The sequence below is a fragment of the Nannobrachium achirus genome, assembly GCF_963921795.1.
Source record: "Nannobrachium achirus genome assembly, chromosome: 19".
Classification (NCBI taxonomy): Eukaryota; Metazoa; Chordata; class Actinopteri; order Myctophiformes; family Myctophidae; genus Nannobrachium; species Nannobrachium achirus.
In genome coordinates, this window is record NC_137826.1 from 14,857,071 (window position 1) to 15,001,249 (window position 144,179).

Genomic DNA, 144,179 nt, shown 5'->3' on the forward strand with positions numbered 1-144,179 from the left:
GGCCGATTTGTGGTTTTACCTATAACTCTACCGATCAGTTTCAAACTTTGTAAGCGCACTCCCTAGAGGCCAAGGAAAAACCCTTTCCCTGCATTTTTCACATCAGCCTTTTATAGCACCACCAGGAGGCCGACTTATGTAAAACACATTTTTTCCTATTATTCCTTGAGATTTTATCCAAAAATCATGCAAATTGGTACACTGTATCTCTATAGTCATGTGATCAAGTCCGATCCGTCTGATATTTCATATTCCATCCTAATTGGCTAATATTGGCTTCCAAAGTTTGTCACTGAGCGCGCTATTGCTTGTTTCACCTGTGTGTTGAATGACCTATATGTGATGGACCTGTTGTAAATGCTTGATGTGAAGCTTAATCTGTTGAAACGTTGGTGATTCATATTAAAATGTTAGATATCAGAGCGTGACTCCTTTAAGTTTTGTAATGGTATTACACATTTGCATAGAAGAAGACTATTACACAGTGGACAAAGTGGCAGACAGCAGCGCTGCAGTCAGGTTTTACCATTCAGTAAATTATAAAACTGGGAAAACTGAAACTTACCACTTGACACTGGATAGACTAGAGCAGGGGGTTCCTAAACTTTTGGGGCTCAAGGCACCCCTAGAAATGTATCTTTCATCCGAAGCGCCCCTAAATTATATTCCTAATTTTCACTCCCGGCACCTTATATTATGTTGCAAGGAAAACGTTGACATAATAGACAGTTTGGTTAGAACTGACTGAAAATAATGTTGTATTTCAAGTTTAAAATGATACTAAATATATATTTTCAAGTGTCCAAATAAATTCTGACTATTATCAAATGATCTCGCGGCACCCCTGGACTGGTGTCGCGGCACCCCAGGGTGCCCCGTCACCCACTTTGAAAACCCCTGGACTAGAGAGGCTGGAGTGTCAAAACAACATATTTTGATGATTACACTGCAGATTCCACTCAAATCACTCAGATTCAATAGTTTGCACATACCTTCGATCCAGGTTGGAGGCTTTAACGGCTGCAAACACCCTGGTCTTCAGTGTGAGGCCTGCCATGGGTATGGACAGCTGCTGCACGTACGACGAGTCCTACAGCACGCAACCAGTGGTGGAAAAAAGTACTCACATGTTTAGGGCTGTCACAATTATTACATAATCGTCTAATCGCAATTATTTTACATAATCGCAATTATTTTTCATAATCTTCATAATCGTGAATGTTGAAAGTGTTTCATATATAAGTAAAAATCACACCCGTGTGAACTGAGCGGTGGTTTATCTCCCCCCGCCCCCCCCCCCTGTGTGTGTGTGTGTGTGTGTGTGTGTGTGCGTGTGTGCCTGGCCTGGCCTGGCCTGAAAACAGCGCCCCTCCCTTAACATATGTGGTCATAAAAGGTACTACACCACTTGAGGCTACATACAGACCCACCCACATACATACATACATACATACATACAAACAAACAAACAAACATACATACCTACACACACGGCCACGCTATGGAGACGGTGTGACCACCGCTCAAAAATAGTGGAAATAGCAGATCTACAAGCTCACAACGCGTCGCATCGCGACGCGTTGTGAGCTTGTAGATCGGCTATTTCCACTATCAATGTTATTTTTTAAGTAGAAAGTTGTCAAATATGTCCATTATTTCTTTGTATATTTAGGTCATGTGTCTTATCTGCCACGTGCAACTTCAAAGCCTAAAAGCCAAACAGAAATGTAATTATCAACGACAAAAACACAATTAAATCGTTAATCGCAATTATTTGAGTGACAATTAATCGTCATGTAAAATGTCATATCGTGACAGCCCTACACATGTTTTACTTAAGTAAAAGTATCAATACTGCAATGTAGAAATACTCTCTTACAAGTCCGGAATTCAAAATGTACTTGAGTAAAAGTACAAAAGTATTGGCATCAAAATGTATTAAATTACCAAAAGTAATGTTCATTATGCAGAATGTCCCATTTCAAGTTTTCAAATATATACAATATTTGCCTCTGAGATCAGTGAGATGTAGTGGAGTAGAAGTAAACGTATTGAAATTTGGAAATAATCCAGTAAAGTAAAAGTACCTCAAAATTAAGTACAGTAATTGAGTAAATGTACTTAGTTACTTTACACCACTGTATGCTATGCAACCACATACTAAATGTCACAGCATGATGATTTGTTCATTATCACTGCAAATAGTGCATTGCAGCACATTGATTAATTTCTGAATAAGCCCATTTAGAGTATTTAATCAAAAAGTGTCAGTTAATTTTCTGTGGAGCTTGAAATGAATAATGGTTGTGAGCTATTAACCATTATTCTGAATATTCGCCAAAAATAGCCAATCTGCAAACTCACATTGGATCATCTGTTTTTGGCAATGTGTAGATGGGGGGAAAAAAAGAGAGGACTTCTACTTGTAATGTAAATTCCACTACAAGACTGTACATTCCAATGATTTCCATTAATGTTACAATTGTAGATGCAGAACATACTACTTCTCCTACAATGTATATATTATTTGTAGTTTTGTATGCAGTTTCGGAGTTTCAAATCATTGTAGCCAGTAAATAATAAATATATGAGAGTGATTACAACCCTCCTAATATGAATATAGATTGAACTTTCAATGCAGTAGTAATATATGTATAGGTAATATGAACTTACATTGTAAAGCAGTAGATTCAGTGTGCTGATGAAAGTACCATTGCTGTCCTTCACTGAGATTGCAGCAGCCGACCTTTAATACAAAATCAAAAAGTCAGACTTCCTTTATTCCCTGCATGGGCCGATTCCACAAAATGTCTTCTAAACAGTTCTCTGTGTCTTATATTTGACAATTTGGCCAATGTTTAATTTGTCATTTCAGAGGTATTAACAAAATCAATAACCAAAGACAATGCATAGCTATTTTTTCCAGGACCTTCCAGGACCCTTGATCAATTCCAAAACTTTTCCAGTACTGGAAAAATATTTTTCTAATTTCAAAATATTTCCAGGAATTTCATGACCGTGGGAACAGTGTTGATTTTGTCGACTAAAACTATGACGAAAAATAATTGTCGACTGTGTTTTTTTCACTGACGAAAACAAAATGAAAACTAAATAAAAACTAATCTGTGATGCCTAAAACTAAGACTAAATATATTGACAATTTCGTCAACAAAATAAAAACTAGACTAAAACGTTAGGGAGGGACAGTCATTTTATGTTTGGTTGCTCTCAGGTGTTGCATGCTGAAAATAGCCTATCTACAAGCTCACAGATCAGCTATTTTCATCACGCAACCAAGTGTAAAATCAGCCATTACCATGTCATCAAGGCCTGCCAAAATACATTTTAGTTGACTAATTACTGTAGATTTAGTCGCCTAAAATCTTATGATATTTAGTCGACTAAAATTAGACTAAAACTAAAACTTTTCAGGTGACTAAATTATGACTAAAACTAAAAGACATTTTATTCAAAAGACTATGACTAAAACTAAATCAAAATTTGCTGTCAAAAACAACACTGCGTGGGAACCCTGTATAAATGACTTACGAGGCAAGCTGTGTATTGTTGACCAGGTACTCCAGAGGGTAGCTACAGCTGAACTTGTAAAGCAGACCGGGCAGGTAGCTGATAATGGTGGGAGGATCTGGCGTATCGATGTACCCCGACACGTTCCCTATCTGCACCAGTGACAGGTTCCCATAGGCGTTGGGTCCATGACCGGAGGAGACCTGCAACAAACCACAGCACTGTGAGCAATACCCATCCCATCCCAGCCAATCCCCGCTATTATTTTATCCTTATCAGACAGAATGACGGTCGATAACATCACTCAAACTATTCAGTATACTAATGCGCCTTCCTAATCCTCTTATCTGAGCATCCAACTTCCACACAAACCATCCTGCTCAGTCCAACTCGTCGCTCATCACACAATGGGGGGGAAGAAAAACTAAACATTTGCTAAAGGTGCTCTTTAAAGTAAACGCTCCCTTTTCTTAAGAAAGAAAAAAGAAAAGAAAATACATTTTCCAAGAGCAGACAATCACCATGATTGTTTCCCACATCCACTTGTCACCATCAAAGTATGAAGTGAAGTAGCCAGTACAAATTACAGTTACAGTTTAGGCATTAAGCAGACGCTCTTATCCAGAGTGGCTTACAAAGTGCAAGTTTAGAGTAAGAGCCAGGAAAATGTGTCAAGTGTCAGATCTTATCTTTGTTGTTGAAAGAGTTATCTTTGTTGTTTTAAAAGCTTTTGGTCTCAGTCATTTTCTGTGCTTCCTATGTAAAATGTATTACTTTTATCCACAAGTTTCCGCGGGAGTTTACTGGAGACTATCGGGACCAAACTTCCGGGTTTAACAGCAGACATACAAGCTCACGTCGCGTCGCAGATGCAACCCGTTGTGAGCTTGTAAATCGGCGCCGGAAGCTCGGTACAGACGTCTGCGCAATGCACTATGGGGCGTTGGAAACTCGTGGATAGACAGTTATCTAATAATCCATGACACTTGAATAATTGAAGCGTGCCAATGTCACTAAAACTCTACTCAATTTTGGTGTGCAACACACAATACATTTTGGTCAAGACGAGTAAGTAGTGAGTGCTCGCGTGGCGCAGTGGTAAAGTGCCTGCCCAGTGCCCACCACTGCAGAGGTCCTGGGTTAGAATCCACTGTGGTGGCTTTGTCGAACGTCTACGAACAAAATTGGCCTGTGTTCGGGGGAAGGGAAGCCGGGTGGGGAAGGTGATAATTGTTCACTGCACGTATTCCTACAGGCTGTGGCAGAACCTGTCAGCAGGGAGTGTTGGGCGGGAGGAATAGGACGAAGGCTCCACGTCCTCCCAGTCAGTAGGGTACAACACAAATGTGTGGAGAGGAATCAGTTGTCATAACGACTGATGGAATCAATATTCATGCTTGGCCCTTTTGCAAGTGAGTGAATTCACTGTCAATTGACTTTTGTAGGCAATGGGAATCGTTAACTAAGTAGACTACGTTTTCTAATTTGTAAGATTAATATACAAGGTTAACACACGAAAAAGAAAATGAAAAAATAACATTACTATATTATTAAATTGCATTTACTCCCTTCTTCGTACCACTAGGGCATTGCCGCAGGTCTCCAGTGATGCCAGGCTGATGCTGAAGAGCACAACCGTGGGGAAAGTGTTGTTGTTGATGAATCCACGGCAGTGGGCATCACCATGGCGACCATTGAGGGCCAGGTCGGTGTCAGTGTAGCCGGAGAAGAGCACCGGGCAGAAGTTGATCTTGAGCGTGATTGTCTGCACACCGCAGTACACGCTGATGTCCCGCTCCGCTACCACAGACAACACAAACATAATGCACAGGCCATGGGTATCACTGCACGCTGTCACATCACTAAATAAAATATGATACAGATACGAGTACCTCAGTCTCTTAATTGCATGAGAGACTGAGGTACTCTGCCTTATTATTATAAAACAATTTGTTTAGTATGACAAAAGTTCAATTCAAACTTCCACAGATGTGCTTAACAGCAATTTAACAAATACCTGAGGCGGATTCTAAAAACTCCTTCTAAATCCTAACAGTTCTCTGAAAAAAAACATATGTTGCTACTGTATACAGTACATATTCACCTAGCTAAAAACTAAAATAGCACAAATGCTTTCCCATATTGAATGGGTTAACCCACACATTCCTCTTTTGGGCAAATTATTATGGATTTAATTAAGAAATAGTAGAAAAAAATGGAAAATAGACCATTTACAAGCTCACAGTGCGTGATAAGTTGTGAGCTGGTAGATAAAAAATATGAAAAATTAGCCAATTGGACTTTACCCTTTTAAAGATTATGAAACTTTTTTCATGAATAAATCCCCGGCGTTGATTATAAAAAGTATATATATATATATATATATATATATATATATATATATAATCCATAGTTCCTCACCAGGGAAGCGACTGTGGAAGTTGGCATCACAGTTGTATCCATTGAACTGAGCTCCAACTGATAGGGCCTTAAAAAACAGCAAAAGAATCAAAAATATATGTTCCATTTCAGCACCTGAAAGAGAATAAAGAATTATATCAGTTATGCATTTAATATTTCATATTCAAGTTCATGTAGTTCACCCTAAGATATAATCTGACTGCCAGCATATGGAAATAAAACAAGACAACATCATCATTTGGTATTGTTGTAATAATGTTTTGCATATTTTTGCATATTATTCCTCAGAAGAACTGAGCAAATCTCATGCTAGTTTCCCAAAGAAATGTTTTAAAGCCTCTCCCACAGCACCAAAACTGTAAAATGTCCAAATGAATGACATTTGAAAATACCAGCAATCACGGCATCAAAGTAACAATACTTAACAGACAACTACTGTCATTACTAAAATATAAAGGCTTATCTCCTTGTGTGCATCTCTTTGTTTTGTGAAAGAGCATAATCAGATAATTGTCAATCACAGATAAGCATTGCCGTTGCGAGGAAACAGTTAAATTAAACGAGTCAATTTGCACTAGAATGATTCGTGGCTACCATGCTACTCACCCTGGATCCTGAATGCCGGCGAGTCAGCGGTTCTCCATATGCTTGGGACTGCCGCAGGTGATGGAATGGTCCGGACAGCATCCCTACCCGGCAACTAGAAACAGGGACCTGGGAGCCGGGGGAAAAAGGGGTTCCTACGTATAAGAGGTTCATTATTTGAACATGCCAACAAAAAGGGCTGTCCAGAGAGGAACATGGGAAAGTCCATCAAATCTGAATGTGTTATACAAATCCTTTCACGTCCGCAGAAACATGAGCAGGTTTTGAAGTTTCCCACTCATATCCTTTCGGCCCAATCTGGCTCTGTCACTGCTCACAAATGGCTTGACGCCGCATGAGGTCCGTGGCGGTGGGGGGGGGAGAATTATCTTTTCATCGCTCCAGTGGCCCAGGCCTGCTGACTGAGCCATTCCTTTCTCCCCGGCACCGGGGAGTGCAGAGCTCATCATGCGGCCCTTTTGGCCCAAAGGATCCACACTTTTCAAGCTTTGTGTGAAACACACCTCAGTCAGCACAGCAGCAGGCGATCAGCTCGGCCGGGACTCCGAGCCGCGGCCTGCCGACTCCGCTTTGATTTTTACCCACACTGAACAGGGAGAGTAAAGGCAGAAGAAAGTCAAGTTCATCGACTTTCAGGGGATTAGCTGACCTGTGGTGGAACCATCTTCCATATGGATATTACTGTATGGGACAAGACACAATGACAACGAGTCAGGGAACACACAGGATTTTGTCTTTGAATAATGGAACATGAGATAGTGATGGTCTTGCAATGAGAGGTCAAATCAAACTCTGAATTTAGGTCAAATGGCTAACAAAAGGACCACTTGTTCTCTCCTCTCAATTAAAAAAAAAAAAGAAAAAATCATCCAATTTATTAGATTTAACTCCAGTAGACACATTAGGCAACTTTTGACCCTCAGATCTATACATTTTAAACCACAAACATTAAACACAATTAAAAACATTAACATTCAACCACCTAGTCTTCAATCTGTCCTGCAAAAGCAATGTTAACTCTCATACAAGCTCATGACTTCTTGAAAAAAAAGTTAAAGGTCTATACAGTGGTCTTATGCGAGCAAAGGGAAACTGTAGCCTGAAAGAGGAATCATTTGTCATCTGTCCTTACCTTGCATACATTTCGCTTTATAAATGTTCTTTGTTTGTGGCCTTAATAGGACATTCATCAAGTCTTCAGAAGGTTGTTGGAATTTTCATCTCAAGCAGGTTACAAATGATGTTTGCCCATTTAATCCATCAGCGCATTCCTATTTATAAAATCTTACCGAAGTTGCGGAGAGGTAGTCTACTAGAAAGCAATGACACTGAGAGCCCCAAGGCACTTTAATTTATTCCTTCTCGGCTCTGATTTTTAACTTAACTTGGGAGAGCTGGTTGAGGGTATAGAGTCCAGAGAATGCAGGGAATCAGGCTCTTATTTTTAAGGATTAAGCTAATCAGGGATGATTTGTAATAATAAGACTGTACAGACTGTAGATCAATCCCTTAATATCTCACATAGTGTCTCATTTCAGCACAGACCGATACCCATCTAGAGTGCTCCATTCATTCTTTTTTCACAATTCCATCTCCCTATATATGCCTAAACCTAAGGATTAGATTATGGGGTTTCAACTTCCATATGTAACCACAGAGGTCAAAGCCACCATTTTGTAGGTTTTCATCACCTTACAAACCCAGAAAGATTGACAATGTCAATCTTTCCCCTGTCCCATTCTGGCCAAACACTGAGTGCTGTGTATGATACGTACATAACATGCACTTGCTATTTGTGGTGTGTACACTACATTGTGGGTTATGTTATGTTATGTTATAAGAGAACCATGGAGCTATCGCAATCACTGCAAATGCATGCCATGAAAAGATAAGTGAAAGAGGGCATGGGATCAAATTACCATTTGACAAAAACAAGCTTCTGCTGACAACTTCCTAACAGACAACTTCAGTAGTTTATTCACCGGTCTTATAGTTTAGAACATACTTAAGCTGTCAGTTGCCATTGTGTTCATTTCCATTACAACAACAGATACCCAGTCTTTAAGCTTCCAAACCACTTTATATTGTTGAAGTAGTCGTTGGGCATCTTATTTTGGTTTAGTGTTTTGCATCCTGCCTGACAGACGAGTTTGTTTTGTACAACTGCACTGAATAGGGGTCAAAGGTTTGTAAAATTCCAAGGGCCCTTGGTCGAAAGGAACCCATGGTGGCCCATATATATTGTCCCCAGGGCCCAGAAATACAAACCCATCCTCTGATTCTGAGAAAGGAAATCAGTGGCTCTTCTCAAGGTTCAACTATATCAAATCCATTTACTTTTTTACATTTAATCCATACTTATCTGTACATTTATGTTGAATATATGGTGTTTATCAACTTTTTCTTTCTTTGGGTTGTAGGTCTTATGAACCAAATCACACAGTGACCCCAACTAACTGAGGTGATGCTCGCTTCCCAACTTGTCAAATGTGTCACGTTCCCTGGAGTCACTATTTAATTGCCAGCGGTGCCCCAAACCACTTCTATAGAAATCCCATGGCATCATAATTTTTACATCCACGTTAGAACAGTACAACAAATAATTTCACCCACTTTTTTACACCTCTGAACCAGTTACTTTATAGCATCTAATAAATTTAAAACGACACCATTAAATTTACAATTTAGGCATTTAGCAGACAATTACAATAAGCAAGGTAAATCAAATGCAGAAAGTGTAGTTTCTCAGTAATCTACCAAGAACCAACTAAACAATATAAAATAAAGAATCTATAATCTGTACATAGGAACTATAGGATGCCAGGTAAACAAATGAACCTTGCATTTGTCTAAATAACATGCTATCTAAATGACATTTTAACCTTTGCATAAGACTGTATGGTCGTCAAGGCATTATAGGTCAGAGTATTTCTATTTATTTGACAATTTGTATTTACCCTGTCGTAGACTATGATTCTTGCCGCTTGTCTGGATAAGAGCGTCTGCTAAATGCTTAAATAGTAGTTGTTCCCTTCAGACATAGGTCTCAACACACTAAAACAGCCTTCATGTAAATTAGTTTTACTCCCACAGCACTGGTTAATTGTTGTCATGTATTTATGTCGGTACATAATCAATTTTTGTTTTTTATCTTAGTCTACAACAATTATGTATCTTGTGTATGACATGTAATTCTGCATGACAACTATTCAAGTCACTCTTACTTGCCAAATAACATTTTAGTAGGAAAGCTTGTATAATTTTTTTTTTTTTTTTTTGTAGGTCAAGTGTGTCAACGGGATTTGGCTGAACTGATTTCATTGATGAGAAGACAAAGGGTCACTCACGTTTTTTCTTTTTCTTTTTTGAACCTGATATTGGCTCAAGCTATGATAAAACCCACGATCATATCCCTCAGCAGAATAAGATCTGAGCGCCCATTATCTACAGTGAAATCAATCTTGACTGGGTGGCTGGTGAATGACCCCTCTATAGTATTTTGAATGGCACACAAATAATTTCACGTCTTTGAGTAAATGAAAAGGCATGTCTCTGGGCTTTTGTTAGATAAAATGTCATCAACCTGGCATGCTTACAAGTCCTGAGTCTGTGCATCACTCCCTGTGTCCCTCAGAGAGTATCCCCGTATAAGCTTTTCCTCTCTGTCGACATAGTCATTATATACATGACAAACGCATTCTTCAGAGCAGGATGTTTTCTCCACCAATAGCATAGCACCGCAGGAATATTATTGTTGCAGTAAAGAGAAACGGGTGCTGTTGTTTCTAACCTAGCCACAGACCTGCTTGTTTCTATATCGCCTGGCAGAAACTTTGTACTCTATCTCTATGTTTACTCTTTTTGTGTTTCTTTTTCATAAATTAATGTATTAATGATTAATGTAAACTAGCCAATATACAAGCTCAAAAATATTTTGCCTATGATGACATGCCCAACACTGTGGGTTTTATAAACACTTAACCAACAAAAAGTATTAGCAAAACTTGAGTAAAAATAACAACAAATAAATAGAAAGATGCAATTGGAAATGTGTTCTCCTGACGCAAATGTCAGCAATCTCCATATTTGGGAAAAGTTTATTTTTTAATTAAAGTCAATGGAGAAAAATACCAGGGACCACGTGTGACACAGGGGGCCCTGCCCTGGCTGGGTGTCACACATGGATCATTCTAGAACGGCTCGTTCCATTGACTGGTTTCCCTTTAATTGGGAACTGCTTTCTTGTAGCTAGGGGAACTACTTTCTTGCAGACCTTGTAGTGAATTATTAGTGAAATAGAACATTTTTATTTGGTACATTGCCACATTATTTTTCAACAACGTCCAGCACACTGTCAATTATCCCTTGCTGAACACTTCAAATAGCCATACTTCGGTGACCATTGCTCTTATCAGCGCAACATAGGACAAGGTTTGCAGGTTTGAAAATCTAGTTGTTTATAAAGTGCAGAATACCAGCTACTGTAGGGGTTCTGGTTTCATCTAATCGATTTTTCAACACATCACCTCCAAGATTTTCTATAAGTTGTACTTATAGTTCATACAGAAAGTTAAACTCTTCTAAGGAAAAAGGGAAAAAAACAAGATATGGATTTAAAATGCTTGAGAGAAAGATTATTGGAGTTGGAATGCTGTCTTCTTCCATCAGAAAGTTGTTCCCCATATCCTCCCTTCATATTATTCCATGTTTTACCTCCTCAAAGTTACTCCATGGTGTCTCCAACGAGGTCCTGCACCGGCTGCAATATGTTCATAAACAGGGGCGTCACAAGGGGTAGGAAAGTGGGACTGAGTTACTAGGGCCCAAGGTGGTGGAGGGGCCTTAATTATTTTATACTGTAGCTATTGAAAAATAGCAGATATACAAGCTCACAGCGCGGCACGAGTGCCGCGCTGCAAGCTTGTAGATCTGCTATTTTTGAAAAGTCTTGAAAATGTGTGCAAATCTTTGAATATATGTATTTTTTAAGCGAACATTTGTAACTCAAATTTTGCTTCTGGGGGGGGGTCCCTGGAACTAAATATTTTGAGATGGGGGTCCGTGGCCAAATACATATCATTTTGGGGGTCCTTCACATGAAAAGGTTTGAGCTCCACTGACATCGAAACATAGATTTTTCAAAAAACCTTAGAAGGATTTGAAATATTCAAAGATTTTCACGATTTTTCAAAAATAGCAAATCTACAAGCTCGCAGCGCGGCACTCGGTGCCGCGCTGTGAGCTTGTATATTATCTGCTATTTTTCAATAGTTAAAGCACAGGGGCCCCACAGTGAATCCTTGTACCCGGGGCCCAGAAGTTGGTGCGACACCCCTGTTCACAACTCCACTGCCAGGATCTTTAAACCCTGCAGGCACATCACTCCCAGTCTGCAGCAACATCAATGACTACCTGGAGAGAATAGAATCATGTTCAACATCCACCCCTGCACCTATAAATCACTACATGGCTTAGCTCTATTACAGGGATGTGCAGAGAATGTTAGAGATGCAGGGGCTGACATTTCTAAAAGGGCCTTTTGGTGAAAATATAGAAAATAGCAGACCTCCAAGCTCACAACGCGTCGCAGCTTGGAGGTCGGCTATTTTCAGTGCTTGATAGCCTGCCACACTGAACTAAGCATATTCTATTCAGGAGAGTTTGGACAAGGCAATTCTCTTGAATGCTGCCTTTAGGTATGGCATGGAAAGGGTATTTTCATTTCTTTACTTTTTTACTTCTTTAGTAAAAACGGCATTCATGGTCTGGAGAGGGCACTTTTTCCAGACAGATAAAAGGGCAGGGGCTCAATCTGCTCCACGATTACACCCCTGCATGTTGTTCGCTCAGTTGTCCCTGTTATTATAGTTTTATATAATTAATTATAGTTTTTTAGTACAGTATTTTAAAGAGTACATGAATCTTACGGTTATATATTTTCTAATGATTGGATATAATGAATCTTTAAAAAAAAAGGTGACTGATATGTTTTGTCTGTCATATGCTGTACAACCAAAATAATTTAGAGAGAGAGAGAGAGAGAGAGAGAGAGAGAGAGAGAGAGAGAGAGAAAACATCTGTTTACATCAGCAATCCTTACAACGCCTGAAGCGTAATGATTTATTCACACATGAATGGAATGTGCAAATCCACACACAAATCCTCACTAATAACACAGCATTCTGCAGGCGAGGTGTGAAGCAGAACAAGCAGGTGAGGCATCCAAACGCAGCCAGGTGTATTTATGCGGTGGTGCTTGCCAGTCTGGTTCGCCAAGGACTCCCAAATTGATATCATTTATATGTTTGCCGCCGACCCCCATCTGAACAGATTTTGTTGTAAAGTTATTTCAGGGAACCCCAGAAGAGAAGATTCGTGCTACAGTTTTTCTACTTTCTTTAAATTGGTTAATCTGATGTGATGAGATTAACTAATTTTACTGAGGAGCCCCTTCCAGGACCCCTGGGGGTCCGCAGACCCCACTTTTAGAGCCACTGGTCTTTGCAAACAGGGAGGGTCGGTACACAGAGGACGGTCTTTAAGCCTACTCCAGAACTTTAGATTTAGATTTACAATCCTTACAGTTGTCATAAAATGTAAAAGGTGCATTAAAATATAATGTTTTTACAATCTTATAAATTAATATATTTAATAATATATACATTCATATAAATTATGATATATGGTATGTAATGTATATTTACCAGAGGATATTAACACAATATAATTATTAACTGTTGGTAGACTACATAATAAGGTGGGACGGAGGCGGGCAATGTTTCGGAGCAGGGACGTCAATTGGGTATGGCAGGGGTATGCAGCTGCCATACCCTGGGTCCAGGGGGGGGGGAAATAAAAGTTACTTTTAAATATAAATCCATGAATGTCTCTTTGTCTATCTGTGCTGGTTATTATGTTGTTAAATTAAAATAACTACAAATGTAAAATTATCCCCAACTTGACAAAATGGTATATTCCCAGGTTCCGCAGGTCAGCCGCACAGGTGGAATTCACCCAGGTTCCGCAGGTCAGCTGCACAGGTGCAATTCATTATTGTTAATTGTGGCACGTTTACTAAACATGCCAAGTTTAGCTGCACTCGAACAACCATTCCCAGCCCGAGAAACCGTAGAAACGGAGAGAAAAATAGAATGTACTTCTTAAAATAAATGTAGCATGCCTGTTGCTAAGGTATGGCAACATGACTGGTGTCTCATACACCAGTCATGTTGCCATACCTTAGCTTTTTCTGAACTGACGCCACTGTTTCTGAGGTGGAAAAAGGCTGTTTTGGTAATATTGTTGACATTGTGATGGATGAATCGCACCTGTGCGTCTAAGTGCACTGGGTGCAACTAAGATTACCGTCTGGCACAATAGGGCAGGTTGATGCCAATGAGGGCACATATCCGATTCAGCCAAACATTTCCGTATAGATTGGTGGGGATTTTAAGAAACCTTATTGTTCTAACTAAGGACAATAGGATCACCTCCTCGTATGGTGGAGATGATCTTTACCTCCAACTTATTATACATAAACCCAATATTAACGCTCCCAGGCTCGGAAAGGAATCCCAGGCCGGGTCCTGAACAACTGCGCCCAGGAACTACTGTAACACCCATCCTCCACTCTCTCTTCCTCAGATCTTTTTGCACCAATCCCAGTTATGGAAGACATATAGTACCTGAGACGAATAACAGTATCCAGTCCATATTTTTTTTTTTTATATATATTTTTGGATTTACCAGACTGTAAACCACAAACTAGTCATTTTTAATCTGTTAAAGTGTTAATGCAATCCCCCCTCATTTTGTTTATTTGTCGGTTTTAATGTTATCGGCTCCCTTTGTCTGCTGAATATTGCTTGTACGAACTTATACTGTTGTTCCACAAAATAGTCCAAAATAGTCACTGTCAGTATTGATAATGATAATTTTCTGAAAATATATTTTGTAGAAAGTTGACAGGATGATTTTCAAGTTGCAAATTTGCACTCGCAAGGGACAAGAAAGAGTGACAGTAACTTGTCCTGTTTTTGAGTTCATATTTTCTTTTACAGAACAGCAGTCCTTCACATCATGCAGTGAAACACATTAAACAAATGAGAGCTGCCCTGTGCAACTTCAGTCCTCAGTTGTCAGCAAATAAGCTGCTCTACTCAAACATTAGAGTGGATAGAGGTTCTCACTCAAAGCAATCTCACAAGCCAACTGATATCCTTATGCTGCTGTCCATGGCTATATATCCAAGATACAATCATTTATGTAAATGATGTAAATATCCTGCACAATATACAACCCCAAACAGCCAGAAATTATTTTGGTGTGTACTACTTCTTAAAGGGATATTACACTTTCAAAATAACTTTTTGTCATTTTATCGTCTAATCAGGCTTTTGGGAACACCCAGGACAGTTTTTGAATTTCTTCATTCAGTATTTAGATATTTTATATTCATTTCCCCCCATTTCCCCCCTTCCAGGACCTTCCTATACAAACCCATTATAACTTCAAACTCCATTTTAACCATGATAGATTAAATTACAACTCCTGTCCTTTTTTCTGGTGACTCCTAACACCCTCCGAATACGTGAGCAGGCCGTGTTTTTTCGATAACATTTTTCATTGATTTTTTGGGGAAAAGAAAATTATTAAATACAATAAAAGATTATAAAAAATAAATGAAAAAAGTTATCGAAAACACACGGCCTGCTCACGTATTCGGAGGGTGTCAGGAGTCACCAGAAAAAAGGACAGGTGTTTTAATTGAATCTATCATGGTTAAAATGGAGTTTGAAGTTATAATGGGTATGTATAGGAAGGTCCTGGAAGGGTGCAAAATGGGGGAAATGAATATCAAATATCTAAATAGTGAATGAAGAAATTCAAAAACTGTTCTGGGTGTTCCCAAAAGCCTGATTAGACGATAAAATGACAAAAAGTTTTTTTGAAAGTGTAATATCCCTTTAATCTGTAATCATCACTGTAAATAATACTTTTAGAAAGTGAGTCTCATATATAGTTAATGACACATTATCTGCTTAGGTCTCCGTTTGCAAAATAGTATAATACCAACCACGAGCTTATAAGACCACAACAATAACATGTTGAGTAATCACAAAAAAAAAAGAAAAAAAAAATTGGGAGTGAACTATCCCTTTAACTGTGCTGGTGCAGTAATTATAAATGCTGACCACTAGATGTCATCAGAGTCAAACTAATATTGTGGCGACATTAAATCATGTATTACTGAGCTTAAAACGTAAGAGCTCATTGTGATACTAAATATAATTCTTAAGGAGAACTCCTAAGCTATGTCTTATGGTCTTTGTGCTGTACCAAATAAATACCTGCACACAATGTTTTGGTTGTTGTTGTTGCACATTATGTGTTTTTCTTTTAAATGACAACTCTATCATAATGCTACTATAGGAATGTTTATTATTTATGAGCATCCTTAGACTAGTGTTAGTGTTTGGCTGTACTCGTGCCGTTTGCATTTCTGTCTTATAAAGTATTAAATCAATCAATCAAACCCTCGGTTTTCCCTGCAGTTCAGGCTTATTTCCCCATGCCAGGCAGGCAGGCACAGCCTGCAATAACTATATATCCATCCAGACTTTGATTGATTGAATACTTTATTAGAGGATAAGGAAAGGGTAGCCCTAAAGGAAAGTAGCTCACTGGTAGGCCTACAAGGTCAACTGTCTAAATTATACACTCGTTTAAAGGGGTATTTCGGTCAAAAACGACTTTCCTACCTTTCAAATGATGATTCGGGAAGCTTCTGGGTTGATCCAGGTGTTGTTTGACCCATAGCAGCATTTTGTTCCACATTAAATGACACACAAATAGAACACTGTAGCCATGCAGAAAATATCACCATAAGACAGTCAGAATTGGTATTAGAAAGGTCAGGGACTCATGGGTAGGTAAAGATAGGCTTTGTCTTTTTATTTCTTTTTCAATACCAGTTGCTGCCAGTGCCACCTGTAAGTGACTCTAATCTCTTGCATCACCTCCATCTGCACTGGTTGTGGAAATAAATGTCCTGGCATGGCCGTGTAGAGTAAAAGTTACAAACTACAATACAATACACATCTGATCTGTTCTATTCCATTCTATTCATTTGTGTTCTAGTGCTTCTAGTAGGCCTACTACTGTCTATATGCATAATTCAAGTGGGGTAGTCTGTCTGCAATGCGGTGTAGTAAGATAATGTGTCCACTAGAGGCCAGTTTATGTCGGAAATTCGAGAGTGGGAAATTCGGAAAGTGCAGGTGTCAAATCAATACTAGGCCTGCTCAAGAGAGTAAAAATAAAAGCCGATAAGCCGTTGTTCTGGTACTGGTAGACTATATAATATAAGGCAAGGCTATACTTACAGCAAACACTCCGCTCCTCTTGTTCAGAAAATGCCATGTATGATCTGTATCCCTGAAACAGGCTAAATCTGACTGTCTGTGACTGTGTGCTGCCTAATGCATCCACAAGCGTTAGCCCTGAATACAGGACTCTCATATACATGAGAGTCCTGGTGCCGCCTCAACATGAGGAGTAGTGGGCAATCGAGCCCTTAACGGTTTGAGCTAGGAACGTCAGATTTCAAAAATAAAGTGCTTACCTAAGCCAACTTTGATAACAATTTGACGCCGCACAACGTTCATTACACGCCGCTACCGGATTGTTGAATAAAAAGCATTTTTGTCCGAAATTATTTTGCTTAACATAGGACGTCCGCCTCTAGTGGACAGTCACGTCATCTCCGGTTGATCATTGTAGTGAACGGAGATGATGCGATGACGCGACTGTCCACTAGAGGCGGACGTCCTATGTTAAGCAAAATAATTTCGGACAAAAATGCGTTTTATTCAACAACCGGGGAGCGGCGTGTAATGAACGTTGTGCGGCGTCAAATCGTTAGCAAAGTTGGCTTGGGTAAGCAGTTTATTTTTGAAATCTGACGTTCCTAGCTCAAACCGTTAAGGGCTCGATTGCCCACTACTCCTCATGTTGAGGCGGCACCAGGACTCTCATGTATATGAGAGTCCTGTATTCAGGGCTACCACAAGCGTGCAAACGCCAAACTATGATGCCACCATTATTTATGATATATCATCATTCATCAGACATGGTCCATTTGTGAATGTGTGTGTCTGACTGTGCAAAGTTGGGACGCTGAGTTGGGCAGCAACAAGCAGCAGCAGCAAACGAGGCCCGCCATTTTCCTGCGAGCGAACCTCAGGTCCTTGTGCAGCCAGCAGGGGGAAGCGGCGTGGAGCTCGGAGCCAGAGTTCTTCTGTGGCTGCGTGGGAACCAGCGAAGAACAGCGAGTAGAGATGGGATTTATGGCTCTTTGAAGTGAGCCTGATCTCTGGGACCCGTTCTTTTCAAAGAGCCGTTCAAAAGACTGGCTCATTTTAGTTACTTTGGTTATTTAGTTACTTTAGTTATTTAGTTACTTTGTAGATTTTGATTATAATTACAAAATAAATCACTTCAACCCTATATACATTTTGGCCATATACATATTTTCTGCGCATTTGAAAATAGCCGATCTACAACGTTGCAACGCATTGTGAGCTTGTAGATCTGCTATTTTCAAAAGTTTTTCTACATCTAACATATAATTTTCCGAATGTCTGTCTGTCTGTCTGTCTGTCTGTCTGTCTGTCTGAGTGTCTGTCTGTCTGAAACCGCGTTTCTCCTCAGTGGCTGGAGCAATTGATCTGAAATCGCATCACCATCAGCATATGAACACACCTGACATAACTGTGAAGCCCGTTTGTCACTTTCACAAATCGTATGCTGTATAATTGCATTTTTATGGTGTATCTATATCTATTTAGCCTACAGTACCTTTTGTGACCACACATGTTAAGGGAGGGGCGCTGTTGTTCAGGCCATGCACAATCACACACAAACCCACACACACACACACACACACACACACACACACACACACACACACACACACGGGGGGGGGGGGGGGGGGGGGGTTGTGTGCAGGCGGGCGGGCGGGGGGGGGGTTCTGGCCCTGTTACAGATGTTGTCCAAAATCATGCAGATCGGTACACAGTATCTCTGTAGCCGTTAAATGGAACGGGTATTTCTTACATTGATGCTCCTACATATTAGCATGCAAGCACCAGTTAAAGTTACTTTCCATCCCTCATATACTGTGCACAGTGCACATCCCATAATCCACACACTGCACATCATTTCGGAGCTCATATCTTTGAACGGGTAAGGGCTAGTTTTATTAATTGGAAAACTTGTGAAATGGAACATTTTGCATAATGAGTAGTATGCAAGTATTAAGTAGTCTACATTTTGATGCCAAAACCTTTGTACTTACTCAAGTACATTTTAATTCAGAACTTCTACTTGTGGCAGGCAGAGTATTTCTACATTGCAGTACTTACTTAGTAGTACTAAGTAAAGAATTGTTGTACTTTTCCCACCACTGTTCTGTTCATTAGAAAGGAACGGCCCCCCCCATCGTTCATTCCAAAGAACCGTTCAAAAGACTCGAGTCGTTCGCGAACGTCCCACCTCTAACAGTGAGAAAGAAGGAGCCAGCAGTGAGTGAGTGAGGAGGGGAGACTAGAGGAAGAGGCTCTGCTCTGGTCTGGTACGGTGGGGAGCGGAGAGAGAGAGATAGAGGGAGAGAGACACAGGGGAACGCTTTGGAACCGATCGCAGACTGCTGGTTCGTATCTCTATAATGAAAATATCATCGGTCCACACCGCAATGTCCGTGGACTTGGATCTTTAATGTGTTTCCAGTGTGGATTGGTTACAAGTGTTAAAAACAGAAGGAACCGTTAACTGCAAAAGCCTGAGCTATAATACGTCGGTCGCCGCGACGAAAAAACAGCCGATCTTTGCTGTGAGCTTGTAGATCGGCTGTTTTTTGGTCGCGCGACACCGGCGTGCGGCCCAGCATAAACCACCCCTGTAAAACGCCTGTCTGTCTGTCTTGTCTTGTCGCTCGTTCTCATGGTTTCTCTCTGTCTCTCTTGTCTCTCGTGTCAGGTGGCCGCCGGGCGAACAACCGTGGGAAGCGACAACGACACGGATAAGAACGCTAGCATTTCGGTTCGTTGAAACACTGACCCCGATCTCTCGTCTTTGTTGTTTGAAGTCTAATACATACGAGGGGAGTAAAGATGTCTGGACAGAGCATAACAGACAGGATAACGGCCGCTCAACACAGTGTCACCGGCTCGGCGATCACCAAGACCGTGTGCAAGGCGACCACGCACGAGATCATGGGGCCGAAAAAGAAACATTTGGATTGTGAGTATTCCCCCAAAAACGGGGGGGCTTTTGGTTGCATTGTTGCTGCATTCCATTGATTCGCTTGTAAATACTTTCTCCTCTCATAGCCTCATATGCGAGGGGCTGTGGTTGTGTGAGGCCTATGTGTGTGTATGTAGCTTTGGTAGCATGATCTGCCTATCACAGTGGTTCTCAAATTGGGGTCCGGCGACCCCCAGGGGTCCTTGGTGCAGTTCCAGGAGGTCCCCAGCTAAATGATAGTTAGGAACTCAGAGTGTACATATGGAACCAAATGGACCGTTATGGGTCTGTAACTCAGAGAGTGTACAAATGGGTCAATTTGGTTCCATTTGTACACTCTCAGAGTTACAGATCTATAAGGGTCCATTTGGTTCCAGTTGTACACTTTCAGAGTTAAATTAATGTTGATTTTACAATATAGATCGGTGTTCCAGAGATGGAAATGCCATTAAGTGGGGGATTGTAGCCTAATGGATGTCAGACTTGGGGAACTTGAAATTAAAATGGTTGAGAATCACATCTAGTCTTTATGGGGGTCCTTGTCAGGAAAAAGTTTGAGAACCACCGGCCTATCAAATCAAAATATACCGCTTTCTTTCTTAACACTTGTTGAAACAGTCCCCGTTTTGTTCTAGTTTTCCATGCTGACTGACAACAGAAGCCCAGCAGTATGGCTGCCATGGGTTTCATTGTAGAGCTATCTCACTGTGAACCTTTAACTTTTGATCAAATCATTAACCACATTCTCCTCCAGACGCCCACTGTACTTAGATGTTGCACATATGACTTTCATCTGGTGTCTGGGACTGTGTGAAGTGTGTTGTGTATTAGACTGTGTGTAATGGGCCTCTGCTTTTTGGAGCTCAATATAAGTACTCCCTGTAGGACAATAATTATTCTTTCTGTAGAGCCCATTCTTTGTTTATGTCAATATTAAGTGGTGGTTTACTTGTGTGCTCTCTTAGATAGACACCCGTGTCAGGGTCGGGGAGCACGCAAAGAAGTTACTTGTTCAAGAGTGGCACTGTTATCTCGTGTTTCAGAATGAATTAATTCGGCAATCTTCTGGGATTTTTGTGAAGGAATGTGTTAAGTTGAAAGGAAGTTGCGTGTACTTCTCTCCTAGTGTAAGCAGAGAAGGTTGGCTACCGCAAAGTTAACATAGCCTTTGCTCTTACTGACATTTGGCCACATTTGAGTCACTGTCTGTTCGTAGATATCTACGTGTGCTATTTGGGGATTGACCTGCTTCCAAGACAAACAGATTGCATTGGGATCTCTCTATGAGAGAGGATTTACCATGAATCCCACTATCATTTTGAAGAAACGTTCTCAATCCTGACCGCAGAAACCAGTTGATGCCTGTATGGTCGGTCTGCTGAAGAGGATATGACTACATTTGTCTAAGGAATTCACTATTTGTTTTGCCTTTTGATCTCCGCCTGCATTTGAGTTCAAACCCACTCAACAATTTCCCTTCCCCTGAAATAGTCTTTGAGTCACACTCACAGAATGGTACCCGTTGATCGTGCCTCTGCTTAATATTAAGACACCCTCCGTTTTTTGACAGCAGGATGTGAGGGGTTATTTGATTGTAGTTTAGCCCAAAGTCTTTTAGTGGTCCTAACCCCTGAGGGTGTGTGCGCGCGTGCAATGTTTAGACCAGAGCATCTACCCCATAGAGCAGGGGTTTTCAAAGTGGGTGACGGGGCACCCTGGGGTGCCGCGACAGCAGTCCAGGGGTGCCGCGACATGATTTGATAATATTTGGAATTTATTTGAACACTTTGAAAAAATATTTAGTATCATTTTAAACTTGAAGTACAATGTTATTTTCAGTCAGTTCTAACCAAAATGGCTATTATCTCAACGCTTTCCTCGCAACATAATCACTAAAATATCGTCACTGTCGGGCAGAAACCTCGCATTTCCAAGTTTCAAATGTGTACGTCTTTTGGTAAAGCAAAGCCCTGCTTCATCATACAAGACTGTCGCACAAAACTAGTGAAAACAGCCGATCTACAAGCACACAGTGTGCTTGTAGATCTGCTGTTTTCACTAGTTTAGTACATTTTATAGATCATAAATACAAAACGACGATATGTTATAAGGTGCTGGGAGTGAAAATTATAATGTAGGGGTGCCTCGGATTAAAAAAATGTATTATGGGGTGCCCTGAGACAAAAAAGTTTGGGAACCCCTGCCATAGAGGCTGGATGTGAACTATTGGCTTGCAAAGTAGGCCTGTAAACATTTGTTTCTCTGTTGGTTTATTTTATTTCCTGTGCTCTAAAAGGCTTACGGCTCACAGTGTGGGGTCCATAGTCTCCATGTTTTGCCCACACATGTAGCTTTGTAGTCTTTACAATACGCAGCTATCATGAGTGTTAATTTAACTCAAAAGATGTATTTCTTTTGGTGTGACAGTTTGCCTCAATCAAAATATTGCGATTTCCGTCTCCCGCTGGTATTTGCCCTTTATGATGTTGATCTACTCCTGTGTTTATTTTATTTTAGTTTTGGGTCGTTCACTGCATACAGACACACTTACCCACTTTAACCTTTTCGGTAAAGTTCTTATGGAATGTGTAACAGTACTGTGGTTAGATGTTGGCTGGTATTTGTTACCTGTATGCTACAGTACATAAATAATATACCTTATTCATCAAGTGTAGCCGTTTGTCTTTGTTTCAGAAGAGTGGCAATTAGGTCAATATGGTTTGTTCTGACACCAAATCTTGCAGATTTAATCAGGTCTTGTCAACCCTTTATAAATTCACGTTTATTCTTTTTTTTATTTTTTTATTTATTACATTTTGTACTTCTAATGAAACATGACCCAGAAAAAAAATCTAGAACTGGCCCACAATTTGCTCCAGAAACTACAAAGATATGATGCATCTCTGATAGCTAGCATACAAAACATGCCAGCATAATTAGCCTGTTTAAAAACTCACAGGAAGTTTGCCTATTTTGTTGAAACACACTCGGGTGCTCTTGAGAAAATAGTTGTTACATCAGAGATCCTAGTTGTAATGTTTTGATTTATAAAGTGTCTCATTTAAGTGTCCATATTTGAATATAGCATGGCTTTAATGATAACTTGCCAAATGAGTCTAGTAAGGGGCCTTAACCCATTCAGGCCGGGAGGCGGGAACACATTTTGCTGTTTGGGAGGGGCTTACAGTACATGTACAGTATGTAGCAACATATTTGTTTTGTAGGCTAATTTCTGATTTAGCCCTATTCTATAGGTTAGGCCTAAATTAACAATGAAGGCCAATAAAGAATTGTATTATTCTGTCCTGCCCTGAACGACCACAAACATATCACTTAGCAGCCCTGTGGTTCCTTCTATAGAATCATTTCCCGTTAGCCACTATTTTTAGTCTTGGCATTAATTCCACGGATTACATTTTGTATGTGAGGGTTTTGGAAATGCATGATGATGACTAAAGCACCCAGCTGCTGCAGTATGCAGACGAGGGACCCTGTACCCATGTTCCTGCACAGACAGGTGTTTGGTGACTTCCTTGATGGCACTGCTGGAATCGGGCCTCTCCTGGCTCCTTGAGCTATTCCAGAGTGCTGGCAGAAGCGGTGTCTAGCAGGAATCACACTTTGGTTTGAGATAGTTGAGGGTTGGAGTTTCCTCTCCAGCCAGAAATAAACCATTGAGGTCGCATGCTCTCCTGTCTGGCTCTGATTTGCAGGTAGGAGATAAGAGATATGGTTCCCCCAGCTTGAGCTCCCCTCTGATTTGGGGCTGGTTTGTATGCACATTCTTTAACACAGCCGTGCTAGATAAACTCATTCAAACAACTTGAGAGTTACCGGTGAGGGAAAAGCTCGTAAATATCAGACTAAAATCCTCTTGCTGTCAGCTTCAACGTATGTTTACTTGTTTGAAGCAAGTGTGAAATAACTCATAGGGAAATGGCACAAGAGTACAGTATTAAACCATTTGAACCAAACTACAGGCCAGGCCACATTACTTTTATTTTATTTTATCCATCGTTGTTATTATGTAATGTATTCGTTCCGCTTAACATTTGCTGTTGTCATGAAAAGAAAGTGAGTAACTCGGGTACATATTGGTGACTTTTTATGGTCTAAGACTAGGTTAATTGCTGTTATGTAAAATGTGTTGTCACTACTGTTAAAGAATAGCTCGAAGTTCTCTCATGAGGTCATGATGAATATGTGAACGTAACTCTGCTGCACCTTCTCCCTCTGATAGAAATGTCGAGGAACAACCAAGATGAAATTTCAGGAGGGCATTTATTTATACCCGGCGTATCGGCACGGTGTGTGATGTGTTCTTTTGCCTGTAGTTAGTATATAATCTTCAAAGAGTAATCTGTGTATTATATAATTTGGTTATTTTAGTTTAATTCCTATTTTAAACACATGGAGAACATGTAACACAGCTGATGAAACTTAAAGCTACCTGAATAACATGGTTTTGGTTCTACATATTTTCTTTGCCATTTGCTATACAAGGGTTTTAATGTATTGTCAATCATTAGTCGGCTGATACTTTGAGCTGGGTCCAAATATGCACCGAACAGCTGTTTACATGTGCACTTAAGTAATTAATTGTACTCGTGTTTCTGGTATTTTGATGGTAGATGTGAAATTCCAAATGAGCATATCACATCTTTAATTTTGGATGTCTTGTCTTGAGTGTTGAAGTGTGGATGTGCTAATGTGTTTGTGCTTGAGTTAATATTGAGATCACTTTGTTCACACGCATGTTAATTATTGCTGAACAATTTCCAAATTACAGAAATTTAGAATACTTCTAAAAATAAAAGTGTTCTTGTTATAGGATTTGGTCCTTGAATCAAGGACCATAATGTTTTTGTATGTTTATTTTGACCGTCAGGTCGCAAGTTACTATGCAAAGCTCCACCAGCTGTCCCTCCGTCAGTCTGTCCGTCACATCACACTTTTGCTCTACTCTTATCTCTGGAACCGTTGCCCCTATCCATGCCAAACTTTGCACACACACTCCTTTGGATGGCAACTCATTTCTCACATGGCCCTCTTCTAGCACCACCATGAGGTAGAGTATTGCAAAACACAGTTTTGGACACTGCTCCTACAGATTTTGGCCTAAATTCACACAAAGCGGTATACGGTATCTCTAAAGTCATGTCATCAACATGGATCTGTCCCATTTCCCATATTCCCTCCTGATTGGCTACGATTGCCTTCTAAAGGTTGTGTATGCTCAGGTCACTTATCTTCCGATTAGTTACACTATATACTCTTTTTTTTTTTTTTTTTTTTTTTTTATCTTCCAAAAAATCCATTGGTCCATTATAGAATGGAATGTAAATCAACTTGGACTTGAAACTTGCTTGAGTTAGGTATTCCAACACAGTGACTTTAATGTTGCCTTTAACAGTACAACATTTTATGCAGGATGTAGGATTAATTGATTTGAAAGTTCTTGCCAAAAATAGTCCCTGAAGAAAAGCTTGTTTTTAAGAATTACATTCTCAGACCCACACCAGTAGCCACATGTGGCCCGTGGCCCTCAAATGGGACCCAAGGCACACTGATGCTCCAATCTGCACCAAAGTTGTCTCTGACGCTATTCGGAAGAGTGGCATGAGAATTGTCGCACCCCAAAAAAAAGATAAATTGCCCATGGGCCACTACAGCAGTCTTTAACACTTGAACTGACCATATGGTTGGTAAGTCTGACCATTGCTCTGATCAGTGCAATAAAGTACTATATTTGAAGGCTGCACACAGTTTATGAAAATGTAGTGCTTTAAAGAATGCTTGAACACTTGAGTGTGACATCTACCACTCACCATGTTGACATTAGTTAACACACAAGCAAGTTGCCACTGCATCTGGTTGAACTTCCTTTGTGGCCTCTTTGACATAAAGCACGCTGTTACAAACCTAACTGCCGTCCGACTTTGTTGTCCTACTATGGCTGGCAGTAACAGGTAACTCATGATACAATATCCTGATACATGAGGAGTCACAATGCGATACATATCCCAATGCCAATAACCTTCGTTCCTCTGACATTCATCATGTCCTCTCCAGTCTTTACTAGCATGTAGGTCTCAGCGCTGTACAAATACATTTTATGAAAATTATAAAATAAATATTGTGATATTGGATTATCAATAGTAATACGATACAATATGGTCATTCCAATATAACTTTTGAACACAGCTCTTAATGTGACTACGCTTTGAAGTTGAAGAGAAATAAGAGCACATTGAGTTATGCCTAACCTAATTATTATGACCGTACTCTGTTTTAAAGTAATAAAAGTGGGGACAGAAGTAAAAGCAGAAGTGTGAGCAGATTTCATGTTTCATTTTCACGTTGGTGTTTATATTTTCATTTTGCATGACTTTAAAACTCTTCCTTCCTTGAGCTCTCCTTGAATTGGAAGATTTCCTTCTTCCCATTTAAGTAGTGTGCACTTGTGCAGCTGTGTCAAGGTGATTCACAGCAGCCACCGAGGTGGATTAAAGAGTCACACTGGTACTCTGCACACACTTTTCTAGCCCTCCAAAGTCACCGCCTGGAGGTTAGGTCCACCCCACCCCAGCCCACCCCATGTCCCATGGAATGCACTGGCCCACTAGGAGCATGTGACTGCAGTGGCATCGTATGGCAGCCCTTAAAAAGAGTGCTGACACACTGTCAGCCGGCTCATCTGAATGGAGCATACTGTAACCCTCAAAGGCCTGCGTGATTCAATGGCGCAAGTCTGTAGTGTCCGGGCCAGAACCAAATAATAAGCAGTGTTGGCACAGAGGCCAGCATCGTGCCTGTGTGTGTGCGTGACACACAGTGGTGGAAAAAGTATTCACATGTTTTACTTTAGTAAAAGTGTCGATACCGCAATAAAGACATGCTCTGTTACAAGTGAACGTCCGGAATTGAAAATGTACTTGAGTAAAAGTACAAAAGTTTTGGCATCAAAATGTACTTAAACTAAAGCACCAAAAGTAAAAGTACAAAATGTTTGAAAATAGCAGATCTACAAGCTCCCACCGCGTCACATCGTGACACGTTGTGAGCTTGTAGATCAGCTGTTTTCAAATATATAGCCACGGTATAAAATAGGGCTAAAGTGGTATGTTTTTAAATATTATAATTTATATCTGCAAAGTAAGTAACTAGTAACTGAAGTTTTTAAAATAAATGTGGTGGAGTAAAAAGTACAATATTTGGATCCGAGATGTACTGTCTGGAGTAGAAGTAAAAGTATAGGAAATTGGAAATGCTCAAGTAAAGTACAAAATACCTCAATTGTACTTATAAGTACAGTACTTAAGTAAATGTACTTGGTTACGCTACACCACTGGTGACACACATATTGCTGTGTTCTGTGTTGCCTGTGTTTGTGATGAAGCAATTTCCCTGCTGGGATTAATAAAGTGCTACTACTACTACTACTACACAGAGACGTTACCTCACTGTGAGAGGATAGTAACCTGAACCCTATGGCTGGAAGCCACGTCTTGTTTTCTGGGTTATTATTTCTGCCTGCCTTCTTATCTAACGGCTCAGTTATGTCATGCAACTTCAGATTTCCATTCATACCGGCGTAGGGTTTCAACTTGGGTGTCTATGAACCTGTCGCCGAAACAAACATGTCCAGGGCAACGGGACTGCGAAGGGGAAAGACATTTCCTGGAGCAGGAAGTGTTCATGTATTTCCTGAAGGCATGCCTTTTAGATTGCCAAGCATAAATGCTAACAGGAAGTCATTATACAATGCCCCCTCCCCAGAATGCTTAGGGAGCCAAACTGATCAAATGTCGAGATTGGCTGGTGCACTTTTGATCCACTTCCTCTTCAATTATGCCACTGATTACGAAAGCATGCAGGAATTCCACCCGCCAGGTTTGGGAATCGTAATGACTGCGCGTATAGTATATTCCGTAATCCAGGGGTCTTCAACGTTTTCCGGCCAAGGACCCCTTAGTCGAGAGAGAGATGAATCGTTTAACAGCACAATCATCAGTGTATTTTGGATTCATGTCAGTTTGTGTTTTCAGATATTTAACCACTTGAGCCGTCATTACCTAATAAACTTGACCTTTCACTCTGTACTTAGTCTGCTCTTTTTCCCCTCTACACCAAACCTCTTAGCCAAAAATAGCCGATCTACAAGTTCACAATGCCTCGCAGTGCGAGGCGTTGTGAGCTTGTAGATCTGCTATTTTTGGCTACAGTTCTCAGAATATGGACACTAGGGTTCAAGTTGTTAATATAGAAATAATTGGAAGAATTGGATGACCCCCTGCAGTAACTCTGAGGACCCCCTAGGGGTCCCGGACCGGTCCCCCTGTTGAAGACCCCTGCCATAATCCAAAACCTTGTGGACATTTGCTTATTTTTCTATTTTTTTTATTTGACAATTTGCTTAGCGTAATGCAGACAACATGTGCCTGACAAAGTTTGTATATAAAAGCCAAAATTAAAGGACTTGACGGCTATTTTATAAAGCAACAATTTGCACCACAAATCACTAATTAAATGCCATTGAACCCATGTGTATAGTCTCTACGCTGGTGGTCTACTTCTCATCTCATAACTTAAGCATGAAAAAGTTGGAAAAAGTGTTAACTACTGAACTAATTTTAACTGTAGCCGCTGTTTCATGGAGTTTGTAGTAGAGCAGATGTGCATTAAATAAACATTTGAAATGGTATGTGTTGCTGTTTGAAGTTACTCCTAACAACAGTTATGTCTTCGTTTGAATTTTGTGTCTCAATGCTATAAAAGGATTAATGAAGTCTTAAATGACGACTTCACCACTTTTCAATCTATCTTCATGTAATTGGTCCTCACTAACATTCAAGATAAAATAGCACAATTTCTTTTCCACTTGGTCTGTGTCTCATATAGGAGGACTGTGGGCAGTTCAGAAACCCGCCTACCAGTGACATCTTCGATGGGCAATCCAAGCTAATAGAAACTGCAAAAAGTTACCATGCTATAATGGAAGCCATTGTTCTCACGATAATACAAATCTAAATATTTTAAAAAAAATTGTGTTAAAAATGAATCTGCCTAACGATGATGTCACTGGCAGGCGGGTTTCTGAACTGCCCACAGCCCTCCTAAGACACAGACCGAGTAGAAAAAAAAATGGTGCTATTTTATGGTGGTGAAGTTGTCCTTTAAGACTGTAGGGCTGTACATCATTGGCATTCTGTAGTGGCCATACTTTACAAAAAATAATGGACACTTAAGTTTGTCTTGCATCTCATTTCTCATACTATGTCTATGATGTCGGAGGACATTTTGTTGTTATCGCCTGACATAGTAGGATGATATAACTTATTTTTTATAGCTACAAACTGTAGCTTCTTTAGTTTTTTCTTCAGACAAGTTCAGACAACCCATCTCGGTATGGGTGCCGTGCCTGCTTGCATGCTCTGCTCTGGATGTGTGTTGTGATTGTGAATGCATGTTCTTTATGTAAATCAAATAACGATGATGATCTTTCTACAGCATGTCACTTCGCGTTCAGACAATTTAGCACAAACCCACCTGTTCTGCTCAGAATAGGGGCGCTAGGGTTAATGCAATCTGGCTGACCATCGTCAAATAAAAGGGAACGCCCTCTCTGTTTTGTTCCTTTTTCGTAGTGTCTGTTCTCGAGAGATTAGGGTTCATGTGGTAAATGGGTGCACTATTTCTCACAGATGAGGGGAAGGAAAAGGAAACGCATCTGACACTGGGTTCTGATGGTGGTTAGAGGTTGTCTGGTCTTTTATCACCCTATTTACATCAGGATGTTGATAACATGTCATGTGGCCCTTAGGTAGAATAGTGGGTCTCAAACTCACGTCAAGGAACCCATAACTTAGTTACAGACCTGTTAGAGTCCAGATGGAAACCCCTCAAGGAACCCTGAGGGACCCTGGACCTCACTTTGAGAACCCCCAATGCAGTGTTTCTCAACCTTTTTTCTGCATGGGCACACTTTTCATGTCCCAAGAATCCATGGGCACGCCAACATAATACGGGGGTGTAAATATCGTCACTGTCGGGAAGAAACCTCGTATCTCCAAGTTTCAAATTTGTACGTTTCTTCGCAAAGTAAAGCCCTGCTTCATCATACAAGTCTGTCGCACAACAGTAGTGAAAACAGCAGATCTACAAGCACACAACGCCTCGCGGTGCGAGGCGTTGTGTGCTTGTAGATCGGCTGTTTTCACTAAATCATTTTTAAAATGATAAATACAATACTGGCTTTCAAGCAGTTTCAAGGGGCACACTTGACCCTTCTCAGGGGCACACCAAAGGTCCCCAGGCACAGTGGTTGAGAAACACTGCCCTAATGTAGAAGATGGAATAATACAACCATGAAGGTATCACAGGAAGCTTTTGGTATGTTTGAGAGAAAGTATATTCACTTTCTGATGTAAAAACGTGGTTGTCAAAATGTTTTATCGTTTTTTGTATAGTCATGTTTGTCTTGTCTGTTGTTAGTTTATATGTTACTAGCCCTTACCCGTTCAAAGATATGAGCTCCGAAATGATGTGCAGTGTGTGGATTATGGGATGTGCACTGTGCACACAGTATATGAGGGATGGAAAGTAACTTTAACTGGTGCTTGCATGCTAATATGTAGGAGCATCAATGTAAGAAATACCCGTTCCATTTAACGGCTACAGAGATACTGTGTACCGATCTGCATGATTTTGGATCCGTGTGTGTGTGTGTGGGTTTGTGTGTGATTGTGCATGGCCTGAACAACAGCGCCCCTCCCTTAACATGTGTGGTCACAAAAGGTACTGTAGGCTAAATAGATATAGATACACCATAAAAATGCTATTATACAGCATACGATTTGTGAAAGTGACAAACGGGCTTCACAGTTATGTCAGGTGTGTTCATATGCTGATGGTGATGCGATTTCAGATCAATAGACCGTTTGTCAGCCTTCTGATTGGTCCCTGAGACTCCCTGACTGGCCAACCAGAAAAAAACATTCACTTTTTGCTATCGGGGGTGGAGTTTGTGCAGTGGAGAATGTTGAATGTGTCTTTCAAGAACTGTCCGCACTGCGCGACACGGAGATCGGCCGGTACGGTGATAGCGACGGCAAGCGTCAAGCGATCTCGCTCATCATAACGAATAAGCTTCAACAAACTAGTTCACATGTACCTTATCAATGGTCTAAGAGTCACGATTGGGTACATATAATTTAAATGGGCAGAATTACGAAAAGCCAGCCTATTATGTGAGGAGAAACATTCTCTCTGTCCTCTTCCTAGTACCCAAGATGCAATGCGCTTCTCTTTCTATCTCTGATCCAGAGGATTAAACTAATTAAAACATTTATTTTTCGGGGGAAAACTACTGTTTTGCTATGTAATTACTGTACCTTTTTCTTCCCTTTTTATTAATATCACGTAGATGTGTTTTTTGTGGTACTTTATATAGCTGTAATGAGGCTATGAAGGGAAAAAAAATCGCATCCACTACCACTATAAAAGAATCTGCAAAGAGGATTCTGTCCCACTGGGATTAAACAAATTAAAACATATATTTTCGGGTAAATCCCCTGTTTTGCAATGTAACTACTGTACCTTTGTCTTCCCTTTTTATTAATATCACCTAGGTGTTTTTCCTTTGGTACTTTATATAGCTGTAATGAGGCTATGAAGGGGAACAAAAATCCCATCCACTTCCACTATAAAAACAATCTGCCCAGGGTTAATGTCCCATCATAGTAACAGGGCAGAATGGGGCGGGATTTGCAAAAGGGTTTATTGCTCCAGCCACTGAGGAGAAACGCTCAGACAGACAGACAGACAGAAACTCACTCACTCAGACATTCGCAAAATTATAGTATAGATGTGTGGATCCACCCCAGGAAGATTCGCTGATATTATGGCAAGCATCAGCTAATGGGGATCCTGCTAAACTTGATAAACAATCAGGCTTGCATACAGGAGGAGGGCTTGGTAGGCATATCAGATCTAATCTTTTTTCTTTAAAGGTCAAGGCACATTTACTGTTCTAGGCGTTGGTGTTGTACTAAATGCAAATATGACATAGTCTTACTCTTAGTAGTGCTTGCTTCCCTTTTTGGTAGAAAGGCTTGACTCATCACTCACTTCCTTTCTCACGGTGTAATGTATGTGCATAGGCCACTAGTCAGATCTAATGGGCAGTGTAGCCCCCTCTCCTTTGAGTGTCTTGAATCCTCCACCCTGGCATGCTTCTCCTTTTGGAACTTGGACACCAACCTCCCCAGCCAGAACCAAGCGATATCACAACTGAGCTCTTGTCTGATTCCCACCAGCTGTCTCGTTGTTTCACTTTTACTTCCTGTGGCTTGCCACGTATTCTCAATCTTGTGCAAACCTTTCTGACATTGCTGCCCAAATCAGCTCAGCCCATCTTTTCACAGCAAAACCTTGAGCGATATCCTAACACTCATGGACCTGTTGTGGTCTCTGTCAAGTCCACCCTGCAGGTCTATTTTTGCACTCCAGTTAAATTATTATTATTGTTGAGTCATTGGGAGAGTTCAGTTTGTACTTGAAGATTTGGCATTTTTATTTTACATTTGGGCGCTAATTTGTGACAGACCATTTTTTAATGGAACAAGAACACATGATGAATGCATGATCTCTCTCGCTCTCTCTGCCTCTGTCCCTCCCTACCTCAGTTAATCTCAGAATTAAACCTGTAATGGTATTGACCATAAAAGAGTTTATGGTAGCCTAGATCAGTGGTGACCTTTTCAGGCCTCTACCAACCCCAAAATGATCATATTGAACAGGGAACCCTACCCTGACAAGCATGCGTTGAGGCATTACATTTGGTTTGACTTGGCTCCACAGATAAATGTGAAAAAAGTAGATCAGCTATTTTCAAAATGATTGCTTTTGCGTATTATCTAGCTAATGTTTGACCAGTTTGTATGTTGTGGATGGATGGATGGATGGATGGATGGTGGGGACTTGAATTCTGATGGATGTTTTGTGTTTGTGTGTAACTGCTAGAATTCAAAATTCAAATAAGTCTTCAGGCCTGCTTTTATTTTTGCATTTAGTGGTGCATCCATATTGGGATACGTTACCACAGTGAAGTGTACTTCAGTTCAGAGACCTTCTAAAGGCTGAAATCCCTTGTATTTCATGGTACTAAGCTGCTGTAATCTAAGAATGTCCCAGACAAAAAGATTCCCAATGTGTGATTATGTCAACCCTATGATTTCAACACAGGGCTTAAAGGAATAAAAGATCACTTGAGGCCACTGGAATGAGACTTGTCCATGTCAGCTCTTCTCCTGTCAATCATTCCTTGTTCAGCTACCAGAATATATCAGTTATTTTTAATGTTGTAAAGAAAGGGGAAACGTGTGTGTGTGCACGCAGTGGGGGTGGATCGGTTGGGGCTGGAAGGGGGACCTTCTTTTTGCTGACATTTTTCCTGCTTTCGATTTTATTTTTATGAGTGTCCAGCAGGTCAAATTCAGATGAAATTTTCAATTGCTGTTGGTTGTACTTATTTTATTCCACTTGATTGGAAGTGATCGCGATAACGTTTATCAATCAGTGCCCCGCCTATGCTAATCTATTGCTCTGTTCATAATCACATGAGGACAATGTGATTTGATTCTGTTCCTGTAGTACTACTCACAGGAGAAAAGCTGAACACACTGATTTCAAAGTATTTAGAAGAACTTATTGTTTATAAAGATCAACTGTGAATTGCTCACTACCTAATGTATACAGTACACCATTGAGACCTCTCAAATCATCAGGCACTGGTCTCTTAACTACCTAGAATAATGTGTGTGTGTGTGTGTGTGTGTGTGTGTGTGTGTGTGTGTGTGTGTGTGTGTGTGTGTGTGTGTGTGTGTGTGTGTGTGTGTGTGTGTGTGTGTGTGTGTGTGTGTGTGTGTGTGTGTGTGTGTGTGTGTGTGTGTGTGTGTGTGTGTGTGTTTGTGTTTGAGCATTTTGTTACAGTATCTCTGAGCACACAGAAACAAATTCCTAATCGACTGTTAATTTCAGTGGGTTTGGCAATAAATATTGAATATCATGTGAATATTAAAATGAAGTCTATGGGCATTGGGTCATAGGCCAAGTCTCTCAATAGCTCTGGATCTGTATTTGCAGAACGGCATATCACTTCATTATTCACTGACTTCTGATTTTGACTTTTTTCGTTCACGCATAAAATAAATAACTAACTACCGAACTTCATCCCACGAAACACTGTAATTATGTTCAGTGTTGCTGCGGTATATTTGGTGAGTGTGTCGCTAACTTTCCGCACAGACGGGGCTCGAACGAAGATCATATCCTCCTGATTTGACTGTCCAAGAAAACCAAATGAACAATCAACATTTTTTTTTAGCAACCGTTCGGTCATAGACCTCCTTCAGGCAGTGTCAGAATGTTCTAATAATATTTGGCTTGTGAAGAATGGATCCAATATTTACCTTAGTGACTGTGGGGCAATACAATAGGTCATGATTTTTGCTTACGTTCACTTCTCCAGTGGAAGAGACTGCCTGCTTCTGGTCAAGGAAGATGGAACGGAAGCGTTCAATGCCGGGCATGTGCAGTTGATGCACTTACAGTAGGAGGCAACCTGGAGCCGGAAGTTTGATGGAATGCATTGAAGTCAATGAGAGCCAGCTGCACAGCATATGAGCAAATATTTTGATCAGATTGGTTCAGGAAAGAAGACCTGAACCAATCTCATGTGTTCTGATTACTTGTGTATTGATGTGCACACTATAATTGTATTTATCCATCTAAACAGTCAGTGTGAGCTATCATTTCTGGTTCGGCAGTATTTATCACTAGTATTAGTTCACACACAGGCTAGTCAATGATTGACAAGTCTGGTGCTGCCAGAAACATACTGTGTCTTTTAGATACTTCAATAAAAGTATATATCCACCGTGGTGCATCCAGCTTTGTTGAGTGTCTACACGAATACAATTGGCCTGTATTCAGGGGAGGGAGCCCGAGCGGGTGATAATATATCTAACAGGACTTAATATGGGAATGCCCATATACTGTAGTGACCGACCGATATACTTTTTTGTGATCCGATACCGATTCTAGAGAGGGGAGCCATCACCGATACTGATACGATACCGATAAATACATATATATATAAAACAGGCCTTTTAGTCTTTAAAGAGCCACAGACCTCCAATCTGCTGTGCTCTAACTGGACTGGAATCTCATTTCTCGCCTAAAGCCCTTGAATATGATGGAATATGATTAAGGATTACTGTAATTATCACATTTCACATCGCACAAACCATACTTGTAACTTTCATTAGCCCCTAAAAAAAAGTTATATCGGTTATATCGGTCGCATATCGGTTATATCGGTCGCATATCGGTGCATATTGTCTCATATCGGTGCATACCGATATGGCCAAAAAGCTCATATTGGTGGCTGATATATCGGTTACCGATATATCGGTCGGTCACTAATATACTGTATGGACTGGAGGAAGACTGCCCATATCTGTGCGGCTGGTTCAGACAGGGATCTCCATGTATGGGCATAAAAGGGATGTAATATATACAGTACATGGATCTCCATATATGGGTAACTGGTCCGATATACCATACATCACTGGCCAGATGGCCAAGAACGCCCTGAGGCGTCTTCCTAGTTGATTTGTCTTGATTAATCTCAACTTTCCCAAAATGTAAGCTGTTTATTAGCCTTTTTGTGTAATCACTGGAGATTGGGGCGGCAGTGGCTCAGGGGTAGAGTGGCTGGTAGAGCGGCCGGATGGGAACCGCAAGGTTCCCATCCTGGGACCTCGATCCTGGGCTCCTCCAGAGTTAGTGCCTTGCTCAAGTGTCCTTGAGCAAGACTCTGAACGCCTAATTACTCCCGATGGGCAGGTTGGTGCCTTGCATGGTTTCCTCCGCCATCGGTGTATGAATTATGAATGTGCGTGTGAATGGGTGAATGTGATGCACAATCATTGTAAAGTGCTTTGGAATAAACGTGCTATTTACCATTTATTTAATAAATGTACCATTTATTTGGCAGTTCAGCCTATTAGCTATGACTGCCGTTGATACACACTGCCAGTCTGCCACACAGAGAACGCTGGAACACACACGCTGCTCACTTATAAAGGACTTTCATTTGGGGCCTGTGTCCACACACAGCGTTTTATGAGTGGAAGGGCGCTTTAGATTTCATCATCATCAGAGCACTAGCACACAGATTGACATGTGCAGTGTTTTAATCCAGGTTGTGTTATGACTGTTGTCACACACACACCGGTCACACCTGGGGTCTGCTCACCCCAAGGGGTCCGAAACATTCGTTGGGGGTCTGCGACGACCTGCCTCACGGCTGCAAGGAAAACGTGTGTGTGTGTGTGTGTGTGTGTGTGTGTGTGTGTGTGTGTGTGTGTGTGTGTGTGTGTGTGTGTGTGTGTGTGTGTGTGTGTGTGTGTGTGTGTGTGTGTGTGTGTGTGTGTGTGTGTGTGTGTGTGTGTGTGTGTGTGTGTGTGTGTGTGTGTGTTGTAACTGTCGGAGCTAGGCAGAGATCGAGTCATAGGAACACACGCCTTGCCCATACATAACTCAAAGTCTGCAAATACTTTGAGCGTGCACATCCCTGGGTATGGAGTCTGGAATAGTATAATTCTGTTTTTGTAATATGTAGTGGGTTCAAGCTGTAAGGTAAAGGGTCAGAAAATTGTATACCGTACTTTACTTACAAATGCTTCTACTAAAATCTCTGAATTTTAAAGTATTTATAGACTGCTGGTCTGGAGAAGGTCTTTTATCGTCTCTCCTTCAGGAGTGTATGTTTTATGCTTTGATGTCTGACTTTTGGGCAAGGTTTCAGCTCAATCAGAGCCTCATTGTCTTAACTTCCATTATAAAATGTCGATATTTCTAATCATGAATGAATTAACGAATGACACAATATCACAGATGATAAACTCAATAAAGCCCAAAGGCGTATTTCCATTGTGGTCATCTATGACATACTGTAGAATGTGATTAATATTTCAAAGATACTGATGTCATATAGAGATGGACCGATTGCAAAATTCTTGGCCGATTCCGATTTCCGGTTTTATTAAATTCTGATCTGCCGATACCGATTTTTCCGATACCGATTTTCTATCTAAGAAAGAACAATAATTATACAATACACCATATATTTTTTGGCTTGAGTACCCTTTCCATGATTTTTTTATCCAAGTACTCCCTTTCCCAGACAACATTTTGCTTATATAACTGCAATTAAAACCACAACTATGGTAGGCTATATGCATAACACCCCTGTTCAACAATATAACATCACAAATAAGAAATGGAGTGAGTTTCAAACAGTGCATCCTGAGCAGATTTATTTTCAACACTGACAATAAGATTCAGTCAGTTTTCATGTCAATAACTAGTAATCAACAACCAATCATCAACTGATCAACAAAATTCAAAAACACATCTCAGTTGGCTGGTATTCTACCATGTAATTTCTTCAGTATCCCATGCAGTACCTCTGGGTATCACCAGGGGTACTCGTAGTACCCCAGTTAAACACTGGAATAGTTGACTTTCAATGTCACAATCAACAATTTTTTAAGCAGCACTGAGTTAACTTAAGAAAATAAAACTTGAACTCAATCTAGTGCAATGTTTGTACTTGAAAAATTAAAGCTGGTGCTATTTAACTATTATTATTATCATTGTTATTAATATGCTGGTGAAATTGGCTTGGCAATCCTTTCTGTTTTTATACTGTCATTAGTATCAACAAGCAACCCCCCTGGTTGCTTGTTTCTCTCTCAAAAACAAAACCTGGCAACATTGGGTGATCAGACACAGAGAAGTGTTTATCTTAGCACAGGACGCTAAACAAGCAGGCTACAGTGGACACTCATGCTGCTCATGATTACATGCATTTATGTAGCGCAATATTTGGGATATGTGTGGCTGGCTACCAACAGGGAGGAAACATCGGAAAATCACTGTTGATAGCACGTAAAATAGACGATTCGCACGGAAAATAAAATAGACGCTTCACGGACATTTTTAGCGCTTCTTCGGCAGCCTTTGCTATAGATTTCAGCACTTTTGCAGGAATAGCATGGTGCCCTGTGCTTCAGCACAAGCGTGTGCATTAATCTGGCCATTCTTTAGCATGATGTGAGTTTGTATGCCTTGTAGATCAGCTGTTTTTGACTAAACTCACGCAGCCAGCCACCACTAGCTGCTGTTCGTTGTGGGTGTGAGAGTCAGAGTGTGTGTGGAGGGAGGGAGGGACGGGGAGAGAGAGCGAGAGAGATAGACGGAACACTATAGCCCCGTTCAGCTCGCATCGTTGCTTTTGTTCAGATGTACTGTAATGAGATGGAGTTATTTATTTGAGCGAACGGGTAATATCAATGCAAAGAGCGAGTTTTGGATCATCCTGGCACACAGTGAAATAAGTCCAAATCTGCGACATGTTTTCTTCATGAGTCTGTTAGCGTTAGCTTCGCTGCTGCTTTGTTTTGGTCAGCGCGCGTTGAGCCACATGTTTCGTACTGCGAATGCGTGTCATTTTTGATCGGCGGAAAACCGGAAATTACGTTAGGACCGGCCGGTCACCGATTGAGGCCGATTTTATATAATACCGGCCGATTTTCGATACCGGCCGATACCGATGTCCATCTCTAAGTCATAGGCTGGCCACATGAAATATGATATCCACTTTGGACTTTTCTTTTTTTTTTTTTTTTTTTTCCCAAGTTGGTTGCTGCTTATTCTGGTTAAACATCCCTGGGGGAAAAAAGAGAGAAAAAAGAACCCGGTATTTTATAACATTTCTTCTTGTAATTCGCCTTCACACAGCAAATCTGTGCACCATAGCTTTTACAAAAAGTGTTTGGACAAGGTACCGTGTTTAATCAAATGTACCCGTTCTGAACATTGTTTGGTTTGATGGGAGAATGTTGTTGGGAGGATTGTACTGCCCACAGCCATTTCAGTTGGGCCTGAAAAGGCCTTTGTTATCACATGGGTGGGCTATTGTATATGTAACAAGCTAAAAAGCCTATTGTGTGTCTTTCAACAAACACTGAGGAGGTTTCATAGACCACCCATGTAAACAGGTTGCAACAAGTTGTTCTAGTGCAAGTGCAAAAACGGCTGAACCGACATAAGGGTTATTATAAGTATGTACTGAAACTGTTTCGAATACTGGGGCCAAACTTGAGTGTCTTGGTCAATAATCATCATCATGTTTGTTTCGATTATATTTCATTGTGTAAGATGGAAACTATTCATGCAAAACGTCTTAGAGATTTGAATTGGTTCATATTCTAATCATCATTGGAATTGGTTTTCCTTTAATTGGTTCATATTCTAATCATCGTTGGAATTGGTTTTCCTTTAATTGGTTCATATTCTAATCATTGAAATTAGTTTTCCTTTAAATGGTTCATATTCTAATCATCATTGGAATTCGTTTGCCTTTAAATGTTTTCTAGATGGAAGCTTGGTGTTCTAGAGGTTAACAGCTAGCGTTGCGGCCGTCACACTGCAGATCTGTGTCTTTCAGTCCTTATCCCCTTTAAGCCCATATGAAGATCCTTGCCAGTGTGTTAATAATATAGGATGTCAGTTGTCTACTTCTGTAAACTATTTGTACAGGACTTTTCTCATGTTCCAGCAGGTCCAGCAACATTAGTTAATTCAGAATCACAATCGTTTTAACCACTTTATCCATATTTTAAACATTGGCTATTCAAAAATAGCAGTGCTTTTCTCTAAAAGTCACTCTTTTGGAAATTTTGACTGATTTGTGTGACTAAAAAAAAAATATATATACACAAATCTTCTCTCAAGGGGGGTACCTGGCACAAAACATTTTCAGATGGGAGTCCGTAGCCTAATGAATATCAATTTGGGGGTCCTCGACATGAAAACGTTTCAGAATCAACAGATCTAATAAAGTGTAAACAATGGGCCGTTGAACAGCAAATGAGGCAAAGAAGGACGATGAAGCAGTTTCACCTGCTGAGTGTCATTCATCTCCCTCAACCATCTAAAATTCACTTAAATATTGATGGCTGTTGTCCGCCAAGCTTCTTTTGGCATCTGACTGCAATGAAAATTGAATAACTGGGATCAGCCTCAAGAGTTGGCCTGTCACATGATGATTGCATGGAAGAGGGCAGAAGACGTATTTGGCTCCAAATCTGAATAGTTGAGTACTGAGTACTTAAACATAAAGTAATCTGGTGATTTTGGGGTTTTTTCAATACTGTTTGCTCCGTCTGAGATGATCCCCCTAGTTTTCCCTTCTGAAAATATCACAAACTGTTCGATTAATTGATCACTTTCAAACCGTTGTGTCCCTATTTTGGGCATGTCCTTAAAGTTTTTAGCTATTTGTTATGCAACAAACAGAATATATACCCTGTAGCGTTTAAGATTTGTAACAGTGTGCTGCTCAGAAAGGGCACATGCACAGTCAAATCCTGTGTAGTTTAACCCATTTAGGCCTAGGATTATTGAATGCTTTAACCAGTGACAAATAGCAGATATACAAGCTCACAGCGCGGCACAGAGTGCCGCGCTGCGAGCTTGTAGATCTGCTATTTTTGAAAAAGTCGTGAAAATGTGTGCAAATCTTTGAATATATGTATTTTCAAAGCGAACGTTTGTAACTCAAATTTTGCTTCTGGGGGGTCCTTGGAACTAGATATTTTGAGATGGGGGTCCGTGGCCAAATACATGTCATTTTGGGGGTCCTTGACATGAAAAAGGTTTGAGAACCACTGACATAGTAGTCTCTCAAGAACAGACTAACTGAGCTCCAGTTAAGTGAAAAGGACCTTTTCTTTGACGATGGCTGGCCAGATTGCTGACATAGAAACATAAGGTTTTTCAACAAACCTTAGAAGGATTCAAAAGACACTTATAGAATCGGGTCAAAATTCTAATTTTCACCATTTTTCAAAAAATAGCAGATCTACAAGCTCGCAGCGCGGCACTCGGTGCCGCGCTGTGAGCTTGTATATCTGCTATTTTTCAATAGTTAAAGCATAAAATAATGATACTCAAAATGTGTACCCGTTCTGAATGGGTTGAATAAAACGGTCCATGACTCCACGGTCCATTTTTCCACTTTTGACAGATAAATGAACAGGATTTCACTGCACAGTCCAGAGAAGGGCTCCGTCCGTATGCGGGGCCGTATGGATGGCTTGATGTGATGTGTCGTCAGTAGGTCAGTCTCATGTCTCCGATTAAGGGAAACACCACAGGGCGCAGCGCACAGATTCACTGCAGGCCAGATGGCAGTGGCACGGTGCCATGGCTGCCATGGCCAGAAGACCACATCCACAGTCAATAACCCAGACAGAGGCACACATGGTGACTTATAGCATAACAAAGCCCAGCATAACAAAGCCCAGAAAAAGTAATTCCTTCCGGACATTCAAGGCCGTTAAAAAAAAAAAACATATTTGCAATATCACGATTATTGTGACCGAAGAAATCGCGATTCACGATATTATCGCGATAATCAAAATCCATTATCCTGGGGCGGAACATTTGCCAAAAAATAGCCGATCTACAAGCTCACAACGCGGCGCGTTGTGAGCTTGTAGATCGGCTATTTTTTGGCAAAGACATTTGATAGAGTGAAAAAAAGACTGTATCAAGTACGTATATTATTATAAGTAGGCCTACCTTTTAAACGATAATATCGCGTATCGTCCCATCCCTTGACACATGTAATAAACATATTCCCGACCCGACGAAGGTGGGAAAGCTGCCCTGTGCCCTGTTATTCCAGCAGAGTGGGGATTCTCCCTCTGGAACTGCTCTCAACTCAGTCGGTGCCGTATATAAAGTGGGACCTCTTATATTGCCGTTTCGCCAACAAAGGGTTAAAAAAATAGTGTGCACGCTGGTGCACACATTCGTGCACAGATCATGCACTATGCATGTGCATGCTTCTCACAGCTTTCAAACAAAAAAATCCGCTTGGAAATCCGTTCAGGCATTCAGGAGAAAGGAGCCCTTATGTTTTCTTCAAATGTAAACAAACATGGCTGCCATGTTTGAAAGATGGGGTTGGTATGGGGGTTAAACATGCAATTTCGCGATCGCGATCATGCCTAGTACATTGTTGGAGGTCCAATTTAAAAAAAAATATATATATTTTTCTAATTATTAAAAAAAAAAAGACGTCCAGAAGACGTCTGGCAGGGAAGGCCATAGTTAAAAAGACGTTTTTTATTATAGAAAACGTTTTTTTGACAGGGTATGAGTTAGAGCCATGTGAAGGGCGGTGGACTGGGCACAGCATGCATCTAAAGACTGAGACGTTTGATTTCAAATCAGCAGCTGCTCACTCACTTTCATGAAAAGCACTGTAGCAACTGATAGGAAAAGTTATTCAAAATTAAGGTTATTAGGCTATTACTCATTAATCAGGAAAGTAAATTGTTCTCGTAAACTAATGTTGCAAAATCATTGTCAAGACGGATTATTTTGTTGAGAAAACATTACACACTCAAGACAGACACACACATGCCAAATGCACGGTTATTTTCGCTTGTGCAAGGTCGATGCTGTTATGTGAAAGACTCTCCATGAATTCAAGGCTTCATGGGAGTGTGTTAATTGATAGGAAACAAGTCATTTTGTGGTTGAACTACTCCTTTAACCCATTTAGGCCTAGGATTATTGACCGCTTTAACTACTGAAAAATAGCAGATATACAAGCTCACAGCGCGGCACCGAGTGCCGCGCTGCGAGCTTGTAGATCTGCTATTTTTGAAAAATCATGATTTTCTTTGAATATATCTACTTAAAAGCTAACATTTGTAACTTTAATATTTGCTTCTGGGTGGTCCCTGGAACAACATATTTTGAGATGGGGGGTCCGTGGCCAAATACATGTAATTTTGGGGGACCTTGACATGAAAAAGTTTGAGAACAACATGATTTAGAAGAAGAATTTAGAAGTCGGGTCAAAGATCGAGTCAAAGATATTCAAAGACTTGCACTCATTTTCGCGATTTTTCAAAAATAGCAGATCTACAAGCTCGCAGCGCGGCACTCGGTGCCGGGCTGCGAGCTTGTATATCTGCTATTTTTCTAATGTTAAAGCATAAAATAATGGTTAAAGTGGTTAAAATCGAACGCGACTCGGGCGCGTTCCAGGTATTTGAGAGTTTAATTGCCGAGCCCCAGCAGGAGGTTGCTCATCGTCCATTCACCTTCACACATCTCAGCTTTCAGGAGCTGTGCGCAGTAGCCTCTGTCGACGTGAGCTCTGCTGCCTCACCGTTATTAATATGTAGACCTTCCATTTTATTGATCTGTGGGCAGGCAGTCTCCTGGGTTTTTACATGGCGCAAATAAAGGAGCAGATAAGAGTTGGAGCAGCGTTCCACATTTGTACCAAATTTGAATCTAAACCAAATGAATAATGTGAACTGTGAACCCTACACGAAGCAGTATTCTCTTGTTTTCCCCTCTCTCTAACACTCTCTCTCTGAGTCTGTACTAAATGCTAAAATATGCAGTGCTCTTTAACCCATTTAGGCCTGAACACATTATGACGCAATATTTTATGCTTTAAATATAAAAAAAATAGCAGATATACAAGCTCACAGCGCGGCACCGAGTGCCGCGCTGCGAGCTTGTAGATCTGCTATTTTTGAAAAATCGTGAAAATTCGAATTTTGACCCGATTCTATAAGTGTCTTTTGAATCCTTCTAAGATTTTTGAAAAAATACCTATGTTTCTATGTCAGCAATCTGGCCAGCCATCGTCAAAGAAAAGGTCCTTTTCACTTAACTGGAGCTCAGTTAGTCTGTTCTTGAGAGACTAATATGTCAGTGGTTCTCAAACCTTTACATGTGAAAGACCCCCAAAATGATATTTATTTGGCCACGGACCCCCATTTCAAAATATCCAGTTCCAGGGACCCCCCAGAAGCAAAATTCGAGTTACAAACGTTCGCTTTGAAAATACATATATTCAAAGATTTGCACACATTTTCACAACTTTTTCAAAAATAGCAGATCTACAAGCTCGCAGCGCGGCACTCGGTGCCGCGCTGTGAGCTTGTATATCTGCTATTTTTCACTGGTTAAAGCATTCAATAATTCTAGTCCTAAATGGGTTAATAATGTTTGATCCTCACACTTTAAATGATAAACTGTGAACCTTATTATGTACTTTGTATTGTAGGTACATAGCACTTCCTGTAAAATTGGAGAAATGCATTGACTGCACGTTTAAAGATAAAAAAAAAAATAGATTAAAAACATGGACTGCACATTTCTTAGACTATAGTTGTTATGTATACGTGTCTGTATACCATTATTGTAGTGTTTTTGTCTATGTTACATAACGACAAGCGGATACTGTTGCATCCTTCAAATCTAACCTAAAAACATATCTGTTCAGAAAAGCCTTGCGTGTCATTGTGTCGTCCTCCTCTGTAGGGCTGTCACAATTATTACATAATCGTCTAATCGTGATTATTTGACATTATCGCTATTATTTTGTCATAATCGTGAATGTTGAAAAATTTCCGAAATGGTGGAAATAGCAGATCTACAAGCTCACAACGCGTCGCATCTCGCGACGCGTTGTGAGCTTGTCGATCGGCTATTTCCACTATCAATGTTCTTTTTTTAAGTATAAAGTTGTCAAATATGTCAGTAATTTCTTACTATATTTAGGTTATGTGTCATATCTGCCATGTGCAACTTCAAAGCCTAAAAGCCAAACAGAAATGTAATTGTCAATGACAAAAACACAATTAAATGGTTAATCGCAATTATTTGTGTGACAAATAATCGTCATGTAAAATGTCATAATCGTGACAGCCCTAATTGTGCTCTCTTTATGTGATGTCACCAAATAAAATCAATCAATCTCTGTCTGTCTGTCTTTCTCTCTCTCTCTCTCTCTCTTCTCCAGACCTGATTCAGTGCAGCAGTGAGATGAACGTCAACATTCCTCAGCTGGCCGACACACTGTTCGAGAGGACCGCCAACACCAGCTGGGTAGTGGTCTTCAAATCGCTAACGGCCACACACCACCTAATGGTCTACGGCAATGAAGTAAGGACCTCGCCATTCCTAGAACTCATACATTTTGGAAGGAATACACAGTAGTCGTTGCATTAGTTAGTGGACAATGCCGTGCTACCATTTGTTTGCTGTTGTATGTTTGGCGGATGCTGTATATAGTTGGGCAGAAACCTCTTATTCTATCATCTCCATATTCTAACTTTTTGTGCTTTATTTTTTTGGTGTAAATTAATGACCTACTTGATCATACTACAGCAGCGTCGCACAAAAGGAAGCCACAAGTCTTTGTACTTTTGTATTTGAAATCTGAAAAGTATTAAAGTAACAGTTTTGGACATGGAAATGAGCATAATCTAAAAACCTCTGTAGCACATTTAATACTGAGCGCCTATAGTGGATAATGCTTACAGGCTTCTTTTTTACACCATTAGTTGATTAAGGAGTTTGCGTGCCAAAATGTAGTGAATTTAGTGAATGAACAAGTTGGAGATTGTTTTCATTGTCACGTGTCTTGTTGTATGAATGCACTTTGTTTCACACATTGTCTTGCAGAGATTCATACAGTATCTGGCTTCAAGGAACACACTATTCAACCTCAGCAATTTTTTGGACAAAAGTGGCCTCCAAGGTAGATGGTTCGCTTTTTGTCTGCTCGTCTCTGCCGCCAATTTGTCCTGTGTGGTGATATTTAAAAAACCATTCTGCTTCATCTCTCTTTCTGATCTAGGCTATGACATGTCGACGTTCATCAGGAGGTATAGCCGCTATCTAAATGAAAAGGCTGTGTCCTATAGACAGGTTGCCTTTGACTTCACTAAAGTAAAAAGAGGGTGAGTGGACAAACATTTGTTACTTGCATCATTGTTACCTCACATGGATATGAAAAGCTAGATGCCTCATTCGCCACTGCAGTTCATTGGAGCGACCTGTAAAGAAGGCAAGGAGCAAGTGTGTAAGGCACGCTGCCACTCAAAGTGACTATTGGCCAACCACAGTGCGGCTTTTCCGGGACTTGGCAGAATCTACGGTGCGTTCGAAGAAACGAGAATCTAGGGTGCGTTCGAAGAAACGAACGACCAGAGGGCACACCAGTGCGCTCAGTTCCTAGATCCAAACTCTGACTGGCCTACCGAACCTCCGTTTCTGCGACGCATGCGGAAGCGTGCTTCAGAATTCTGGAAGCTTGACTTAAAAATTACCTTGCCTTTTTTTTACAGACGCCCCAGAGCTGTTGTCTATTAGCAGAGGCATGAAGGCTATTTTCTAATCCCAGAAATGGTAGCCCATTTACCAAGGTCATGTTCTTACACGCTTTTTATCTATTTTGTAAAAAGGCTAACAGTATCTTTGAGGACAACAGTTTAATGACTTAAACCCCAAACACTGTGTTGACCGGAGTACCTCAGGGATCTATCCTTCTGCTACACCAAAAATAGCTAATCTACAAGCTTACAATGTGTCGCGTTGTGAATGATGAGCTTGTGATGATGAGCTTGTAGATCTGCTATTTGTCGCCTATCATGACATGCCCACTGGAAGAGGAATGCTAGGGTTCAAGTAGGTGAAAACCAAGCACCCGACTGTGAAGGATGTGAAGGTTTCTATCTTGGTCTTTCCACAGGTCCGATGGAGTAATGAGAACCATGAACACAGAGAAGCTCCTCAAGACCATACCCATCATTCAGAACCAGATGGACGTGTTACTTGACTTCAATGTGAGTTCATCAGTTCTTCTCAGATACTTGTCAGTACGCTTATTCACTACTCCTCTCCAAGACATTGTAGTCTGGGAGGATTCGCCTCGATAAATGGGCTGCAACACATTATGACGCAATGTTTTATGCTTTAAATATAAAAAAATAGCAGATATACAAGCTCACAGCGCGGCACCGAGTGCCGCGCTGCGAGCTTGTAGATCTGCTATTTTTGAAAAATCGCGAAAATTAGAATTTTGACCCAATTCTATAAAGCCCTTTGCACACAGGCGCGTTTAACCGCACGGATAAAACGGACAATGTAATTTTTTGAAAAGAAAACAATGATTCTCTATGACCTCATGCACACCGGCTCCGAATTAGCCGTGCGACGAGTGGCTGCCGCCGTACGTTTTTTTTCTCGATCGAAACCAGTTCGATTCGTGCGTCTTGTCGCATGTGGGAAAAAACTCATCACTCCTTTTATGACTCCTTTTTGGATCCGCAGCGCCGATTCCGCACAGCCTTGCACACCAAATCCAATGCGTTTTATTCATGCCGCAAACGGAAAAAAAAACGCAACTGTCCTGTGTGCAAAGGGCTTAAGTGTCTTTTGAATCCTTCTAAGATTTTTGGAAAAAACCTATGTTTCTATGTCAGCAATCTGGCTAGCCATCGTCAAAGAAAAGGTCCTTTTCACTTAACTGGAGCTCAGTTAGTCTGTTCTTGAGAGACTACTATGTCAGAGGTTCTCAAACCTTTTCATGTGAAGGACCCCCAAAATTATATTTATTTGGCCACGGACCCCCATTTCAAAATATGTAGTTCCAGGGACCCCCCAGAAGCAAAATTTGAGTTACAAACGTTCGCTTTGAAAATACATATATTCAAAGATTTGCACACATTTTCACGACTTTTTCAAAAATAGCAGATCTACAAGCTCGCAGCGCGGCACTCGGTGCCGCGCTGTGAGCTTGTATATCTGCTATTTTTCACTGGTTGAAGCATTCAATAATTCTAGGCCTAAATGGGTTAAATAATAAACAACCAATCAAGAAAAGGAGGCGGCATCCACTATGAGCTTCTCAGATTCTGAGCTGGGCCAGCTTCCGGCCCAGAGATATAATGGTTTCAGCCCAGAAGTTCTTCTCATCCCCCCTAGTGGCGAAAAAAACTCAGATTAAAGACATTGTGATAAAAATGAAAAGTTACTTTAATTAATATTTTGGTGTGACAAATTGCTGTAAATAATATAACATATATCTTGCCCGTGGGACAGAAATTTCATATCGCCATATATATATATATATATATATATATATATATATTTTTATTTTATTTTGCCCTACTTTGTCAAACGAGTGTCACACAAAAGTAGTGAAAATAGCCGATCTACAAGCTCACAACGTGTCATGAGCACACACACACACACACACACACACACACACACACACACACACACACACACACACACACACACACACACACACACACACACACACACACAAATAAATGGTTATGAAAAATCCTTCATATCAGCATTACTCAAAATGGAACTCTAACCTGTCTATGTTCTCTGTAGGTCAATGCTAATGAACTGACAAATGGTGTGATCAATGCGGCCTTCATGCTTCTGTTTAAAGATGCCATCCGGCTGTTTGCAGCCTACAATGAAGGAATTATCAACCTGCTTGGTAAGAGAGAGACTGCACTCTCCACAGGGAGAGTTCTCATGTTCATGTAGCTTTGTCTGTTTCGTTTTGTATTGGTGAGAATGTTTGAGAAATCCAATGATCATAATTATTCTTAATTTAACCGATTTACTACACCTGGCATCCCTATTTTGGCCATGGCATTACCCAATAGCGATTATCCGATAGGCGAAAAGAAAAGAAAAGTATTAAATGGAATCGTAGTAGTCGTAGACGAGTGCAAATTCTCAAAGCAGTGATTCTCAAACCTTTTCCTGTCAAAGATCCTCACATTGTATTTGGCCAAACAGTTAGCAGTTTGATTAGCTGTATCATGCTTACTCCTCCATTCCCTTATGCAACAGAGAAGTACTTTGACATGAAAAAAGTCCAGTGCAAAGAAGGCCTCGACATCTACAAGAAATTTCTCACAAGGATGACAAGAATCTCAGAGTTCCTCAAAGTTGCAGAGGCAAGTAAAGATCTTACTTTGGGAGATTTGCAAAAAAGCAATGTTACTTGCACTAACGTACAGCATGAAGCATACTTGAGTATAGTTGTACACCTCTTCTAATACTGTACTGATATATATATATATATATATACATTCTACAAATAAGTGTACTGATGTATACAGTAGATGTATATAATCTTATACTAAATTACCCCCCTCTCCTTTTTTTTTTTCTTCTTTTCTTTTTGCACTTCCCCCCCCATTGCTGCAGGTTTTGCAGAAGGTTAGAATGTGTGTCCTGTCTGTACTTTTTAACCTTTTATTTTAATCTTTATTTTATTTCTCTTGTTTTTAATTCATTACAATGCAGTGTTAGCTCTGTGATGAATGTATTGATGCTGTTAGCACAGTCTTGTAGAACACGCCACACTAACATTTCGCAGCTTGTACCTGAGTGACAAATAAACCCTCTTGCTTCTTGCCATATTTACTTTGTTTTCCTTATCTTGGATGCTTCTTGCTCTCTTTGTACAGCAAGTTGGAATCGATCGAGGAGACATCCCGGATCTTTCTCAGGTAAGAGAATGCTTCCTTTGCTTTAAGAGTGCAGCAGGTTGGTTAAACAGTGCCTCTGTCTCGAGTGTGACCATAACTTTGTGTCCCCTCACTATTTGCTGGCTTGCTTCCCTTAACGACATTAACGCTGTCGTCCCTGTTTTTCGGCATGTCATTATAAGCAAAATATTTCGGGAAAAGTTCAAGACACTTCGAAGTAGCAGATGTACAAGCTCACAACGCGTAGCGGTGCAGCGCAGTGTGAGCTTGCAGATACCTGTAGTCTATTTTCACGGTTCATCGTAAGACAAATTTTATAGGGGTTTTCAAAAAAAGCAACTGTTACTTTGCAGGGCATTCACAACATTGGAAAGCACAATATAACCCATGCAGACTCCAACATGTTTGAGAGCTCACCAATATGGCTCCAGTGTCAGCATCTTTATTGGATAATGGAAGTATAAATTAAATGACAATTATCAGCATCAGAACACATCATCACAGTCCATCGTGTGCTGTACAAGCAGACAATTACTGTAATATAAATGCAAATGTCTTGCTCGCCCTGACTTTATGGGAAGGAGAAATATTGTTTCCATTTTTACATGACAGTAATTAAGACATTTGAAGGTATTATCATTATCATTGTCTCTGAACACAATTTGTCCTTAAAGTTAAGTGTGTGTGTGTGTGTGTGTGTGTGTGTGTGTGTGTGTGTGTGTGTGTGTGTGTGTGTGTGTGTGTGTGTGTGTGTGTGTGTGTGTGTGTGTGTGTGTGTGTGTGTGTGTGTGTGTGTGTGTGTGCGCGTGATGCTGCAATGCAAGCACCTAGAGACATAATTGTGAGCTTTTGACGACGATGTTGTGTGGGTTACACTGTTTTTATCTTGTTGTGCTACCCCCCATAATACAAAATAAAATGGAGGTCTGTACCCCCGAGACTCTGACCTGACTGGTTGCAATCGCAAGCTTTCTGCCCAGCTCTAAAGCTTTGCACGTGCCCACCAACGCACCTACGGAGAGCTTCACACTCGTACTCACCCTGGCCCTGACCTTGCACGTCATACAGCAAATAAAGGTGGGAATTAAGGGCTTTAAAGTGGGACATGCCTACTACTTAAGGGCATAACAAAGTATAGAATTACCGCACACAGATTGTCTATTGAAAATCTAAACTTTGTATGTAGTCCTTAATGGTAGGTTCACGTCGGCCACAGCCGGGTGAGGTGCCCTGGTCAAACCTTCAGAATCGGATATGTTGAGACCTAAAGGAACACAAATGTTCTCCATTCTGTACAGTATGTCGCACTAATGCTCCCTATAGGACAAGGACAGTACCATTTCTGCCTACTCCAGCTACCATTTGTCTATTTATGTTCACTATAGGATTGTGGCATATTGTTACCTCTGCTCACAGTAGGGAACGTACCATTTATGCCTCTTGTGTCTCAGAGATGGACTGCAGATAGCAAAAGAATGTACCTGCAGGGATTTCAAACTCTCAAACAACCTGTTTTAGTGTGATAACATTCCAGAAACTTTAGTTTGAAAAGAAACGCTCACTGGTTGAGTTTATTAGTGCATAACAACTAGCTAATCTTCTTGCGGTCCACACATAACATAAAAACATGACATTCAACAAGACATTACAGGAGGACAATGACATTAAAAATGTAAATTTTCCTTCAAACACTTTCATAACTTCCATCATATGCAACGTATTCTCCGATTTCCCATTGCCTTTTACATGCTGATGTCACCTGCATTTTCAATTCGACTGCCCAGCTCTCAGACACGGAGCCAGTAGATATGGTACCGTCTTGTAGTTGGTACATAGGTGTCGCTCGTTATCTTAAACGACAAAGAGCCTAAAAATGTTGGCTTTGGTTACGTTTTTGTAAAGGTGTATTGATGTAAAAATCTATTTTCTTAAGACGCTGGGTTGCTCATGCTTTCAAAGCTTTAACTAGTCTCATTAGTTGCTAGCTGCGGTCACAACAGCATAAGCTAGTTCTCTCCCATAATGTTTCCTAAGGACATCTTGACAAGTTACCACCTTTATTTTCTGTATTTCTTCCCTTCCTTTATCTCTCCGTTCTCAGTTCACGGTTTGTGTAAGTATCTGAACCTTTTATCTCTGTCCTCTGTTCTTAACTCTCAAATACCTGGAACGCGCCCGAGTCGCGTTAGATTTTAACCACTTTAACCATTATTGTATGCTTTAACCTTAGAAAAATAGCAGATATACAAGCTCACAGCACGGCACGAGTGCCGCGCTGCGAGCTTGTAGATCTGCTATTTTTGAAAAAATCATGAAAATGTGTGCAAGTCTATGAATATCTTTGACCCCGATCTTTGACCCGACTTCTAAATCCTTCCTCTAAATCAGTGATTCTCAAACTTTTTCATGTCAAGGACCCCCAAAATTACAGGTATTTAGCCACGGACCCCCATCTCAAAATATGTTGTTCCAGGGACCACCCCAGAAGCAAATATTTGATTTACAAATGTTCGCTTTTAAATAGATATATTCAAAGACTGCAAAAGAAATCATGATTTTTCAAAAATAGCAGATCTACAAGCTCGCAGCGCGGCACTCGGTGCCGCGCTGTGAGCTTGTATATCTGCTATTTTTCAATGGTTAAAGTAGTCAATAATCCTAGGCCTAAATGGGTTAAAAGGTGCTTGTCTCTTATTCGTTTGTGGACTCTTTGAAACGTAAACTTGGCATGCTTGCCGTGTTTGTTGTTGTTTATTAACCACTTGAACCCTAGAATCCCTATTCTGGGTATGTCATAATAGGGGAATATTAGTACAAAATGTATACATTTGGCTTTGACCAATTTGGGAGAAATTAATGAACGGTTACGAAAAATGAATGATCATCAGGCAAAAATGGATGAACATTAGGGGAAATGTGATTATTCAATTATGCAAAAATGGAAAAATCCATCAACATTAGGGTGAAAATGGATACATTCAGCAAAACAAATGATCATTTGCCAAAAAACAGTTGGTGAAAATAACCGATCTACAAGCTCACGACGCGTCGCAACTCGAAATTCTGATACTTCCGCACTTATAATGTATACTGTAACTTAATTATAGGGTTTAAGTGGTTAATATGGAAGCCGTGGTGTTGTAGCCTATGTTTTTACTCAGCCTTTGAAACTCAACAATAACATGCTTGGATACTGCTCTCCCTCTAGGCTCCCAGTAGCCTGCTGGATGCCCTGGAGCAACACTTGGCCTCTTTAGAAGGAAAGAAAGTCAAAGACTCAACAGCAGCCAGCAGGTAGGACTTCCTCCCCTCACTTCACCTGCCTGGACTCTACCCTGGCTCCCAATTCCTGGAACATAAGCACATAAGTTTGCATAGGCGCCACGTTGACTAATGGCTGTGGGCCTTAGTTGGTTTATGCAAGGGAAGATGCTTCTATCAGATATCGGTACACACACACACACACACACACACACACACACACACACACACACACACACACACACAACTTTGCAGCTTCTGCCTTTCATGCGTTTGTTTTTCCAGTTGATATCAGTTTTCTAAATGTAGGTTTTGTCGACAGTGTTTCTTTTATTTAACGTGTTGCTGTGTAAGAAGATGCTTACTCTAGATCAATGGTTCTCAACCTGTGGGTCGGGTGTGCACATTTTTTTTCCCCTCACTCAAAAGTATACAAACCAACATAAAGTTTAAGTTTATAGAGGGTATTTGCACATTTCTAAAGTGACAATGTAAGAACTTGTAATACCATTTTAATACCTGTAAAATGAACAAATCAACATTGGCCAAATTGTCAAATATTAGAGGCAGAAATTGTGAAAATAGCAGATCTACATGCTCACAACGTTTCGCAACGCGAGGCGTTGTGAACATGTAGATCTGCTATTTTCACAATAGAACCTTGTTTTACAAAATGTAATGCCTCAACTCTTAGTGCTTGTAGGGCGGGGGGGGGGGTCCCCAGTTAAAATATGAATATTTTGGGGGTCACGGCTGGAAAAGGTTGAGAACCACTGCTCTAGATGATCCTAGCTCACCTAGTTTAAAACCGGTTTTGCAATCCACATGAAACCTTTTATGTAGACCAATGGTCCACACGTGTTATCCTTTTAGCATAACCTTTTGACCGTACAACCTGTACTAACAACAAAATAACCAATCAATCAATCAAAAAAACACTTCAAGCAGAGAAAGGCAAACTCTGTTCTGTTCATAAGTTGCCTCACCTGGGTATAGTAGCAAAGTCCAGGTGTAACTGTGGACTTTGCATAGCTCCGCGGTGCCATTACTGGTCTCGCTAGCATACGAAATGTGTTTTCTCTGTACCCCCGAATGACCCGTTTGTGTTGACGCTTTATTTCTGCTCTCCCTGTCTGTGTTGATTCAGGGCTAGCACCCTCTCCAATGCCGTCTCCTCTCTGGCCAACACCGGCATATCTTTCACCAAAGTGGACGAGAGGGAAAAACAGGCCGCCTTAGATGAGGAGCAGCTTCGCCTAAAATCACTGAAAGTAGGTTTTCCCTTTAACACATTCCCCGCCATTTAACAATACCTTCGTACTCTCCCCTGCCCCTGTCTCCATAGACTTCCATGTAATTCATAGTGCACGGATCATGCACACCCATGCCTAGATAATGCACCACGTGTGTCCACATTGCTCACAGCTTTCAAACAAAAAAATCTGAATGGAAATCCGTTCAGGCATTCATGAGATAGCAGCCATTATGTTTTCCTAAAATGTAAACAAAGATGGCTGCCATGTTTGAAAGATGGGGTTGCTATGGGGGTTAAACATGCAATTTCGCGATTGCTATCATGCCTACTACATTTTTTGGGGTCCAAAATTTTTTTTGAATTTTTTTTTTTTTTAGATTTTTTTTTTCTTTTTTTTTCTCAGGATTATCGGGCCTGGCGGGGAAAGACATTGAAATAATCTCGGGACTATCGGGCCTGGCATGCAATGAGTTAATTGCAGACACTGCAAAATCCAAGTTCTGGATGTTAAGTTCACTTTGAGGGTTACGGGTAAAAGAATCAAATAAAATACACTCTCAGCTTGGGATGGGACGATATGAACATTGATTTCATATCACGATTATTGTGATAAAAGAAATCGCGATTTACGATATAATCGCGATTATCAAAATCCATTATTCTGCAGTGGAACATTTGCCCAAAAAAATTGCCAATCTACAAGCTCACAAAGCGTCGCGATGCGACACGTTGTGAGCTTGTAGATCGGTTATTTTTTGGCAAAGACATTTGATAGGGAGTGGGAAAAAAAGACTATCAAGTACGTACAGTATATTATAAGTACCTTTTACCAATTATAGAAGGTTTAAATGGTACCGGCTATGCAGCTCGGCAAATAAAAGGTGAATTGATCCCAGTGCATGACGGTGGACGATATCACGATAAATTAAATCTCCACAATACGATTATCGTGAGTGTTTTTTTTATCACGATAAACGATAATATCGCGTATCGTCCCATCCCTACTCTCAGATACACTCTGGATTTGACAGTGTACATTCCTTTCGACTGAGTGCACCTCTGACTGGCCAGACAGTGTCCAGCACATGTACTACCACTTACCTTGAATGACATTTCTGTGCTGCTGTTTGCAGAAGCATGTGGGAGGGAGGGAGAGGGGGGGGGGGGGGGGGGGAGAGAGATTAGTCAGTGTTGAAGTCTGTTGAGGAAGTTGTGGCCACAGTCCTGTCCCTTGTGTTTCCTGTTTTGTTGTTGTTGTTTGACCTTTGTTGGTCTATATTCTTGGCATGTTTTAGAAGTGTGTGATATGTAGTTGCCACCTACGTTGTCTCATGTCATAGAAGGTTAAACACAGCTGATGCTAGTGACACCTTAAATGGTCTTGTTTCTGTGTGTGCCGGCTTGAAGTTAACTGTGCAAACAAACATCTGTCCATGCTGGAACACAGCTCAAACCTAAATGAAACGTCAGAATTAATGTCACCTTCCGCTGCATATAACCAAGCCTTCATCTGCTGTGAATATGGTCTGCTCTCCTTGAGAAGAGGACTGCCTTTTGTATGAGCAAAACCACTTTCTCCATAATTGTGCTATAATATGCTGAGTGGTATGCATTGGCCTAATGCATAGTAATCCTGGGGTCCTTGAAATGTAAATCTTTTAGAACCACTGCTTTAGGATATTTCTCACAAGCGAACACATACAGGTTAAGTCAGTGGTTCTCAACCTTTTCAGGCCGCAACCCCCAAAATATTCATATTTTAACTGGGGACCCCCCACCCTGACGAGCACTAAGAGTTGAGCCATTACATTTTGTATAACACGGTTCTATTGTGAAAATAGCAGATCTTAATGCTCAGGCGTTGAGAGCATGTAGATCGTCTATTTCACAATTTTCTGTCTCTAATATTTGACAAGTTGACCAATGTTGAATTTAAAGAGTCCTTAAATTGTCACTTTAGAAATGTGCCGATACCTAGTCTATACTTTGGTTTGTTTTGTTTACTGTTGAGCGAGAAAACAATGTTGCACATTAAGTTAATCATCTGGTAGTCTCGCGTGGCCAGACTGTTGACTCCGCGATTCTGAAATGCTCCCGCCATACAGTCTGGTGCATCGAAAGAAGAACGATGAGTACCGGTTAAAGCGGAAGTGAAGCCTCCTAGTCACTTCCGTTTCCGTCTCACATCGCACACATTTATCATTATATAAATAAAAATCATATAAGCATGTTTAGCTTGCTGCTTAGCAGAAATGACATTTTCAAATATATTTTCTTGAACGCTAATGCCCGTTTCCATTACTCGCCATTCGGGAGTTGCTGTTCCAGACTCTATATAGCATTCAGAGATTGTGGAATAGTTGTCTGGCTACGCGAGACTAATCATCTGGGGACCCCCCAAAATAATTTGGGGACCCCCAGGTTGAGAACCACTGGGTCAGGTCACTCACTCACTTTGCCACGTGTCTCCTCTTCCACCCCTATAGGACCAGCGGCTCAAGGAGCTCCAGAAAACCCCTGGCACGGCAACCACAGACACCTCACCTGTGTCCTCGCTAGGGGGGACCGTCACCTCTGCTCCAGCCATTGACCTTTTCTCCACCCCCAGCTCCACCACCAGGTGAGAGCGCTCCATCTGGACACTTTTCTACCAAAACATAGAAAGTCTGATGTTTTATAATCTTATCTATAAATCCAGGAATGTCTGTCCCAAACATTCCAAGAATATCTGTTTTTCTCACAAATACGTAGCTGACTGATGTCATAGTACTGAAGTCATAGACTAGCCTCCACATACTGAGCATAGAGCGACAATGTCTTGAAGACACCTGCCCTCACTTCAATGAAGTTGCTCACTCAGTGCATGTGTCGCTAGGAACACCCTATTTCTGGGATTTGGGCCCTCTGATATCAGAGTATTTAGAGCCCAGTACTATGACATCACTACCCAATGTCGGAATCAAAAATTGTGGGGGCTGACTTAGCCCCCCCCCCCCCTGTCAGTCCTCTGGGGAGCAACTTTATAGGTTTGCAGTCCATCCATTCTTCTGTCTGAGATCTTGTGTGGTGCATATCTCTTATTATGAGACTTAAGATGAACAAACTTGCTATTTGATTAGTGTAAGGAAGGCATTGTCGCATACCAAATGTAGGTCACTCTGACTCTAAAGAAATCTAATCATGGCATGGGAACTCCATGTCAATGTGGCCAGCCTGTTATGTCATTTGTCCGTGATGCCTTCCAAATTGGGCAAGATTTCAGCCCAGAGCCCCATTGACCTATGTTATAAAATGTAAGTTAAAACATGCCTACCGGCAGCCTGCAAACAAAGTTTGGCGCTGGTTGGTCCAGTGGTTTGCGAGATTAGCTCTGGACACACACAGACCCTCTCATAGACGGTTCGCCTCTTGCCGAGCCACGCCGTACAGAACCAAACGCAATCATCTGTTGAAGGACTATGGATACAGTACTTTGAGCAAAACCTTGTTCTCATATACTGTACAAAAACGATTGGAAATGAACGTTACGTCAATATACTGCATACCAGGGGTCTTCAACGTTTTCAGGCCAATGACCCCTTAGCTGAGAGGAAGATGAAGCAGGGACCCCCTCTACATAGTGTATAAAAAAGTTAAATTCTATGAATCATAGATGGATTCATAGACTTGTTTGACACTTAACCACTTAGAATCTTAAATCGTTTATACTTAGTAAACATGACCTTTCACTCTGTACTTGGTCTGCTCCTTTTTACCTCTTACACCAAAACTATTTGCAAAAAATGGCAGATCTACAAGCTCTCAACGCCTTGCGCCGCGATGCGTTGAGAGCTTGTAGATCTGCTATTTTTGGCTAAAGTTCTCCTCAGACTCGGAGTATAGGGATGTGAGGGTTCAAGTTGTTCATTTAAAATAATGATTCTATCACACAAAGATTTGGCGGCCCCCCTGTAGTAACTCTGAGGACCCCCTAGTGGTCCCGGACCCCCTGTTGAATACCCCTGCTGTATACTAAAATGTAAATGAAACCTCTCCGATTTTTCAAGCTGAACAAAATATAATTGTGATGCACTGGCTTATAATGGCTCATTGACAGGAATCAGTACAGAAGTATAAAAACAGATCTAAAATTTAACAGAATTTGTATGCAAAGAGTATTTCACTTTTTTAATTTTTATATATATATATATTAAGGCTGGGACTTTAACTGATTAATTGCGATTAATTAATTACAGAAAATTAACGCGATTAAAAAAATTTACGCATTTTAATCGCACTTAGTTTTTGCACCACATAACCTTCAGTTTCGGGCATACCGATCATAGCGATGCACCAACCAAGAAGAGACAACAAACGCAAAGGCAGAAGTAGCCAATCAGAGCGCTTTGCGTGGCCCAGTGGATGCGAAATTTAGATTGAAAAAACTCACTCGTTGATTCACTCGTACAACAAAATGTGTTTTACTTGAAAAAAAATGCTTCTCAGTTCAAATATCGCTGTGCGATTAAAATGCGATTAATTGCGATTAATTAATCACAGAGCCTGTAATTAATTAGATTAAAAATTGTAATCTCATCCCAGCCCTAATGGTAGAGACACGCAGCAAACCTGGGTTGGGCTTGGGAATCGAACCAGCGACCTGCCACAAAGCGACAAAGGCTTATGTGTATGTGCCTAGACCAGTAGGCCATCGGGGGCACGAGTATTTCACTCTTATAGACGTAGCAAAGTGGAGTGTTGCTGCGGAGAGCCTGGCTTAGGTAAGAGAGGACTATTTAGATTGAGTGTAATATTTAGGTGTCTGTCTTGCTCAAGCTGATTTACACCATGGTGTCAAGTTGTACTTTTGCGTGTATTTGAGAAATGGTCTTGGAGGAGACCATTACCTGTCATTAATGTCTGGGAAAAACCAAAGGGGAGCTGGAGCTTGTGTCTTGTGTCTTGACTGCATTTATTATTCACAGGCTTAACCACTTAAAACCTACATACTTCAATGACATCTACAGCAGGGATCTTCAACGTTTTCAGGCAAAGGACCCCTTAGTTGAGAGAGAGAGATGAATTAGGGACCCCCACAACCTTTTCATAGATTCCATAGTTTCATTGTTTGACAGCACAAGCATCAGTATATTTTGGAATCATGTTAATGTGGGTTTTCAGATATTTAACCACTTGAACCGTCAATACTTAACAAACTTGACCCTTTCACTGTACTTAGTCTGCTCTTTTCCCCCTCCAAAGCTCTTTGCCAAAATTGGCCGATCTAGGCGTTGTGAGTTTGTAGATCTGCTATTTTTGGCTAAAGTTCTCCGAATATGGACGCTAGGGTTCAAGTGGTTAATATAAAAAGGAGACAAAAAAGTTTCTATCACACAAAGATCTGGAGGACCCCCTGTAGTAACTCTGAGGACCCCCTAGGGGCCCTGGACCCTCTGTTGAAGACCCTTGACTTAAAACCTACACACTTCAATGACATCTACACCAAATCTCTCTCCTGAAAATAGCCATATCTACTCACAATGCATCGTTTTGCAAGTTTGTAGATCTGCTATTTTAGCCGAATATCCACCTTTTATGGATAAGGACATTAGGTTCAAAGTGGTCAAGATGGAGGACGGAGGAATGCGAGAATCCTAGATCAGGGGTCTTCAACAGGGGGTCCGGGACCCCTAGGGGGTCCACAGAGTTACTACAGGGGGTCCTCCAAATCTTAGTGTGATAGAAACTTTTTTCTCCTTTTTTTTATATTAACCACTTGAACCCTAGCATCCATATTCTGAGAACTTTAGCCAAAAATAGCAGATCTACAAGCTCACAACGCTGCGAGGCGTTGTGAGCTTGTAGATCGGCTATTTTCGGCAAAGAGGTTTGGTGTAGAGGGGAAAAAGAGCAAACTTAAGTACAGAATGAAAGGTCAAGTTTATTAAATATTGACACTTCAATTGGTTAAATATATGAAAACACAAATTGACATGAATCCAAAATTCACTGATGATTGTGCTGTCAAACGATGAAACTATGTGGACTCCCTGCTTCATCTCTCTCTCAACTAAGGGGTCCTTGGCCTGAAAACGTTGAAGACCCCTGTCCTAGATTCTTTCTGAATAGCGACGTTGAACCTGGTTGTTGGGTGTGAAAACCTGGCAGCTTGCACTAACGTACGCCCTCTGTATGCCCTTTCTCTTCCTTCCCGCCAGCACGTCCAAGGCAGCCAACGACCTGCTGGACCTGCAGCCAGCCTTCCAGCCGACACTGCCTCTCTCTGCCGCCATGCCCGCTGCAAACTCCTGGGGAGGTGAGAGCTCTGCACGTTGGCACCACCTCGGTCCCACTCCACACCGCCATGCTGCTCGTTTGCACAGCGTTGCCGTCGGGTAGAAACCTTGTATATCCAAAAACCGGGACTTTTCAGGAAATGGGGGGGAGGAGGGGGACCAATCGATTTATTAGTAATTATTCCCAAGCTCTTAAAACTCATTGACTGCTAACACTAAACTTCGACTTTGAGGCTAAACTGCCAAGCTATTTTATGATTTTCTTGCCGTTTTGAAGTGGTCGCAGCGTGTCCATCGTGCAAAATGCGCGTGCACGTCGCAGTCCGTGGCCATACAGAAAAGACTAGCATTGTTCTCAATGTAGAGAGAGGCAGGATCGGGAAACTGAGAGATTGGTGTTTTCCTGCAAAATGTATCATGGGAGTCTATGGAGAATCTCGCCAAACTCGTCATCTGGCAGCCAATAAGTTAATACCTTTCATTGGTTCAATACTTATAAACCACCAAAATAGCTGATCTTCAAGCTCACAATCACAAATTGACAAGTTGAAATATGGAGATACAAGGTTTCTGACAAACTGACACTCACACACTCACTCTCTCTCACTGTGTGGGCATGCTCACTGTCAGATTTGACACACATACACGCGCACACACACACACACACACACACACACACACACACACACACACACACACACACACACACACACACACGCACACACGCACACACGCGTATACTGCACAGCTCACATTAGTAGCCCCAACATGAACATGCCCCTTGGTGACTGTGTGGGCATTTGGTCAAACATCAGTTATCACTTATTATTCATGAACAACACTACTACGTCTGAGTAAGATCAGACAATGGAGAAAAGAAAAGCCCTCTTAGCGTTACTCTTATTCATGCATGGTTGAGGCTAGAAAATGCACCCCTCCTTATTCCTTAATTGGCTGAAAATCTGTAAACAGCCACGTCCATTTCTGACACATTGGCAAAATATTTATTTCATCCCCTCTAATTAGTATGCACCTCTTGTATTTATTGAAGTTAACAAATGTATCGTCGTTGTCGGGTGGAAACCATGTATGTCCGAGACCGTTCGTTTTGTATTTATCATTTTAAGAATAAACTAAACTAGTGAAAACGGCAGATCTACAAGCACCCATCGGCTGTTTTCACTGCTTTTGTGCGACAGCCTTGTATGATGAAGCAGGGCTTTACTTGGAGAAAGAAAGTACACATTTGAAACTTGGAGATACGAGGTTTCTGCCCGACGGTGACGATATAATATTTTTTATTATACCTTGAATGGTTGTCATTCCTTTGCACCTTGAAACATTTCTTTCCTTCCCAATTTTGTTGTTATGCCAGTTGACCTTTTGCCAAAGTCTGTGTCCAAATCCTACTGTACCTCAGCAACGGTTGCTATTTAAAGAAGGTCTTTCACACTTGAACAGAATGGGGAAACAGTGTGCGACAGTATTGCTGGTCTGCAAAGCTTTGTTGGTCGGACTTTCTGAGTTTTGGGGGTTTCTCGTTCTTTGTGAGCTGTGTGCTTTTTGACTGTTGTCCCATGTTCTCATACGGACATTATGAATATATCCTTCCACTATTTATTGCAACCCCCTTTGCCTCGATCTGGTGGATTTTGCTTGAAAAAAGAATCACTTGCCCTGCTGGTAGCAAACTCCAAACGATGGGTCAGGCGCTCAATGCGCTTGTGTTTATTTAAATCATTTTTATTTCAGCGATAGGCCAGCGACGTGCTGTGGACAGTTTGGAAGAACGGTTGCCTGAGGAGGTTAGGAGGTACACAAAACTCTGTAATCTCCCTCTAAGGCAGGGGTTTTCAAAGTGGGTGACGGGGCACCCTGGGGTGCCGCGACGGCAGTCCAGGGGTGCCGCGAGATCATTTGATAATATTTGGAATTTATTTAGATACTTGAAAAATTATTTAGTATCATTTTAAATGTGAAGTACAAAGTTATTTTCAGTCAGTTCTAACCAAAATGGCTATTATCTCAACGTTTTCCTCGCAACATAATCACTAAAATATCGTCTCTGTCGAGCAGAAACCTTGTATTTCCAAGTTACAGGACCGCCGCACAAAAACTAGTGAAAACAGCCGATCTACAAGCACACAATGCCTCGCGATGCGAGGCGTTGTGTGCTTGTAGATCTGCTGTTTTCACTAGTTTAGTACATATTTTAGATGATAAATACAAAACGAACGGTTTCCACCCGACAACGACGATATGCTATAAATATAAGGTGCTGGGAGTGAAAATTATAATGTTGGGGTGCCTCGGATTAAAAAAAATATTTATGGGGTGCCCTGAGACAAAAAAAAAAAAACGTTTGGGAACCCCTGCTCTAAGGGACTTACAGACACAACCAGGTGGACGTTCATCAGTGGAAAGAGATGCACACTTGGTTCACTGTGCCCGTCGCCATAAGCTATGAAATCTCCATGTCAAAGCACGTCAGAGTTTCATGTAAATGAACAGAGGTGAAGGCGGGGCACGGTGGTGCAGTGGTTAGCACTTCGCCTCACAGCTCGAAGGTCCTGGGTTCGATTCCCGCCGGGGGAAACTGTGGGCGCTGGGGGGGCGTGTTCCTCCACCCGCGTCATCAGCACCCACACCCTAGGTGGGGTTGGCGATAGGGCCTTTCTGTGGTGAGTTTGCATGTTCTCCCCGTGTCTCCTTGGGCATAGGCCCTCACACAAAAACATGCAGTAGTCCTGGTTTCTATACTACCTCCCCCTAGCCAGCCGGGTGCTCCCCAATGTCCCCTGGCGCGGCAGGGGGAGAGCAGAAACCAGGACTACGGGTTAGGTAGTCACCGGGTGAGAAAATGGGTTACAAAAACCGTGGGATAAAAAAAAATTAAAAAAAATGAACAGAGGTGATCTGTTGTCAAAACACCATTCCAGCAGTCTCTAGTGGGCAGCTAGAGCCCAGAGACATAGAAGCAGCGAGTATAAAACCGTTTCGCCCTTGGAGAAAAAGGTGCATGTGTTTGTTTGGAGTATGCTGCTGACAGCTGTAATGTGATCATTTCCCCGGGTCATGTGTTCCCAAGCCGATCGTCCTCAAAACCCTGCCTCCAATCGCTGTGATTGGCAGAGATGCCTTCAGAGAGCAGTGGGTTTGCTTCAAGTTATTGTAACCTATTCTGTCCGCCACGTCTTGCCAATTCGGACGGCATCGTTGCAGGACGTTGAGTGAACAAAAACTAGGCTTGAGAATTGGCTCCCGTTTACATACTGTACCTGCACAGTTAAGATGGCCATAGCAACCGTAAGGTGGTCTGCAGCACAGTAGTCCCTCTCACTGTCGGGGACTGCCCCATAGGTGGAACTCCCGTTGGGTCGACTGAGGTTAGGGTTAGGTATAGTTTTACTGAGGTTAAGGTTAGGTTTACGTCAGGGTTCCCCAATTAGTTTTCCCCAAGGGCCGAATTATGTCTAGGGTACCAAGCCGAGGGCCACAACATTGCAGGGGGCGACGGTGCCCTTCCCACTACTCCAGTGACAGTTTTCGTCGTTGTCGGGTGAAAATCTTGTATGTCCAAAACCGTTCGTTTTGAATTTATCATTTTAAAAAATGATTTAAACTAGTGAAAACAGCCGATCTACAATGTGTCCTTGTAGATCTGCTGTTTTCACTACTTTTGTGCGACGGCCTTGTATGATTTGCGAAAGAATGTACAAATTTGGAGGTACGAGATTTCCACTCGACAACGACAATATACTAGTGTTGTTGCTGCTCTTATACCACCATTATTACTGGGGTTGGTGGGGGCCAGACAGTAGCCCCCCGTGGGCCGCAAATGGCCCGTGGGCCGCCTATTGGGGAACCCTGGTTTACGTGGTCGGACCAAAGGGAGTTCGACCTAAGGACATGTTACCCTCACTGTCAAGATGTTCATGTGAGAGGGTGTAGACCAGGGGTTCTCAACGTCCAGAGAATCCTGGTCATTGAGAATCAGAGTGAAATAGCACTGAGGATTTTACAGTGCAGTCTGGGGTTCATTCCTGTATAGTTTAGTTCAGAGAGTGTACAAATGGAACCAAATGGACCTTTTTAAGGGTGCGTTTGGTTCAGCTGGTTCCATTCCTACGCTTATCGGAGTTGGAGACCTGTAAGGAGTCCATTTGGACCTCTGGTGGTCCTCAGACCTACCGTTCAGAACCAGTGGTGTAGACCACCGTTTCCCAACAATGGGTGGGGAGTCCCATTTGTTGGTCACGAGTAAATATCTCTTCTCGTCTTGAGGTGAAAGGTTTGATTAAAGGACAACTTTGTTTTTTTACAACAAGGGTTCATCTTTTAGATTGTAATTAGAGAAAAGAAAAAGTGAGCGTTAAAATGTTTTCATTTGCTTCGTTCTATTGTTTTATTGCGTTTACCGTGCTAAAATGTGGGGCATGCGTACGCATGGGGGCATGCGTACAAGTGGCTAAATATGTATTTTTAGACACAATAAGCCAGCAGTTTCTTTATTGCTATTTACAGTAACACTTCTAGCCCCCATAAGTCACATCCAACCATGAAAGGTTGCATTGTATCTTGGGAATGGGCTTATTTTGTGTGTAAAATGACATATTTAGCCACTTGTACGCATGCCCCCAACCACTGAAATAAAAATCTCTAAAACAATAGAAAGAAGTAAATGAAATCAATTTAACACTCATCTTTTATATTCTTTAATTACACTCTAAAATATGAACCCTTGTTGTAAAAAACTAAAGTTGTCATTTAACAGTGGTGTTGACAACCGTATGTCCCCTCTGGGGAATTGAACCTCAGTCTCAACTTTGGTGGTGGGCAGGAACTTTACCCCTGCACCACCCAAACGCTCCTCCCTTGAATCTTTAAAAAGAGCGAGAGAGAAAGAAGGCATAATTCTCTTATGTTGGACGTCGGCGCTTATCAGTTGGAACACAAACCAAGTGCTTGCTAATGGTGAGCATTTCACCTCTTTCTCGTATCAAAGGTGTGTACATAACGATAAGGTTTGCACAGTAAGATAGTATTACTGTTTGTCTTTACATGGTAAAGAATGTAAGTACAAATTAATTAATTCATGCTCAATGCTATCAAATTATATCGTTTAAGATATCCACAAATATAAAAAATGTTATATACACTGTGTATATATTTTCTTTTTTAGCCCCTCCCTAGTGGCCACCTGTAGTTTTACACAAATGTATATGAAAATTAACAATGTTAATTTTCTTCACATCGTAATTGTAACTCATCATTGCTGCAGGAGGCCAAACAGCATACATTCTTACATTCTCCAATATTGTAAAATTGTGTAGAATGAACACGACATTTCAACATTTCTGTCAGCTAAAATTACAAAATACAAGTGGCTTGTATAAACAAACCTGTGCTGCTGCTGCTTGTTTTGTTTAGTTTTTTTTTTTGCATTTGGAATCACACACCGATTAGGCTAAGATTGAATGTATTCTTTTGATACTGGCCATGTGCCGACGGTTGTTTGCTGTCAACGAACTCTTAACTTTTTTTTTAACTGTCCTGATAAGACCTAGAAGACCTTTAAACTCTGGACTAGTTCAGCGGTAGTGATAAAGCTGGCTGTCTCTTCCCAGAATGTGGGCCAGTGCAAGCAGAACGGCAGGCCTCTCTAGGAAGTAGGATTATCAGCCCAAATTCTTCATCATCTCCCCACTCTTGTGTATGATGATGACCCACTAAGCCCCATGTCTCTCCCTCCGTGTGCTCATATGTCTGATAATAAGTACCCATTAAACCTGTTTGCGTGCCTGTGTTGTGCACTGAAAATAACAGATCTACAAGCTAGGGATGGGACGTTAGGCGATGTTATCGTTTATCGTGATAAAAAAAACACTCACGATAATCGTATCGTGGAGATTGCATTTATCGTGATATCGTCCTCCGTCATGCACTGGGATCAATTCACCTTCTATTTGCCGAGCTGCTTATCCGGTACCACTTAAACCCTCTATAATTGGTAAAAGGTACTTATAATATACGTACTCAATACAGTCTTGTACTCAATACAGTCTTTTTTTTTTCATTCTCAAATGTCTTTGCCAAAAAATAGCCGATCTACAAGCTCACAACGCGTCACGTTGTGAGCTTGTAGATCTGCTATTTTTTGGCAAATGTTCCGCCCCAGGATAATGGATTTTGATAATCGTGATAATATCGTAAATCGCGGTTTCTTTTATCACAATAATCGTGATATGTCATTTTCATATCGTCCCATCCCTACTACAAGCCCACAGCGCGTCGCGGCGTGAGCATGTGGAGTGGCTATTTTTGGTGCGCGCTGTGCCGCGCGCAACAAAGTGTATCAACAGCTTTTGGTCCCATTTCTGTCCCTGCATGTGTCCATGCATGTGGTCTCGTGTACGACAACACACCAAGTCTCATTTCTCTCCCTGCATGTGCTCTCGTGTGGAACTCTGCATGCGACTTTTTTTTCTAACAACACTTTTCATGCCAGGCCAAAATGGCCCCAAAGTCCCTGTGCCAGGATTTTGTATGTTTTTCTTTACTATGCAATGAAAAAAAAAAGTTTTTTTTTGTAGTTTTTTTCCCCACAGAAACAGACACAGTTGGTGTGATTCAGTGGCAAAGATAATTTTGTCACAAATGGTTCCAGAGATAGAGCTGTTTGAATCAAAAAAAGTGTCCATCCACTAGAATGGACACACATTTTCTCAATCAGCTAAACGAGGGAGCCAACACACAAACAGAGAAAAGCATCTCTCTGATCTCAGGTCATTTTGACAAAAAAAAAAAGAAGAAAAAAAAAAAGAATATTCAATTTTTATTATATACGTCAAAATACGTCATTGGCACTGACGGCTTTTGGCCAATTTACGTCAATCTACCTCTGTGGCATGGTAAGAGTTAACTCACCGTAATCTTTTACTCACCTTGTTCTGCGCCATCTCTTTGTGCTTCTTCTTCTTCTCCCTGTCTCCCGTCTTCCCCTTTCTGTCTCGTCTTCCTCTACCCTCCCCAGATCCTTTCACCTCTGCTGCGGAAGCCATGGAGGAATACATTCCAAACTCAAACCCTTTCCTCACGCTACCCGTTGTCGATGCTCTCCACCTGTCCTCGGACGCCCTTAGCATATCCTCTAGGACGCCCAGCCACGAAGTGTTTGGTGGGATTGCGTGACCTCGTCTTCTCTTTCAGCCTTTGGCTTTGTGCCGTTTTTTTTTTATCCCCCTGCCTCGTTTCTGCCACGAGTCGCATGACAAAATGCATCCTTCATTGAGCTTCGTTCAACTCTGGGATGGTCTGTGGTGAAATATGGCATGGCGGGGGTTGGTGGTCAATGTAGGAAGTCGCTTTAGTTTAATTAGATACAGATTGGAGATTTATTTACGTTTTACGCACGTAAGTTAAGTAAAATGGGTGAAGTAATGGAGGCTGCAGTTGTACTGTGTTTTTGCCAGACCCATGAAATGGGTAGGCCTACATAAGCAAATGTCGGTCTGTCCGGGTTTTCTATATAAAGGGTATATATGATGATGACATGATGATGACATGCCTACAAAAGGCATGATGTCATAAATGATGATGACAGACAGGGGGTCTGGCACAACCAGGTTGACCTGGTCTAGTTACTTTACAAGTACTGCGTTTGGTGCTGTCTGGCTATCTTTTTCTGGCCGACCGTACAAAGGCAGGGCCTTTAGCCAATGAGGGAGCAGCATTCTCTGTGACGTCAGCACCAACGACCTGACCTAAATTACCCTCACTCTAGATGTGAGGTCACCGAGACGTCACCACCAACCAACATGCGTCGTCACATACCCAGCACCGTTCGCAGTACATGCGTGCTCTGCTGGCGCCCAAGTCGGCCATATATGGCCAAGTGCACATTGCACAAGGCGCAAGTTGGCACCTGGACAGAGTGCAGTGTAGTTTATGTTTGTATCCAGAACATTTTGTTGTCATTAAGGACCAGTTAGCTTCTTGTCACTATTCTCACATTCAGCCGAGTTCTGGCATGCTGCCCCAATTCCAAATATTTGTTTCATTGCGAGATAAGGCGCTGTTCCCACTGTTTATTTGCATAGCTCTTAGCATTCTTTGAGTCTATTCTACTGGCATTCTAGCTTTGTTTGTATTTGAAAGGTTGACATGGCTCTTTGTTGCATGAACATGCAACAAAATGGACACGTTGCATGGCCCTCGTTCCTTTATTTGTTTATTTTTTATCAGCGTTCTTGTTTTTCTCCAGATCATTACAATCCCTTTTTTGATTCAAGCTCTTCCCTGGCATCTGACCTCGATACTCCAGTGCAGATAAAGCACGTTATTTCAGGTACTGGAATTGGCAGAGAGTGTCGTGCTTTCTAGGCTTTTGACTGCATCAGTGTGTGTAATAGCAAAGTTTATGTGAATGGTGTGTCAGGACGGATTTCACACGTTGGACCATAAATCCCCCAGTCATTAACCACTCAAACCCTGGAAGCACTATTCTGGGCTGTGAACTTTCACAGAAAGTAGCAGATGTACAAGCTCACAGCACATCACATCTTTGCCACGGGTTGTGAGTCTGTAGATTGCCTTTTTTCTTTATTTGTAGAGTGGGGAAAAAAAGGGTGCATCAAGTACAGAGGCAACTCCTGTCAAGTTTCTCTAGTATAGAGGGTTTAAGTGGTTAAAAAAAATACCTGCCTGTAAGCATATGCGCGTGTAACAGTTTGGTTTTTGGCCGTTAGGTGCAGTTTGCCGTCAGCAGCTTGACTTGTGCTTGGTCTGGAAGATGTGATGATGAATGCCTGCTTCCTGGCCTTTTCTTCTGCAAGTCGCTACCTGTGTTTTTATCTTAACCAGCCTTTCCTCTAGTTGATCTACTATATGTTTCTGATCTTTCTCCTTTTCCACCCTTCTGTCTCTCTCTCTCTCTCTCTCTCTCTGGTGCTTTGCTTTCCTCCTGTTCTTCCTGTCTGCGTATCAGACTCCTTCTGTGGGCCGTCTCCTTATGCCACCACCCCTCTCTTCCAAACTGAGCCCACTGCTGTAGCTGGTCTATTCAGAGGTACGTACCGTTCCCACTAGGGGCCCAGTGGGAGTACTGCCTGATGGATCTTAGTTAATACCCTGATATTGCATGGTCAGTGTTTCAAACTGATGTCTGTCCCCTCTTTTAAAGTGGGTACTATGGAAATGGTATGTGTTGTGCTGGTATTAACCTGTTCTGATGTTCTGTGACCCCTCTGTGACAGATTAATCTGTGTATCTACCAGAAACCTTTCAGCTAGCATACCTGTATTATCCTGCAATCCGCTGTCATCTACACGTATAATGTTACAAGCAAGCCATTTATAAAAGGGGATCAGTCACGTGTGGACAAATAATTTCAACCTTTTTTTTGCCATTCTGGAAAGTGCTACAAGTATTGTGGTAGAGGTTGCCAAAGTGAAAGTGGAGCAAGAAAGTGTGTGTATGCATTAGGTGTCTAGCTGCATTAAACTTTCATGGCGAAATTGGAATCACCAGACGGTAACATGCTGCAGAGGAATAATGACACAAGGGACAACCAGTTGACCATGCACACAGCAGCCATTTTGCTCCTAAGTCATGCTTGTTGGTTTTGGTAATCGGGGTAAGTGTAATTTAAGAGCTAAATGGCTATTGTGTGAATATGGTCAATTTGATAGAAAAATATACTGGTGACTGTCGGTCAGTTGGTCTTAACCACTGTAATCCTGGCATCCCAGGATTTAAATCTTCAAGCTCAACGTATCATGGTGCAACATGTGAGCTTGTTTGGTTATTTTATACATATTTGAAGTGGGGTTTAAGTGGTAAAATAATGGACTCTAGGCTGGACAAGAACTGCAACTCTAAGTGGAAGTACAAGAAGTACCGTTCTGTGTACATTCTACACCTACGGTCATGAAAAAGACGCCTTCTAGGGGGGAGCACATACAATGGAAGTTGCCCCATAAGTCCCGCCCCATATAGACGGTTTCAGCTGTAGTGCTTTTCCAGGCTTTTGTCCTCTTGAGATGAGATAATGCTTGGGACAAGGTTACATGGACTTATTATGGGGTGCCACAGTTAATCAAACTAATCGATTCAATTGTTTATTAAACCTAATCGATAATTTAACAAAATTATCAAATAATAATCAATCGCTATTTTGGGCATCTCATTATGGGAGAAAAGAAACGCAAAAAACAAGTGGTGGTGATTTTTTTTTTTTTTTTTCGTATCATGTGTATCAAACATTTTTGGCACATGTGTATAAAACAATGCTTAAGTGGTTAATTTGTTAATATCCGATTAATCGAACGGTTCGATCGATGGAATAATCGCTAAGAAAATACTGGATAGTTTGGAGCCCTAACAGTCTCTCACCGCTCTGTCTCAGCAGGGTTCACAGCCTCCCCGACCCCCCAACAGACCCAGAACAGCAGAGGCCTTAACGTTGACTTTGACTCTGTGTTTGGTAACAATGGCAACGGCAACAACCTGGACTCCTCTGGTATGTACCTTCTCATTCGTCTACTACAAGCACAGTCGGTCCCAGATGTTCTTTTTAGCTCACCAGTTCAAATGTTGAATGCTTTAACCGGTGAAAAATAGCAGATATACAAGCTCACAGCGCGGCACCGAGTGCCGCGCTGTGAGCCGTGAAAAGTCGTGAAAATGTGTGCAAATCTTTGAATATATGTATTTTCAAAGCGAACGTTTGTAACTCAAATTTTGCTTCTGGGTGGTCCCTGGAACTAGATATTTTGAAATGGGGGTCCGTGGCCAAATAAATATCATTTTTGGGGGTCCTTCACATGAAAAGGTTTGAGTACCACTGACATAGTGGTCTCTCAAGAACAGACTAACTGAGCTCCAGTTAAGTGAAAAGGACCTTTTTTTTGACGATGGCTGGCCAGATTGCTGACACAGAAACAGGTTTTTTCCAAAAATCTTAGAAGGATTCAAAAGACACTTATAGAATCGGGTCAAAATTCTAATTTTCACGATTTTTCAAAAATAGCAGATCTACAAGCTCGCAGCGCGTGCTGTGAACTTGTATATCTGCTATTTTTTTTAATATTTAAAGCATAAAATATTGCGTCATAATGTGTTCAGGCCTAAATGGGTTAATAACACATTATGGTGGTGAATTAACAGTGGGAAGAGCACATTGTTAAGGATCCAAATTTGAATAACCACTAAATAGAGTTAAATGTCCTAGCTTTAAGACATAAGCGTCACGTTTCTTATTTGGGTCTGTGAGAAAAAGATGTCCAGTTACAATGGAGGTTTTGTGATGTGTTATTAACTACAGTATATATAAAGCTTTATGTGCACATAGGAGATACAGCACATGGTGTTTTTCACCCTGCTACTGTAGCATGTGCTGCTACAGTATATCTCACGTAATGCCTTTTTTTCCCCAAATTATGCCTATGTCGATTAGAACATGAGATATTTTGTTGAGGCTAAACCATCATTGCTAATATCGTGTTGCACAAAACATATAGAATAATCACCAGTGTGTTGGGTGGCATCTTAAACTTGCACGGCAAATCAAAATTATAACCGCATTTGCTGCTCAGCTGGTATTAATTTCGGACCCTGCACACAAACGTAGTCTTGCTGTCCACATGGGCAACTAACCATTCCTTTAGGAGAGCTAGTAGGTCTCATGCATTCTGCTGCCACCTAAAGGTTTGGGGGATAAATCACAATGATCATTGGGTCTTCGGTGGAAGACGAGTTGGACTTTAATCTTGGTTTGTGTGTAATTGCTGCTGTGTTTTCTACCATCAAATGTTTGATTAGAATGTTTGGAATGAAGCATTCCAATCCATAACGGTCATTCATGACTCAAACAGAATGTAACATTGAATGTGCTTGTGTGAAGTATTGTGGTGATTTGAGTATTTGGTCATGAAAATATACTTAATAGCTTAACTTTTGACTCAATCGAAGAGATGTACTGTAGTTGTTCACAGTTTGTTGTACAGTGTAGTCTTCTTCACAGAAGACGTATCTCTAAAGTCATGTCATCAACATGGATCGCTCCCATTTCCCATATTCCCTCCTGATTGTCTACGATTGCCTTCTAAAGTTTGTGTATGCGACTTGACGGTCGCTTATCTCTCGATTAGGGAGTGTTACTGGTTTTCAGGTTTTTGATTGAACAGCCCTAGCACACAAAGCTGATATCTAGCTACCTAGCCATTCAAATACACCTTAGTTTCTATCTTGTCACCATCATTTTGAAAAGATTTTCTTTCTCAGCCTTTAATCTAAGAGCACTGGTCTAACCCTTTACACACTGTTTACTGTTTACCTGAAACGTTGTTAGATTAGGATTTGGTGTGGACATTAACCAGTGTGAGTCATTAACCGTTGAGATGGTTTGCATTTGAATAGTTTTTTATTAATAACACACTTAAAACTCAAAATAAAGGCTATAGTAAAGTAAGAAACTATTAAAACTACTATCTTTTAGTAGAAAAAAACTATTATGTCATCGATTTAGTGTATTTTAAGTTACAGTAGGAAGTGCCTGTTGAAAATGGATTACTTGCCACCATCACATCTGTAGTTGTTGACTAGTAACTATTTCAGAGTACTTAAAACAATGTTGACTTATCATAATAGTTGTTGATTTGTACTTAGTTTAAACAAAAAAGTAGGCTACTAAAGACACCGTCTTAATTAATCCAACGGAAGAGCTCTACTTCACATTCATAATCATGTCTACACAGAGTGTTTTTTTTGGGCTGCCTTTTGCTTACTATCTTACAATTCTATATTTTTTTTCCTTCCTCCTCGTCCCGGTGTAAACACACTCTGGGGCCGTGGCTTTTGCATGGCATATGCATGACTGGGTGAGTTGATGTGACACACATTCCTCTTACACAGTCTTGGTATCATTGTTTTTTGTTTGTTTTCTCTCAGCCCCACTTGCTTTGCCTCACACTTACTGTCCTCTGTTGTTCTTGTTCTCGTTGTTGTCATGTTTGTGGTACGTACATGTTCTGTGTGTCGTGTGGTGTCTGTTCTGTCGTCCTCATGTGTTGTTGTGTCTTCACCCGGTCCGTGGCCCCCAACCTTCCCCTACGTCCTGCCCCCTTTTATTTAAGACCACGTTTTAGGCTGCATCCTAAAACCAACAGTGGCCAACTCACCCAGCCAGGGCTTGACCCTCCTCAGCTCCCAGTATCCCAGCAAGCTGGTGTCTGACGACCTGGACTCCTCGCTGGCCAACCTGGTTGGGAGTAAGTACACACTTATCCACTTAACCACATGCAGTGGTGGGAAAAGCATTCAAGCGTTTTACTTAAAGGAGCTATAGTCAACTTTTTCTTGAAAAACGGACGCTGAAATAAAAATAATGTTTCAAAAATATTTTATACAAAATATTAAGCTTCATATATGTGTTTCTTTTCAAACAAAAAGCATAAAATAATGGTAAAATAATCATTTTGGCCATTGTCAGACTGACTTTGTTTACAACCCTTATCAATCCATATAAAAGAATAGAAGAGGGATATAAACAAAGTCGGCCTGCCAATGGCCAAAATGATTATTTTATCATTATTTTACACTTTTTGTGGTCATTTTTGAATAGTAACACATATATGAAGCTTAATCTTTTTCATAACATATTTTCGAAACATTACTTTTATTTTAGCGTTGGTTTTTCAAGAAAACGTTGACTAGCTCCTTTAAGTAAAAGTATAAATACTGCAAAGCAGAAATACTCTGTTATGAGTAAAGGTACGGAATTCAAAATGTACTTGGGTAAAAGTAAGAACGTGTTGGCATCAAAGTGTACTTAAAGTACCAAAAGCAAAAATGTTTGAAAATAGCAGATCTACGGTACAAGACCACAACGCCTTGCATGGACCTACTGTAGTATAGACTCCTGTCAACAAACTATGCAGATGGTTTAGTTGTTTATTCCCTAGATCAGGGGTCTTCAACGTTTTCAGGCCAAGGACCCCTTAGTTGAGAGAGAGATGAAGCAGGGACCCCCACAACCTTTTCATAGATTCCTTATAGTTTCATTGTTTGACAGCACAATCATCAATTTGGATTCATGTAAATTTGTTTTCAGATATTTAACCACTTGAACTGTCAATACTTCATAAACTTGACCTTTCACTCTGTAATTAGTCATCCCTTTTTCCCCTCTACACCAAAGCTCTTTGCCAAAAATAGCCGATCTACAAGCTCACAACGCCTCGCAGCGCGAGGCGTTGAGAGCTTGTAGATCTGCTATTTTTGTTGAAGACCCCTGCCCTATACAGTACTTGGTCATATGATGAATGTCAAAAACACAGATCTACAGGTTCACAATGTGTCACATTGTGTGCTTGTGGATCTATAATTTTTTATGTCTATAATGACAGGTAAAAAATAGGGATAACAGTTTGAAAAGTGCTTAGTTGTTATCTGCATGCATTCTTAATGCAATGTAATTTGTGATGTGATTTATTTGTATACAGTACACAGTTTTGGTTTGTGAATTTATTTCCTTCCTTTCCCCATTAGATCTGGGAATTGGCAATGGTACGGCGAAAAAGTAAGTATTTTATTTTTGAAATCCCTACATTTTGGGTCCTGGTCCCTACTAGCACTGGCCCCTAATGTGGCCCTCAAAGAGTGAATGAACTTTGTGCACGTTTCCCACAGATGTAATTTTGCTGGCTTATGAGGTGGTACTGCTTGGAATCCATATATGAAGAGTCATTTTGAAACCGCCTTTTTGAAACTGCCTATTTATTATTTATGAGATTTCTTTGTATGTATGTATTTGTAAATACAACATTGATTAATAAAGTTATTAAAATATATATATATATATATATATATATATATATATACAGGTACTAGCACTGCATACTGTATGACTGATCTTATGGATTCCCCTTTTCCAGTGATATGCATTGGAGTCAGCCTGGCGAGAGGAAACTCACAGGTGGAACCAACTGGCAACCCAAGATGGCTCCCTCCACCACGTGGAACCCTACCTCCATGGTATGGATACTTTTTTTTCCCCACATGAAATTACCTTTGTTTTTGTCAAGGGACACTGTAAAATCCTCGGTGTCAGTTTAACCATTTGAACCATTTACACGCATGAGGCGTTGCGAGGTTGTAGATCGGCTATTTTTGCCAAAGATATTTAGTGTAGAGCGAAAACTGGATGGCGCTTATACAGCCCATGGGTATTCAGTCAACTAAAGCCACTTTCAGATATAAACACTGGAAAATGTGCGGGGAATAAGGTCGGGACATTGTCTGATGTTCACAACTCCACACATTAAGGTAAATACTCTGTTTGATAAGGTGAGGGGTGGGGCCTGGTTAGTAGACGCAAACATTTGCTACTCCCTTTTAAATATAACGGTGTGAGATGCGTGGAATCAAATGCTATAATTTTTTATCTTCCTTCCACAGAATGCTTGACATGTTGGTCTCCCATTGATGCACCCATACGAAACATCTTTCCTACCATAGTAGCCCTAATGTAGAAAAAGAGCTCGGAGCTGCGCTATAACCTACTTTTCATGTATTCTTTTGTTTCACTTAAAGGGGAATACCACCCATTTTCAATATTGAACTATGTCATTAATATACCTTATAGGAGTTGTGTGGAAATAAAAAAAAAAGTTCCCCCTCTTCTGTGTTGCCTAGAACTGGAGGATTGATTTGGGGGTTTGTATTGTAAAGTACAATGTGTGATGTCATCAAGTTGTAATTTACAATACAAACCCCAAAATCAATCCTCCAGTTCTAGGCAACACAGAAGAGGGGGAACTTTTTTTTAATTTCCACACAACTCCTCTAGGGTATATTAATGACATAGTTCAATATTGAAAATGGGTGGTCTTCCCCTTTAAGAGCCATTTCATGGACGTTGAATAAAAACATGAATAAAAAGTTAGCCGTTAACTACTGTATTTCTCTGCAAACTCCCCAGGAGGAGGTGAGGCTCCACTTGTCAACAATAGAAGCGCAAGCGTCATCAACACGTCCGCTCGCTGAATGCAATTTCACCGGGTGCATTCAGACATATTAGAGCAGTTTGAGTCAAATTGGACTTGACCCGGACATAAGTCAAGGTTCCTGCCCACATAAAATCTGTTGCATGTCCGATCCTACTGGTCCGGAATGTTGCGTTCATACATAACAGCCCCTCCGTTTGAACTCTGGAAAACGTCCATAATACAGTGCATGTCTGAAAGTGGCTTATGTTTAGGGTTCAAGTGGTTAAAGGTGTACAATGTCATAGTTACAAATGGATATGTGAACACTGAGGATTTGACCGGGTAGAGAAATTCTATTGGCCGGCCAAATAGTGGCCTGTACATTTCATATTGTACCTAGTAGGGCTGTCACGATATGACATTTTACATGACGATTGTCACTCAAATAATTGGCGATTAACGATTTAATTGTGTTTTTGTCGTTGATAATTACATTTCTGTTTGGCTTTTAGGCTTTGAAGTTGTACATGGTAGATATGACACATAACCTAAATATACAAAGAAATTACTGACATATTTGACAACTTACTACTTAAAAAATAACTTTGATAGTGGAAATAGCCGATCTACAAGCTCACAACGCGTCGCGATGCGACGCGTTGTGAGCTTGTAGATCTGCTATTTCCACTATTTCTGACATTTTTCAACATTCACGATTATGACGATTATGACAAAATAATTGCGATAATGTCAAATAATCACGATTAGACGATTATGTAATAATTGTGACAGCCCTAGTACCTAGCACAAAAAGATCAGTTGGAATAATCACTGAGAGAAATGCTTTGAAGAGTACAGCTGGATAGCCCAAATTTGTCACGCGTGTTGTGTCTAGTATCAACATAGCGATGTTTGTTTATCCCAAATGATTCTTAATACATTTGTGTCTGTTGCGTTGTGTAATTGTCCTCTGGGGCCACCCTTTCAGAGCGGCATGTATTTCCACCAATACGTAAGTTCATCACGACCGCATATTGTATATATGGTTGCAGCATTTCCTTGCTCTCTGACCAACGCTGGCATGCACTGGTTGATATTAACCGCTTCACGTACACCTGCTCCACGTTGTCGAGGCAAGTGAGCACGCCACTTCTATCAGCCGCACTGTTCTTTCCAGGCTGAAACGCTGAACTGTGGACCACATTAACACAGCAGCCATGCCATGAGATGGCCCAACAGCCCAACACACCTTGTGTCAGGACACTCTAACCACATGTGTGGAGATATTAACCCATTTAGGCCTAGAAATTATTGACTGCTTTAACCAGTGAAAAATAGCAGATATACAAGCTCACAGCGCGGCACCGAGTGCCGCGCTGCGAGCTTGTAGATCTGCTATTTTTGATAACGTCGTGAAAATGTGTGCAAATCTTTGAATATATGTATTTTCAAAGCGAACATTTGTAACTAAATTTTTACTTCATGGGTGGTCCCTGGAACTACATATTTTGAAATGGGGGTCCGTGGCCAAATAAATATCATTTTGGGGGTCCTTCACATGAAAAGGTTTGAGCACCACTGACATAGTAGTCTCTCGAGAACAGACTAACTGAGCTCCAGTTAAGTGAAAAGGACCTTTTCTTTGACGATGGCTGGCCAGATTGCTGACACAGAAACATAGGTCTTTTCCAAAAATCTTAGAAGGATTCAAAAGACACTTATAGAATCGGGTCAAAATTCTAATTTTCACGGTTTTTCAAAAATAGCAGATCTACAAGCTCGCAGCGCTGTGAGCTTGTATATCTGCTATTTTTCAATAGTTAAAGCATAAAATATTGCGTCATAATGTGTTCAGGCCTAAATGGGTTAAATACTTTTTGTTAAAAATATACAAAGCCCGATGTTATGCAGTCATATGACCATGTCGCATGGTGAAAATGGGCAACAGGCTCACGCGTCACTGATGCACAGCGTGAAGAGCTTATAGATCGGCTATTTCCGCTTTTTTCAACTTTACATTTCCCCTGTGATTACATACCCAAAATAGGGACACCAGGTTGAAAAGACGTGGGAAAGGTTATGAGCAATCAACTTCCACCTAAATATCAGGTTTCCATAATTCTAGATTTGTCTCCATAGTTTCCAAGGAAATCCCTTTTCCCCACAGCGAGCTTTCTCCGCTAAAGCCTGATTTATATTCGTGCCTGACACTGGTTCCCCTGACACATCACTGTACAGGTGACATCACCTATGTAAAAGTCCATATGGCTGTGTGGCAGGTTCAGATAGGGATCTCCATGTATGGGCATAATATTGTATGTTGTGATGTCATGGGATTGGGAACCACTCTTAACAGAATCCCTTTTATGCCCATATATGGAGATCCCTGATGTTATCAATATTAAGCCCATATCTAACAGGACTTCATATGGGAATGCCCATATATGGAGGAAGACAGCCCATAACTGTGTGGCTTGTTCAGACATGGATCTCCATGTATGGGCACAAAAGGGACGTAGTACTATATACAGTACATGGATCTCCATATATGGGTACCAGGGGTCTCCATATATGGGTAACTGGTCCGATATACATCACTGGCCAGATGGCCAAGAATTGGCTCGACCTCGCCCTAAAGGGTGAGGTCGCAGGTCACCCTGAGGCGTCTTACTAGTTGTGTGTGGGTGTCAGACTCCGAGATCTCCAAGCATCGTCTGCTTGTAGATCTTCTATTTTCGGTACGCGACAACGGCTTGCAACAGCGTATAAATTCTGCATTAGACCGCTGTACGAAGCACCCCTCAGTAATTTGATAATATGAGGTTTTAGTTTTTTCTTGTATCCTCTCTCGATGCTTTCAAAGTTGTCGAGTGTTCTTTGCTGGGAACCTCTTTAGTAAAGGCTGTGTAATATAACCCTGTGAAAGGTGAATAGGGCCCTCTGGGGCCCTAAAGTTTAATCATCTATTGTCAGCCTTTGACAACACAGTGGATGAGTATTTAACCACGCTGATTGACTGGGCAGAGACTTTTTTCTCCTTAACAGTGCGATAACTCATCATTAGTGGTGCAAGGTTCTAAAATATTGTCATTATGAAGGTTCTATTTAAGAGTTGCTGTATTGGGTCTTGTCATTGATCACAGTTGCACAGTTAGTCAGTGCAGATGAAAGGATATTGAACTCTGTCCACTCTCATCCCTCCCCTGTTTCCCATTAGATTAACAAGACTAACTGCCTAGTGAGGCCATAGGTTACCGGTACATTACTTATTGGACAGTAATACCAAAAGTTAACTCTTGAACTGCAAACCAGGCATGTTGTGAGATTGACAATTTAGCAGTATTAAAAGATGCACACGATATCATATTGTGTTCTACATAATATTGATTGTTATAGCTTTTAAGATGGGGAGGGGAATCAAACAACCGTAGGCAAGACATGTCCTCTTGGTTCTGATCATTATTTTTCATTCCATAGGCCAAACAACAATGTAGACTGAAGTGTTTCTGCCTTAAGGCTTATTTAGTGAAAACATTTAGTCCCAACACGCTTTTCATTAAAATGTAAGAAATAAACTGAAGAAAATGGCAAAAGGAAGAAACGCCACAAGTGGCTACGAATATGCATGAAAGAGGTGCTCTTTGGAAAGGGGCGTGAAAAATGTCAAATGACTCAAAATACTAAAGTATTCCAAGGGGACTCGCTTATCTTTGTACCCCTATTAACTCATTGAATGCCATTTCAAGATGGCCCCCAAGTACCAGACTGCCACTATCCTAGATTTCTAGTGCACGGATCAATTTTTAGTGCACGGATCGTGCACGCCCATGCACCATATATGCATCATATGTGTAGTACTTTTTAACAGCTTTCAAACAAAAAAATCCGCTTGGAAATCCGTTCAGGCATTCATGAGATAGAAGCCTTCAAAGTCAGACAAAACAAACACTGCCACCTTCCAAATTTCTAGTGCACGGATCAATTTTTAGTGCACGGATCGTGCACGCCCATGCCTAGATCATGCACCATATGTGTAGTACTTTTTAACAGCTTTCAAACAAAAAAATCCGCTTGGAAATCCGTTCAGGCATTCATGAGATACAAGCCTTCAAAGTCAGACAAAACAGCCATTTTTGACATTTTGAAAGATGTGTTTGTTACGGGGCTAAACATGCAATTGCGCAATTGCGATCATGCCTAATACATTTGAGGCATTTTTAGAATTTTTTTTTTTTTTTTTTTAATTTGAAAAAAAAAAAAAAAAAAAAAATTTTTTTTTTTTTTTTCAAAATGGCTTCCAACTCGGGAAACTCGGGCTGTGGCAGCCTGGGAGTACTGTAATAACTCGTGAAACTCGTGCCTTGGCAGTCAATGAGTTAAGAGGGCCTTTTTATCCCTAACAAAACGCAGCAGTGTGTATCCGTATGGCCTTAACCACTCAAACCCTGTATGCTAATTTGACCAGGGTCCCCTGGGTTTTTATACTTGGACCCCTCCTTTTTTCCCTCTACACCAATTCTCTTCGCGGAAAATGGTCATACACAAGTGTGTTTCCGACGTGTTGTGAGCTCTACTTTCACCAACTATGTGCATATTATCACATGCCCAGAATGGGGACGCCAGGGGTAAAGTGGTTAATCAGGGCGTGTGGAGATCTCTTTATACACCAGCATTGAAAGAAAGACACTGGGGACTATTTTAGTAGTTTGAGTTAAATAAATAAGAATTTGCTATATTGGAACACATTATTATGTTGGCCTATTTTGAACAAATGTTGCCTTTTATGTAATGTCCAGAATAGGGACGCCATGGTTAAAGTGGTTAATCAAGACAGGTAGAGATCTATTTGTGTGCCTTGTAAAAAAGCATAGAAGATACTGTGAACTATTTTTTAGTTTGTTGCTGCATTTGAAAACCTGCGCCTAACCTCACCAAATAAACTCAATCAATGGTTATCACCAAATAAAACTCCCATCAGTCAATCAGTTAAAACCTCATGTCTCACGAGACAGATAATTCACAACTTGTATCAGGTTATTTCCGTAAGCAAGCCCAATCCCTAATGCCATGCAGCCACATCATCCAGTTATTCATTATATCAGGTAAAGACGGCCTAGCCGCGTTTCGGCTAGGCCGTCATCGGTGTTACTGATTGTGAGGGTTAGGGTTACACTGATGGCGGCCTAGCCGAAACGCGTCTGTTTGCTTGCTCTGCTGCCTCTGAAGTTTTCATTAAAGAGACTTTTACTTAAGACTTTGTGAGTGCGGATTATAACTCTTTACCTAATTATACTCCGAATCTGCACCCGGAACCCCCTCAGACCGCTTTTTATATTGGAGTTGAGCTGACCTATCCCTGCATGGAGTTAAGTTATATTCATTATATCAGGAACACTGAGTTTGCTGTCCGTCTAAACCAGCCCCATCCCTGTAAAAAGGGACACATTCTGAAGAAGAGCCTCCTCTGAACGCATGAAACAAATGCAGTCTGTGATGAAAAGCTACAATTTGGCACCACCGTCACGTCTGACTTCACCCGTCTCCCTCGCCAACGACTGAATAGTTAATGAAACATGTACTTCCCCAGAGGGACGGGTTGTGAGACAAATCTGGGTTTGTTATCACTGCAGGGGCTGTTGGAGCAGCAAGCCGCTCTCTAGAAAGAAAGAAAGAAGGAGAGAAAGTCTTCGCTCTCATCTCTTCTCTCCACAAGGAGGGCCTGCACCTGTCGGCAACTCCTCCTCTGTCTAGGACTTCTGCACCCCTCACTCTAAATCTCACTCCCTTTCATTCTCCTGCATCTCTCTGTCTCTCTGGTGTCTCTTTAATTCTTTCAGCTAGGCTGCTCTTTGGTATAAACTATGAAACAATTTAGCCATGTTTACTGGCCCTTTCTGCAGCTGACTGCGGACTCGGAGTGTACCAAGGACCATGATCCATCACTGCACCCTTCCATTTTCAGAGATTTAGCCCACAGTAGTTGAGTACACGAGTGCCCTTCTGGAGCCTTCATCTGTGGAAGGAGTCCTGATTCTGTAGAAGTAATTTTTCTTTTTTTCCCCTTTGTGTGTGTGTGTGTCATCCCAGGCACCATCTGTCATGGCGTTCCCTGCAACTACACCAACGGGCATGATGGGATATTCAATGGTGAGTTGGCAGGGGGCATCTTTTCAGCATGTCATTTTTTCTCTTTGTAGTACAGATTCTCTGGAATAGACATAGTACATCTGATTATGATTGTACGTTGTTTTTTGCAGTGTGTGGGTACAGTATTCCTGTACTAGTTATTTAGGTCAGTGGTTCTCAACCTTTTCAGGCCGCGACCCTCAAAATGATCATATTTTAACTGGGGAGCCCCTCACCCTGACGAGCACTAAGAGTTGAGGCATTACATTTCGTACAATCTGGCTAGCCATCGTCAAGGAAAAGTTTGGTCACTCTTTTCACTTCTTGCAGCAATGCCGAAGTCTGTAATCGAGAGACTACATTTTGTATAACACGGTCTATTGTGAAAATAGCCAATCTACATGCTCACAACGCCTCGCGCTACGAGGCGTTGTGAGCATGCTGGTGTCAGCTTAATAGGAGCGCTTTTCCATCTACTCTGGGGGAAATGACTGCTTTACATCTCAGACAGACACTGGGGCACCATAACACTGCTTTAAAAAGGAAAAGCTGACTAACAAGGAACATCAGACTGGCTAAAAATGTTTCGAGGCCAGTGGGAGACAGGTGTGCCACCTGCAGAGTTTCAAAATGGATTTATTCTGCAGATGACATAACCAGGTGCACATTTTTAACCCTTTCAGTGCCCAGAATCACCACTAGAGGGCGCCCAATGGCCATAGAATCCACCATAGACATATGCTGTATATGCACAAGCCCTGCGCAGCCATGATGCGCCTGAACACTTTCCTTTGTGCATGAACAGGAACAGAATGAAGTTAGCTATTGGCTACCAAGCATTTTAGAAGCCCTATTTTCGGCGATTTAGCCGTGATTAAACCTTACACACCTCATGGATATTATGCATGGAACAGAGAAAATGAGCTCTAAAGATCCTGGATTGCATTGGAGTGGATGGCAAATATCGGCGGTGCGACGCTCTCGCGGGCCGTGTAAACAGATTTTTTTAATTAAAAAAATAAAATAAAAATCCCGAACTAGTTCGGGATTGGCACCCTGGACGTTAATACGGTCCAAACTATCCCGAACTAGTTCGGGATTGGCACTATAAGAGTTAAGTGTTTATGATGATAGAAGTCAGTGTTTCTCAAACTTTCAAATTTCAAGGTGTGTACTCTGTCAGAGTTTGAGACTTGTTGGGTCAATTTAGACCCCCCTAAAGGAACCCACAGAGTCCCTGGAATCCACTTTGAGAACCACTGATGTAACGAATGGCCAACTTTTTCTGTACAGTACTCTGTCTTTGGCTGACCCAAAGGCATTTACATAACGGCTCCTACAGGGGTATAATTGCCCCAACATCATATAGTTATTATATATGTGCTGTAAAGTTATTCCGTGTTACAACCCATATAAACATGTTTTCTGACACAGAGTACAGGGCTTTTCAATGCTATACGCAACTTCTAGAGCATTTCTCATTAAACCCTTAAAATAGAATCATAGGATTCTTGTTATGTCACACAAACCTATGTGCTTAATTTAGCTAGTTAATTGTAATTTTGGCTCTAGGGGAGAGCCAAAATTACCCCCCCCCCCCCCCCCAATTGATTCATATTAAACGTCAACACAGGTCCTCTCTAAGTTCTTTTAGATCTAACTTATTATCGATGTGTTTCTTCACCTCAGCCTCCTCATATGGGCTCTATGATGATGAGCCAACCCTCCATGATGTACAGCCAGCCTGCCATTAGGCCAGCCAACCCCTTTGGCTCCTCCCCTGGTGCCCAGGTAACCGCTGACTTTCTCTCCTCTCCTTCTAAGTCATATGGGTAAGAGTAGGGCTGCAACTAATCTGCCTCAGTGTTTCTCAAACTTTCACATTTCAAGGTCTCCCCTTAAAAGAGTAGTTCACCCCCAAAACATTTTTCCCCTATTGATTATTCACGCAATAGAGACTTGAGTTCAATAATATCTTTTGTTTTTTGTATTTTATGTTATGCTTTTGAAACTGCTTTTGAAACTGATATTATTGAAACTGATTGCTTTTGAAACTTATATTATCCTAGATAAAGTACTATGTTCTATCCGTCTGTCTTTCAATGTTATATGAGAGGGGGAGGAGTGGCACTCTATGTGGATAGCAACCTAAAATATAAGGTAATAGAAAATATGTCTACTGTTATTGATAATGTGTTAGAATGCATTACAATTGAGATAAGTAGAGAAAAACACAAAAATATAATTGTCAGCTGCATCTATAGAGCTCCTGGGACCGATGTTGACATGTTCACAAAAAATATGGAAAATCTGTTCTCCAAAGTTAGCAAGAAAAACCTTTTTATCTGTGGTGACTATAATTTAAATTTATTTAACCCATACAAACATAAATATATAGATACATTTATTGATGATATGTATAGTATCAATCTATACCCATTAATAACCAGACCAACTAGGATAACCCCACACTCAGCCACCCTAATTGATAATATATATACAAATGAATTTGGGAAAAACATAGAGAGGGGGGTATTAGTGACAGATATTTCAGATCATCTGCCAATATTCGCAATATTCAAGTGTGAATATGAAAACAAAAAGATAGCAGATATACCCAGATACAAACGAGTAATAACACAGGAGACCATTGCAGCTCTGAGACAGGATCTGTTGGCTCAGAACTGGAACAATATATATGAGGAAGAAGATACAAATATAGCATATAATACATTCATTCGCATATTTGGGAAACTATATGACAAGAACTGCCCTAATCAGAGGTGTAAAGAAAGGAGAACTGAAGCGAAAAAACCTTGGATTACACATAAATTAAAAAACGCAGTTAACAAAAAGAATACATTATATAAAGAATACCTAAGACATAGAACTATAGATAATGAGAATAAATATAAAAGATATAAAAAACAAATTAATTCACTTTATCAGAGCTAGTAAAAAGGATTATTATAATAACCTATTAATAAACCATAAAAATAACATAAAGGGATTATGGAGTATCTTGAATAAAATTATAAAAAAGGGATCAATGTCAACTAGCTACCCGCAAAGTTTCATTGACAACGATAACACAATAACGGATCTAAATGAAATAGCAAATGGTTTCAATGACTTCTTTGTTAATATAGGACCCAAACTTGCAAATGAAATCAAAACAGTAGAAACAGAGGAAGATGTGCCAGCTGATGAGTGGGGTTATTGTAACCCAAACTCCATGTTTTTGAGAGCTGTGGAGGAACAGGAAGTTATAGAGACTGTCAGTAAATGCAAAAATAAAACATCCACCGACTGCCATGACCTAAGCATGTCACTTATTAAAAGAATTATGGACACCATAGTAAAACCATTTACCTTCATATGCAACTTGTCATTCAGGAATGGTGTGTTCCCAAGTAAAATGAAAAAGGCAAAGGTCATTCCAGTCTACAAAGCAGGCAATAAACAACATTATACTAACTACAGACCAATTTCCCTCCTCTCACAGTTCTCAAAAGTATTGGAGAAACTATTTGTGAACAGGTTGGATCTCTTTGTAGAAAAAAATAATGTACTAACAGAGAACCAATACGGGTTTAGAGCCAACAGATCGCCCTCAATGGCACTGATTGAACTGACGGAAGAAATAATAAAAAACACAGATACAAAGTTGTACACAGTTGGAGTCTTTGTGGACTTAAAGAAAGCCTTTGACACAATTAATCACAACATCCTGATAAGGAAAATGGTAAAATATGGCTTCAGAGGGGTTGTGACAGATTGGCTTGAAAGCTACATTGAAGACAGAGAACAAATGGTACAACTTGGTAGCTGTAAATCTGGATGTTTGAAGGTTATGTGTGGAGTCCCCCAAGGATCAGTATTAGGCCCCAAACTATTCAATCTCTATATAAATGATTTGTGCTCAGTATCAAATGTACTGAAGTGTGTACTATTCGCTGATGACACCAACATGTTCTGTGCAGGGGAGGACATCCAGCAGCTTATGATGGTCTTAACAACAGAAATGAATAAATACAAACACTGGTTTGATAGAAATAAACTATCTTTAAACCTAAATAAAACAAAGTTTATGGTGTTTGGGAACCGCCAGATACCAGAAGACATACAGTTGATAGTAGACCATAACACAATAGAAAGAGTATACGAAAATAAATTCCTGGGAGTGATATTAGACCATAAGCTTTGCTGGAAACCCCACATAGATTATGTTAAGTCTAAAATGGCAAAGAGCATCTCTGTCATTAGGAAAGCAAGCCCTATACTCAATCCAAGCTCATTACACACCTTGTATTGTGCAATGATTCTACCCTACCTGCACTATTGCTCAGAGGTATGGGGTAACACCTACACAACAACAATAAAACCATTAGTTACACTACAAAAACGAGCAATAAGAGTAATAAACAATGTAGGATATCGGGATCACACACACACACTGTTTCTACAATCACATCTATTGAAGTTCACCGATATGGTCATTTTCAAAACCCTACAAGTCATGTACAAAGCAAGATACAATCAACTACCAGCAAATGTACGAAACAAATTTCTAGACAAAGAAGGGGGGTACAACCTCAGGGGACCATTGGATTTCAAAAAACCTGTGATGCATACAAACCTGAAAACAATGTGTATTTCATCCTGCGGAGTCACCTTGTGGAAGGAGCTAGACGAAGAACTAAAATACTGTGAAAATCTAAACCAATTCAAGTTTAGATTAAAAAGATCTATTTTTGATAGATACAGAAGAGAAGAGCAATAAGTATATGTTTATGTATATGTGTATCTACTGTACATGTAGTGTGTGAGTCTGGGTGTGTGTGTACGTGTGTGTGTGTAAGTATGTAAGTATGTCATGTGTTTTGGTGTGTGTGTGTGTGTGTGTGTGTGTGTGTGTGTGTGTGTGTGTGTGTGTGTGTGTGTGTGTGTGTGTGTGTGTGTGTGTGTGTGTGTGTGTGTGTGTGTGTGTGTGTGTGTGTGTGTGTGTGTGTGTGTGTGTGAGTGTGTATGTGTGTGTGTATTATATAGTAGTATTGTATGTTTATACGTATATTTTTATAGTGAAATGTATTTGACTATGATACCCCAGGGGTGGGGCCCGACAAGCCTTGTGCTTCTCCCTAACCCCTTTCGGACACTTGGACAATGGACACAAAAAAGGGGGGTGGAAAAAAGAAAACTCAAAATGGAAAGAGTTACGCTGTTCTATTTGAATGCACTCTTGTTGTTTACTGTTTCTATGTCCGAAATAAAACTAAACTGAACTGAAAATGTGGTTCCTGTGGAAATAAGCCTCGGCTTTCTAGGATCTCCTTTTAGTTGACCTTGTACCAGTGATTTGTACTGTCATGAAACTGTACTTTTTTCTATTGCAAACTTCTAATACATTCTTCAATCAATCAATCAATCAATCGCATTCCTAAGACAAAAATGTGATTAGATTAAATTTACCCCCATTGATTCCAGATGGGGACCCGAATCCATTTGGGTCCCCACCCGGAACGAATGGGGGTACATTTATTGTAATCACATTTTCGTCTTAGGAATGCGACAACAAACTAAATCATTATTGAACTCAAGTCTCCATGGCGGGAATAATCAATAGAAAAAAAGGCATTTTGGGGGTTAACTACTCCTTTAACTCAACGTACACATGGAACCAAATGAACACGTTCATTAGGTTCCATTTGTACACTGTCAGAGTTACAGACTTGTTGGGTCAATTTAGACCCGCCTAAAGGAACCCACAGAGTCCCTGGAATCCACTTTGAGAACCACTGATCTACGTGACAGTATCTTCTTAGCGATTATTCTATTGATCATTTTTTTGATTCATCGAATAATCAAGGAGCAAATTTTTCATGTATATTTATGTAATGTATATATTTTTTCAATTGATTAATGAATCACGTGAGACTTATTTATACTTTTGTTGCACAACTGTATTGCGCACCATTATTAATAGATTATTTAATTGAATATAGATTATGGATAAAATAAATTGTCTAGTGAATCAGTTCTAGTCCAATGCAAAGAGGTAGTTGGATGGTTTCAACAATATGTATTGTGGTCTGACTGGCAGCTGTACTATTCCATTCTTGTGCTGCCCCCTAGCTTGGAACAAGGAAACATACATCATTGGTCATGATGAATAATGGCTCAGATGCAGTTAAAGATAGTCAGCCTCCTCCATCCATTATGTGTCAGGAAAAGGGGTTTGGGACTTCCGTGATGTCACTAATGAGTAATGGCGTGCCATTAAAGTTATGTTGGGCATCATTTTGAGGTTAAAGATATGAGGAACCGTGGCCTGGGCATAGATGGGCATAATTACAGGTAACCAAGTGATCAGGATGTCATGATAATAGAATTAAACTAGAACAAACTAGTGTGTCCGGTGTAGATAAATGGTATGTTTATACTGTAGTGTTCGGTACTCTGTAGTTCCAAGGCACACCTCACAGAAGGGGCAATTGCTTCCAGTGTCGTCTAAGACATTGGTTCTCAAAGTGGGGTCTGGGGACCCCCAGGGGTCCTTGAGGGAGTTCCAGGGGGTCCCCAGCTAAATGATAGTTTGTCAGGAACCAAATGGACCCTTACCGGTCTGTAACTCTGAAAGAGTACAAATGGAACAAAATGGGCCCTCCATTTGTACACTCTCTGAGTTAAATGAACATAGATTTTACAAATATAAACTGGTGTTCCAGAGACAGAAATGCCATTAAATGGGGGTTCAGTCCGTAGCCTAATGCATGTCACAATGTTTGGGAATCACTGCTAGAGCCTTAAAATCTTCTCTTATGGGGGTCCCTGGCTTATCTTTTCAGATGGGGTCTGTGGGTCTTTTTTGGGGCACCTTTTTTTTTTACTTATGAGAGGATTGCATGAGTTTATTTTCCCCCCCTGCACCTTTAGCACAGCGTTTCTCCTCTTCTGTCCTCGGCTCTCCATTTGCTGTCCTGTATGTCCGTCATCCTTTCACCTGTCCTCTCTGAATCAGTTGTCCACAGCCTCTAGTCACTCCAGTCCTCTCAGAGAAGCAGGGAAGGACCCCTTTGCACAGCTCTCTCTCCAGAATTTCTTATAAAACCATCTTTTAGGTACAGCTTGTTCTCTGCGCTTGTTTGAGTCTTGACGTCCGTCAGCAGACAGCATGTAAATGTAGTTTGTTACTCATTAACTGCCATGAGTTTTGCGCTGACTGTCATATGATGGCTGATTTAGCTTTGCTAATAACACTGTCCCCTACACAAGATGATTCCATTAATGTTCTGTAGCTCGCTACACAAAATACTCTGGTAATTCATCTCTGTACAAGACTGTACAAATGGAACCAAATGGACTTTTACTGGTCTGTAACTCTGAGAATGTACTGTGGAATGTTCCATTTGTACACTTGGACAAGCTTTCGTATCTTTTCTCAAGACCTTATTTGCATACAAGTTTTATTCTTCGGGGGGAAACCCCATGGAATTGTTTGGAACACCCATTTTCTTGTGTCTGTCTTCAGACTTGACCAGCATGGTGTGATGTGATCTGATGTGACATGACATGATCTGACATCTACTAGTTCATATGTTAAAGGTTATGTTTTAGAATTTTTGCAGATTGCTATACCTTCCAACTCACAGATGGGTAATTCATCTTTCTGTTTAGCCTTTTTGTAATGTTATTTCATGTTGCTTTTTTTTTTTTTTTACACTTTCTGTAGAGACTGATATGGGAGGTCATATTTGCGCCTCAGCATTTGTCCCTTTCACCCACTTCCAACAACAACCTGACCTTTGTGTTTGTCCTTATCTTTCCCAGATGCAGTTTATGTAACCTGAAAGCCAGGAGTCTTTGGCCTCCTGAAAAGAAATTACCACAAAGTAAAAAAACAAACAAAAAACCCCCAAGCAAACATCCAGTTTGCCGTTTCTGAACTCCCCTCTCTCTGAGAACCGCGGGACCCGACATGGGACTGGGCAGAATGAAACCACCAGACGGGGGGGAAGGGGGCCGAGCCATCTCAGAGAGGCATCAAAGTGGACATTGTGCCCATCCAAGTCATGGATTCTCTCTGCCATTCAAAGACCATCTGGACAGGGATCACTCAGCCCCTACTGTACCACGGACAAAGAGAGAGACGAAACACCCCAAAGGGAGACATTTTTACTCGTATGTATCTGGAAGAATTTGTCAGGTTGCTGTCCCACATACACACTGCTTGATTCATTTTTTTCCACTCCTCTCCCTAGGCGAGGGAGAGAGGATGACTTGATTTTTGTCGATCATGATTACCTGATTTAACCAGCCTGAAATTAGGACAAAAGGCAAACTCCTGTTTATGCCATCATTTTTTTTTCTTTTTTTTTTATGTATTACGTTTGCAGTAGACATTCCTTGTGTATTGTTTGTATTTATTTATGATTACCCGCAGAGAGAATGACAAAAAAAGGAAAGGTAACTAGCGATATTGAACTATCCCCTGTGGGAGGTCTTCAGGTTTATTACATACGTATGATTGATTGTAGAATTGGGTTTTGAGAGTGACTGACTGAGAGTTAAAAAAAGAATAATAAGTTAATATAAAACGAAATTATATGAAATGTTTTGCTGTTGGGGGCACTAAGTATTCCCATTACTTGCATGATGCCTGGTACAGTGTTCTTTGTGACTCACAATTGTCACATCGAAAATGTATATGGACATGATGAGATTTGTTGACTCGACGTCAAATTCTGAGTTAAATTTGGTGAGGGAAGACCGTCACTTCAGCAAAAGCACTACATTTTGTGAACGAGGCGGCATTGCATTGGAAACGAATCTGCATTTCAGCTATTCTACGCTTTTTGGCATGCCATTTACTCTTACATTTAACAGTTCTACTGGCTACCCTGAGTGTTCTGAGTCTCTTTCATGCCCGGGTCATATTTCCACCAGGCGAGCACTGGGGCATTTTTGCACAATGGGGCGGTGAGACATCATAAAGCAGTAGGTGTAAGTGGGGTCAAACCCTATCCATATCAAGCTGGTCAGGGAGCGTCCTTTTGTCCAACAGCAGAGAGGTGCGGTTATGCAGGAGAATGGAGCACTGTTGATCGGTGCTTTGTGTACATAAAACTGATCCTGTCAACCGGGGGGCTGTGGATGGGATGCCGGTGTGAAAGATGGCATGAACATGAAAGGGGCTCTTTAATCATCAATTGAGCATATTTTCTGCATCGTCCCTACAGATTATATTTTTGTTTTTTGATTTTCCAATAAAGTGCAAGCTTCCACAATTGTTTGTGCTCTCTTATTCCTGACACCATCTAGACCAGTGTTTCTCAAACTTTCCCTTAACTCTGACAGTGTACAAATAGAACCAAATGAACCCATCAGGGTCCATTTGGTTCCATTTGTACACTGTCAGAGTTACAGACTTGTATGGTCCCTTAAAGGAACCCACAGAGTCCCTGGAATCAACTTTGAGAACCACTGAATTAGAACCACTGGTCTCTGAATCTATTAACTGCTATACAATCAAGGCTAAAGCTACGATGTTGTACATCAATTACTTTTAATAAGAATTTCTAGGCTTGGGCTGCTGGCGAAGTGGTCCAAGCACCTAGGCTCAGTGTAGCCTGACAGCACGTCGCGATCCTGACGGCCCTTGCTGCATGTCACTCCCCATCTTTCTCCCCCAGCCTACTGTTTATCCCTATCAATAATAAAGGCATAAAGGCAAAAAAGAGAAAACGTATAGATGTTAAACTCAGAACAACTACTTTGGGTGATTTAATAGTTCTATAATTTCACATGGAATGACACTTGTTCTTCAGGGTCCCAGAAAGCCCTCTCTTCCACAGATGGGTGATTCGCAGCAGGCCTCTGGTCCAGAGCGCACAGGTGCAGCTCATCCATACACAGAGAGCCTCACATCCTGCTTGGCAAGTGATCTGTTCCACTAACAAGCGGGCTCTTTGTTATGTTGCCACTTCCCCTTAGTTTGGATGCGGTTCGAGAAAGCCACAAAAATGTGACTACATTGACTTCAATTATACAATTGATCGACAAGTTAGTCAAAGCTTTTCTGTTAGAATTGATGCCTTGAATTGCCTTCCTTTTCATAGCGATGGTGAGCTTCATTTGAATTGTCTTTATTACCCATGTCTGCTGTTGCACATGTAGCCATGTCACTTTGGTTTGGATTCAAAGGGAAGAGAGATGGTGAGACTACAGTTCAATCTTTATGGGAAATTGGGTAATAATTGTTATGGACTATTCGCTCACGTTAAAAGGAATCCTGGAATTTGCTAAATGTTGGTGACGTACATAATTCAAATGGATAAATGAAATAAATCTACTGGTTCTGTATGTAATGTAGTATGAGTCACAGCTGCTTTTTGTTTCTGCCATTTGTATTACTACCTGCTACAGGAAGGAATGAACAATGTCAAAATCTGAGGGCAATAGAAGAGCTGGTAACCAACTGCTGCTACAAATAAGGATGTTTTTTTTGTACCTACCTTGGTGTGTGGGCCCTATCCATTTTGTGAATGTGAACCAACTGCTGCTCCTCATCACATCTATCAAAGCGGCTTAGTTAAACAAAATGTAGGCCTATATAAAAAAAAATTAAAAGAAAGAAATGGAAATTAAGGTTTTGTTCTCTTGAAATCAAGTTGTATTTAAGTAGTGCATTTGAAAATGCAATTTTTGATTGAATACTTTAATGTAAACAGCACATGCATGGTACTGTCAGACATTAAGGATAACACAAAAATGGACTTGTTTCCATTGTGGTCCTATGTAGGCTACAATTCATCAACATAGCATAATTGCAAATTGCTTTCCCATTGAGGATGATACAATAAAAAAACATGATATCCATAATAAAGTTGAAGTTTAAATTTGGTTTGATAAATCTCCATTAATGCTGTGTGTGTGTGTGTGTGTGTGTGTGTGTGTGTGTGTGTGTGTGTGTGTGTGTGTGTGTGTGTGTGTGTGTGTGTGTGTGTGTGTGTGTGTGTGTGTGTGTGTGTGTGTGTGTGTGTGTGTGTGTGTGTGTGTGTGTGTGTGTGTGTGTGTGTGTGTGTGTGTGTGTGTGTGTGTGTGTGTGTGTGTGTTACTGGTAGCCTACATTCATCATATTACAAAGCTTCAAAACACGCAGAGTGTGCAATGTAGGTGAGTCAGGACACTGCTTTCATTTCAAAACTATTCAGGAAATAATCATAAAGTTCATACACTTGCAAATAAGGAATGGCAGTAGATGGACTCATATTTCGCAAGCTCTTGCACCATCTTGTGGCCTGAAATGGTCCCTACATTAAATGCTCCCTACTACCTCATGATTCGAAGTAAAAGTCTAAAACACAATGGCATTCCACTGTTTTCGTCTTTCCCATGGGAAAACAGATGGGGGGGGGGGGGGAAAGAGCTGACCTGATGTTATGCCACTGAGAGGCTTCTCTTGCTTTACTGAGTCATCTGGAGTCTGTCTGGGTGACACAGACATTCCTCTGGGTGTAGAAAAAATGTTACAAACAACATCAGGCCTTCTCATACTGTGTAGTGTATGTACACTTTATTTGAAGGTCAGAAAATTCAATTTTGTGATGTGATAATGATGAGGCCCATTTGAAAATTTGAGCAGTACATTTTGAAATGTGAGGTATATCAAATTGGTCCAGATGTCTGACAGGTGGCTGTCACTCCCCTCCTTGAGATGCCATCAATTCAGATAGCTTGGGCTCATATTATATTTATGCAGATCCAAGCTGCACAATAGACTACAATAGCAGACAAGCAACATTGACAGACATGTTTAGAAAGAACCTAATCCATTCTCAGAGAAGAATGCCGAGTTTATTGAATATGTTCAGAACTCCATACAAATATAAGGTTATGCTTTTCTGGGATGGACGTTTTGCCTCATGTCTGCAACCCCTCTACTGCCGCTGTGCCAAAGTTTGTCTGTGTGTGAATCAATTAATTCCTCTGATGATTCTGTTCTGGTTTGGGTGGGTCTAGTGCACTTGGCTGGTATTCTTCTTGTAGTCCAGGAGCTATGGTACTCTGCTTACATGTTCAACACACAACTCCATTCACTGTATATTTTCTCTTCCAAATGCACAGATCAGGGCAGGAATTTCAGGGAGGCCATGAAGTCCAAGGCCGTCGTTTCCCCTCAGTTTGGCCTTGTGCCCCTCAAACCAATGGCATGACCTGAGCCCACATGACCTTAATGCCCCAGCTGACTGTACCACTTTCTCCTCTGTCTCTTTCTGGTTGTAACTAAAGGCCAAGTGGCCTTGCCCCTAAAATGATGAAATTCCAGGCCTGGCACAGATACATGGTCAGTGAACTTACCAGAAACAAAAACCTTTACTTAAGTAAAATTCCCTTGCACAGTATTGAACAGTGAATATAAAACTATTTCCACCACTTGTAATTCTGCTCGGATAGAAAATAGGAAGCCGCATTATGCTGGAGCTCCTTCCAGTCACGTGCTGAGGCTGGGTCAGCTTTGCACCTCCTTGATATGATACCACTCCTCTTTCAGATGCTCAAGCTATCATCATCGTCACCAGGGGTGTTGCACCAAATTCTGGGCCCTGGGTACAAGGATTCACTGCGGGCCCCTGAACATTTATTATGTGCTTTAACTATTGAAAAATATCAGATATACAAGCTCACAGCGCGGCACTCGGTGCTGCGCTGTGAGCTTGTAGATCTGCTATCTTTGAAAAAGTCTTTGAATATTTCAAATCCTTCTAAGATTTTTTGAAAAACCTATGTTAGTGGTGCACAAACATTTTCATGTGAAGGACCCGCAAAATTATATGTATTTGGCCACGGACCCCCATCTCAAAATATTTAGTTCCAGGGACCCCCCAGATGCAAAACTTTAGTTACAAATGTTCACTTAAAAAGTACATAGCTATATTCATTAAGATTTGCACACATTTTCAATAGTTAAAGCATTCAATAATAAAGGCCCCTCCACCTTGGGCCCTAGTAACTCAGTCCCACTCCCCCCCACCCCCCGTGACACCCCTGATCATCACCACCACCATGCACCTAACAATATCTGGACTATATTATCAGTTTCATCATCATTCAACCAGTAGCCTACGGGTGACATTATAATACTACTTGGTTCTGTTTTTCAAGGGCTGTATAATTTGTGTCAGGCTGCTGTCATTTGCCAACTTGCCAACTCTGTAATTTTGTTTTTACATCACATGTCATCATGAGTCCTGAATTTCTTTTCAGTGCAATTTAAGAGGTGGAAAAAAGGAATGGAACAATTTTGGTAATAGGCTACTTAACTCAGCTTTTCTGAACTGAATCATTTTATTTGTCGAATAGGCTCACTTGAGACTTGACACACTCCTCTGTTTGTACAAGTTATAGCCCATAGTGATGTAAATCTCTGGCCATATGATGATATAGGCTATCTTTTTATTATTATTTTCTGGTGTCTTTTTTCCCCTTTCTTTTTCTTTTTGCAGTTCCAGTATTTCATATAGGATTGTTAGATAGATAGATAGATAGATACCTTTATTATCCCAAGGGGGGAATGTGTTGCCCAGAGGCAGCACAGCAGTATAAGGTTATTTACAAAGTTACAGAAAAGTATGAAAAAGATAAAAAGAAAAAACAAGAACAGAGTACAGAGTACAGTAAGTACAGTAAGAGCAAGAGCAACGACTATCAATATAATACAGTGCCCAAATCAAAGTGACCATAACAGTCAATGCTAGTTAGTGCAACAAGTATCTCTACATCATGTCAAACACAAAGCAGAAATACAAAAAAAAAAACTAATAACACTAATAGTGCAGTGTCCAAAGGTCAGAGCGATAAAAACAACTAGCAAAAGAAAAATAAACAAGAGAGGGTGATGCATGCGGCAAGACGCACAAAAAAACACCCTTGTTCTGTTTACATTGTACATTTCTATCATTTCGTTCTGTGACCTTGTATCTGAACTGTACTGTCCTGTAGACCAACTATTCCTATATGCGAATTGCTATTCAATCAATCAATCAAATCCTTCGTGGAATTTGAAGAATTCTGTCACAAGCTGCACATAAAACAAGTGGACGCATCTTTGTAGAAGTTCTCCACTCCATAAACATAGCGTGTCAACAAATCTTGATGCAATCATAGCGTGTAAAGGGCGACCTTGTAGTAGATGGGTTGGCTATTGACGGCGCTCGACACCGCCGTAGGATGAATTATAAATCGCCTGAGACGTCACCCGCACTACTCTAGTAGTCGCACCCCCTGTGCTTTAAGAGGACTTGTCTTTTACATGCGATACAGTGAGTGTGTGTAGTCTGTAGGGCAGGCTGTTCACTGTCCACGGATCAGGGGTCCTGGACTCCAGGTGAGCTTTCATTCTAAAGACAATAAGTTTCTCATAAAGTTTAATTAAAAGTGTGTTGCTGTAGATTAATGTATGCAGGACTAGTTATTTAACTTGTAACTTTTGTATACTTGTCTCTATGCGATGGGCGTGATTTTGTTTAAACGTTATTTGTGAGTGTGATAACCGAGTGATCTGTAAAGTTTTCCCGTGGAGTTTGGCTTAAAAATGTGTGCTCCTAAATCACTATTTGATTGGATCCATCAGAGGCAGTAGCAGCAGGACTGGTATATTTGATAATATGCTGCCAGGTTCTGTCATATTGCTTTTTTTATTGACAGTTAATATCCAGCGAATGTTTGCTGTGTGCGAACTCTTATGACTTGTTTCACATTGAGTAAACGAATTTAGTAGGTTACCTGAATTGATTTAGTAGGTTACCTGGGAAGTTGGAACAAGCCATCAGCTCAGCAGTGAATCAGATGTTTAAGTCTGAATATTTAATATGAACTTTTCATGCTATGAATCACTGATGTCTCGGAAAATCCACCCGTGGTCACACCCACTTCTCTGATCTTATCTAGGCTGCCTGGTAGTCTATACTCTTTTCAACACTTTGATGTTTCAAAGGGAATTCAGACCATGTGCTTGGCTCTGAGGTGGTATTGTGGGACTGCATGCAGCTGTATGGTGTACAATTGAGACCAAGTAGCAAAGCAATCCATATAGCAACTTTCAATTGTTGTTACCCCTTTAGAACTTGCTCAGAAGTCTGTCCTCCCAAAAATAATGAATGGAGAAGGATCTTAATATTCTGGTTTGGGTTCAGTAATGGGCCTATTTGTCAACATAGTGTAAGTAAACAATCTTTATTATGTAAAATAATTTACAATGATATATTGTATCCAGTTATTCTTGTAACTTAGGCAATAACTCAGTCTTAATTTATCCATTTGTACTGTAACTCTGAGAGTGGCCACTCGCTTGGAATAGGTTCCTGGTTCGATCCCCGGCGGGTCCCCCTGTGTTAGTGCCAAAGTGTGCTTGAGCAAGACACAGAACCCCTAACTGCTCCCGGGGAGCGGGTTAGTGCCTTGCATGGTTTCATCCATCAGTGTGTGAACGGGTGAAAGTAGGCCTAATGCACACTGAGCTTGTAGACCGGCCACTTCTGCAAAGATTTATTGTAGACAACAACTGAAGAGGCATTAGTATAGAGCCCTGGGGGACTCCTGTCAACTAGTCTCGCGAGGCCAGATTGTTGACTCCCGCGATTTGGAAATGCTCCCGTCATACATGATATAGCATTCAGAGATTGTGTAATAGTTGTCTGGCTACGCGAGACTACCTGTCAACTAATGTAAGATTTAAGTGGTTAATAATAATCAAGGAAGTTCACTCAAGGACATGCAGCAGCAAGAAGTAGTTGTCTATAATAGTGTGGAAGATAGTTTCATCCTTTTAAAGCAAACAGGACTTGCAGCATTCCTTTTTTCAAGACAATGGTGTGCCGTACAGTACACCTCCATGGCAGATGTCATGTTGTGCATTCCCTCAGCAGCTGACAGTTCTGTTTCACAGGGATAAAAGTACAAACTTCCCCGTTGGGACGTTGTCATGACATGCATGCATTCCTTAAATAAGCTGCTCCAAAATCAAGATTCTCTTGACATGCAATCGAATCCACCAGCTCTGCAGATACGAACCTGTAGCAGAGACAAACTGTATAGCCTTTTTATTTGGGCAGTTGGTTTTTGTCATGGGAACTTTTGTCAAGGTGTGGATGTGTGTCTTCATTAAACAAACTGTGTTCTCTGGGGCTGCCGAGGCATGCTTAATTATCTTATAGTTATAATCTAACCATTTCTTGAAACTTGATACACTGCATGACAAATCAGCGAAAGGTGTTTGATACCTGTGGCTGACTCACGTGTTTTCACTCAGAGAAGTGTTAACGCACTTAACGGTACAATTCTGTCTTGACCTATCCACCATAACACTGACTGCACACTCCTTCACTCTAACACATTCATGTTGTTTGACATAAAACAAATCATGTTGTTTTTGCCACTGCCAAGTTGCCAACATGAAGGTGTAAAGAGCCTTGGGAGGGCAGTGAAAGTTGTCAACTTTGCTTGGCATCTGATAACTTCCTCTTTTACACAGGAACAGAATCAGACATTTTAAGAGATAGGAAAGAAACCACGAAAGATTTTAGTGCAGCTTTTTTAGGACTTCCGATGTACTCATGACTGTTAGGTGGAAGCATTTCAGCCTGCATCGACTCGAGAATCTAGTGGTTTCCTGATACGTCATGCTATTTGTCACGGATATTTACCCAATGTGGGCACAATTACACTATGCAGAGTCTACACAATGTTTTGTTAAATGTAAATATTAAAGCACTAATTGTAATTACTGTGCAAGTAATATATAATAATTGTCACAGCTAACTGACCTGTTTGTCTTGTTACTTTAAAGGGCAGCAAAGATGTCCAGCAAGGAACCAGCATTGCCATGAAAAACAGTTCCAACTGAATCGCAGGATATCTCACAACACCAACAGAGTTCTCACAGAGTGGACACAGACACTGGACACTGGGCGTTTATCATCGATGGGGTGACCCGACCTGATCGTTTGATTGCATTCACCACGATAGTTGACCAGTTGGCTCGTGGCTGGCCTGCCTGCTAGGGCCACAGCCTGGAGGAGATCTATGAGCTCTGTTGAATGTGTTTATCCATTTCGTGCTGCAGTTTGGAATTTAACAGCTGATCGCCATGATCGACCTGAGCTTCCTGACGGACGAGGAGAAGGAAACCATCAGGGCTGTCCTGAAACGAGATACCGACCTGAGGCAGGCGGAGGAGAAGCGAGTCAAGTCAGTTCAACAATTTCATTTCATTAACCACTTCAACCCTGTACTTAGTTGACCTGGGTCCCTGCATGTGTCTATCCTTGGCCGCCTCCCCCTTTTCCATGGATACCAAATCTCTTTGCGAAGACAGCCAAGCTCACAACGGCTTGCATTGCATTGTGTTGTGAGTTGCAGATCCCAGATGCCCAGAATAGGGATGCTAGGGTACATGTAGTTAAAAGAGTTTCCACATCTAAAGTCAAAGGTTAATTCAATGTATTCCCCAGCAGCACTGGAGCGAACATCTGTTCCATTAGCTAACCCATGAACCAATGAGTTGTTAGTGAAGTGTGCATAGGACATCAACATTACTCAAAATCACATCTTCCAGTTGACTAATTACACACACATGCCATGCCAGTTTAGTATCATCACTGGTTCATATGTATTGAACATGTAATGATAAATGGATGAAAGCATTACCAAACTAATATTCTTACAACAAAGTATGTTTTAGAGTTCTCAAAGGGCCTGACAATTAATGCCCGGTCCTAACTGCCGGCCCAGCCTGTCTATACTGTACATTTTGTCCCGAAAACGTCGGGTTCAGTTAGAATTAGAATTTGAGCCTTAGGCCCGGCCCGGCCTTACTAATCATACATTTTAGGCCCGGCCCAGCCCGGCCCGGCCCAAAAACGTCGGGTTCGGGCCGAATTTGAGAACTCTAGTATGTTTCACCCTGTGTTTTCTTTCCGTCTCTCCCTCCTTTTACAATACAGATTATTACCTTGACTAGGGCTGTCATGATATGACATTTTACATGACGATTAATTGTCACTCAAATAATTGCGATTAACGATTTAATTGTGTTTTTGTCGTTGATAATTACATTTCTGTTTGGCTTTTAGGCTTTGAAGTTGCACATGGCAGATATGACACATAACCTAAATATACAAAGAAATTATGGACATATTTGACAACTTTCTACTTAAAAAAAAAATACATTGATAGTGGAAATAGCCGATCTACAAGCTCACAATGTGAGCTTGTAGATCTGCTATTTCCACAATTTTTTACTTTAAAAAATATGTATATGAAACATTTTCAACATTCATGATTATGACGATTATGAAAAATAATCGCGATTATGTAAAATAATTGCGATTAGACGATTATGTAATAATTGTGACAGCCCTAACCTTGACTGTCTCCGCTTATCTCTGCACATACTGTAGGAGCCTACAGACCTCAGCGACTGACCAAGGTCAGCTCAAATATATGACAGGAGAATGGTTCTACGAGACCAAAGCACAGCGGCACCAGGAGCATATCGATGGCTCAGACATCATCAGAGCCTCCCTGAGACAGACCATCTGTAAGCCAACAATCTCTACAAATCTCTCTCAATCTCTCTCTCTCTCTCTGTCTAAATATTATTCACACTCAGCTCAAGGGAAAATGTATTTGTACAGCCTTTAATTACTGTGGGCTTTACAGACCAAAGTTTTAACAAAGGAAACAAAATGATATCTCACTGTTGTTAAACCCTCAATTGTGTGAGGAAAAACTCAGAAGAAATGGAAGAGACATTGAGAAGGATCACAAAAGAGGGGATCCTTCCCAGGAAGGTGTGCAGAGTAGACAAATGCCCAAATGCAAAACAAACAAAAGCACAATGCTGTTAAATGTTGTCTCACACACATGGGTGCTCAGCTGCCAAGTACTGGAACAGTCTTTAGAACCGACATTGCTTTCTTGCCAGGCAGTAATCTCTTCTATTTGATACGTGCAAAGTGCATGAAAAATTTCTTTTTTGGTGTATTAATCCATTAGTAGGAGTTAATGGATTTAGTGGTGATAAGGAGATTTCTTTTTATCCTACTACCACTAATTCCCGTAGTTTGTATTCTTTTTATTGCTAAAGATAACCTATTCAATTTGTGTTTTTATTTTCCAAAGATGGTGCTTTTGTTGGGTTTCATCCTTGTTGCTACTAGTCCTGTTTCTGAAAAATTTCCTCACGCTGCACGCTGGCCATCTCTCCCGCAGTCGAGTCTCCCTTGATGTAACATGAATAAATAATTGATAATTTGCCTTTAATTCCTTCGGAACTAAAGAAACAATAAAGGGGTAAAATGTACGTGCATCAAAGTGAACAGGTGCAGGGCAAACAATAGTACACGTAAAAGAAAATAAAGTCTGAACACTAGTAGGAACAAGTTCCACTGTTTTATAGTGTCAAGTTCAGACGTTTGATCAAGAGATCTTCATAAGGAATCTAATCAGGAAATGTTTGTTCGCCCAGTTCCTGTTTAAATTCCTGATTACAATTGCTCAATCGAAACATTGATGCAATAAAATAGTGGAGTGTATTCTTACCAGTGTGCGGACCTTATTTTCTTAGAACTATAAGAACCAAGACTGTGGGGAAAATATAAGGAGTGGAAAGTACAGATATTTAAAAACCTGAACCATAGTACTAACAAAGCACAACTTCGTTACTTACTACTTCCTTAAAAGTCTATCTGCAATCTTAATTTTATCTTAAATAATAATAATGTGTGATTCTCTGTCTATTGCTCTTGAATTATGCTACTATGCATTGTGTGATATGGATTTATTATAATGAAAACACCCTCACAGGTCAAGTGCTATTAGGCTAGAAAATTAAGTAGTTTAGCACAGTGGTTCTCAACCTTTTCAGGCCGCGACCCCTAAAATAATCATATTTGAACTGGGGACCCCCCACCCTGACGAGCACTAAGAGTTGAGGCATTACATTTTATATAACACTGTTTTATTGTGAAAATAACGCCTCGCCACAACGCCTCGCGTTGCAAAGCGTTGTGAGCATGTAGATCGGCTATTTTCACAATTTCTGCCTCTAATATTTGACAATTTGGACAATGTCTAATTTGTCATTTTAGAAGTATTGAAACATCTTTAAATTGTCACTTTAGAAATGTGCATGTACCCACTATACACTTAAACTTTATGTTGGTTTGTTTACTGTTGAGTGAGAAAACAATGTTGCACATTAAGTTGATCATCTGGCGACACCCCCAAAATAATTTGGGACCCCCCTGGGGGTCCTGACCCACAGGTTGAGAACCACTGGCTTAGCACAAAGTGATGAGACTCTCCTTGTGGATGCTTTCCATTCTAGTGGAGTTATCCCAGATGTGGCCAGCAAGACCCAGCTTTGTCAGCAGTGACAACCAGGAAGTATTCGTCCCTCCTGAGCTTTCAGGGCTGATTGATGAACCACAAGAGCAGCCCAGTGAGAAAAGGTAAAACAGTGTTCTAGGGATGGGACGTTAAGCGATATTATCGTTTATCGTGATAAAAAACACTCACGATAATCGTATCGTGGAGATTTAATTTATCGTGATATCGTCCTCCGTCATGCAAGATCAATTCACTTTTTATTTGCTGAGCTGCATATCCGGTACCACTTAAACCCTCTATATTTGGTAAAAGGTATTTATAAAATACGTACTTAATACGGTCTTTTTTTCCACTCACTATCAAACGCGACGCGTTGTGAGCTTGTAGATCTGCAATTTTTTGGCAAATGTTCCGCCACAGGATAATGGATTTTTGATTATCACGATAATATCGTAAATCGCGGTTTCTTTTGTCACAATAATCGTGATATGAAATCTTTATATTGTCCCATCCCTACAGTGTTCGTGTCTCCACATTATTCAGCTCCATGCATGATTTTTATGGACACAAATTCCAATAAGCTCATGAAAATTATCCCCCTAAATATCACCCTAATGCTATCATATCATAGCTTAATTAACTGTTTGTGTTTACTTCTTGTCAGCTGACAGTATATTATACAGTACATAATGTGTTTACCTCTGGCCAGATTACAGTATGTTACAGAGTACAGTATGTGTTTGCTTACAAGATTACAGTACATTACACGTGTGTTTACTTCTTGCCAGATGCCAGTACATTACACTTATTTGTTACAGACCACAAAATGTAATTGACCTCATGAATTTATACGTTGGCCAACTTTGTGGAACAAATCAATATACAGCAGAGCATAAAATTCTCCTGAGCGCTGCAAGTAAACATTTGCATATTATCACAGGACTTCTGTCAAACCTCTCAATCTAAATATTATTTTAATTCACTTTTAGTTTTTACTGTTAAAAAAAATACACTTTGATTTGTAACCAGGCTGTCTAAAACGCTAGCATTTCAACATGATGTAACAGCTACGGTATGTCACTGCCATTAAAGCAATGTTGAACCCAATCTTTAAACCCTTTTCTTAAACACATAGCTCCATGACGTTATGTTGACCTAGGGTTAAACATAAGCTAAAAAGGAAGCTTGTTTCCTTTAGGTTTCTCTGACTTCTACACTTGGAGATGCCATACTGTAGAATGGAGGAAGTTTGGATAATGTACATTCTTCAGAACATGAAGCTGCAGTACAACTTTGTGATTTTGCAACACGATGAGATTTAAAACATAATATGCACAGAAACAATAATGTTTACGAAATAATAAAATCATCAAACATTTGCATTACAAATTATGATCAATAGGTTCTGTCATTCATTCTGTCATGGGATCTTACAAACTAAATGGTACCAGTGTTATGTGTTTTATAGAGAAAAGATAAAGCTCAGAAAACATATGATCTCTTTCCGCTCTTATGAGGCCCATCACATGCTGTGCAAGAAAGAGTTGAGCATAACAGCAGATTATGAGTGTGATTGAAAAGGGGGAGGGGGAGGGGTCTAACAAACAAGCAAATGGATACTTTGCAATAGGCCCCTGAATTCCTTCTAATCGTCTTGGAAGGTCAGATCTCACATGCTCGTGTTTTCTTCTGTTTCTGAGGAGTGGTCAGACTCGGTTCAAACACAAGTGAGGAACTTGTTTTCAATCCTGCTTTTGGGCTGAAGCCAAGGTTGGCTCACTCACGTATGCCTGCTCTCTAAAGTAGCTGATGCCGTAATTAATTCTAGTGAAACACTATGTTCACAATGAGATCTATAATGAACTGCCAAAATATGTCTTTGTATAAATAAGTGTAGTAACACACACTTGAACATGTACTGTACATCTGTAGACCAGACATGATTCTGTTTGGAATCTGTTTAATGCATTCTTTATTCATCCTGATAGTAATCAAAACTGGAATCCATTTGAAAACCCCGAGATACTTAAATCAGTATCACAATCGCCCACAAAGGTCAGTGGAAACACACACACGCACACACACACACACACACGCACGCACGCACGCACGCACGCACGCACGCACGCACGCACGCACGCATGCACAGAGAGAAACATGTACAGTATAAATAGTGAATCAAGAATTAAGTATATTTATCTCCTTTTGAAGCCAAGACAGAATCCATTCAACAATGAACACTTTGAACCTCACACCCTGGACAACCTACCGGAGAGGGACAGTGTGTTGGTGGTTGGATCACTGGAGCAAACACAGACACCCAATGAAGGTGAGTTCTTCAATAGATACATTAGTTTGATAACCTATTTAACCGCGTGAACCCTATAATGTCTTTGGCCAGGGTCCCCCAGGGGTCTGTACCATGACCCACTCCTTTTTTCCCCTCTTCACCAAATCTCTTTGCCAAAATAGACCCATCTATAAGCTCATAATGTATCATTGTAAGCTTGTAGATGTGCTATTTTCGCCAATGTTCGCATGTTATGGCATGCCTATAATATGGACACAAGGGTTCATGTGGTTAAACATCATAAGGAATAAATTCCATCACAAATAATCATGCAGTCGGCTCATTTAATTTGTCCTGATGTGTAACAAATCATATGTTATGTTACATTTTTAAATGGAACAACGGAGTGCTCGATGGACAAATGGTCAAATCCATTTCTCTGCAAATCAATGTAAGTGTGGCAAGAGTCGTTTCAATGCTGTCTGAGGAAGAATACTACGTCGAAACGCGTTGCTTTGGCTGCATGTATGTCTACAGACTACTCTGTTCCTGGCTTCTGAAGTGCTGTTGGAGCTCTGTTCACTGCTTAAATAGCACGAATAAGGAGCTTCCTACATCAATATAGGCCTATTTCTTTGTATGTATAACGTAATCCAGGTGTGTGGGCCGACTGTGCTTCAGGTGTGCAGGTTTCCAGATTGCCGGCAGGCACAGTTGTTGCATGGCAGGGTGCAGAAATGTCAGAACTTTGTATGAATTTATTATTTCGTAAACTTACTATGTTTTCTTGTTTTACCTTGAGGGTTTTTTAAAACAAAACTTTTCTCTAGGATATTCTAACTTTCACATGAATTAAATTGTAGTTAGCAACGCATCTAGTATTTCAGTTTGTGCCAGAGTTGTACTTACTCACACTTACTCTGAAATAAGCTAATGAGGATATTTTCCCAAGGGTTGCCAAAGTGAAGGGATATTAGAGTACACGAGGCTGCCAGACCGAGTAGGGGATTACACAGAAATGCATTCCAAAGCCTTAATCTGTACTGCATGACTTGTCTACTTGTGTTTCACAAGGGCTTTGAGTACAATGTTTTGGAGGGAATCATTTTATATGATAAGTAGGGGTGCAGGAAAAAAAAACGATTCGAATTCGAATCGTGTTTCTAACATGGTAAGATTCAGAATCGATTCTCATTTTCCAAAAATTGATATTTTTATTAGATATTATTTATGAGATATTATGATTTTTATTTTAAGACTTTTTATTATGATTTTTTATTACGATAATGTATTAAAGGAGCTATAGTCAACTTTTTCATTGTAGGTGTACATCCTAGTCTACAGACTAGGATGTAAACAAAGTACGGGCCCTGTAAATGTAAACAAAGGGCCAAAATGATTATTTTATCATTATTTTACGCTTTTTGTGGTCATTTTTTAATTGAAACACATATATGAAGCTTATTTTTTTATAAAATATTTTCGAAACATTATTTTTATTTTAGCATCCGTTTTTCAAGAAAAAGTTGACTATAGCTCCTTTAAATATTATGTTGTGTTTGTAGAAGTTAAAAGAATGTGTGCAAGCATGAATAAATCAGCATGAATAGAGACTAGTTTTGAATAGAGAATCGTTTTGAATCGAGAATCGTTTTTACATCGGAAAATAATCGTTTCTGAATTCGAATCGTTTGGATTTGAAAGAATCGAGAAAAAAAATCGTGAATCGTGACCCCAAGAATCGATTTTGAATCGAATCGTGGGATACCCAAAGATTTGCAGCCCTAATGATAAGATGGAAACTGCAGAAAACTTTGCAGTCGACAGAGTGTAAAGAAAGGTCAGATAGTTACATAATGCTCATATCCTCACTGAATGAACCTGTGCGTGTGTTCACCAACTGTGCTCATACAATTAGTTAACCCTATTAATGTGCAAGGCACCAAAATCCTCCAACCCATTAACAAAGATGACTAAGCTGCTCTGCAAAAACCGAAAATAGTATAGGGCCAGAAAACTTGATTTACAAATTATATGTAATGAATGATACACATAATCTCAAATCAAATTCTCCCCTGCATTATCCAATTAAGTGCAGAGTGAGCAGAAAGCTCACTTACTGTAATTCAGACAATATTTTCAACCTTAATGGTAGAAGAATGCATCACTTCTCGGCTTAATGCTCTATTTCTTACCTATTTTGCATTGTATGTTTGTTCGATTATTTTCTTTTTCAGAGCCTTTATCGTCGCCTGAACACTGCAATTCTGTCGCTACTAACCTAAAACAAGACACCCTTAAAGATACCCTAGATGAGCTCATGCCTGAACCCGAACAGAGAACAGTCATTAACAGCTCCCAGGATTCTCTGATAGAGGTTGATGGGCCAGCAGATAGACAGATCAACACAGCCGCTCCGAGGAGCATCCCTAAACCCTTGTTCAGCCTTGGCTCCGCAGAATTCCCCACCTCCCAACTGACCCCTCATAGTCCAGTAACCCTAGGCTCCCCCACTGAGACCTCCACACCCACAGACAGAGAAGATTTGAGTTTGATAGACATAAAGCAGGATAGTGAGGAGTGGCAGGATAGGAAGGAGCTGGGAGAGCACGGCTTGCTGGATGTGGATTGTATCACTCCGCCTGAGAAGGAAAACAACGCTGCCCCTGTCCCCATGAGTAGTAATATCACAGGCACAAGTAGGCCTTTACTTGAAAACAGAGAAGTGGATGTAAATGAAGGTGGTCTCAGTTGTGAAAGCGAAGCAAATCTCCAATGCCAAGACACTGGCCTACACCAGGTCTCTGGTGGTAAGACTTTTAAGACCAATCACTCTAGCAAAGAATTAACCAACCAATCCATCCATCACACTAACAGCAACCAATTACTATTATATAGACCAACTAAATGATATGACTCAAACATGAATTCACTTTACACAAAAATATTTTTAAGTGGGTTTGTCAACGTATCACACAAATTAGACAATAGGCCTTCATAAAGTCTTGCTATTATCACTTTTCACAATTAACCTGCTTGTTTATGCATGTTTAATGCATGGTGAACATGGTTCATTTGTCTTTATTAGGGATTCATTTTGGAGTTTGGTGAATAAGTACAGCAAAAGAGGATCTGCTTCCATCTGCATCATGGTTGCATGTGGTTGCTTTGAAAGACAATTGTTTGTCTCACTGACAGAAGAAGAAATTCTCATTTAGACTGGTTAATTTGACTAGTGCAAGTAAAGTGAAAGTTTCACTTCTGTCAGAGCATGTCTGTGAAACAGTGTGATGTTTTGATACTTGTCTTAATACACATCATATGTAGGATTTTCTCATTAGTATATCTCTGTGAAACAGTGATATACTTTCTGAAAATCCTACACAGCTAACTTTTATTTAAAGCTACAATTCCTGGGCTTAGTTTAATGAATACAATTCTACTTTAAACAATCTGTATGTTAGTGCTATTTAACCAGTACTATCTAAATTGGTTAGTCTTATTTTGGTGGTGGTCTCCTTATACTTCCAAGTTTTGAACCTGGTGTCAGAGAGGACACCTGATAATCGACAAAAGTCCAAAGTTATTTAAAGCAAACATCTACTGGATTGGACGGTAGATGTGCCACCATGTTTATTGTTGTTCAGACATTGTTGCAATGAGAGGGAGACAACGACCATAAAACCTGCGGATTGTAGCTTTAAGACTATAGAAAATGACAGCATGGATGATCCTATGTTTGTTTTGTTTCCTTTGCAGATGTATGTGAGCCCTGCCATCCTCATCATGATAGCCCTCAAATGTCCAACCCCTTTCTTACTGATAGCCCTCAAATGTCAAACCCCTTTGTGGCTGATATCCCTCAAATATCCAACCCCCTTTTGACTGATCTGGAGTCAGGTAAGCTTGTAGACATGGAGACAGAAACCAAAGAGGATGGTCAGTCTGAGACCAAAGCCGTTGACTGGCCTCTGCAGGGCTTGCTGTCTATAGAGGAAGAATCTGATGATGACATCCAGGAAACCCATGTACCCGAGTCTCCTGAAAATATCCAAGAGGATGGTCAAATTAAGCTTCCTGTTGATAAGCAGGACGCTAAATCCCCAGAAACGTTGGAGGTCATAACACTGCCACTTACTGCACTGCAGAATACTCCATTTGAAGAAACCGTCACCTCGCCAAGTTTGGAACCAGCAGAGATGGAGGATCCAACTAAGTTATTCAACCTCGAAGAGAAAGAAAGCGGTGGCCCCGATTTGACCAGTGAACCAACAAGGCCTGAAGACATCACAGAGACGCAGATTGAAGATGGTCAGAATGCCCTTGTTGTGGAAAGTAAAAATGATGTCATCACATCTGAAATGGAACTGAACAATGAGGGTACGAGTACGGTTCAGTCTGATGAAGACAGCTCTTCGCAGATTGAAAGTAGCCTCATGTTTGATTTACCTAAAGAAGATGGTACATACAGAGCCAGACCAATCCTCATCTGTGAAGACACAGATGACTCTTTAACTGGTTCAATGGCAGATTCTCAGAGTCCACAGCCGATGGAAAACATCACTGTTCCATTATCTACTTCTTTGTGCTCAAACAACCAGGATAGCCCAGTTCCCGTTCCACAGCCGATGGAAAACGTCACTGTTCCATCAACTAGTTCTTTGAGCTCAAACATCCAGGATAGCCCAGTTCCCTTTCCCAGGAAGTCCAGTCCACAAAAGAAACAGCCTATCCAGATCAATGACGTGAAGTCTGCCAGCGAGACAGAATGTACGGAATCTAGCATAGTTGTCCAAAAAGTTGAGGAAACCCCAGACAGTCCAACCCATTTAAGTTCAAGTTCAGACAAATCTATAGACCTTGTTAAAAAAGTAGATGCCTCTCCTTCTGATCTCAAAACACCAGAAAGCGGCAAAGAGTCTAACATTGAGTCAAACACAAAAGACATGACTCTGAAGGACGACTCTGTCATTCAGAGTACAGACAAATCACAACTAAAACAACATGGAATTACCGGAGATGAAGAGAAATATTGTCAGCAATCCCAACACAAGGTTGAAACAGAATCAGTTCTGCTTCAGCAAAGGCCTCTCAGTCCAAGCAGAAGTCCATCTAAGACCTGCCATCCCAAGGCCTTACCCAGAGAATCCTCAAATCAAGGATCTCCTTTGAAAACCTTTCCAATAGACATCACCCCACCAACGAATGACTTGGAGGCACAATCTCAGAGGCCAATGCCAGCCGCCAGACAGAGAAAAAGTCCCTCACATGAAGCAAAACTTTCAGGGTCGATCGATATTAAACCTACAACCGAAATCATCCTCCATCCGCCAGCAGCACGGATAGATTGTCCCCCTACGAATTTAAATATCCAACAAGGTAGTCCAAAACATTCAACTGAGTTACAGCCCAACGAAACATCTCAGTCTGATAGCAGACAGCCACTTGCCACAAAAGATGTACAGAAAGTATTCCTGCCATCAAGGAAATCAGGATCTTTACCGAACCAACTTGCTAGATCGTTCGTTTCCCAAGACTATCAGCATTATCTAGGGTCACCTGAGAAAGCACATCGCCCACCTTTTCAACCAGGGAAAGCTGTTGAAGATGATGAAGGGGCCCATCAGATGAGTACCAGTAAGCAGAGTGATTCTATGATCAGTTCTTGGATTGTGCAAAATGCTCACTCGAGCCAAGACAGAACAATCTCTCTTGGGCTGGTCTTGGGCAAGTTCAGGCTGTGAGCCTTTGAATTCTCTCACTTAAGTTGTTACTATACTGTATTTAATTTAACTGCCTATGCTTGAACTAGTACATTAATGAGATTCATATTACTGGGATCTCTAGAGTTCGCTGTGGGGCTTCAGTACCAATTAACAGCAGATTTGATTGATTTGCATTTCATACCAAACAAATGATTTTGAATTCCTAAATATCTCATTACAGGTGTTTATTGCCTGTTTTTATTTTGACTAAGATTACAGTGGGAATTATAAAGAGCTATTAGAGAATACTTTCAGATATACAGTATATAAAAAGCTTCAAATCGTTCCAGCAGTATCTTAATTATTAATAATCGTAATGCCACTGCTATATTCTGCGTAATGTAATCCCAGACGAACAAATCCCAGTTACTCCAATTTTGAAGTTTACAGTCTCATCGTAAAAGTAAGTATTAGGCTATAGATTCCTAATGCTTGGTGAAAGGTCAAATCTGGTGTGAATCTAGCTAGTGTAGGATGCATTTTCCAGGACTCATTTTGTTCTGTTTGTGTCAGGTTATGATGATGATTCTAGTGTCCTCAGAGCAGATGATGACCCTAGTCCCCTCAGGAATGATTTGAAACAAGTATCTTCAAGGCCAATGTCTTCATCCAAAAGCCTGGAGACTCTTACCTCACATCTAACAAGTAAAACAACATTTTACATAATCTCGTAGTCTTTTAAAATTATCTGGATTTGTGATACAAACAAGAAGATACAGTATCTGTGATTTTGTGTGTGTGTGTGTGTGTGTGTGTGTGTGTAGTGTTATACTAGTTTGGGGGGACACATACATGCAGTATGAATGTTCTAGTGACTAATTTATTTGCTTTTTCCCAGGAGAAGAAAGGAGTACAAATGACCCAAGAGGACAGCTGAACATAAGCGAGAATGATGGTGAACATATGTAGATTTCTGTTACTCATTTTGTTTACGCTTGATACTTTGTGAAAGTTGACTGAACAAGAGTCCAGATGATTTGGCAGATAAATTACTTTGTCACTCATTAACCGTATTTGTTGTCCAACACTGTACCATTTAAAGAAGGGGTTCTCAAACATTTTCATATCAAGGAATGCCAAATGGATATGTATTTGGCCGCCACATGATTCCACAATGAAAACATTTTCTACGGTGATTCAAGATTTTTCAAAATGTTTTGAAAATGGCCAATCTACAATCTCATAACTAATTGCAATGTGATGCGTTGTGTGCTTGTAGTTTGGCTATTTTCAAATCGCCAAAGTGTAACATAAAGTTAAGAGAGTGGTTAAACTGTTCCTCATCTGGGGACCCCCCCTAAGGACCCCTGGGACTCCACTTTGAGAACCACAGCAGGAATACATGTCATAACCAGTTATGAAAGATGAAGTGTCTCATTCCAGTTTCTGCGGTGCCACTCGTCTCCTCCACTCCACTGCCACTCGTCTCCTCCCAGTCAGACCCAGATCAAATTCAAAGAATGAGTGTTTCAGTGCCCGTCTTTCAACAGGAGGAGGAGGTAAATCACATCCCAAATTTTACCTGACGCATTCTTTACTGCTAATAAAGTACCCTCAGAAGTACCAATACACTGACCATGGACCTTGGACTATTAGAATAAAGAATTTATCAGGTCAAAGGAAGTTGATGGATAACAGACCTCTCTATAACAGACTGCTGCCTAATCAAAGGCTCAAAGCGCCTGCTGCAGTCAAGCTGCACTGCATGAATCTTGTGCTGTATCCAACATGTCAGCCATGTAAACAAACACACAGGGACATTTACAACTAAACGTTGCTCTCTAGAATGTTTTAAAAAATATTTTAAGCGAGAAGTAGACAACGTACTGAACGTAGTATCAGAAAATGGATTCTATCTAATCAGCACTTCCTTGTTTTCCAAGGCGACCGTGTTGCGCTGGGAGGGACGCCCAGCGCAACACTTGTGGAACACTTTCAGCCATCTGTAAACAAGGAAATACTTTGTTTTGTTTTTAGTTTTGAGTCAAATTATTAATTGCATTTAGTAGCCGGGTAATAAGCGTGATAATGAATGGCTCCTTTGGGATTCACGGTACATAACAGCCTTTCAGCCTGATATCTCCCCTCGGCTGGCGCCTCGGGGAGATATCAGGCCGTGTGTGTATAAAGTATATGTTTAATTTGTTAAAAGTTCTCACTGAGTTTTAACTTCTGTATATAGCCTACTGTTTGTGCCTCGAATTCTAAGTTGTGCATTTGCATATCTTTCTCACTTCTTAGATGGACAGTTTTGACGGCACGCTGGAGCCCAAAGCGAGTTGGAGGAGCTCCATATCTAATTTAAGCCTGTCCTCTGGCCTGGCCTCCATGTCCTCTGTACGTCCACACAAGATCATTTTGGTCTAATATCTTCTTGTATCCATTTGCTAAAACAGTACTGTATGTTAAAAGTACTATCAGAGGATGTTGGGAACTGTTACGCATGAGGGTTGCCTTCTGCCTTTTGCCTAGATCAGTCTAGATCAGGGGTCTTCAACAGGGGGTCCGGGACCCCTAGGGGGTCCTCAGAGTTACTACAGGGGGGTCCTCCAAATCTTCGAATCCTTTTTATATTAACAACTTGAACCCTAGTGTCCATATTCTGAGAACTGAACACTTTGAGAATGACTGGTCTAGATGTTTAAACCTAAGCCGTTCCATTTTATAGAATATGGGCTCTATTTTCGTCCATGCCTTACCCCTTTTGATAAACATTTTGAAATATTTCAAATAGCTGATCTAGAAGCTCACAATGTGTCGATGTAGATGGGCTATTTTTTTTTAAATAGTAAAAAAGGGCAAAGAAGTTTAGGGATAAGGGGTAAGGCATGGACAAAAATATGTATTTTTTTTATTTGACATGGACACCACAACAATAATGCGTACTTCTCTATAGTAGAAATGGTCTCTAGATTAGATATGGTTGAAATGGTACAGTATTTGCACAAGCACCAGATGCCATGTATTTGGAATTTGTACCAAAACAAATGCTGATTTACATAAAAATACGGATTTGCAACATCTGTCAACAGTAGGCTTTTAACCATTTAGACTCTAGAAACTTAGTCGATATGTTTTTCATGTTATTGTTTTTTTAGTAGGACTTTTTCCCCCTCTACATCAAATCTCTTCGCCAAAAAATAGACAATCTACAAGCTACATGTTCTTGCGGGTCTGCTAATGTGTGAGTGTTAGGGACTGGTATGCTAGGGTTCATGATTAACAACAGAGAAACAAAACCAAAACATCAACAGCAACATAACTGTTTAGTACATGTGGATTGTGGATAGCTGGTTAAAAAGGAATGACTCATGGGGCACTGATGACCTCATGGTGGTCATCCAACAGTCATGGACAAATGCACGGGATAAATTGCCAGGGGCATCCATCCCAGTAAAAACAAAAACAGAGATACACTGTTGTGAATTGTAATCTCTTAATGCAAGAAAATGAATTTGCATTTATAGGAGTCAAGAATACTGAATGCAATTTAGCTTAAATTCCTGAGTAGTCTCTCAAGAACAGACTAACTGAGCTCAACTGAGCTCAAGTGAAAAGGACTTTTCTTTGACGATGGCTAGCCGGATTGATTCCCGAGTTAACTACTTACCAGCCACATGCCTTTCAGACAACTGGCACTCTTCTCTCTTTCACAAAATGTAATGGATGATATTGAACAAACTAGAAAGGTGGAAATTCTTTTATGATTTCAAGTTAGAAATTTGGTGTAATCAACCACTGACTCTATAATTACTATACCAGTCTTGAAGACATCATTTGACGAAATGTTGTACCTGTTCTGTGTTCTGTGATGATTCATAAGGTGAGTGGCAGCATGTCGAGCCTTTACCCTGGAGACTTTGGTGACATTGAAATCCAGGGGTCCATCCAGTTTGCTGTGAATTATGTCCAGAAGCTCGCCGAGTTCCACATCTTCGTGGACAACTGCAGGGACCTGGCTGTGGCTGAACCCAAAAAGAACCGCTCTGATCCGTAGGTCTTCTCTAGAGTATATGATTGAAATGGTATATGCTAAGAAAGACTGCAAGTCATTTTTGCAGTAGGTAGATGATTTGAGACTGAGGGAAAGTAGTTCCCTTTAGAAATATTTTTTGAATACATTTTAAAACAAAAAAACAAACTCGTCTAAGAGATTCCGTACATTTAAGAAATACATAATGAAGAACTAGTGAAAATAGCCGATCTACAAGTTCATAACGTGGTGCGAAGCAACGTGATGTGAGCTTGTAGATCTGCTATTTTCACTAGTTTGGGTCCCGGGCAAACGTCTAATCTTTCTTTTGGGTCCTGGCCTGAAATGTTTGAGAACCACTGCCTTAAAGTTTTATAGTAGGCATATTCATGGTACCTCGTTGTCCATCAGAATAAGCTTCAGCACTGTATTTTGCTCTTTTAAATTGTATTTTTGCTCATTTAGATCACTTGTACTGGTTCACCTGGTTTCAGCAAACATCATTTATTAGTTAAGCGTTATATTGTTCTCATTTGTAGGTATGTGAAATGTTACCTTCTTCCTGACAAAACAAAGATGGGAAAGAGAAAAACCTGCGTTAAAAAGAAAACTCAGAATCCTGCTTATAAGGAAGTCCTCACGGTAAGAATTTCAAATGCAATACATTCAGAATTCAATCTTTATATATACGGTATACTGTCTGTGTATATATATATATATATATATATATATATATATATATATATATATATATATATATATATATATATATATATATATATATATATATATATATGTATAGAGAGAGAGAGAGAGAGAGAATATACTCACGTATAGCCTTATTTGTTAATTTGCTTCTTACAGTTCAAAGCCACCATGGAGGTGTTAAAAACTCAAAAATTGAACATCTCAGTGTGGCACGATTACACTTTACGACGGAACAGCTTCCTGGGCGAGGTGGAATTGGAGCTGTCAGAATGGGACTTCAGCAACACACAGATAAAGGAATATGCTTTAAAACCAAGGGTAAAGTGTCAAATTCCTTATTGTCATGCTTAAAGCTTTGTGAAGCCTACAATAGATGGTCATTATTTCCAGTTATTATAGCACAACAGCCTTGCAGAGGCTCCATCAAAACCTAAACACTTGGCAAATTGAAGGACATGCTTAAATACAAATGATATACTTTCTCTGTTTATTTAACAATACTAGTTTTTCTGGGTCTGGTATTTTCAATGGCACTTTGCCAAAATAATACAAAGAATGTTGTCTACCTGTTGAAATGTCCATGTGATCAAATCTATGTTGGTAAACTACCTGCCCCCTTAAAGAAAGCATTAGTGAAGACAAAGTGTCCAGACGAGACGACGCAAAGATTTGAACTATGCTCGCTGTAGCCTGTCACTTACTCTTAGCCCTGCTGAATTCACTTGTTACCTGTTTATGCCTTGTAGAAGGTCTGGCAGAAAGCTTGCACATTATTCAATTATTGTTGCACAGATTGGCATGTGCGGTATGTCATTTATTTATTTGTAATCACCCTATAGTTCTCTGCACCGGCCTCGCCTTCACACACTCTGTCTGTGGATAAGAGAGGAGAGATGAGAGTAGCCCTGCGTTTCCTGCCACAGATCTCCCACAGTAAGCTGATAACTCATAAAGAGTCATATCTCGTTTATAGGGCTGTCACGATATGACATTTTACATGACGATTAATTGTCACTCAAATAATTGACGATTAACGATTTAATTGTGTTTTTGTTGTTGATAATTACATTTCTGTTTGGCTTTTAGGCTTTGAAGTTGTACATGTTAGATATCACACATAACCTAAATATACAAAGAAATTACTGACATATTTGACAACTTACTACTTAAAAAATAACTTTGATAGTGGAAATAGCCGATCTACAAGCTCACAACGCGTCGCGACGCGTTGTGAGCTTGTAGATCTGCTATTTCCACTATTTCGGAAATTTTTCAACATTCACGATTATGACGATTATGACAAAATAATTGCGATAATGTCAAATAATCACGATTAGACGATTATGTAATAATTGTGACAGCCCTACTCGTTCATGTTATTTTTGCTATATCTGCTCACTGTGATCTCACTGCATCAACAGGTAAAAGGACATCTCAATTGGAGACTGGCGAGGTGCAGATCTGGGTGAAAGAATGCAAGAACCTCCCACCAGTCAGAGGAGTGATTATCGACCCATTTGTGAAATGGTAGGATTTACTGCATGCTGCCTTAGTTTATTAGGTGGTACAATATGAGTATTGTTAACTGTGTGCAATATTATATAACTGTTTAGGGTAACTTAAAGTAAAAAAAAAGGATAGCTCACAACTCTCTCCACCAAATTCTATTTGAAACAATGTTTAGATCCTCTCCGGATCTTCATAAGGTTAAAAGGTGAAAGGAAGTAACTATCACATGTACAGACACTAGTCATTGGCCTCACCTAGTGACTGGGGATGGATCCACAGTTGAAAAGAACTTGATAACATAATTGTCATTACCCATATAGAAAAACTAGAGAATGGATGCCCCATGCCCCACCTTTTCATTTCAATCAAGTTGCTCACCCAGCGTATGAAGCACCAAGCAGTACCGTCGTCTTCCACATTTGACCATTATGACCATTTGGTCATAGAGCGCAGCAGATGCACTAGGGTTTCAGACGATGCATGCACAGTAGAGTTTAAAATGTGGATGTCTTGCAATACCACATTTGACCACGGCAGCTTCAATAATCCTCTTAGGTCCTGGGGGCTTGGAATTGCATCATGTTTCATAGAGGGAATTCTCTTATTAGAATAAAAAACATTTGAAAATTGCCACTGTTCCACAACCAAAAGAATGGATTACCTTAATGACAAACACATGTACTCTGAAACTATACATGTGTAGCTGAACTGTGGGGATGATTTGAAGGGGGTTATTTTATTGCATCTAATTCACTCGATATGTTTCAACTTAAAAACTTGTAACGGTAACAACAACTTCTCCACCGCAGCGCCGTGCTTCCTGACAGAAGCAGGAAAAGCCGACAGAAGACCCGAGTGGTGAAGAGGACTGCCAACCCCATGTTCAATCACACCATGGTGTACGACGGCTTCCGGCCAGAGGACCTGAGAGAGGCCTGCATTGAGATCACAGTGTGGGACCATGACCGACTCAACAACCACTATATTGGGGGCCTTAGACTCGGTTTGGGAACAGGTGAGATTCTACAAGTTTACTACACAGTAAAATCTTCAATGTTAATTTCTCCATTTGTAAATTAAAGGGAGTGTAAGTGGTATTGTTTTGTTAAAACAAAATGTTTTTTTTTTTCTTTTTTTTTTGTGTGAAAAGGTTAAAGCTCTGATAATAATAATCATTGCTATAGTGTCTTCAGTAATAGGGGTCTCCCCTTCTCTCATATTTACTAAATAGGAAGAAAAAGAATCTGATGGGTTGCCAGTTTCAGCCAATCGGGAGAGAGTATTTATCTGTTTAAATCTTGTAGTGTTCCAGTTCCAAATTCGACTGCTCATTTCTTTGTGTCGTCACTTCCAATTTCACTTGTTATCCTTTATCCTTAATAATGGGTTCTCTCTCCCGATTGAATCAAATTGGTATCCCAACCAGTGTTGCATTGGTCCGGTCACATGTGTGCACGCCGTCCTGTATCTTTTCTGACAAGTGACCATGCCTCTCACGCGCACAGACATGCATTGATGCAAAACAACCCCCCTCGACAACGTTTACAGACGCTTTAGTGTCACTCACACCAGGGTGATTTAATAAAGGGATCTGGGAGCCTGTATTCATATCAATTGTCTGAACCTGCTAACTTCATAATGTAGTTGTTAAGCGACGTTTTTGGCTTTTCTGTTTATCAAAGAGCTGTTGGGACAGGGAGACCCTAGCCTGGCTCCAGCCTCCAGCCCCTGAATCGCTAGCCACACCCATAAAAAAACAAATAAATCTGGCAATGGAGTTAAACACATTTTTCATTCTGTGTCAGGCTAGGGAGACCCCTTTTACTGAACAAACATATGGCAATGATTACTATCAGAATATAGAACTATTTAACACTTATTTTATCAAAATTAAAGGTAATGTCCCTTCAATGCCCTCTATGCTATGCAGGTAAAAGTTATGGGGCTGATGTGATGTGGAATGATTCAACGACAGAGGAGGCCAACCTGTGGGAGAGGATGATGAAGTCTCACAGTGAATGGGTCGAGGATGTTTTGCCACTGAGAATGTTGGTAATGGCAAAAAGCAAGATAAAACCAGGTGGTACTTTGTAAGTAGTAAGGCAAATAAAATGACACTGATGGATAACTGGAAGAAACATAAAATATATACAAACATGGATGGATATGCATGTGCATGTGTACTGTACTGTATGTAATTGACTATTATTGCATTAGCATCTTGAAGATAATGTATATGTTTTAGAAAATACAAGTTACAATATACGAGATACAAATCTAAACTATACAAGATATTTATAAATTAATTCAACTCACAACACGTTTATTTTTAATCTATGGACAAATTGTATATACATGTAGGCCTAATGTTATAGCAAGTAATAACTTTAAAGCTACAATCCAAAAGTTGTATTTACATTGTCTCCCTCTCCTGACAGAAAGAGGTAATTGCAATGATTTCTGAAGTGCAATAAAGACTTTTATTGCAAATGTCTCATTGAAAGAGTACACCAACTCCAACCACTGCTGTACTAGTTAAAATAACATCTGGATTGTAGCTATGTTTCCAATTGACAAGACATGGTATAATGCCTCTGTGATGAGGATTACGTACATTTCTACATATGGACTATAGCCTACATTTTGATAATTTGGAATTAGGATTTCTATTTTCTATAGCATCAAATGTGTTCTGTATGGTCTGATCAGTTTTAAATAGACATGATGACATTGTAATACGTTTTAAGCCTGATATTTTGAACCATTTCCAAAAATGACCTGCTGCACGCTTAACTGTAATATAACATTAGCCTACTTCTTCATGACATTGGATTGGAGTGACTATATTTTCTGTCAACCTCAGGCTCCAACATAATTCCTTTGTATGGTCTTCTTCTTGTTGATTTGTAATCAAACATTTTCAGTATTGCTTGTTGACAAAGAAGATAATGAAACATTATTGTGCTAAATTGTGTTTAGTTTGTCTGTTTCATTCACGAGGAGCAGTGCTGAGGGGATTACCAAAAACACTTAAGACAGAATACTATTATGACTAGAGGGAATGTCAATTACAAAGCAGTTTAATTTATGAAATAACTAAATAAACAACTCCAGAAACCTTATTGTGCAAAATTGTATTGAGTTGCTGTTTCATTCATAAGGAGCAGTGCTGCTGAGGGGAATACCGAAACACTAAAGAAGGAATACTATTATAAACAGTGAGAATGTCAGTTACAAACCAATTTCCTTTATGATACCAGTAAGACTCCCGAAATCGGGAGATAAGCGATCGTCAGGTCGCATACACAAACTTTGGAAGGCAATCGTAGCCAATCAGGAGGGAATATGGGAAATGGGAGAGATCCATGTTAATGACATGACTGTAGAGATACTGTGTACCGGTTTGCGTGATTTCAGGGCAAAATCTGTAGCTGCAGTGTCCAAAAATGTGTCTTGCAAGAATCTGCCTCATGATGGTGCTAGAAGAGGGCCATGTGAGAAATGATGGGTGGAGGTTGTGGTTTGGCAGCCAATGTGTGTGCAAAGTTTGGCATGGATAGGGGCAACGGTGGCGGAGATATGAGTAGGGGAAAAGTGTGATGCGAGGTGAAGGTGGAGGTTTTGATAGTAACCAATAACAATACAATTGAAATGTATATGTTATAGTATTATTTAATGTGAAAGTTGGAGTAAGTAAAAGTTAATTTCAATCACTACATTGGGTCCAATGAACAACCCAGCATTTGAGTTAAAACATAAAACCCAGTACACATGTTCTGTCCCACCCAGTGGTGGGTAAAAGGTGATCTTTTTTGAAGAAAAAAGAAAGGAAAAACTGTGTTTTTAGTGTGAACTATTTGGGTACGGGTAGGCCTACTGTACCCTTTTGTGGTGCTCTTTTTAGTAGATAGTAGATAGCCTACTACTATATGGTGACTGGCTAAATCACAGGGAACCCATATTATGATCTAAGTCAGAGATGATCTGAAATAGAAAATGCACATGGCTTTTAAATCTCAACATCATGATGTCATGTTGATGACTCTCACACAGTATGATCTAAGAGCTGATCTCAGTCTGAAGGAGAAACATAATGGGTATGGGGAAACCAAAGTGAGACATTAAGTAGGCCTATGGGAAGTCAACTCATTGCCAACTTAAAGCCCCTGATACACGTAGCAATATTTTCATCAATATCAACCAGCAACAACCAGAGGCGTCCAATGGCCATTGGCAGCGTCATTGTATTAATCTTTTTGTCTTCACGCGCGCAAGACACCAGTTATGTTGCCAAACCTTATCAACAGGCATGAATTTATTTAGTACATTTTATATTTTTCCCCTTAAGCCAAGTTATGGCAACTGCCATACTTAGCCATACCCAATTGACGCCTCTCGTCGTTGCTAGTTGATATTGATAGAAAAATTGCGTGTGTGTGTGTGTGTCAGGGGCTAAGATATAGGCTAATTTAACATTGTCAACCAGTAAACTTGAAAGTAACTGTTTCTTAGCACTGCAAAATGAAATATTCAAAGGGCAGGTGCTGAGGATATGCTTTTGGGAAATTGTTTATCAGCCTATAACTGATTATTATATGAATTACTTAGTAATAATACAATATTTTGTGATGGGGTCTCTCTCACTGCCAAATCAGTTTGGGGGTCCTTGACATGAACACATTTTGAGGGTCTAATATGCATAACAAAGGTCCTTGACATTAAAAAGGTTTGATTGATTGATTGATTGAATACTTTATTAGAAGTTAAAAGTTAGCATTGCCATTGGCTTGTTTGCATTGGGGTCCTTTTTTTTACTCAATTCAGTGAGAATCAGTGGGACCAGACCAGGCCCGGCGCTACGGGGGGTCTGTCTGGGCCTGGGGGCATTGCACCCTCAGTTGCAAGTTGTGCCCCCTCAGATTATATTCTATGTAAAGTCAAGAAAATATCAAAAACAACACAAATATTGGCTGAATATTATTATTGACATAGAGATTACAATAACAGTATTGAAACACAGTTTAATCCGCAATTTAAAATCACCTAAAGGTATTATAGATAATAAAAAGAATGTTCATTATTACTACTACCTACTAGCCTATATAAAAAATATGTGCCCCCTCACAATTTTCAAAAGCCCCCTTAGTCATTTCATCCTGCAGCTGAGCTTGGACCAGACTGTGAGATCCTCAATGCTTAAAGCCTATTCGGGTCCATATGGTTCCACCATCACTCAGACCCCTATAAGGGTCCATTTGGTCCCCGGAGCCGACGTTGAGCACCACCAGTGAAGTAAACCACGTGTTATTCATATTTAAATGTAATTACATACCATTAAACACATCTCAGCTGTAATCTCGCGCTCCGCCATTGGTCGACACGTCCCTGATGACAGGAGAACCGGCTTCCAATTGGCGCCGGGCTTGTGTCAATCACGGCGGGTCGAGAGATAAAGCCTAGCTCTGGTCCATAACGTCGCTGTGTCACGGATGAACCCTTGCGCTCACAGGAAAGGCAGCGCACCCTCTCGTCTGTAGTAAAAATAAATAATACATTTTCGCTAGTCACCAAAACAAAGGCGGCTTTAGGGAGATGAAAGCCTAATTTCCTTAGTGGAAACACTCTGAGCCCCCCACCGAACGTCTAAAATACACTTTTTAACCAAAAAAGAGAATATTTTCACCGGAAGGCAAAATCTGGTCAATGGAATTTTCTATTGACAAGATCAGTAGAGGGCGCTGTGGAGTAGCTAAAATTCCAGTGAAATATTTTCTTTTCTGGGCAAAAAGTGTATTTTAGACGTGAGGTGGGGGGCTCCGAGTGTTCCCACTAAGGAACGCAGTCTTTCAACATCACACAACTGGGTGAGTAGCGAAAGTGTATTTTGTACTGAGGAATACAGAGTAGACGAGAGGTTGAGCAGCCTGGGCTACCGCGGCTGCGAGCGCAATGGCTCACCGGTGACATAGCGTTGAGGAGAACTCCTTCTTCTAACGCTGTGGACCAGAGCTAGCTAAAGCCCTAATTTATGCTCTGTCGAGAGCAGCAGACCGCGACGCCTTGTGAGCTTGTAGGTCTGCTACTCTTGACGCGCGACACCGTCGTGCAACGAATGTGTGAGCCGGGCTCAAAGCAGCCTGGTCTGTGACTGGTGGCGTTGCTAAGGTGAGTTCAAACTGCTGGGTGCTGATGCTGTCACTTCTCATGGCTGCTGCTGCCGCTGCACCTGCACGTATACTTTAAAGTGAACCAAACAATGTGTCGCCGTGGTGATGCTGCTGCTCCCGCTGCGGCCAGGCGGACACCAGCGCTGTTTCTATCAGAGGAGGAGGAAAACACTGTGAAATAAACAGATGGAGGCGTTTGAGAGCCATGCGTTTTCACCCACAGTTGGCAGGCAGGTATTCTCCTACTACAGCAGGCGTCGTTCTCGGAAAGCAAGCATCATTCCATCTGCTCCATTCTTCTACCGCGTTCTAGCATCATAATAGCTGCAGCTAAAATCTAAACCATATGGTTTGGTTTGTTTTTTTCTTCTTCTTCTTTTGCGCACCAAAGTAAGATGGATGTTTTGTTCCATGGACTGCCACCGCCTGCCTCGTAGATAAAAACACATATAAGTCAAAGCACCACCAAGAGTTACCAAGACAGACAGAAACTCATCTGAGAGACGGCTGGTTTAATAGCAACTGTATGTATCATCATCATGCTCACAAACGGTGTCTAAAAGATCACACGAACAGCCAAAGACAAAGGGACAATTTTGGTTGTTGTTGACAACTGCTTCTGTTTCTGGCCAACTTTGATTTCGAGGGAGCCTGGAGGTGGGTTCGAATCCCGCCGCACCTGCTGTGTGTGAGGTGAGGTGTCCAGTATCATCCACTCTACTGTAACTTGCAGGGTCGTTTTACAGTACTTTCGCATGATGAGACTGACTGGTAATCAACTTCACGTGGAGTTTTAACTCCAATAGGCCCTGGCACTGTGCCCGACTAATTATAATCCCCCAGATATCATCATCCATGGAGAGGATCAACGACCCAGGGCTGCAGCCGGTGGTGGCATCATCATAACTCTACCTGTCATCAACACACACACACCTTCATGTGCTGTACGGAGCAGCGAACCATCTGCAACCTACTTCTGTTGCTATATCCTACAACACTATGACGACTTTAATCATGGGCTACGTCACTCGCTGGGTTACAGCTTCCGTCAGTTCGTTCGTTTATCTGTGAGGAAAAAAGGGCTTTTCAGGAACAGCAATGAATTTCTCACGACGGGGAATTATGGCCAGACAACAACAACAACAACAACAACAACAACAGCACAGGATTGCACGGCTGAACTGAACCACGCACGCAGCAGTAATGCGCACAAGCCCGGCGTGCACTGCACATTGTCCAGTACAGTTGTTGTCCACAGCGAAAGTTCGGACCTCGCCTCCTCCTCCTCCTCCCTGTCAGCCAACGAGCACGGACCTGTCTCTGTTGTGCTGTAGAACTTGTGTTTTGTTTTATATACATGTATTTTTTATGATCGAATCACCTCGAAAAGGCTGTCTGTCACAGTTCACTTTTTGAACATGCTCTGAAGAACTGGACTGTCTGGAAGCCTTAATCTTTGATTTAGTGTGCACGTGTCAATCATGCCAGTTAGAAAGAAAGGTGAGTTCATGCTGTAGTAGCAACTACAGGTAAGAATGTATGCCCAACTTTACAGACCAAATGGATACATTAATGTTATTATGTTATCATTATTATTGTTTACCCGACTGGTCTGTAACAGAACATCTAATGTGGCTGTGCTAGCCTGCACATAATGTCTGCATTTGCATCACTACTTTTTGCAAGCAATAATAATACAGTGATAGGCAATTAGCCATTCCGTATTCATTGTATTTAGACTTTATCAAGATGACCTTAAATGTTTCTTCAAAAGTTTTAAAAGTCTGCCTGATATTTTTAATTAATTATTTAAAGCAGGGGTCTTCAACAGGGGGTCCGGGACCCCTAGGGGGTCCTCAGAGTTACTACAGGGGGTCCTCCAAAATCTGATAGAAACCTTTTTTACTCCTTTTCTATATTAACCACTTGAACCCTAGTGGCCATATTCTGAGAACTTTAAACAAAAATAGCAGATCTACAAGCTCACAAGGCCTTGCACTTGCGAGGCATTGTGAGCTTGTAGATCGTCTATTTTTGGTTTCGTGTAGGGGGGGGGGGGGGGGGGGGGAGAGCAGACTAAGTACAGAGTGATAGGGCAAGTTTTTAAGTATTGACAGTTCAAGTGGTTAAATATCTGAAAACACAAATTTACATGAACCCAAAATACACTGATGATTTTGCTGTCAAACGATGAAACTATATTGTATCCATGGGTTGTGGGGGCTCCCTGCTTCATCTCTCTCTCAACTAAGGGGTCTTTGGCCTGAAAACGTTGAAGACCCCTGATTTAAAGCGTACATTTCAAAATAAATGAAGTTTTATCCCAAAAATGCCCCTGGAAGGTTCATGTGAACCTGAACTAGAGTCACACTGACTGACTGTAGCAATTGACTCCAAGAATTGCTCCATTCAGAAAATGGCTGGGGTGTCACCTAGTTTGTAAAATTGTGTTGTGTTTTAGTGGGAGGGTTAGTATTACTATGAATAAATAATCTGATAAATATTATTACTACAACATAATGCCTGGAAATAAAAACATCAAAAGAGAAAGTCCAGTCTCCCAAGGGTTTTTATCGACCCAGACAGGAAAGTTGAGAGGGAGACGGCAAAAGGGAAGCACTGCACCTCTCTGTGATTACTGCTATAATTGGTAATTTTCAGACTGACATTTAGGTCTTATTGTATTGGTTTTGACAAAGGCAGCCTTTACGTCTGCACCAGCCGTCGTCCTGGAGTAAACTGTGTGTTTTCCTTTTTTCCTGGCAGATTTTGAGCTTTACCCCTATGTGGTGTGCTGTGCTGCTGTGACAGTGAATTTCTTACCTCTGACATAATCACCTAAAGTAGTGGCACTGCCAAATTGATGCAGCAAACTAATCCCGCTTTAATGTCTGTTGAGAACTCTAAAAATAACATGCAAGCTTTATTTGCTACTTTGTCACTAATGTATTCTTGTACTGAGTCTGAACTGAACTCCACAAAAGCCACATCAGCTGCAGAATTATGTAACAGATAATTAAATCATCAGTTATCTTTAGAGAGATGCAGAAATGTTCAAGTCATCCAGAAAGGCAGAGGCTAAATGTGTTGTAATCTACCTTCCCCTTGTAGACACAGCGCGGGCCTTGGGCCTTCTGGAGGAGTACTGCTCTAAACTGAGGAAGCCTGAGGAGCAACAGCTAAGAACTGCCATTGAGGGAGTGATGGTGATCTTCAAAAGTAACCTGTTTGAAGCACTTCTTGGTAAGTCAACAGTGCTGCTTATACCACACATTATCCATATATGGGTAACTGGTCCTATATACATCACTGGCCAGATGGCCAAGAATTGTCGCCCTGACAGCTCATCCTCACTGCACGCGATGCGACACGAGCGATGAAATCTCATTAAAATACAAGTGTTTCAATGAGGATGTCCTGACCTACCGCGAGCGACGTCGCGGCACATCGCGACGTTGTCCACCCCTCCTGTTTTAGCTCGCAGAGTCTCTATTTGAGCGAGGTTTCGCGCCGATGTCCATAGAGGGAAATGGCCATGTCCCGCCCCCCAAACACTTTTTTTAATTAATTATTTATTTGATTGGTGCAGGCTACGTTGCAACGCAATGGCCAACGCTCCATATGCAGACAGTATTTCGCAGGACATCGCGCCGTGTCGCTCATTCGCGTGCAGTGCGGATGAGGTGTAAGGCGTCTTACTAGTTTTAATGTGTTTACAAGTTATTTGCACAGAAAGTGATAATTCAGGAAATACAATTATAATTCAGGAGTGAGATAGCACTACACTACACAGAGGCATTACTACCGTAGTCCTGGTTCTCCGAGTAGCATGAGTATCTCAAGAGCCGTTCACACAGGGAATGATAAATATGTAATTCAAATCTTTATAACTCAACTGGATGGCAAAGTCCACACCTCAACTATAGCAACAACGATAGTTATAACAACAACGACAGTGGTGCACGATATCACTGAGTTCACATTCGGAGCGATTTGTTGGAAACGCGCCTTTATAGGGCGTCACGTTCCAACTCACCACTCAGGTTCAATACATCACTCACGTTTAACATATTTGCAGAAAGTTATGGTTCATCAGTGTGGATGCCCACATCGTTCTTGTTATAGTTATCTTTATAGTTATCATTCTTGGTGTGGATAGCCCTTGACTATGGAAAAGCCTGACCTGAGCAGAAGCTTGAATTACACCAGTGCTGGCCTGCTGGGTGACTGGCATTAATGACGCGTGTGTCGGGGGGCGGGACGGAACAGACCCTCCTCCCAATATATTGGCCTGTCATTTGATTCAAACAAGCTTGCTTCTTCTCGCTTTTCCAGCAAGAAGGGTGGTCCAGTGAGACACATACTCACGCTACTCAGAGAACCAGGGTTATGCTCGGTTAGCTCTCTCTTCTTAGCATACATTCTTTAAATGAGTTTATTCTGGGAATATACTCATTTCCATATTGCTAGACAAGCATGCTCCAAAAGACAACTGTCCCATGTGGCTCTTCTTAACAAAGGAGCTCATTCCTAAGAGCCTGCAATGAGGACCAAATATGTCACCACAATGTTTCAATGCCAAGTGAACTGCCAGTAGCTCCAGGCAATCTATATGGGTTGAGTGTAAATGAGGTCCTCACACCCCATTCACTGTCCTGCCCTCGTGAGTGCTCCCCAGTGCATAAGAGAGAGAGGCTTCCCTGGCTATAGGACAATGCCTATTGTCGTGCCTTGTATTTAAAAAAAAAAAACATTTTTTTTCTACTGGCATAATGTTGCAGAGCACTCTGACTCAACATTGTCCGTAATGGCATGCGTCCAAATTCCTGGGAAGCCACCCAGTGTTGGACCTCTTAATTCACAGGGTTTTCAAAAGAACAATCACTAGGGCCAATGCCATCAGGCCCAGATATCTCTCATTGTTTAAGGGTAATGGTGTTGCAATGCTAGGCTTGCCCGCTACGCTTTGACTCTCAGGCTTTAGCTAGGACAGGATTAAAGTCAGTCCTATATGTTCTGCCGGAGTCAACCCACTCTTTTTCCACATGTATTTGAGACTTGATCAAATGCTCTATAAGAATTCTTGTTTGGTCCAATGCTTCCTGAAAGGAAGTCACTGCTATTAACCAGTCGATGTACGTCGCAGATTTGTGGCCAGTTGTGTGCATGGGAACGTTGAGAACAGGTTGCATTGGTTTTATCACCAGTGAATCAATCGGAAATTGTCACCCCAGAGAGATAAGCAGCTCTTTCTGGTGGTTTCAGTGGAGAGAGCAGCGGTATGCTGCTCTTGTGACTTAAGAACGCAACCCATGTAATTCTTTACTGCACACATAGAAAGTTTGCAAACAGGGTGTGTTCGGTTCATTAACCCTGAAAGAGCAGGGGCTCTATCTGCATTGTTATGGGAGAAAGACATTTGTTTATGTTTTCCAACTTTTTGAGTTTCTTATTTTTGAACTGTGCCCTTGGCAATATGCCTGGATGCAACAGTGGGGATATATTTATTACAGAGTGACTGTATGAGGTGCTTGAGACAAAACCGGGGTCCCGTGGGGGGACCATTGAACCAGAACATTGCCCCCTTTCCTCTTCAGGGGCACAGGGATGCCGACCTGGACTCTGGAACACTGAAATAACAGGCTCTCTGTTATGATCGAAGGTTATTTATCACCATATGGATAACATGGTTTGTGAGCAAAGGACAGCCGGTGACGCTTGCCTTGTTAGACACAGCTTCAAAGCCTGATCACCAGTTTTTCATGAATGTAGAGGAATTCCTCCTATTCCTTAGTTACTGTGGTTGAGCTAATGTGCTCACTCTTGGAGGACCTATTGGAAGTCCCAATGCTCCATGCCCCAACCTGTGGCTTGAACAGCCATCTTGCTATGGAAGCAGAGGACATTGTCCGAGAAAAAGACGCAAAACTCATCCCACAACAGGGGATCTGGTTTGAACATCATATCTTCTCCAGCTCTGCTTGATTTGTCATTCTCTGGGAAGAAAACAATATATATACTAACTTACCTCACAAATAGATGATGCCTACTTAACCTACACACTAGCTTAAGATTTGTTGGGACTTGCCTTGGAGTTAAAAGAAAAAGTATGCCTGCGGTGTGATTTTAACCTGTAATCTTGGGAACGTGGACCTAACGTCTTGAAATTGTGACCTACTGAGGTCGCTGTTAGAACATGGTTTATATTTGATTATTTTTGATTATTTGATTTGGATCTAAGGGCGGGTCTTCACAAAATAGCAGCCGATATCGCAGATTTTTCTTTTCTTTTTTTCTCAAATGATTTTTAGAGAAGTTTTTGTCAAAATGGATCATTACTATCCACAACTTTCCAACATCCCATCGTGCATTGCGCAGAAGATGCACGGAGCTTCCGGCACCGCAGCCGATTGTGATCTACAAGCTCACAACAGTTGCATCTGCGACGCGGCGTGAGCTTGTATGTCTGCTGTTTATCGGAAGTGTCCTACACATAATGCTCCAGTAAATGTTTGCGGAAACAGGTGGATACATATTATGCACATTGATGATAAATTAATGTTAATTATTCAGTGCAATACCTTTTATTTGAAATGCATAAAAATATAACATTTCAAGCTGCTTGAAATGTAAAACAGGGTAAACAATAAAAATTCCTGCCTAAAATCGACAGAGTTCACTACATTAATTATGAATATCAGAATCTTTGAGAGAGGGGGAGAAAGGTTCCTCTTCTCGAAAATATTGGAATCGGCCTTGAAAACTCCATATTAGACGACCTCTACTAAAAACACTGTATAAAATATTAAAGTGTCCTCCAGTTCAAAGGTGGTAAACTGGTGCACTCTGCCGATAACTACCCAGCGCAGTGTTTTCTCCAAGTTCTATGCCGGCACAAACAAAATATAGGGTCAGTCAGTGCAGAGATGTTTTTGCATGTTTGTACTATCTAAGCAGAGAGTTGATGTGGCACTGGGTGTACTATGTATGAAATATTCCTCTGACATTGTGTAAGTTTTTCCAAACATTTTTTCCCCCCGTGGACACTTGGACTCATGGATATCTTTTTGACGCATTCCAAAGCCAATAATTTGATGACCAGCAGTGGTTCCTTATGGAGACAAAAAGAGCCTGCTTAGTTCCCTATACAATAGACACAAATAGTCTCCTCAAAATATTGGCTTAGGAATGCGACAAAATAAAAAAAATATCCATGAATTCAAGTCTCCATGGGGTGAGTAATATGTCATCTGTCATATGTCAATTTCCCTTTGGGGACAATAAAGATTATTATTGGGGGTGAACTATTCCTTTAACTAATGCATTTGCGCCCATGGAACCCCTATCTATTCAAGCTTATCATCCTGAAACTAGAGGTCTAAGGGTGTAAAAGCCCCACTAGCATGGGAGAGACGAAGCAGGGATCCCCACGCATGCATACCGGTATATTGTGTATATATGTGTACACAGTATATGTATTGTATAAAATCATGTTGCATATCGTCGTTGTCGGGTGGAAACCTTGTATCTCCAAGTTTCAAATGTGTACGTTCTTTCACAAAGTAAAGCCCTGCTTCATCATACAAGACCGTAGATCAAAAGTAGTGAAAAACAGCAGATCTACAAGCACACAACGCCTCGCGGTGCGAGGCATTGTGTGCTTGTAGATCTGCTGTTTTCACTAGTTTAAATCATTTTTAAAATGATAAACGCAAAACGAACGGTTTTGGACAAACAAGGTTTTCACCCGACAACGACGATATTAAAACAATATTATCTATTGAGAAAGCCTTCCATGCAACATGATAAGAGGCTTTCAAAGATAGCATACCATATTTAGCAGATTGTCTCGTCTCAGTCTGTTGACTACTGAGAGATTTGAGAAATATTCCACAGATTTTTCTTTTAGGTTCTTATGGGATGCCTCCAAGTGAAGCGATGCTGCAGCTTTGATGGCTTCATAGATGCATTTGACAGCACTATCATCATTGTTGTGTAAATTTAAAATGTAAAAATGTAACTTGATCTTATCTTTTACATTATCTCTGCTAACAATACCTTGGTCAAATGAATTTGTTTTATGAAAGAAAGAAAGACCCCTGACTGTGGAGTTCAGTAGAAATAAAAACCAAGGCAAGAAACATATACGGTAATTATTTATAGATGTGCTATTATGTAAAAGCAATGAATGAACTTTACTTAATAGGATGTCTATAAAACAGTTTTAAGAAGTAATTATAAATGTTATATTAGTTTACTTTTCTAGAAGCCCCATTGGCAAATGCTTGATTGGTTTTAGATCTCTAGATTTCAGTAGTCACCTGCTAGAGCTGTCATCAAATGATTTCTTTTACAGTACTTTTGTAATATCTTATGGAAGCTAATGTTTTCCAGTGGATTTTATCGGAGGTGCTATATCTGATTAGAATTGAAGCTATTTTGCCATAATAACATTTTCTATTTTATTATGGCTCATTTGGGATTTTAATGAATAATAGAACCTTTTTAGCATTTTATGATGAGTTCTAGTGATAAGGAGTGGAGGATGATTACTGATGGCTTGCATTATAGACTTGTTATCTACAACACCAGGAGGGCCAAAGAGGGATTCCCCAGAGATTAGAGTCATTTTCATGGATGGATGCTTGATTTTCATTAATCAATGCTTGGCTGTATGATCGGCCACTAGTCGTGTGCAAGCATTGGTCCAGCACACAATTTTGAATGATGAACTGAGTTAACATTCAGAGACGTCTGACCAGTTCGTCCTGCCATCGTAGAAAAACAATAAAATCCAGCGATGCAATCAAACACAGTTACAACTCTGCTATGGAACAAATGCCTCCTGAAATAGATGTAATCATCTTACAAAGCATTAGGTGCTGTCTAATCTGGGCAGTGGCGTGTGTGCCCTAGCTAAAACCCATCAATGTGGAGTGGATTCTGGTTTGGATTAACCTAACCTCGGATCCCAGGGTTGCTTTCTCAGAAAGAGAATTCTGAAGCAAAAAGTGTGTCTATAATGTGGCGAGGCCATTGACAGTATGGGCAGGAGGGGGAGGGGCTCACCCTGGTGGGCACATAAGTAGGCCTGTCTGTCACAATTATTACATAATCACCTAATCACAATTATTTGAGATAATCACAATTACTTTTGGGTCATCATAATTTTTTCCATGTTGAAAAATGTTGATTTATTTTCAAATATTTAAAGAAACAATTTGAAATAGTTCCACAAGCTCTACAGCTTGTAGATTGGCTATTCCCAATATTATTTGTATGTTCCACTGTAAAACACAATTAAGTAATTAATCTCAATAAAATGTCATTATAGTGACAGGCCTACACATAAGTAGTGTCATGTAAAACACAACTACTCAGTGAAATAAACAAGGCAACAACAGCAAGTAACACTACGCCAACAGAAGTTGTAGTTTATATTTGTTGTAGATCAAAATATGTGTAGCCTACCACAATGCTTCCCTTCGATCCGTGGACCCCAGGTTGGGGTTCACTCAGCTAACCTATTTATGTTCATATTAAAGACGATTGCAGACGCTGTGTGTTCCTCTGACTTGATCTGTACTCTGCCTAGCTCTGACAGTTAAAACACACACACATCTCTAGACACACGCTCACAAGCCTCACATCTAGACTTTGTGCCCTGCGGGCGCACAACAGAGGTTTAAAGTCAGATTAAAATGCTTTCAATACCTTATTGTCAATATTTATCATGAACACAAAGGAAACCCCCTTCGGTGTTGTGCTAACCTCCTGTAATGTAATCCCATGCAGACGGATACAGGTCCAGTGGACAGGTAAACAATGTTGCCATCTCAATGTTAAATAGGTATTTGTTTCCAAAGTGTGAAAACACTATAAAAAGTATTAAAAGAAAAATAATAATAATAATAATAAAGCTTTATTTGTATAGCACCTTTCATGACATGAAATGCAGCTCAAAGTGCTTTACAGAGCAGAAAATGAAGCACAAGTGCTTAACAGAAAAAATAAAATACACATGAATACAATAAAGCAGAAAAATAAAAACATAAAACATTGAAGAACAATTTCAGAACAGCGTGGACGTCAATAGCATCAAAGAGATTAAATGATTCAGCTAAAAGCAAGAGTAAAGAAATAGGTCTTGAGCTGTGCTTTAAAGCTATCCACAGATGTGGGTTATACTGTTACATGCTTGGTATATCATTAGGGGATATACAGGTTTTATAGTAATGTGTAAGGTGGCCAGTGTTGTCAGAGGCGATTTGTATGCAAAAGGTGGAGTCTGTAGATGCAGTGTTGTGTCATTCTGTGGCGGTTTTGCCTATCCATGCTTACCCTGTGACTCCATCAGGGTCGCTCTCAATAAGTGGTAGGGATGAGTAAACTACTCCCTACTCTCTATTAGCAGCCTGTATCCTGTGGTCTAGAACAGGGGTTTTCAAACTTTTTTGATAACATTTTCATCCACGGCACCCCTGAATTACACTGTTACTTTTTAATATCTTACATCATATTGGGGAAATATCTGTTTCCATCAGAACTGACTGAAAATAACGTTATACTTAACCACTTGAACCCCAGCATGCCTATTCTGGGGGGAAGGTTCACCAAAAATAGTGACACGCTGTGAGCTTGTAGATCAGCTATTTTTGGTGAAGAGAGTTGTCGTAGATGGAAAAAGAACTCATCAAGTACAGTGCAAATCAGTTCTGTTTTACTAAGCATAGTGAAGTGATATTGATGTAGTGAAATTGATGAATTCCAAATATTATCAAATTATCTCGCGGCACCCATGGACTGGCATCACGGCACCCCAGGGTGCCCCGTCACCCACTTTGAAAACCCCTGGTCTACAACAGACAACAGAGTACATCCCATAGCCTGGGAGACAGTAACGGTGACAGACCCCATGGCCGGCGGCCGCACGTGCTCAGTAACTTCCAAACTCAGCAGAATTCACACAAAAAATATATATGAACTGCTTACGTTTGGGAAAAGTGAGAAATTGCGTTTGTGAGTTTCTTCACATGATCATATGCCTGTGTGCAGGTTCAGATTAATTGCTGAAACCACTTCTGTGGAGAAAAACTTGTCAGACTAGAATTATAGCATGATAGTAATTGATTTAATTTGGGAAGTGGGAAGTAGCAATTATTATTGAGGGCTGAGGATGTATCAAAAATAAAGGATTAAGATTATTATGTGATTACACTTCATACAGGTATACAATACAAGCAGCACAATGTTGGTGGGACATGTTCATAAAAAGATAATAACAAGATTGTAATCATAATAATCATAATCATAAAGTAATAATACTTGATGAGATGTTGGTAGATTCCACCAGTTCCTTCTTGTACAGTATGCAAGCTACATAGTCCACAGAAGTTGCAAATGCATCCACTTCACCTACAGTGACGATGGTAGTTACAACGGAGCAGTTTAACACCATGCCCAGAACACACGCACGCACGCACGCACGCACGCACGCACGCACGCACACACACACACACACACACACACACACACACAGGAGCAGTAGGAACTACTCCTAGGAAATTTGAGCCACAGTAGCTCTTGTGATGTGAATACTTTATTTTACGTTATTTATTTGTGGCACGAGAACGCATTGTAGGCTACCAATGTACAAATTATGCAGATGTGGCTCTGTCTCCAAGACAAATTTCTCCCTACAAATAAACGTGAACCTTGAACCTTGAATATATCTACATACAGTTAGATCTTCGGCACTCTAAACCAAGAATTAGATTTAGGTGATGGACAATCACTACAGTTGGAAAAGACCCCTTTAAGTTGACAAGCTCCATGACCTGGCCTTTAGTAGACATTTCTTGCAATTACACCATGTCAAAGATTACCAAGTGCTTTTGGTAAGCTTTAAGGGTTACATGTGTACTTAGTGGATTACAGGTCTTCTCAAAAGCTTTTGTCATATACGTACATGTAGATCTTCTGATGGTGCAATCACTAAGGCCACATAAAATAGTTTTCATCCATTTCCATCTGACAAGAAGCCTGAGTTATACTTGGTTGCGCAATGCGCATTGTGTCGCACAACTAAATCAGGCATAACTAGAACAAATCTTGGCACTCCCTTACCTTCATTCATATTTAATGAATCTCAGTTTTGAGATAAGCTGTGTAAACAAATAAAGGACCAAAATTCAACCAAAATAAGATATTTTCTCTCCAGTGTCAAAACATAGCTGTCCAGATGTGACAGGTCTCCTAACTAGTGACTCGTACACATAATGGCCTTAGAGATGTTTGTCCATTTGTTAAAAGGAGCAGAACAGGGACAGACTGTACCCTGTCTAGTGATCAAGCCAAGACAATAAAGAATGAAAATATTTCCCATAAATATAATTGTATATGCCTATCTGTTAGACCAATATGATGCACTACTGCACCTAATATGAGACTGATGTTTAATTAAGAAGAATGGGACGAATACTGGAAACATCATGGTTAATAACTAGTGTGTGTCCATGCTGTGGGTACGCTCTGAGGTCCAGCAGAGGGAGCTATGAGACATAGTTTACATTAAATCACTAATCTGTTGCATTCTGCCAAGATGCTGATAAGGAGGAGACTAGGCTTCGCTCCTTTACTCGTTTAATTCAACTGGATTACTCAAAGACAACAATTGTATTGGTTTGAGTACTAGCACTAAATTATGGGTTTATTATTTGTATTTATGCATTTATTGTTATTAATTGATGAAGAGCTGTTGTGAAATCATGGGTCTGTTTTAAGTTTAAAAAGTTGGTTGGTCGGACGGTTCTCAAGAGACGTGAACTACAGATGGACAGATTTGTAAACAGCTGGACTCACATTTATAGTAGGATTAAAGCTGCAAACCTCAACTTATTTGAGCAAATAAAATGCTAATCATTGTGTGTGTTAATACAATGGTCTCCCTATTCTTCCTTAGAGAAATTAGGTAGGACACCTACAGCTTGACAAGTAGCCCTGCCTAAAGTTCATATGCCCAATATCTACAGTATATCAGGTCATTAGTGCAGTACCCATTATCATTGTACTTGGAGGCCAGTCTATTACGTCAGTACTACCAGCAAGACGCCTAAGGGCGAGGTCGCATCATGTCTTGGCAATCTGGCCAAAGGGATTTGGTTCCCCTTGCATCACGGGGATCTCCATATATGGCAATAAAAGGGATTTGGTTCCCCTGACATCACAGTGATTATATATTGGCATTCACAGATACTGTATGGGCTTAATATTGATGACATCAGGGATCTCCATATACAGTATGTGCATAAAAGGGATTTAGTTCCCCTGCATCACAGGGATCTCCATATCTCCATATATGGGCATAAAAGAGATTTGGTTCCCCTGGCATAAAAGGGATCTCCATATATGGCAATAGAAGGGATTTGGTTCCCATGACATCACAGTGATGTCAGAGCATGATGTCAGAGCGTGAGAGTCAATTTGACTAATTTGTTAGCGCCTGATGCCATGATGCCACATTGACGTTTCAACACACTACATATTTGGGCTTAGCTGCATTGGGAACTCCTTATATGGTTATGGCTGGGTCACGGTGACATGAACTCCTCCCTTAAGCCAATTTAAATATGGATTGCAGGTTTAACACTGCATGTTAGGATTATTACACCAGTAATGGAAACAGAAGTCAGTGCTTTACTTCCACACAGCACAACACCAGCTCAGTTAAGCCTGAATTAATCTTTGTTCTTTGTTAGGTGTCAATCATGCTGCAACACCTTGTGTGATCTTATAGATCCTCCTAAGTATAACTCAGGCTTTATGCCTCCTGTCTTGCTCAGGTCATTAGGACGCCCACACGCTGTACTTTGTTGACCCTGCTAGAACAAACTATGCCTTACTTCACTATCCAAGCAGAATTCTAGTTATGAGAAAGTGTATTGCCATTCACTGAGAAGAGTAGCCATGTGTTATACATTTCTTATCCCCTTCATGCTTGGGGCAGTGTGTGGGCTTAACATTAACATAAAACAGTGGGATATGAATAATCAATTACTGTATCCTACCCTGAGGCTGATCCATCACTACACCTCATTTTGTCTCTACTCTATGTCATGTAACGTTTGTATTTGACAGGTATAGATCTATTCAGAATATTCTTCTGTGCTGCAGTAATTTACATAGCTTACAGAAGAATATAGGTAAAACATAGTCTTTACGTTGGATACACAAAGTTAATAAAAGCATTACGATTTTATTTTCAAATTTAACACTGGATTTATTTAGAAAAAAATGGTTTGGGCCCCACTGGTATAGTTGTAACAGATTAGTGTAACATTTAACGGCTTGTTACAAAACAATGTTCAAGCCATGATGCAAACATTCATTTTCTACTTCGAGCATCAGAACAGTCCTTGGCATCAAGTCTCCGAGAAAACTTGCATCCCTCATGTAAAATGATCTAGGATCTGAAGCTACAATGAGACAAGCTATTACCGGCATGCGTTTTATTTTTTATTATGCCAATTGAAGAGTTGGTTATTGGTAATAATTATACATATTTTTGCACTAATGCAGATTATTCTATTGGCCAGTTGTATCATTCTCTATGGTTGCTGAATGTTTCCTGCCTGGTGTTAGAGAATTGTTCATGATGCGGTAGAGGGAAGCGTGGTTTTAGGAGGGAGTGAGCAGTTTTTAAAGAGCGAGATAGGTGGGCACCTAAAATAGCAGATGTACAAGCTCACAAAGCATCGCACTCTGACATGCTGTGAGCTTGTAGATATTCTATTTTAGTCGTGCGACATGAGTAGAAATCAAGATATTGACAACATGACCTAAATTGTACCTTGCTTAACTCTCCTACTGCCAGATTATTTATTTATTTATTGGGTCTGGTGCCATCAAAAAGCGGCTTACCTTTGCAACGTTATAGTAGATAGATAGACATTTTTCTTTTATTATTATTATTTTTTTTTGATTGTGCAATAGTGCACTTTGGTCTGCCAGGCAGCAGAGGGCGGCGTCATGCGAGAATGAATGTGAATTTGCCTGTTATGTGTTGCCGTACATTCAGACCAGTCACTGGCTACAGAGCCTCCGGGCCAGAGGAAATCAACAAGGAAGTGAATTGGTCTCCGTTGATGTTAACGCATAATGGATTTTTTACACCATCACCGCGGAAAATGTGTTTACAGTACACGGCCGCGCGACCCCTCATCAGCTTACAGTCATCAGACGAACGAACCGAACGAGCGCCGTATTGGCGGGGAGGTCTCTTGAGAATTGGGGCGAACGTGAACGTTCAAAGCGGTGGGAGAGTTAAACTTGACAGAGGTTCTGTGCTGTTTGCTCATATCCATGGTTGTGGTAGGGGTGGGCGATACTGGATAAAAGCATTATCACGATATGCTTCATGCAGTATCACGATACACGATATTATCACGATACTGTTTTATGCGGGTTTTTAGGTTTATTATGATTATTAGACCCTCACATATATTCTATAGATAATCTATTCATTTGTATGCTGCAGATAGAAAGATAGATAGACTAATTTATGATTTTTTTAATGATAACATTCAGATTTTTGATTAAACAATTATCATTTTTTACCTCAAAATATTTACTAGTTGGTGTGATGATGGTTCAGGTCATTCAAATGGGTCCCAGAAATGTTTTATGGGTTCCCTTAAAATGTTATCAGAGTGTTGTGAGCTTGTAGATCGGCTATATTCAAAACAATTTGGCGGGACCTCTCTGGGGGTCTCGACCCACAGGTTGACAACAACCCATGCCTTACCATTGAAACTTGAGGGAAAACAAATTACCTTATGGTTGGTTTATTAGACCCACACAGATATTCTATAGATAATCTATTCATTTTTATGCTGCAGATAGAAAGATAGTTTTTTTTTAATGATAACATTCAGATGTTTGATTAAACAATTATCATCTTTTACCTCAAAATATTTACTAGTTGGTGTGATGATGGTTCAGGTCATTCAAATGGGTCCCAGAAATGTTTTATGGGTTCCTTTGAAATGTTTTTTGAGTGTTGTGAGCTTGTAGATAGGCTATATTCAAAACAATTTGGCGGGACCTCTCTGGGGGTCTCGACCCACAGGTTGACAACAACCCATGCCTTACCATTGAAACTTGAGGGAAAACAAATTACCTTATGACCAACCAAAGTCAGGAGGTTTGTTATGATACAAGCTTTATTTTTAGAGAATTACTCACTCATTATCATCCTAGCTTTTCGCTTTTCTACTAACAATAATGGCATGGTTTTTATGACTAAGCCAATTATGTAATAGATAAAATAGACGCAAAATAGACGCGACGATTTCACCGCGATTCGCGACGACACACGCATGCATCAATGGTGAAAACATAAGCACTTTACAAATAGCAGCAAATAGCTACTTGTTTATAGTTAATAAAAACAGATGCATGGATTTACAAGGTGATCTAAATCATCTCATCAATACTGCCAGAACACACAGCTATGGATGAGACTCCAGCACAGTTCAGCTTTGCAAGCAGTGAGATGGCTGATAGCGATAGCAGGACGGATAAGTAGTTTGCGTCCTGTTAGTTTAATGCATCCATTATAAAAAATATGCTTCAAAGAATGCAGGCCAAGCTGCATCACTGCTTTACTAAAGTCCCGTGAAAGTGAAACTAAATCGTGGACCACTGTGCCGTGCTCCTGCACACAATCACAACTCAGTCAGTGCTGTAGACACTCTGTAGCCTGTCTGCGTGCTGCACGGGGGAGGGGCCGTGAAAGCAGAGGACAGATCCTCAAACTATATGACACGTTGAGCCGCGACACGTTATAGCTTGTAGATCTGTTCTTTTTGGCGAATTACACCACAGTACTATAGAAGTATAAATTAAGCAATAGAGCTGCGACTCATGGAACGTGCACTCGCTGTATCCAGAGCCTTTTCTAAATGACTGTTTGTATCACGAGAGAAACGATATTCTGAAATGGCCTATCGTGGCAAAGCTGTATCGCCGAGACGATAATTATCGCCATATCGCCCACCCCTAGTTGTGTCTACAAAGTGCTGTCTACAGCATTCTTGCAGCTTCTAAATATGCAAAATGTTCCTATTAGGATTAGGTTATCGGAAGTATGGTAAATAAATTCAACTGGCCTATAATGATATTTCATCCTTTGGTAAAATCGAAACTGTTTTGTACATGTACATGACGAACTGATGAGTGGAACTTCTGGTTAGAGTGTCCGCCCTGAGACTGGGAGGTAGGGGTTCGATCCCCGGTCGGGTCATACCAAAAAAAGAAATGGGACCCAGTGCCTCCCTACTTGGCACTCAGCATGAAGGGTTGGATTGGCGAGGAGCGAAATCGGCTGAGGTTTTTACCAAAGCTACGCCCCTCGTGGCTTGGGAGATTGGGAGCAACGAATCAGAGCACACCGGTGGGGGCCGAAAGTCGGGGGGACGAAGATCTACTATTCTGTCCATATCTTGACATAACTCGGCCAGCGCTGAGTCGGCTCATGCGACCTTCGCACTGCGCGACAAGGCGGTGTCTCACGGGGCTCATGGTTAGGTGGATTGGGGTAAGTCCCTGCGACATACCGGTACTAGCGTCATACAAAAAAAAAGCGCTACAAAAATAGGAGGATAGGCTCCTGCCCTATGGGCCTCATGTTTCGGCAAGGCTTACTTACTGTATCTGTGAGGCTGTGAGAAGACTAAGCAGTTTGTAGAGCAGATGTTATGTTACTGGATATCTGGCCAATGGTCAACAGTGTTTAAATGTAAATGGTGCAATTTATATAGCGGCTTTATCCAAGGCACTTTACAATGATTATGCATACATTCACCCAATCACACACACATTCATACACCGATGACGGAGAAAACCATGCAAGACACCAACCTGCTCATCGGGAGCAATTAGGGGTTCAGTGTCTTGCGCCAGGACACTTTGACACTAACTCTGGGGGAGCCCGGGATCGAACTGGGAACCCTCCGGTTCCCAAGCAGATGCTCTACCTCCGGAGCCACTGCCGCCCCCCCTTAAAACAGACACGATGATAAACTGAGCTGTGTAGTCTATAATTTCTCTTCAGTTACAGTATCTGTTTTAGATCTGCGTCCGATTTCTCCAAAATGATCCAGTCAAAGCAAAGTTCAGAACCAACCATCTACTACCAAATCAAAGTGGTTTCATGGTTACATTTGGAATAAACCTACAGCAGAAAGACAAATATCACCTTTAGCAGCAGCAGCACATTTCAGATACATTTTGAGTTATGACTGGTGCTCACCATCCTTAAAAAAAAGAAAAGATTATCCCACGATTTTGTAACATCTTTTTCACCCAGTGCCAATTGTCTAATGTAATCCTGGGCGCTACACTCCCTGACCTAAAGTCATGCTGCCTTCTATGCACGTAGAGTCCAAGCCGATAAGAGTGGTTCTTAATGTTCTCTCTCTGACACCCACACTCCAAGTGTTTTCTTACCGTTTACCAGTTCAGGGGCTGCTGCATCTCCTCTTCACAGGAACTGATGTCACGCGGGAAAGTGAACTTTGTGCTTGTTGCCATAGAAATGCCACACGGAAGATTGTTGAGCATGTCTTGGTGAAGCCCAGGAAAGGTTAAATATGAATTATTCTGCCACAAATTGACTGTTGTATTATTTTTGTACGCTTCATGTGTTATCTTCGTATGCGTAAATCTGTATGCTTGCGACTTTGGGCTTGTTTTTCTGTGAAGTCGCTTTTTTTGGGGCTTGCTTACAAATGTTTAAAGCATTTTAAAAGGAGTACTGACTGTGTGGAACCAAAAGGCAGAGGTATTTTGCTGAAACTTAAACCCTATGCTTAGTTGACGGAGTGCCTCAGGCTCTATTCCTAGTGACTTTAGTGTTTTCGCTCTATAGAAAATAGCCGATCTACAAGCTCACAACGCATCGCGTTTCACTTCACTTCACAGTCATTCATTTAAACCAGTCATTCATTTAAACCCCTATATACTGTACTTAGTTGACTGGGGTCCCCGCTCGGGCCCCAGGGGTCTTTACTTGGTCCCCTCCTTTTCTCCCTCTCTAACAAATGTTTTCACCAGAAATAGCCTAATATCTACAAGCGTTGCGTCGTGATGTTGTAGAATGTAGAGCTTTTATTTTTGCCCAGTGTTTCTTGTCTCTTGTGACATGCCCAGAATGAGGACACTAGGGTTCATGTGGTTAATCTGCCTCATACTCTGCACTCAAATTGCTGGTAACTATTGCTTCTTCTTAGTCATTATTGCCACCGAAGGTCGCAGTATGCCATGAGAAATGTTGTAACTTGTCTGTCCGTCCTTCAGTCAGTCCTTCAGTCAGTACAAGAAGTGATGTCACGTGACATCACCTCATCAAAGATCAAACCCTGGATATCCATACTGTGTCAGTCAGTCAGTCAGTCAGTCAGTCAGTCAGTCAGTCAGTCAGTCAGTCAGTAGTGTACACATTTTTACAGTCTATGGGTTGGTTCCCTTGTCACTGTGACATCAAAGGTGACATCACCTAGACCTAGGTAAAAGTCCAAATATGGGTATCCCTTTCATGCCCATATATGAAGATCCCTGATGTCATTGATATATATCACTGGCCAGATGGCAAAGGCATGGCCCATATCTGTGTGGCTGGTTCTGATAGGGATCTCCATGTATGGGCATAAAATATATTGTATGTATATGGATACATATCTATCTATAAATTAGGGAAATCTAGGTCTGCGTGTCTGCACTGACATCATCCAATGGGAAAACCCTTGAGAAAACACATGGTGACGTCATCCAATGGGAAAACCCTTGGAAAGACACAGAGTGACGTTAGCAGTCGGGTGATGACATCACCCAGTTCACGTCCCAGGCCATATATAAGGGCCACGAGAGGGGCCCGTAGCCAATCCGATGGGCATAAACTGCCATATGTCCAAAAATCTTTAGTGGGTTAGTGGATTGGTGAGCTTCAAATGATGTTTCAGCCAACCAGACTATAAATGGGCCAATCTCCAGAATTTGTCAAGCTTCACGTGACATCATATCATACTAAAATGGGAGGAGTTGCACGATCTTCGATTGCCCCGACCCATCGGCTTTGCAGATTGGTCAAACCTCGCGGGATGTTTGTGCCACCAAACACATATAAGTGGCAGCGATGATTTCTAACACACATCAAAAGTAGAAGTGCCAAAGGAAAAGGTTGAAAATCGAATACTTCTTGGATTGAATGAAAATGTTGGACTGCCTTTACAGAAAATCCATTTTGTGAAAGGATTTTCTACAGAACGGTTAGAAGAGTCGAAGCATGCGCAAATCTCTAGTATGGGTAAGTTCTCCTTCTACAACACCGCCACCCAGGTGTGGAATTCCTTGACTACCTCCCTTAAAACATGTAGCTCGCTGGCATCCTTCAAAACTGCCCTGAAAACTAACCTTTCAGGAGGCCAGAGAAGGAGATAGTTTAGTTATCACTTCTCCCATAGACAGGCGAGAAGTGAGCAAACCCCCCCTTACCTTAGCCTCACCCCCATGTTTTCCTGATACTGCCCATATAGTGTTTTTATAACTGCGATATTATTGTCTCCACCAGCCGAAGGCTGAGGGAGAGTATGTTTTCCCCTCCGTCCGTCCGTCCGTCCGTCCGTCCGTGCGTCCGTCCGTCCGTCCGTCCGTCCGTCCGTCCGTGCGTGCGTCCGTGCGTCCGTGCGTCCTCGCAGTTTGTGAGCAGCTAATCTCAGTCACCGTTGGCCCGATCGCTGCCAAACTGAGCACACACACTCCCTGGATGCCAATCTAGAACCTCTGCCCCACATTTTTCAAATCAGCCTCATGGTGGCGCTATAACAGGCCGATTTGTGTGGCCTGGTTGTTACCAGCTAATCTCCGGCGCCGTTGGCCCGATCGCTGCCAAACTGAGCACACACACTCCCTGGATACTAATTCAGAACCTCTGCCCCACATTTTTTAAATCAGCCTCACGGTGGCGCTATAACAGGCCGATTTGTGTGGCCTGGTGGAGACCTGTGCTCGGAAGAGCACTGCTTCTAGTTGAATGTATTTTTTTTGCTTTTTGCTTGCTATTTATTATGTCCATGAA

The 144,179-nt window shown here is 40.8% G+C and overlaps 3 protein-coding genes across 6 annotated transcripts in view; 2 read left to right on the forward strand and 1 right to left on the reverse strand.

The window, feature by feature from the left end:
• The window catches only part of zpld1a (zona pellucida-like domain containing 1a), a gene marked incomplete at its 3' end in the record, with an annotated part of 13,316 nt that extends 7,258 nt beyond the window's left edge, over positions 1–6,058 (reverse strand). Inside the window, exons 1-5 of the mRNA XM_080748809.1 lie at positions 5,950–6,058; positions 5,108–5,328; positions 3,550–3,731; positions 2,674–2,746; positions 993–1,090 (exon numbers count right to left, since the gene is read on the reverse strand). Coding sequence (XP_080604935.1) covers positions 993–1,090; positions 2,674–2,746; positions 3,550–3,731; positions 5,108–5,328; positions 5,950–6,055 — 680 coding nt within the window. The 5' untranslated portion in view covers positions 6,056–6,058. The remainder of the gene's footprint in view (positions 1–992; positions 1,091–2,673; positions 2,747–3,549; positions 3,732–5,107; positions 5,329–5,949) is intronic.
• A 13,097-nt stretch (positions 6,059–19,155) lies between these two features.
• On the forward strand, positions 19,156–91,530 carry picalma (phosphatidylinositol binding clathrin assembly protein a). Of its 4 annotated transcripts, XM_080749640.1 has the most exons (21): positions 19,156–19,267; positions 19,594–19,857; positions 44,834–44,976; positions 45,499–45,574; positions 45,674–45,776; positions 46,568–46,661; positions 48,223–48,334; positions 48,697–48,807; positions 49,324–49,361; positions 52,549–52,634; positions 53,749–53,872; positions 56,343–56,476; positions 60,054–60,151; positions 69,118–69,198; positions 70,540–70,650; positions 73,298–73,399; positions 74,679–74,709; positions 75,065–75,164; positions 82,205–82,264; positions 83,933–84,034; positions 90,074–91,530. In XM_080749640.1, the coding sequence occupies exons 2-21, from the start codon at positions 19,728–19,730 to the stop codon at positions 90,086–90,088; spliced, it is 1,851 nt and encodes a 616-aa protein (XP_080605766.1). In that variant the 5' UTR covers positions 19,156–19,267; positions 19,594–19,727; the 3' UTR covers positions 90,089–91,530. The 4 variants fall into 4 exon arrangements, with proteins under 4 accessions (XP_080605766.1, XP_080605767.1, XP_080605768.1 ...); XM_080749641.1 differs by lacking the exon at positions 69,118–69,198 and having other exon boundaries at positions 70,537–70,650; XM_080749642.1 differs by lacking the exon at positions 69,118–69,198.
• Positions 91,531–96,569: 5,039 nt separating this feature from the next.
• sytl2a (synaptotagmin-like 2a) lies at positions 96,570–119,288 on the forward strand. Its single transcript, XM_080749253.1, has 18 exons — positions 96,570–96,629; positions 99,090–99,490; positions 100,702–100,841; positions 102,633–102,756; positions 104,623–104,689; positions 104,846–104,963; positions 108,684–110,561; positions 111,203–111,334; positions 111,528–111,584; positions 112,073–112,188; positions 112,931–113,026; positions 114,513–114,682; positions 115,202–115,304; positions 115,527–115,688; positions 116,210–116,303; positions 116,792–116,897; positions 117,689–117,894; positions 118,810–119,288. The coding sequence occupies exons 2-18, from the start codon at positions 99,390–99,392 to the stop codon at positions 118,971–118,973; spliced, it is 3,834 nt and encodes a 1,277-aa protein (XP_080605379.1). The 5' UTR covers positions 96,570–96,629; positions 99,090–99,389; the 3' UTR covers positions 118,974–119,288.
• The last annotated feature ends 24,891 nt before the right edge of the window (positions 119,289–144,179 follow it).

Excerpts from the sequence above, each read along its gene's own strand:
- picalma (XM_080749640.1), top strand. The coding sequence starts at position 19,728 with ATGTCTGGACAGAGCATAACAGACAGGATAACGGCCGCTCAACACAGT. Across the intron at positions 49,362-52,548 it reads ACATCCCGGATCTTTCTCAG|GCTCCCAGTAGCCTGCTGGA; the intron begins GTAAGAGAATGC and ends CTCTCCCTCTAG. Across the intron at positions 75,165-82,204 it reads CGTGGAACCCTACCTCCATG|GCACCATCTGTCATGGCGTT; the intron begins GTATGGATACTT and ends GTGTCATCCCAG.
- sytl2a (XM_080749253.1), top strand. The coding sequence starts at position 99,390 with ATGATCGACCTGAGCTTCCTGACGGACGAGGAGAAGGAAACCATCAGG. Across the intron at positions 102,757-104,622 it reads GAGCAGCCCAGTGAGAAAAG|TAATCAAAACTGGAATCCAT; the intron begins GTAAAACAGTGT and ends TCATCCTGATAG. Across the intron at positions 104,964-108,683 it reads AACACAGACACCCAATGAAG|ATGTATGTGAGCCCTGCCAT; the intron begins GTGAGTTCTTCA and ends TTTCCTTTGCAG.